Source organism: Pelecanus crispus, chromosome 7, assembly GCF_030463565.1.
Source record: "Pelecanus crispus isolate bPelCri1 chromosome 7, bPelCri1.pri, whole genome shotgun sequence".
NCBI classification, from domain to species: Eukaryota; Metazoa; Chordata; class Aves; order Pelecaniformes; family Pelecanidae; genus Pelecanus; species Pelecanus crispus.
The window spans coordinates 6,918,670-7,062,848 of record NC_134649.1 but is presented as its reverse complement, the minus strand read 5'-3'; the positions used below and the strand labels follow the sequence as shown (position 1 = coordinate 7,062,848).

Sequence of the window (144,179 nt, the reverse complement as noted above, 5' to 3'; positions counted from 1 at the left end):
AGGAATACAGCTGAAAGCAATATCTTAAGCACCCTTACATTGATCCACATTGGCCATGTTTTGATAAAGGCTGATGAGGTCATTTTTTCTTTCAGCAGTCAGATTACAGGGGGAAAAAAAATTGGGGCAAAAGAGAAAAGTTTAATTTTTTTTCTTTGCTGAGAAGAGAGCTTTTCTTTCCCTTATGAGAAAATGAGACATTCACACAAAAGATGAGTAGGATTTGATAATGCCAACTGTGGTTCTCAATTATATATTTTTCTCTTTTCTTCCCTCGGAGGAATTAATAAGGACAGATGAGAAGCTCAATGTGACCCGGCAATGTGCACTCACAGCCCAGAAAGCCAACTGTATCCTGGGCCACATCAAAAGAAGCGTGACCAGCAGGTCAAGGCAGGTGATTCTGCCCCTCTGCTCTCGTGAGACCCCACCTGGAGTACTGTATTGAGCTCTGGGGCCCTCAACAAAAGAATGACACAGACCTGTTGGAGTGAGTCTAGAGGAGGGCCATGAAGATGATCAGAGGGCTGGAGCATCTCTCCTATGAAGACAGGCTGAGAGAGTTTGGGCTGTTCAGCCTGGAGAAGAGAAGGCTGCAGTGAGATCTTATAGCAGCCTTCCAGTACCTGAAAGGGGCCTACAGGAAAGCTGGAGAGGGACTTAAGGGTATGTAGTGATAGGACAAGGGGTAATGGCTTTAAACTGAAAGAGTGTAGATTTAGATTAGATATAAGGAAGAAATTCTTTGCTATGAGGGTGGTGAGGTACTGGGACATGTTGCCCAGAGAAGCTGTAGATGCCCCATACCTTCAAGTGTTCAAGGCCAGGTTGGATGGGGCTTTGAGCAACCTGGTCTAGCGGAAGGTGTCCCTGCCCATGGCAGGGGGGTTGGAACTAGATCATCTTTAAGGTCCCTTCCGACCCAAACCGTTCTATGATAATACCATCCTTAATAAAATCTAGAAGAAAAATATTTGTGTGCATGAAGGGAAGGTGTACAGTGGCTCCTTGTGAGTATTCTTGGAAAGGTAATAAGGAATCTTGTTTAGGTAGACACACTTAAATTTCTGCTGTTGAAATGTTTTTGTTTGCTGTGGTTTTAGCTGTGCATTTGGTTTTTGATGGTGTGTTTTACTGTGGTATTTAATTAGTGTTTATCTCTAAGTCCTATACATAATGAGTTAATGTTATAATAATGAGTATCTTGGCTCTTGATGGCTTCAGAGTGCATTGGATACGTTCATAAGATATCCTCACATTGGCTCCCCTCATGTTTTACGTTGATATTTTGTTGACTTCACTAGGGTTTAGGTGATATTTCCAAAGTGCCATGTTCCCTCTCCTCTTCCCCTCAGCCTGCCAGTGATGTAAAGTTATTCCCCAGAGGATCTCCCAGTATTGTCCTCCCTTTCCTTTCTTGGTCAGCAGTAAAGTAGCAAAGAGCTTTGACATTCAGTGTGCTGTGGCCTCAGATAGCATCACACCACTGTCCTCGCAGCGGCCCTCACCAAATTTGGGCTGATTTCTCCCATCACTTTCCTTTCTTTCACATGGTGAGGATTCTCTTTGCAACTCCACTTTAGAAAGTGAGGCACACTCGCTTCTGAAAAAAAGTCAGCACACAGCATGGGATGTTTAGTTAGCTGAGAAATATCTCCAATTAGCCATCAAATGGGAGGTGTGACCATAGCACACACTTTCTTTCCTTTTTCTAGGTTTTTTTCAGACATACTAGACATATATAGCATAATAAACTGTCTACAGGAATTGTTAAAGGCTGTTTTTTTTGGAATAAGTAAAATAAGCACTACCATTTGTTAAAAATATGAAGAGTTAATATGAATACTAGTAAATAGGTGTATTGTTTCAAGTATAAGATAAAGATGGGACAAGTTCTCAATAGTTCTGGTCTTTTTGTCTATTTGCTATAAGTGAGTATTCTAGAAAAAAGCTTTTAGATTACTATGAATATATCAAAGGAAAGAGGACTGTGAATAGATCAAACAAGGGAAACACCTACAGGGCCTGAAGAGTAGTAATGAGTCACCACATTCACCTGCTTTCACAGGAACTAGAAACCAGATGTGACTTCTCACTCTGTTTATCTCTTTGCAGTGACATGTCTTCAGTGAACAAGCAAAACCAATACTGCTATAGAACAAGGGGTTTTTTTTCCAGCTCTCTCGGCAGCTCTTTAATAATCTTTTTACTCTAGTTCTATCATTCTACTATTTTCCCCAACACAGCACACAGTGAACATGTACTGGTTTCCCACCTGTTGCATATGCACTGTTGAAGGACAAATATAAGCAGTGACATGGTCCTGATGGGATAAAACACAAAGGCCATGCAGAGTCTTGGTAACTGGCATGTTCCAAGGCAGCTGCCAGCAGTTATCGCCAAAGACACCTTAATATTTACTCAGAACTTAATACAGTTACATCATGTCCAAGAAAAGAAAATTTCTCAAGCTAATCTTTTTAAGAGTCCATATTTGGGTAGTCTTGTAATAGTTAATTGATTTAACTTTGTATTGCCACTAACTCAGGGCAAGCTTTTCTCATTGCAGTGGATACTGGGTACAAGAATTTAATTTTTGTATCTCTGTCTTCCTCCTGTTGCATCCAAGGAGCACTGTTACATTTTATTTTGGCAGAGACACACACAAGCTACTTTTTTTTGCTACTCCAAAAATCAGCAGCCGCCTTTATTAGATTGCCCTTGGGCATGTTTACAGCTTTTTCTCTCTTGGCTGTAGTCTTTGACAGAACACATGCAGAACTATTTTTGATACACATTTTGTGGGATCACAGAACTAACAGAAAAGTATTTTAAAGACTATGTCATTCCTGTTCCAAACTTACCTAATTATCGGAATCTGTAACCTTTCTTGGTTTAGATGAAAGGATGACAAAAATATTGGCGGCACAAGTTTTCTTTCTTCTGTTTTCAGTTTAGGTGGTTGATCAGTTTTCTGTTCTCAGCCAGCTTCCCCTTAGATTTTTGATTGCTTGAGCTGAGTAAAACTGGCCTGGCCAGCATCTAGCAAAACTTTTGAAAGTTGTATGCGCTTTAGAAGTTGCTGCATACTTCTTGATATAATATTGACCACAGTAACCCACGTCATTGTTGAGGCTGTGCTGGAACATTAGGACCTGGCCATTCAAACATGATCTTTAAGTCAGGAGGCAAAATAAAGCTTTGCTATTTTTTTTTTTTCCCCTGACTGTAAAATTGCTCACATGTCGAAGCAATAACCTTACTGATGTGTAGCTCCTTGCTCCTGAGCTTGTTGGATCCATGTGGGACTGTGCATACATGTGAATTCCTCCTCTCCAGATTTGGTTGAAAGAATTGGACTAATGGCTTTTTATAATGTTTTCCCCATGTTTTTATTCAGCGGTTAGTGGAATGATTCTTTGCACTTTGACAAACCCTTACCACGTGTGCGTGACGAATCTGTTATGCAATGGCATAACACGATTGCATCACTAAGTTTCAGTAAATGATACGAGGCGAGTGTCACTACGTCAGCTATGCTTTTAGATAACGTGCAATTTCTGTTGATCAGAATGATAGGCATGGAATGTAAATAAATTCTATCACTTAAGCTTTTTTTTTTTCTCCCCCTCATTGCTCTGCACCTCATGTAGTGATACCACACTCACGGGAGGTTAAACACCACAGGCGGGAGCGGTGGCGTGTGACCTGTGTGAGATCTCCGCGAAGGCGTGTTGGTGGAGCGTGAGACTCGGAGAGCTCCAGAAACAAGGCTGGCGTCATTGGGGCTGCTGGGCAGCATTTGCCTTTCCACGCTGTGGCAAACTCATGAAGAAAGATGTGCGGGACCTCGTTTCAGCTGCAGACGTGTCAGGTAAGGAAGCCATCTCACCCCGTGCGGCCTCAGTTTCCTTGCCTGAAACGCACCGCTGTGATACTTGGCTTCCTTGCTAGGCACCAGGAGGTGCAGCCAAGAAAAAGCGTTAGGAGATGCCGCCAAGAAAGTGTTACGTGGCGGTGCTGCTGTCGATTTTATTTCCTTTTGCCTGTCGTCATTCACGTAGTTTCCTTTCCAGCTCCACCCTCACCCACGGCTCTCCAGGGGAGCGCTGCCAGCCCCGCTGCCCTCAGCCACCGCCTTCCCCTCTGCCCCGGGCCTTTGGGGCAAAACCTCGGAGCTTCGGACGCGGTCGGGCGATGCTGTGGGCGAAGCAGCGCGCGGGGCGGGGAAGGGCGAAGGTCTGCCAGGGGCTGCTCCGAGGGAAACGCTGCTGGGGGTGGCGGGAGGGGGTGCCCCCCGCTGGGATGCCCTGGGGAAATGATGCGGAGGGGCCGGGGCCGGGTCGCGGTGAGCGGGGGCGGGCGGGAAGCGCGCAGGGAGGCGCCGGCGGCGGCACCGCCCCGGGAGGCGCGGGCGAGGCGGAGCGGGGGGCGGCGGCGACAGCGGCGGCGGTGACAGCGGCGGCGACAGCGACAGCGACACGTGCCCGCCCCGCCACCGACCGCGCTGGCTGAGCCGGTCCGGCAGCGGGCGGAGAGCCGCGGCCGCGGGGTCTGGGCGGGCTCCGGCCGGCGGACAGGTAACCCCCGCCCGCCGGACAGGTAACCCCCGCCCGCCGGACAGGTAACCCCCGCCCGCCGTGCCCCCGGGCTCCCCTGGCCCCTCGCTGGGGATCCCCTCGCTGGGGATCCCCTGGCCCCTCGGTGGGGAGCCCCTCGCCCCTCGGTGGGGAACCCCTCGCCCCTCGCCGGGGATCCCCTCGCCCGGGATCCCCTGGCCCCTCGCTGGGGATCTCCCCCGCGCTCCGGCGGCCGCAGCTGGGCTCGCTCTTCCCTGCCACCATCTGCTCTGCGACTTGGCGCGTCCTGGCACGTTGCTTTAAATACAGAGTTAAATTCACTTTGAAAGGAAAATCTCAGCTGGTTGTAGGAGTTGGGGGTTTTATGTGGGTTTGTTTTGTTTGGTGTGGTGTTTGGGTTTTTTTTGGTTGTTTTTTTTTTTAATTCTAGAGACTTGGTGGATTTTGCCTGTTTTCTGCCAGCCAAATTGCTATCGTTGTTCTTACTTTCCCAGGTATCCAAGAGAACTAACTTTGTAGCGGAGGCTGGGGGTGACTCTGCACTTTGCTTTGCTGCGTATTGCTTTAGTGATGCTGCACGAGACACTTGGACCTTGTGTGAATTTTTTGTTTGTTTGTTTGTTTACGTGAGGAAAATTAGGCTGGAGAAATCCTCTCCTTTGCCGGCCAACTTTCACCGAACTGATTCGTTCCTATGTGTACTTGCTTACTGAAATGGAGTTGGTTAGTTATTGGCTTTGGTTAAAGAAATAAGCTACTTAATGATAAAACAATCCCTAAAATAAAAACAAACAAACAACAACGTTCACACAAGTACATCAACGTAGCAAAGTTGCTTTAAGGGTACCTTTGATGGAAATTTAAGACATAAGGTATAGTTCTTTAAAAAAATCTGTCCATGTGCTTGTAATGAAAAATAGAGTAATTTTCAGTGGTGATGTTAGCATAGCACAACTATGGCAACTGGCAAGAAGCCAGTTGGTGCCCTTAATTTTATGACAGTCAGTAGTTCAAAACACATGGGAAGCTGAATTACTATTAAGTGGCATTAAGAAAATAGAAATTCTCACCTGGATATTTTTGTATTAATTTCCATGATTAAGCTGTAGAATTTGTCATGTATTTTGCAGTGATTTTGATTCATTCTCATTCATGATACTGTTGAGTGTGTAGATTTAGCTGTCAGGATGAATGGGTGTATTTGAGTAATAAACTTATTTGTTTCATTTCTTGCTGTTGTTCATAAAGTATCTTCCCGTAAAGCAAACAGATTTTCATATGATGTGGTCTGAAGACAGATTCAGTGTAGTTTCACTTTGCAGTAGCTGTGGGAAGAACAATTTGAAGAAAACAGTGCAGAGAGGAAATTTTATTTTGTAAAAATTTCTTGGCACTTTTAATTTTTTTTTTTTTTCATAAGGATGGTAAATTTTGTGCTGTTAAGAAATGTTTAACTTTGATTATATTAAAGAAGCTATAGAATAGGTTGTAGATGTGTGTATTTAAGATGTTGATTAAGAAACAAGGGCATGAGGAGGGGCACCTCTGTCATTGACAGCTGGTGGAAGGTGAGTATCTAAACAGTGCACGGGTTCCTGTAATCATCCCCTCTTTGGGCAGTGCATAAGACTGTAACAGAGGGCTAGAAGCGTTGCTTATCATGGCATTCAAGATAATTAGTACCATAACTGGCGCAACTTCACTGCAAGTTGTTTTTTTTTTTTTCCCAGTGGCTTTTGCATTTAGTAACGTAAGCAGCTGCTTTCCGACTAACTGCACTGATGAAATTCCTCTTACTTGAACAGATAATTATTCAAAAATGTACCTGCTCAGGCAAGAAATGTTTCTGAGGGGAATAGTGGTTGTGCTTTGAATGCTGAAGTTCACTGGGATTTGGGGCTGCCTGTGATGAAGTTGGGGTCAGGCCATGTGTGTGGCCGGGGTAGGGGATAAACCTCACCCCAGAAACCTCTCAGTTCCTCCCACTGAGACTTGCAGGCAGTATTGAGTGTGTGCTTCTGCTGCTTTAGCCTACATTGTGCTGATTTCCCCATCTCGTCTCTAAAATTAATTTCTTATTGATAGCTGAAGGTTGCCATGAGGCCTCCACCGGCGGCCGTGAAATTCATGCAGAACGCGTGTAACAGCTTGCGTTGTCATTTTGTTACAAGAATCTCAGGTTTTATCTGTTTTGGTCACTCCTATACCATGAACTAATTTTTGTATTGGGCTTTGAGTTTCAATCTCCCAAGGTACAGAGACGTGGGGTCTCTCTTACCCTCTCTGTGCTGGTTGGGGTCCCTCCGCTCAGGCAGGGAGTGGGAGGGAGGGAAGCTTTACCTTAGCAGAGGAGAGCAAAGCATCCTAAATATGCTCTGCATTTCCTCTGCACCGTTTCCATCCTTGAGTGGAAAATTGCTCCTGATTTCCTCAGATTTGGAGGATTTATGTTGGCACCCTTCCCACATTACCATTTTACTTCCAGTTGTATTTATTAGATAACATACTGGCATGTAGAAGCTTGTTTATAAGCAAAAGGAACATTTTTCCTCAATCTATTCCTACCAAAATTAAGCAGTTAAATGCTCCCTGGGTCCCGGGGGGCTGTTTCTCAACACTAAATTGGTCTTTGCAGGATCATGAGGCTTTCAGAAGCACGAGCGCCTCAAACTCTGATTTCAAATTGAGTATCAGCGTAACAGCTGTACCTCAGTGCACCTCTATTTTCTAAGCTACTGATGTTATAAAATGAAATTATAGAAGCAGAGGTGATATTAATATTTAGGTAATTTGTGTGTCTCAGTAGCAAATCTTTCTTTCTGTATTTCACGTAGGGATTAACTCCCCATTGCCTTCTGTGTGAGGGTCCTAACGAAGACAGAACAATAAGAGAAACTGGGCCAAGTCTCCCATGTTTGATCAAATGATTGATCCACCTTATTATATGCTTGGTAATTTCTTGCCTGAAGAAATTGGTTTGGGTGTAACTACAGGTTTACCAGCATTGCCACGGAGCGGGGTGATCGCTGTGTGGGCAGGCAGTTTTGGTCCGAGTTAGGGATCAGTAATAAGGAAGCCTGGTTAATGGAGACTTTGTTTTTGTTAGATGTGCTCCATCTTCCCTGGATTTTGGTTATCATGTGAGTAGTAAGGCGCTATGGATGTGCAATCTGTCTGTCCTGCCCCGAGGATGCCACCTCCTAAAGCAAACTCGGCTTTTGCCACCCTCATTGCAGCATGCCTCGCTGTGCTGGGGGAAATATCTATGAGTATAACTTTATTCACACTAATTCATCATGTAGCTGCTCTGCACTCATATAAAGGAGGCTCTTCCTTCTTGATTTTAAAAAGTATTTAGGAATTACTAGTTCCCTTATTTATCAAAAAATGGTGTCCGTTAAAAAAAGCTGCACAACCAATCATAGGTGATTTTAAAACCCTTTAACCTATTCTTTCAACCTAAAAAATATTTCATTAGTTACACCTAATGATAAGACTGTGGAAAATAAGATGTTAATTAACTTTCCCTGAGAGATTCCTAGAATGGTTTTGGACTTTGATTGTTCTGCACTACATTATAAGTTCAGATGCATCAATTATCTCAGGGGAAAAAAAAAAGATTTTGTATGCATGTTTTGTGTGCCAGTTAAGATGTTTAGGTCGTATAACTTTAACCAGGCTCCTTGAATGATCTGTGCTTTTCAATTAAGAGACATCATTAGAGATGATAACGCAGAAGTGGGCAAAATCTGAGTGATATGGAGTAAATGGAGAACAATTACTCAGAATTTCACATAACTCAAGATTTTAAAGAGGTGAGAATAAATGAGCAAAATTCAGTGATTTTTTTTTTTGAGGTACTGTTCAGTAAAAGGAGATATGTTTCACACGAGCATAGTTTATCTGTGGAACTCATTACCACAGGACGTTCCTGTTGCTAAAGATATAAATGAATTTTAAAAGTTGTTAGGCAAATTAATAGAGAAGAAGTATGCAAGGACTGTTAATCACAAGGATGCAGGCACAATTTCTAGCTGAAGCAGCCCCTAAATCGCAGATTCCTGGAAACCAGGAGATTATTTTGCAGGCCGAATCACTATATAATTTCCTGACCTTATATTCTTTCCCTGAGCATCTGCTTTTGGTCAGAGTTAGAGGCAGCTTATTGGGCTAAATCGATATTTGGAGTGATGCAGTCTACTTATATGCTATATGTGATGAAAATTTGGATAGGTTTTTCTCAGATCACTACTACTTTGTCCGAGACAGTTCCAAGAAGGTGAATGTTAGATATAACTTCATTTTTCACACTTGGGGAAAAACCTGCAGTATGCTCAGTGCTGTGTTTCCTTAGGTTTTGATTAACTGGTTATTTGTAACCATCTGTTAAGAGCGCAGATTGATCTGACATTTTACAAGACTACGCTACTGCTGCAAAGCTTCATTGTTTTATCACTCATTAACTAATTGGATTATTGTTTGAAAATCTGGAGGATGTTATGATTTTAGTTTTGATTTCTATTTTCTTAAATGTATACTTTTTTTTTTTTTTAAGGAGGCGTATTTTTTTGGTTATCTTCACATAAGCAATCTGCTGACCTTTAGGCATTTTATTTTTTAACCCTTGTTTTTGATGCTTACACCGCCTCCTGTTAAACCCTGTGTCAGGGCTAATGGTGACAAATAGTGTGTGTCTGCACTTTTCCATTGACTTCAGCTGCTGCTTGTCTAAGGAAAACAGACCCTTGAGCTGGAAGTCTTCGAGGCTGCTTGTGGGATTAGAGCTGGAACATTTCCAATTTGCTCATGAAGGTGTCCAGCGTGCCCTGCCACCAGAGGGGACCCTCGCGTGGGTAGGTAGGATGCATAGTGTGACCACTGTTGGTCTTCCAGGAGAGCGTCTTGGTAACGCTTTCTGGTGGTCCCTAATTAAAACTAGTTAGCTTGATTGCTTGCTTCTGTTTTCTTGGTTAGCTTATGGTGAGAGTTGGAGCTAAATAACCCAGAGGGTGACTTTTGTGCCTGCAGCGGTGGGTGCCTGTTTCATATGTATTTACACAGATGTTCCTTCGCTAGCTTGTTTTCACTTTCCCACAAAAACAACTTGCTAAAATACAAGCAAAATAGTAACATAGGTTTTGAGATCTTTGTTTTGTTTTGTTTTTTTGGCCTTTTGGAATGAAGGGAAAAAAAAAAAAAGGGATATCTTATTCATATCCTTCCTTTCTGGGAAGTACCTGTACCCTTGAGAATTCTTCCTGTTGCCCACTCCTAAGAACTACATTTGTAGTCTGTAAAGTAAATTCTGCTTTACTGGAAACTTTAGGTTTGGGCAGACTTCATTGTTTTGGAGGTTCTTAGAATTGTATAGCTTTTCTACCTTAAGATCAGAGATAAGAGCTAATTTGGAAATAAAAGATTTCCCAACTCCATGTAACACTATAAATTAAGACGCAGAAGCAGCTCTGTTTCTTTTCAGGATTTGTGTGTGCTTTCATTCCTCTTTGGTCCTAAATACGTAAGACTTACTCTAGAAGTAAGTTTTGGCCAGGACAGGGTATATAATCTTTCTTGTTTGACAGTATCTTAATGGAGACGAATGGCCATGCTAATTTGTTTGAGCAGGTATTTGTCTCTGTTGCCATTGATGAGAAGGTAGCGATGATCTGGAGCTGTCAGCGAGGATGGGGCAGACTTTTAGCTCATATTATCATGGCTGTGAATTTTTTTTTAAAAGCCTGGCTCATTTGGGTTTAAGTGGGAAAGGATTATGGAGCTCTGTTCTTTGAAATTTTATTGGGTACAAGTTCCCCTTAAAGTAAAATCCTATTGAACCTAATGTTTTTGACAATTTCAAATAAAAATATCCAAATGAATGAAGTAGCATAACTCAGCTGCTTGATGCTGCTTTCCTGGGTTTCAAGTGGAATGGTTTTTTTGGTCTCTTCCCTCATGGGAAAAATCTGCAGAACCAAATGGCGAATCATTAATGCTCATTCAATAACAGGCTTTGTTCCCGGTTTCTTGTACTTGGAAACAATTAACTGCAGAGTTTTGTTTTGTCTTGTTTTCCTTTTTGAATGCAAACATCTAATTCCTGTTATACATTCTAGTGGATTTTGTAGAACTCCTGCTGTTTGGGTTTGCTTGTAGTTATTCTAGAATATACACTCCCTGCCCAAATTCAGATAGCGGTAATTGTCACAGCACCTTTGCGGTTAGAGTGTGGTTTTTTTTTTTTTTTTTTTTTTTAATGTATAAATGGCTGAATTTTTTTCAACTTTGTAAAACTATAATTTAGGACACCAATCTCGTTACAAGCTGGGGAAGACATTTGCATTTTGAAATACACCCTGTTTCCTCCAGTTGAGAAAGGTTTCTGGTTCCTAACATCCACCAAACAACCTTGGATGCCTCGTAGTAACATTTAGCCAAAAATTTGTCTAGCCTTTGATACTAAGCAAATGAAAGCTGAAGAAGATCAAGCATTCACCTACTTAGGTGCAGAAGTTGTTTGAACCAGAACACTTCCTAATCTGTTTAAGCTGACTGCAAGAAGTTTGTGTTTCAGGACACTTGCAAAAATCTCCTAGACACAGGTAACTGGAATGTGGATAGCTCCTAAAACCATTAAAAAACATTAGTACATCTTAAAAGGTTTTTATTGACACCTGTTGTAAAAGTTATGGTTTTGAGTTCTATGTGGCTTTAATCCAAGAATAAAACCAGGAGATTGTATAATTATGACAGTTGAATTAAAATGCCTTTTAGTTAGTATTCACCAGAACTAAACATCCGTAATTAATAAACTCTGCATTTCTTTGTTAATTATGGGCTAAGTAGTCATAATGTATGCATTTAATATTTAGTTTGTGAATATGTGAATGGGGCATGATAATGACAAGCGTAGTGGTCAGTTTGATCTGTTCTAAACTATCCTGCCTGGAGCTATGTATGCATGAAAGGGGAATTAAAACCAAAAAACCCACTGTGGTAACAGTGTACAAATGAGCAGCCAGTGTGGTTGGGCAGCATGAGCAAGGAGCTTGTAGATATGCTTAAAGGAAGGTATTTAAAGTTTAGCAAAGTTTACCCCACCCTGTCTATGGCAAATTTATCCCAGATGAATCAGGAATAAAGTGGTTTTTTAAGGACTGTGTAATGTGTCTGCAGTTTTTTCACAATAAAAGTAGTTTGATTTGGACAGATGTTAACGTCTTTGTGGGTCCGCCGCCTCGATGTAGCATGGGGCTGCCAGGAGCTCTCTGTTTGGATCTAGGATTTGTGTTCTTTAGTCTGATGCAACTGAAATGGAATAAAATCCAGTAAACACTGGCTTTAAATGGAGAATCTCTTGAATTCTGTTTAAAATACTTTTATGTTGAGGTTTGGGAGTCCCATGCGAACAGATAAGGTAATCACCCCGTTATTTGATGGTGTACAGTGGGAATGAATAATGGTTTTAAAGATGCAAGCAAGTTCTGCTGTGAATCACTGGTCCATAACACTGTTCCTCAAAGCGTGGGGTGTTTCTTTCTTCTCTCTTCTCCCAAAATGCATTTAAGGGAGGTGTGAATGAGTAATGTGTTGTGCTGAAGATGCTGAAGCGAGGCAGGCGTTGGGATCGAGGACTGCTATGTGATACCTGCCTTCCCCCTGACTTTGGCACAACGGCTCCAGCAGCTGGTTCTGTGCAATGTGATGATGGCTGTGCTGGGTGAGATCAAAGGTCCGAGTCCCCAGGACCCGATCTCTGACAGTCACCGACAGGGCATGCAGTCAGAACAGTGTAGTATCAAAGAAGCCCTTACTGGGGCCCAGAGAGGACGGAATATTTTGGAAAATTCTGGGTTAGAAACAGAAAGGACTGAAGAAAATGGTCCATGACATCGGATCAAGTGACCAGAATGCCAGTGTAACGCCAGTGAGCCTAAGTCCTCAAATACATAAAAGCTGCCTGTCACTACAGTGAGGACAAAAATGTGCAAAATGAAAGCTACAGAGCAGGTTTGTTGTATAAACCAAGGATCTTAGAAGCGCTGAAAGTGAATTTTAAATTACTTCATCAAGCACAAGTAAAACAGGCATCATCCTAACTCAGCAATGCCAGTATTTCTCTTTTGGGGAGCTTTTCAGATTAGATCTCTCCCAGGAATGTACCAGAATTAACAAAACCAGGCTTTACTATAGAGATGAGGTTCTCTGAACTTCTGCAAGTAAAATCCTGAACAGGTCACTTGAATATTCGTCCCTGCATGGGATTGTAGCAAAGTCCTATATTTTAATTTTTGACCTTTTTATTAAAACTTAAAATAGTTACTGGAATCATAGTTTGTGGTTTTCTTGATAATGATGTCAACATTTAATAGCGTTAAGACTTGGGAAGTGCCAAAGTGTAATTGCCAATGATCATGAGTTGAATTTACCAACTTTATCTGATCTTCTCAATGGGAAAATAGTGCTGTAACAGAACCCGGAGACAAGGTGAATATTTCTAGTGCTAGGAGGCTGAAAACTCAAATGGTGTACAGAAAGATAAGCCTCAAAGCTGGTTCTCTCCTGTGAGAAATGACTGGCATTTAGAGACGTGTGCTGGCATACATTTATTCTCTACAATTGGGAAAAAAAGTTTAAAGGAGTCTTCAGGTTTATGCTGCCGTTTGTGTACTGAACGTTTTGCTGTCATGACTTCAGGGGAGCAATATGACTGGTTCTAGTTGCATGCATTGGCTTCTTCATATTTAAAGTAATAAGTTATTGTCCAGGATGGAATTTATTCACCAGAAGCACAGCTATGAAAAAAGAGGATGAAGCTTCTTTAGTCCAGGAGAAAGGTATATTGATGCATTTGCTTGCTTTTCTGTGTATAACAGAACCTTGCTATTGCAAGTTTTACCCAGAAGTCAGACTTAAGGAAGAGAAGTTCCCGTGGCATTAGTGACTGTTTTGTATGTATCTCTTTTCTACATTGTTTGTTATCAGACTAGGTGTTTTGCTGCTTAACTTTATGAAGTTAGCCATAAAACTTATGGCTTATTCTTATTACCTGAATTACTGTCATCTGTAAAAGCATAGCTTATTGCTGATTGTTAAAATTTCTCCTAAAATTGCCTTTTTTCCCCCTTTCGGTAGCAAGTGTACCATACCCATATTGCAACTTAGCCGATACAAAACCGTGGCTTTCAAAGATCTTTATTTTCAGGAGTTGTTCCCTAGTAATTTTCTGGTCCTGCTTCAGTATTTTTCTGAATGTCTTGTCTTGGGATCCTTTGTAACTGAATTTTGGAGTAGCTGAGGATCCATGAAGCCCACTAAAACATTAATGTATTTTGAAAAAAATTATGTGGGGGAGCTTTCTGCTTAGGTTATGGTGCTTGTAACATGGGTATAAGTGTGCAATAGTTCTGCATACTCACAGTTGATTTCTTGGAGGTTTAAGAAATACTGTGTGTCTTCCAGCAATGCTTCCCTAGAAAAACACACCAGTGACAAGGAGGGGGTTTTTGTCTCCCCTCAAATAAACACTTGTTTACCAGTCATAGCCTGGAGGTCAGACACAGATTCATTGTGGTTATGAATAAGCACCTTTGGGGGCTGAGGATCTGATGACTGCTTTGAAAGCTAAATATTTGTTTTATTCTTCATTTAAACTCCCCTCTGCTTCTCCCAGGCTCTCCATTTCACTTGTGGTTGTGGTCTCTGCCCATCGTCAGCCTGTGTGCTGTTCACTAGGTACAAGTTAGTTGTACTGATGGTTGTGATAGTGCAGGAGATGGCACTGAAACAAACATTTGGCTGCACCAAGAGCTTCCTAAAGGCTTTATTTGTGTGTGGGTTTTCCAGTCTTCCTTTTAGCTTTCTCAGTGGCAATGCACAGCACCAGATATCTAAGTGCAGTAATTTTCTGTAAGGAGACTGGTGGTTCTTGCAGAAAATGAGGGCTATTACTGGTGCAATTCCCTCATTCAGTGATATGCTACAACATGACAACCTCTATTTTATTTAGGGGCAGTTGCCTTCAGCCTCCTGCCTTTGTGAATTAAGAGACTGTAAAAACACTGGGTCATTTTACCTACAGATGTACCCAAACCGTGTGGAGATGTTAAATGTGAAAAGACGTTTAATCACACAGGTCAATACAGATTCAAAGTAATCTCAACTCTCTTGTGTACCCAACTTTCACCATGAGCTCTGGCCCTGGCACGTGCCGCGTTGCTGTTGGGAAGAGGAACACGCTGTAGTAGGGAAGAAAAGAGGGCAAACTGTAACAGCCTTCTTAGCGCAGGCTTTTGTCCTGTTCCAGTTAGCATTAAGCCATTTCTGCTGATCAAAAGTGTTCTGTTTAGGCCACTTTGGTACATTGTCGTTAAACAAGAATCACGCAGAGCTTTTAATAGGTCTTTCCTCTATAGTCACTGAGTTTTGATAAGTAGTGTGACAGTAATAGTAGTTATTTAGGGAGCAATGCTGGCACATGCACAAGTAATTTGCATATAAACACAAACTTCTTATTTAAATATGTGACTTAAGTGCTAGTAAAAGGCATTGGCTGATTTGGCTTCCAGTGGAAATGAGTCTCCAGTTTCCTTCCTAGGTTTGTTTTCCCTGAGAGTTATGAAAAGGGATGATCTATTTCTGTGCATTTCTTGTTATAAAAATATACCTTTTGTTATGAGAGACATGAACAAGGGCTTGAAGGAGAGAGTGAGGAGGAAGGAGGCTGCAGGTCTGGATTCCCACAGGAGCTCCTCCGGACAGGCACCAGCTCCTTCAACATGTGGGTCCCTGCTTCTCTCCTGATCTTGTGTTGCTCCTCATGTGAGCTCTGATAAACCTCTCCTCCTATTTATTTTAGAGCTGTCCCTATCTCACTCTGCTTGTACCTGTATCTCTCCTTCCCCCTGCTGCTCATCATTCCCTCCTCCCCTGCTCCTGGAAGTGCCCCTTTCTAGGTACCACCTTTCCCAGGGATTATAAAACACTTATAGTCAATGGTAAAGAAATAACCCCGATTGCTGGCATGATCTCAGCACATGGCACAGTATCTTCCAAGGGCAGGATCTGGCACTCCAGGACCTCTCTTGGAGTCTGGTTTGACGTGCACATCATCCCCTGCTATGCAGGGCTGTAGGAAGCAGATCTTCATGCATAGGTGTCCCTGGAGAGGTCTGATGCTCAGCAGGTGTGATTGCACTGTAAAGATCATATTTGATTGCACCAGCTTGGTACAGTCCCATGAATTAGACTGAAAAGATTGAAGGGGCCTTCTGGCTTGCACAGGTATTACAAGCTACAATTATATATATTTACAAGCCACAGTATTTTGAAGGAAGCTGAAAGAGTGGAAGGAACTTGTGAAATATTTTTGTAAAAATACACCCAAATACTTCCTCCTTCGTTTCCCCCATACATACTCATCATTTTTCTTCTGGTTTAGAATAGAGAGAAACAAACAGAAAGCAATACTTTTATAAGCTGGAGGCAGGTGCAGGCTTTTTTTTTTTTTCCAGTAACTTTCACTATCAGATGTTATTTTAAGCTTGTAGCAGCTGGTCGTTCTGTTACTTCTCATAGTTACTGTCTGCTCATAAATGTTGAGAAAAAAGCTCTCCAGATTGTGCAAAAGAGTCTCTAAGGAGTTAGAGTATCCCTGTTCCTCTCTTGTGTCATAAGTGGAGGAAGATGTGTGCTCGTTTCATGTGTTTGTGAAAGATGGAGTTCATCCCATTTGAGCAAATTAAAAAATGAAAAATCAATGAATTAGGGATCTAAAAGCCCAAAGCCTAAATCTCTAGGGATCTGTTAAAAAAAACCCCAAAAAACCCCCAAAACCAACCAACCAAAAAAAACCCCACACACAAACCAAAAACCAAACTACCCGAAACAACAAACCCAAAACCTAAAAAATAAAAAGTCTTACTTAAGATGCCTGTATTATCTGCATATAATAAACATGCTTTTCTTAAACTTTGTATTTACCCTAGATAGTATTTGTGATCTTCTGCAAGGACTGTAGATTTCTTTCAGCTTACATTAAGAAAGCAAGGCTGGTCATCTTATTTCCATTCAAGCATTGAAGCATATAAAATTGTCTTTTATGAAGCACTTGTACGAATTTGGTTGACAGGAACAGGTCAAGTTTTTATTTTATTATTTTATATTTAAGTTTAGAATCCCACTATGCTTTGCAAATGAGTCTGTAACAAGAGAGCAATAGAAGAGCAGGATCTGTACCAACAGAATGGCATCATTTGAAGCCCTACAGGGAAGCTTAAGCTCAAACGCCATGGCAAGATTTGGAAACTGGCCAAGACATGACCCTGCTTTTGCAGCAAGTCGCCTATGCAATGAAGACGTTAGCTACACTTCAGCAGTGCGCTCCCGTTGATGCTTGTTAGTACTAAAAATAATGCTAACACTGATTTCCCCAGGGTAATTAGCCTGTGCAGAATCAGATTGAGATTAGACTTTTTCTGGTGCCTTATCAAATTTACGTTCAGGTATTTACCATATGCTGTAAGACACAGCTGCAGGGAGAAAAGGCTGTCTCAGTTTCTCAATATCGTGATGTATGTATGTATGTGTCCCTTGTTAGGTTCTGTGGTCATACCCGGAGAGGAATGGCCTCAGGCCCACCTAGGTCAGCCTTTCGTTTTGGACTTGTTTTTTCTGCAAAGGAAGCACAACGCTTAAAGGTGTTGATAATCCAAGGAACATCCTGTCCCTGGTAAGGTACTCCCTTTTCTTTTAAATGTTTTAAATATCATATATGAATGTAACTGGTGCTGGGTTTGGAGTGCTCCAGGAGAAACTGGTAACTGAACAACGGGTTACTTTATTTGGGTGATATTCTCTTATCTCTGTGGCAGTTGATGCTTATCATAAAGCTACTGCATTTCGAGATAAGGTACTGAAATAAGCCATTGCAAAGAAGGAAGTGTAGGTTTCTTTTTCTAAACTAATTCCACTCTTAATAATGATTCATATTTGACTGTGTTCTAGGCACAGTGATGAGAAAAACCTGGACTACTTAGTATGATCTGTTATAGAAATAATGACCCAGCACATACAGTTGTTGTTTAGCCAGCTGAGAGCTATTTTTCTGATATTTTCCTTTTTGTCCCAGGGAGGAGTGATTTAATTTATGGCTCTTATTTATGGCCAGAGGGTGGAATTTATAGCAAAAAGGTAAAAGGGTGTGAAAAGAGGATCCTGGTTCCTTTCCCCCCTGCTCCCTTATCTCCTTGATGTCAGCCTCATTTCTCAGTGCACTGAATTCAGAAATTATAAATCTAAAGGGATTATGCTCTTATTATAACTTTCAATAGCCAAATACTGTGCTGCATAGCAGAAGTGTAATTAGCTTTGCTTGTAACTTGTACAATATCTCACGTGTTAGGTTTTAAGCCAGTGAATCTGTGCGAGGCAGGCGGAGATTGGGGTGAATATCCTATGCCAGCACAGCCAGAATCAATAGAGGTATTACAACGAGGGAGTTTCATTAGTTCCTTCCCGTATGAACCTGAGTTAAGATGCATGCAAGTGAGGAACATCTTCCTAACAGCCTCTAATGCATGTTAGTATTTTCAGCTACGATGGGTTTAAATGTTGGCTAGCATTTAGTTGTAGCTGAAAACATACTGACTGAATCGGACATTATGAAGATGGATGGCATGCAAACTGACCCAATGGTTTCCCCTTAATTGGATAAGCAAATTGAGTACAATGATTACTAGATTTATGAAAGTTGTAATAGCGGTGGTGTTGTGCTCAGTTGCATTTTTATCTTCTTGCTTGCTGGCTTTGAGGACGCTTCTTAAAAGCATTAGCGGGGAGCGTTTCAGGGGTGCTGCAGTGCGCATTGTGCACTTCTGGGTGTGCAGGGAATGGTTACTTAGTGAGGAAAGACAATGTATTCCGTAATTTCCAATAAGTAAATCAATTCAGTTTTGTTTGCCAGTTTAGTTATATTGGGCACTTTTATAATGTTTTCAGTGTGTCTTGCAGTATTTCTCACTTGTGGCTTTTCTGGCTTCCTGACAAGACAGTAAGTGAAGTAGAATTGCAGAATGATTTCTCTAGGCTTTCAATGGCATTTGAAGTATCTCTTATAGCCACCTGTTAGAACATCTAAAAAAATCATTTAGCTCTAAATATTATAACAATTTAAGGGAGTACGTAGGGAGTGTTATAGTGAGAGAACCAAAACACATCAAAAAATAAAAAAAATCCCAAGGACCTTAATTAGAAGATACTTAAGGGAGGATAAAATGCTAGAAATATTTGTTGTATCAGTCAGACGGTGAGCTGTGACCAACTTTTCTGTCACTAATCTTTTCCTTCTTGCCCCTATTGCCCCCAAAAGAGGAGGAGACAGCAAAAGAAAAACATGTAATAAAAATGACAGGTGCAACCAAAAGTGGTCTCTCTGAGGGAAGAGATTAAACTATATGGATTCTTCTGAGCATTTGAGATTTAGCAGCGTATTAAAGAGAAGGCTGAAGAAGATAGGCTAAAAAGATTTGATTTTTTTTTTTTTTTTTTGGTTACATAAGAACAAGGAGCCATTAAATTAAAAACAACGAAGTTAAAATTGATGACAGGAAATGTTTCTCTTTGAATTATTACTGTTTGCGGATTTTTGCTACAATGTGCCATTGATGCAGGGAAAGAAGAAAGAGGCCAAGTTTAGACCAAGAATTTGGCAAAGTACGCTTTTCCTGCTTAGGGAATATTTGGCGATATGGTTGGCACTGAGCTTCTGAGGCTGTGGAAGGAAGAGGGAAAACTTCTGGCCTGTGGAGGATAAGGAGTACATGAACAACATGTTGGTACCAAGAACACACTTTTTACAAGCAAGGGAGAATTTCTCTCTCCGTAAAATTGTTTCTATTGATGTTGGAAAAGAAAAGCAGAGAAAAATTGATGTAGGAATAAAGAACAGTTGTGCATGTGAATACATGCTGGTGTGGCACGGGGTAGCCCGGGAAGCCTGGCACCCCTGGCTCCAGCACCGCGCTGGGGAGGGAGGGTTGTCCCCATCCCCGATCTTCCAGTGACCTCTCTGGGGAACAGATTTCTGGTCATGGTGGTGATGTGTTTTTTCTGCTTGAACTGGGGAAGTGAAAAAGTGGTAGTCTGCAGATGGCTGATGTCAGAGTGCATTTGCCCTTCAGACTGTATTTACCCTTTTCTCAGATTAGAACAGATTGTGTATTTATTTTTGTGTATTATAGCCAACATTTGGATTAATTTGTTTGTAAATACAATATTTATAAAACAAAAGTTATAGCTGCAGCAGGAGTGTGGGTGCAAAGGTTCAGAGGCGGAGTATGGCCAAACTCCCTGGCAATCCACGGATGGGCTTGTTTTTTCTGTGGCCTCAGTTCAGGCAACCTGGTGCTCCCTATGCAGCAAATATCACCACCGTCTTGCCCCAGCATGGGAGCTGGAGCGGGAGCTGCAAGGTGGCAGGTAGCTGGAGCCATCCATGCTGTCTTGACCAAAACCCAGAAACATTACTCCCAATTCTTTTTCTGGGTTTTTTTTTTTGTTTGTTTGTTCCGCTGTGATTCTGCCTGGCTTGAGGACTCTGCTCGTTCTGGGTTAAATGCAAATGGGTCTCAGAGATACAGTATGGTCCCTACACCATCCTTGCTGAATGGGCATTTCTGTTCAGCAACTGAAGGAATGTAACTGGAAAAAACATTCAATTGGGGGAAAGTAACTGGAAAAACCTACAGGAACAAGTCTGCTGCTAGGAAACAAAATCTCAAAGCAAACAAAATAAAAACGACAGCAGTGGGCCGTCAAAATGAGAGGGGTGGAGAATAACAGGAAGGGGATAGGAAGCAGTACGAGCCCTGGGAAGTGGATGTTGTGAGCTGGGTCCTGCCTTTATTTGCAATGTCTTTACTTCAGCAGGTTTCTATGCGTGTAGGCAAGCAAAGCAGAGCACTGGCAGTAAATGAGTTTTTTAAATGAATCCCAACAGTGGTGTTTCATAATGTTTTGTGCAAATATGTTTAGCCTAATAATTTCTGTTATTGGCACGTGATGTAGCGCTACCAAGGAGGCCTGCGGCTGCTTTGTTAAGTTTTTATTTAAAGAGGGAAGAGCTAAGTGAAAGCTGTCAGCCGATAATTAGCAAATTAAGGCACGTGAGCTTGTGTAGGGCATCAAGTGCTGCTCCAGCATGGGCGTTCCTGCCTCTCCGGTCAAATGTGTTAGGGTTGGCATTTATTTCTTTTCTCCTCCCCCTGTAAATCTGATCATCTTGCACTTCATCCTGAGTTCAGTGAGCAAAGAAAGCCCTGCCATGCTTTTGTGTACCTCAAATCTCCTCCCATGAGGTTCAGAAAATTGTTTTTGTTTCTCAGTGATGTTGTGAGGGAAAAAATAATTTCAGTTTGACCATGTGCACTTTGATACTGGGTCTGACTTCTGGAGAGAGAGGTGAAAATACTGTGTTAAGCAGATACATCTATACTAGCAGACCTTCCTATATGGGTAAAATTTGTTACTGCCTTGTGAATGCATGTAATGCCATTAAAGCTTATTATTTCTTTGTATGGAATATAATGATGCTGATATTAGTTATTTTTTATATACTAATATAAATGGGGGGATGATTGTGCTGCTTTAGTTATGTAGTAATACAGTCAAAACGTTTTTTGTAGATGCCTGAATAATCTGCAAGTATAGTGGTGTTAGTCATAAAATTATTTAAATAAGTTATTAAGTAACTGGCTATACAACCTCATTCAAATTAATGAATGTTAGAGTAGATTTCTTTGAAAGCAGACAGTGATTTCTCTATCTGGATTCATCCAACAGTTGTATTTCTATTGCCTGTTCTGGCATTTTCCCTAGTGATCAGGAAAACAGTAGGATGAGTTATTTTTGGTCAACTATGCAATTGTAATGTAAATACGCTGTGAGTTTTGGAAGCAGCAGTCGTGTAGTAGTTAATGGGCATACATTTCTAAGGACATAGGTAGATACTGTAACCTCTGTGTGCGTGTCTTTGGGACTGTAAAGGAGTAAATCTGCAGGTATCATCAACTTTTTTTCTTAATGAGTTTTGATGATGATTTAACTATCTCTGCTTCACAGAATAAGGATGGTTACTCAGCTGTTAACCACGAAAGACACCGTCTGTGAGGATCTTCCTGTGCACAGATGTGTCCATTCGACTGCTCCCTTACGATGCAGATACAGTAGGTGATTTTGTTTTGGCTCTTTCTTCTTGTCCCTTCCTACTATGTAAATGCTCAGTATGAATCAACTCAAAGGCAAGAGTCCATCAGTAGGTTTTCAAAATCTGTAAGTGATCCATCCATCCATCCATTTTTGTCCTCATTTACTCTCAGTTGCCTTCTTTATGAGGAAAATTAATTCTGCAGAGGCTACTTTCACTGGCCATGGGTTAACATAAGGGAGTGTTTTGGGGTCTCAGCTGGGATTTCTCATGTCCTATGTGTCCTCTTCAGCCTCAGCCGCTTTGTTTGTGGAGCTGTTTTTCATGTTGTGCTTGTCCACTAACATGTCGTGTCAGAATCCATGTATCCTAGGAAATAGCCAAAAAAACTCTACATAGGCTGGAAAAGCATCAGCAGAAATTACAGTGTCAGTTTTGCCAGCAATTTTTGTGTGCTAGCATTATCATGATTTAACTCCTATCAGTAAGTTTTGTACAGAAACAGTTTCAAATTGGATAAATCTCAAATTTTTGCAAATCAGGACTTGGCAGAGGAAGAAATATAACATCTCCTCTTAGCAATCGTGAAGCAGTGGGCAGACATTGCATTTAGTGTAGGATTAAATGCTTGTTCCGGCTGCTTTCCTCCTAAATAATCAAACCTACCCACCAGATTGTATTTGGAAGCACTTGCTAATGCGGCATGCTTTGTTTTAACTGTTTAGAAAAATGACTGAAAGTTTCAAGATGAGACAACATGAATCATAATCTTCAGCGGCTGTTCACTTTCGTGACTGACTTGCCTTCTTCCTACATTCCTTTTAGTCACCCTGGGAATCGCTGAAGCCGTTTCATGCAGGAGGCATTGCTGAGATTCCCCTTGCAACAATGGACTTGGATAAACCATCCATCTGGGGATCCCTGAAGCAGAAAACTAGACCGTTCCTGCAAAACCTAAGCGTGAAGAAGACAAAGAAGAGGTCTAGCAAAATGGTGGAGAGGAAGGTCCACTCCTTGGACCGACGCCTCAGCATGTCGGTGCCTGACATGCTGGAGGTGGAGACTCTTATGGAAGAAGAAACAACTTATTTGAGTACTCAGGTATTGTCGAGCTGCTCCCCCAAGAGCTTCTCCAGGTCTGTGGCGTCCCTGAAAAGCAGAAACGCTTCAGCGAGGCCGGTGGGAGAGGACTGGCTGTGGGCACCACAGCAGGCAACACGTGCAGAAGTGACAGTCACCCACCCAGACGCGCAAGTCACGGGCAGCCCCACATCCGAGGCGAAGAGGAAATCCAGCAACCACCTCTTTGAGCTGCTGCAGAGCACCCGTCTGAGCGCTGCTCTGTCAGACGAGGGGGCAGAGGTAGGTGCTTGGGCATCAGCCGGGCTCAGCGGTCACCTTGGGCTCATTGTGCTTCTCCCTAATTGTCTGGGTTATAAAGGGATGAAGGACGGGACCCTATTCAAGGAATGAATGGGGGATAAAAGTAAGCATAAACCATACATGATATATAAATTATTGGAGATTAATTCAGATACCCTTTCTGTCAGTCTGGAGGCGCAATATAACCCTGCTCCATTTTTTTGGTTTTTTTTTTTTTTATTTTGGCACAGTTATGATACATCAGATTTTTCAGAGTTGTTGGAATTGCTTGCTTAAGACAAAAGTTGTTGCAGCCCTCTGAGCTCTGGAAAGTGCTGCTGATACATTTGCCGTAGTATTCTTTTTAGTTAATATAGCTTTACCAGGATTGCAGCATAGCATAATCAATTTATCATCTGCCCACTGAAGATCCAGCTGAAGGCAAGAAGTGGAAGATGGCAGGTGAGCGAGGTGAACTCTGCCTGTGCCTGGAATTAACCAAAGCAAGCATGTGATGGAATACAGCGAACATGTAGCATTGTGCTCAGGGCTGTACTTTGGGTTTGCGTTGTGATTAATTAGAGGAGGTACAAAACCAAAACATTTCCTCTGCATTCCCTGTCTTGTCCTCCTTTTTCCCTTTCCCCTACCTTTGCGGTCAGTATTTCTGCAGCTGGACATATTGTCCCATGAACAGGATGATCCGAGTCCGATGCGCTTTAAATCTGACATGAAACAGTAATTCCTGCCTGGCCGGAGCAAAGTGGGGAATCTTGTGGAGTTACATGATGGCTTTGTAATATAGACAGGAGGTGAAGACTGTGGCTGCATGAAACATTTTAGGCAAAATTTGTTTTATTTATGTTTTGTGGAAGTGTATCTCCTCCTGTTGAGTTTTCACTGGGAAAGTTAGATTTTGAGCTTTGTTTTGAGGCCTTTTTCCCCATAACCTAGGTGTTGCAGTTGTGGTAGCTGCTTTCCTTAGTCATCCGAGATGCAAAAATGGAAAACATACGTTTTGGTGTAAGTCCTCCTTTGGGAGTGGTGATTTCACGGGTTAATTAACATTTTTTAACTGTACATTCAAAATGATGGTTAGTACTGCTATGGGGAATATGGTTCTTTCTGATATAAAACTGCTTGTTCTGCATCTCGAAGGTCTGTGTATTCTTATCAAACCAGTGTTAGCTCCTAGTCTGTTGTGATGCAGAGTATCAGACTGGTAGTTACTGACCGTCACCTCCAGTTTAAAGTTGCTAAATTGTTAACACATTGGTTTCAACTCACCGGAGTGTACCATTATTCAGAGGTCTGCATAAGAAAAATAGCTAAAATCATATATCATTTTGTTTCTGTGCTTAAACTGTACTCAAAAGTTATAGCAACTTGGTATATGGTAGACTGAACTTTACAAACGTGTCATTATTTTACGAGTTTTTCTGGGTTGTTTTAATGATAGCAGCAGTTCTTTCCTGCTGCTGTAGACCAGAAACTCTTAATCTAAAATATACTGCAGGAGCAGCAAAGTTAATCCTAAATCCTGCTTTGACTTTGGGCAAGCTAAGTGCTTTAGGAGAAGGAGGTACCTGTATAGTGATGGAACAGCTTAACTTCAAGTTTCCTCCAGATGCACAGTCTGAGTCTGGCTTATTCTCTGCAACATTTAAATCTGTCCCAAATTGTGCATTTGTATATGTGCTTGTGTGTGTAAATCATTTACTATTTACTTCTATACCAAATCATCTTGCTATGTGAACGTCCTACCTTCCTTCCTATAATCTGCCTCCAATTACAACTTTTAAATGTGTCCTTGTTTCAGCTGGGATATTTATTTTCTTCCTAGTAGCAGGCACAGTGCTGTGTTTTGGATTTAGTTTGAGAAGAACGCTGATAACACACTGATGTTTTAGTTGTTGCTAAGTACTGCTTATGCTGGTCAAGGACTTCTCAGCTTCCCATGCTCTGCCAGGTGCACAAGAAACTGGGAGGGGGCACAGCCAGGACAGCTGAACCACACTGGCCAAAGGGCTATTCCATACCATATGATGTCATGCTCAGTATAGAAACTGGGGGGGCTGGCCAGGGAGCAGTGATCGCTTGCTTGGGAACTGGCTGGGTATTGGTCAGCGGGTGGTGAGCAATTGCATTGTGCATCACTTGCTTTGTATATTATTATTATTATTATCATTATTATATTGTTATTATTATCATTACTATTTTACTTTATTTCAATTATTAAACTGTTCTTATCTCAACCCAGGAGTGTTTCTCACTCTTACTCCTCCGATTCTCTCCCCCATCCCATCAGGGTAGGGGGAGTGAGTGAGCGGCTGCATGGTGCTTAGTTGCTGGCTGGGGCTAAACCATGGCAAAATGCAGAAAGAGATTTTTTTTTTTTTTTTTTTTCCTGAAGAATAAGTACCAGAGAGTGAAGCAAACAAAAGTATAAACAGATAAGGAATATTGAACAAATTTAATTATTTTTAAATTGAATTTGGTAAAAACCTCATTATTCAGCTTTTCATGTACTTCATTGAACAGCTACAAAATTTGTACTGTGTGCCTCAGATGGGGACAGTTTATGGCAGAGGTTATTGGTGTCCTAATACTGGGTGGGGTTGCTGTGAGGAGCACAATAGCTCGCATGGTTCTTTTGTGAGCATCATTCACTGATCAGTGAGGTATATTGGAAGGCAGGCAGATCCCTGGAACAAAACAAACTAAAAAGAGTGAAAATGTAGGTTGAACTTTTTTCCCCCTTAATTGCTTGTCACATGCCACCTACTCATTTCCTGGTTATCTTTGGTCACCCAATATCATCAGATACTTTCCGAGCCTCATGCGTGAGCTCAGTGTGGGCTTGTGGTTTTTACACTCGTCTAAACTCTCAGTACAGAGCTGTCAGTGCTCGGAACGTGCCATCTTTAGTAAAGGCTCTTGCCCCAGGTACCAGATTTCCATTTGCTAAGAGATTTACTTTCTCTGTTCTCTATTGCAGCCCAGCTAGGCAAATTTGAAGGGTGAAGAAGCAATTAAATTGCATCGAACCCCTCCCTGATTGATTCAGGTTGCAAAGGGCACTGTTAATGCCGCTTTTTGCCGTTGGGTTTTGTCCGTGGTCACGCGTCGTTGCTGAAGCGCTCTAACACCACCTCTTCGTCGTCTTACTGAGCGCCTTGCAGTGAGTCACTGCCGACCCGAAGCCTCGTCCTGCTGCTGATGCACTCAGTGCCCTTGTATTTTGAATCATTCTTCTGTAGAAAACGAGAGGAGGTAGAGGTTGTTAATCTTGTCAGGAGGAACATTTGATTGATGATTGATTTTTTTTATCTATCTATATATTTTTTCATATATATACTCTTGTTTGATTTGTTTTTACACAGTTACATTTGGGCCTATGACCTGCTTGGTGGATGTGGCCACATTCGTTTATACTCAAAGTTCAGAAATGTCACTGTAGTTAGATAAAAATCAAGATTTCAGGGCCATATTTTCAGCAAGGCTTTTTGTCTATAGTCTGGTCTCCTCGCAATTAGCTACCTAGAATAATAGCAATTTACATTATATGGAGCTAAAATGAAAAAACAAACTTTTTTATTTTAAATTATAATCTTTGTGCAAAATCTGTTGATGTAATGCAAGTAAAAAAAAGCAAAATAAAGACAAAATCATAACTTTGAAGGAAATTCTTTTATTACAAATGATATCAAGCTAGCAGAGAGGGTACTTTTTTATTATTATAATTTCAACACAATTCTTTGATTCTGTGTTTATGCCATGTAAAACAAGCTGTAAAGAGAAACTTATCAGTGCCAATGATGGTGCCTGAAGGAGATTCCTGTGAAGCCAGAGACTACGAGAAATCCTAGGTTTAATGCACACAAGTGAGATTTTATGCATACTAGTCAGGAAATTCAAAGTTAGGGTTCCCTTAGCAGCTGTAACTCAGCTCTGTTCTGCAAGAAAACTCTTCTGCTGCTCTTTATGATGATAATTTTTCTCCTTTTAATGTGTTTTTGCAAGGTGGCCAAGTTATGAGTACTGTGGGAACCATAATGTTAAATTTCATCTGTCATGCAAGTGAAATTTTACTTGCAATGCTGGATTACTGTACTTCCTGATATGTAATATATGTATCTGGGGGGAGGAGGAGGAGAAGAATTTCACAAAAGCTTATTTATATTTATTTCAGCATATCAATATCTCTAATAGTTATGATCTTCAGTGCAGGAGCTGGTTCTTTTTTTTTTTATGTTTGTATAGTGCTCCACACAATGCAGCTCTCATCTGAGAGATTTGGATGTTACCACACTGCACATAATAACATTTTCACATGAGGATCGAATTCCACCTTGTGCGCATTTCTGTAGACTGAGGTTATTCTTAGCATAAATCTTTGTATTTGAATGGGCTGTGATTGCCCTGCATTAGACCAAAAGGGTTGTCCAGGCACGTAGGTCCTCTTCAGCTACAGTAATGACCATAGACTGTTCTAGCAGTCAAAATAGCATCAGAGGTGTCTTGATCGATGAACCCCTTCTGTGTGTCCAGACAGTCTAGGCGCCGGGCCGCTGTAGCTTCAAGTTTTTTGGATGAGTCAGTATTTAGGAAGAAATGTTTGACTTCCTCTCTTATGCTGGGCACTGAATAAAAATCCTTTGCATCTTCTAGTTACTGCAGAAAGTGGGGGGGAAGTACATGTCCAACATTTTTTTTTTTTTTTTTCCCTTTCCCTTTGACCATTTCTTTCTAACTTTTCCTCTGAGCATTTTTTTTTTTCCCCCAAAAAAACCAAACAAAGCAAAACTTTCCTGGACCTTGCCTTTTGGCTGATGAAGGAGAAATTGTAGTCAAGTGAGAGCAGCCAGCTCTCAAACCCCAGGATATTGCTGCTGCTGCTGCTACCACTTCTGGCATTTTTTTATTTCATCTTAGCAAGGACACTTGGAGATTCAACAAATAAAATTCTGCTCAGGAATAGTGGTCAGCATTGCAATGCTGACTGATAAGTCGCCAGATGCAATAACCTTCAGGCATCAGGAGAGTTTGTGGTAAGGACCTTCAGCACTGAAAGCACAGGTCTCTACTGGGGAGGAAAAGAATTTATTCCAATAGCTGGAAGTAGATACTTATGTTTTTTAGGTTCAACTCAAGAGACTAAGTGCAGTTACTGTAAAACAGGAAAAAGAAATGTATACCTAAATTATGGAGGGGAAGGTTCTGTAAGCAGAAGTGAAAGAATTTAACTGGTTACACCTATGTATGAGTACTTTCTTGACTGATACTAGGAGTATTTTCTTGATCCCTATATTACTGTTGCCCAATTAATTGTATCTTTTTTTTGTAGTACCCATGTGGAGAAATGGATCTAGACTCTTCCATATCGTCTCAAATTTTTGATGACCAGATGGTAAGTCTTTTCATTTTAAAGCATTTTGAAATTTATTTTAGGTTCTTTGCTTCTTACAAATTTAAAAACCCAGTAGGTGAAGAAGCCTTCTATAGATTTCTCCAGTGTGGCTTTTCTGGTTTGTTGGGGTTTTTGTTTGTTTAGTGGTGGTTTTGTGCAGGGTTTTTTGGGGGTTTTTTTGTTTGTTTTGTTTTGTTTTTTAGTAGTACAAAGCAGTTTCTAATGTTTTAAACAGACCCACATGTTCTGTTTTTTTTTTTTTAAAGTATTCTATAATTTCTATGTTGTACTAGTAACTGATGAAAGCATCAGCACAGAGACTCAATTAGCAGCCCAGGAATAAACTGGATTAAAAGACAGACAGCAAATACCTTAACATGGCTGTAGGGTTTGACAGACAACACAAACAGTTTTAGGGGAGTGAAAAAAGGCATTGGCAGTTTTGACACGTGCTCTTCACATGTAAAGTATATTTGCCTATTCCGGATGAACTTCTCTACCTTTGCCCTCTGATAACCTCTCAAGTGCTGTCCAGAGGCTGTTTTTGCTGAACGTGCCAGCTGGATGATGCTGCTGCTGAGGTGTGTAACCCTGGCAGCATCTCTGATGAACAAGAATCCTCTTGAGTTTGCTACTGCAAAGCCTTACAACTAGCATTGCCTACTGCTGTGTTTCTCTCTTTTAAAACTGTATAAAGAAATGCTGTCCTCTCAGTAGCTATGTGAAACGTGTACTTCCTCTTGAGGTCTTCAGATGACTATGAATGGACTCGATGATCCTTATGAGTCCCTTCCAACTTGAGATATTCTATGAATGCACAAGAAACAGCTAGAAAAAAAAAATGTAGTAAGCTGCTAGGATTTGGAAAACCTGTACATGCATTCATGACTGTTATTATTACCACTCATTATCAGGTATAACCCTCCTTGTGTTACCCCTTGCTTTGTTGAACGTACCTGTTGCTGATAATTAGCTATTTGCATAATGAACCAAAGCCTGGGAAAGAAATCTTTTTTTTTTTTTTTTCTTTCTGGAAAACGTTGCCCTAAGGAAAGATGAGAACTTTGTCTCTGCAAAACCAAGAGAACACCTGCTTCATTCATGGTCCGCTTCAGGAGCTGTGCAGTGGTGACTGATTTCTTTGTTCTCCTTAGGCTCTAGAGGAAGCAAATGATTGCTTGGGTGACCTGCCCAGCCCCTTTGCCTATCTGCTGACCATCCACCTGAAGGAAGGCCGGAACCTGGTTATCAGAGATCGTTGTGGTGAGCCCCACCTTTCAGCTGATTTCCTTTAAAATTCACATGGCTCTCCTTTCATGGACTTCAGTTTGGTGGCAGTTGGCTTCTTTTCTTATCTCTGATGCAACAAGTCATTGACTTGTGTCCCTTGCCCAGGTCAGAGCACTCAACGATTGGGTTTATCCACCTTAGGTACACAGAGGAGGGAGCTGCCCTCTCCTTGCTGCTCCTCCTGTCTGACTGCACAACTGCAAAGCACCTCCTTGGATGGACTTGGCATCTGTACCTATTTAGGATTTGCAGAGTGATTAATCTTGAGAAATTCTATTTAAGCTTAAAAAGAAAAATCCAAAGGATATTTTGAAATTTATTAAATGATGGAGCTGTTCTAGGAGTGCTTTTTGGGTTATCGGTGAAGATTTTATTAAAAGGGAAACCATGGGAGCAGGGCTGTAAGCCAACAGTCTCCTCTCTAATCTGGGATGCAACCTAAGGAGGACAACGTTTAAAAAAAAAAAAAAAAGATATTATCAAACAAATTAAAGAAGATTTGGGGAATTCCTGGAAAAACTGTGTGAAAGTGCCTGCTGTTAGCCTGGATCTTTTTCAAGATGTTGCAATAGGGAGTAAAAGTGCTTATAAGAAAGCAGTTGGTAGTTCTCCGCTTGGTGCGAAGGGAAGAGCTGTCCTGCCGGGGGCTCTGTGGAGGCTTGTAGGGCTCTGCAGCAGCAGCTGCTTCAGGACCTTTGATCTGAACCTGTCAGAGAGCTCTTCCATATGTCTAATCTTTCTGCATTTTAGATTTTTTCTTGGTTTCATATTTTTTTTCTGCATGTGGAAACAGTTCTAATACCTTTGCATTGCAAAATGTATGAGCAATTGCTCTCTTATGAGATGAAGCAATAGGGTTTATTCATACAGTTTTAAAGAAAATAAGCTTGCCCAGCTTGAAGGCCTGTGAATGTTTGCATCTGGAGGGACCTGTATGGATTTAGAAACCTTCTCGCATGGGGTCCTTGTTGTTGGGATTTCCCTTATTGATTATCTTGGTTAACTTTTTCCGTGCTGGGTTTTCACGTCTTCAGCGAACAGTAACACTTGGCCAAGTGTATGCTCATTTTTTCTCCCAGCTTTTGGAAGGATTGAATGAATACTTAGATTAAGATCTTTACTCTTTAAACAGAAGCGTGTATTTCCTAACAGTGTAGCAGTTCATCAGATTTCCTAGCAAGCTGCACAAGCCAGGACACATCCAGCTGCTTGTATGGAAAAGATGCTATAAATGAGCAATTCCAGTGGAGTAGTATTTCTAAAGAAGACAAAGCATAGTTTGGTCTAGGCTGTGTTTTGTTGCGTAAGAAAGCAAATGCTTGTCTTAGTGAAGCATTGGACAACACAGTGAAATAACATAAGCAAGGGGGAAAAAAGCGTTTTGGTGGGTCTCTGTTGCTTTGTGGCAAATGACCACTCATTTAGTAAACTATGTGAGATGGTGCATCATTCAATAAAATTCCTGCTTTTTTTTTTGCACAGATGCTGGGAGGCAGGAAAATAGTGACTTAATGATTATTCTTCAGTCACCATCATGTTGCAGTGGTGGGTCCTTAAAATAAAAGCAGGCTGCTGATGCCCTGATGCACATCTTTATAGGTCTCTGCTGTCGTACTGGTTACTTAGGATCTTTGCAAGACACTCAGGCCTGACCTGCAACCACTGTGCTTTTTGCAGTGTGCTTTTAAAAGTGGGAAGTTGTCAGCTTTGTTCATCTCTCCAGTGTGAGAAAACCTCAGAGAAAACTTGTGGGCCAAGAGAAAGTGACTTCTTTCTTCTCTCCCCACCATGATGCCAGATACAGCTGCTGCACTGGGGTATACCAGCCTACTTGTAATAATCTGAATATAGGAACATGTTCACAGCCGGCATATCCTGCGAGTCAGACTGCGGCTTGGGCTGAAGGCCAAGTCGTCCTCATTCACATTTTGGGAACAGCAAACCTCTAGAGCTAGCCAAGCAATGCTGCCTGACACAGCTGGGAGAGGGTTTCAGGCCCCTTTCCCCATGGTTTTCTGTGTGTAACGAGGCGCTGGAGCTCTCCGGCGGGTAATGCTGAGTTGCTGGTCCTGTGTTTTATGTGTGTGTTGGATTTTGAAGCCTCCTCTGGTCAGCCTTGGGTGAGCAACTGCAAAAATGCTTTGGTTGGATAGGAGTGGTGGCAGTGTCTCGGAGTTCATAGGTAGGAGTAGCAATGTCCTGCTTTTATTCAAATAAAATGGTCATACCCAGCGGTAACTTCTTGAAGTAACAACTTCATTGATGGGAACTAACTCCAAATACTGTGTGGAGTATGCGATACGCTGAATGATAAAACGTTCATGTGAAAACCACAGAGCCGGAATGAAGAGTGTATGCCAGCGTCTTTAGCCTAAATCAGGTTTAACGTAACTTTTGAGAATTTCCTAAATTTTAATATTCGGTTATGACGATACCAGCAGTCGCTCTAAAAAAAGTCTCAAAGCATGGAATCACAGAATGCTTTGGGTTGGAAGGGACTTTTTGGAAATCATCCAGCCCAACCCCTGCAGTGCCAGGGACAGCTTTAACCAGAGCAGGGTGCTCACAGCCCCGTCCAACCTGGCCTGGGATGTTTCCAGGGATGGGGCCTCCACCGCCGCTCTGGGCAACCTGTGCCAGTGCCTCACCACCCTCATTGTAAAACATTTCTTCCTTATATCCAGTCCAAATCTATTCTTCTTTAGTTTAAAATGAGTACTCCTTGTCCTGTCACAAAAGGCCTTGCTAAATAGATTGTCCCCATCCTTCTTTGCAGTCATCAAACCCATCAGTTCACACTTTTTTTTTGGGGGGAAGCTCTGTATCTACTCAAAGATGAAGAAAGCGGCACTTCGGTGCGGTGTCCTCCCTTCTCACGCACGCATCTCGCCCCTGAATTTTAACTCGCACGGTTGCAAACGGCTCGCGCTGAAGGGAAGCGACCCCACGCCGCGTGTGGCTGATGCCCTCTCGCGGCCGTTCCCAGCGCTGCCCGCGGCCCAGACCGCGGCCCACGGGCCCCCCGCCCCACTGCAGGCCCAGACCGGGGCCCACGGGCCCCCCGCCCCTCTGCAGGCCCAGACCCGGGCCCACGGGCCCCCCGCCCCTCTGCAGGCCCAGACCCGGGCCCACGGGCCCCCCGCCCCACTGCAGACCCAGACCGGGGCCCACGGGCCCCCCGCCCCTCTGCAGGCCCAGACCCGGGCCCACGGGCCCCCCGCCCCTCTGCAGGCCCAGACCCGGGCCCACGGGCCCCCCGCCCCACTGCAGACCCAGACCGGGGCCCACGGGCCCCCCGCCCCTCTGCAGGCCCAGACCCGGGCCCACGGGCCCCCCGCCCCACTGCAGGCCCAGACCGGGGCCCACGGGCCCCCCGCCCCTCTGCAGGCCCAGACCCGGGCCCACGGGCCCCCCGCCCCACTGCAGGCCCAGACCGGGGCCCACGGGCCCCCCGCCCCTCTGCAGGCCCAGACCGGGGCCCACGAGCCCCCCGCCCCACTGCAGACCCAGACCGGGGCCCACGGGCCCCCCGCCCCACTGCAGGCCCAGACCGGGGCCCACGGGCCCCCCGCCCCTCTGCAGGCCCAGACCGGGGCCCACGGGCCCCCCGCCCCACTGCAGGCCCAGACCGGGGCCCACGCTCCCCATCCTCCGCAGCCAGCCGAGACCCGGGCCCACGCTCCCCCCGCCCCACTGCAGGCCCAGACCGGGGCCCACGGGCCCCCCGCCCCTCTGCAGGCCCAGACCCGGGCCCACGGGCCCCCCGCCCCACTGCAGGCCCAGACCGGGGCCCACGGGCCCCCCGCCCCTCTGCAGGCCCAGACCCGGGCCCACGGGCCCCCCGCCCCACTGCAGGCCCAGACCCGGGCCCACGGGCCCCCCGCCCCTCTGCAGGCCCAGACCGGGGCCCACGGGCCCCCCGCCCCACTGCAGACCCAGACCGGGGCCCACGGGCCCCCCGCCCCTCTGCAGGCCCTGACCCGGGCCCACGGGCCCCCCGCCCCACTGCAGGCCCAGACCGGGGCCCACGGGCCCCCCGCCCCTCTGCAGGCCCAGACCGGGGCCCACGGGCCCCCCGCCCCACTGCAGGCCCAGACCGGGGCCCACGGGCCCCCCGCCCCACTGCAGGCCCAGACCGGGGCCCACGCTCCCCATCCTCCGCAGCCAGCCAAGACCCGGGCCCACGCTCCCCCCGCCCCACTGCAGGCCCAGACCCAGGCCCACGGGCCCCCCACCCCTCTGCAGGCCCAGACCCGGGCCCACGGGCCCCCTGCCCCACTGCAGGCCCAGACCCGGGCCCATGGGCCCCCTGCCCCACTGCAGGCCTAGACCCAGGCCCACGCTCCCCATCCTCCGCAGCCAGCCGAGACCCGGGCCCACGCTCCCCCTGCCCCACTGCAGGCCCAGACCCAGGCCCACGGTCCCCCAGCCCCACTGCAGGCCGAGCCCTGGGCCCATGCTCCCCCCAGCCCCGCTGCCAGCCGAGACCCAGGCCCCCGGCGCCCCAGGCCCATGCTCCCCCCGCCCCGCTGCTGGCCGAGACCCGGGCCCACGCTCCCCTGGGGCCCGCGGTCCCCCCGCTCCATGGCTGGCTTCATCTGCTGCCGTAAATGCCACGACCTGGGAGCTGGGCGAGGCTGCAGTTCGTCACATCGTGTGTTTCAGCTCTCGCAGAGATTTTTAGCGCAAGGAGCGGTGAACAAGATGTACTTAAAATGTGAGCGGGCAGGGTAAAGGCTCTTGTACTGGCGTTCAGTCTTTGTTTCTCCCTCTGTTCTGTCCCAGTGTAAGAAGTCTGTATCTGTGTGCGTATATAAATATATAAAAATAAATCTAAGGTGTGTGACAAAGGAGAAATATTTCTGCCGTTGGAAACGGCTGTTGCTGGAAACTCCTGGTTCTGCTCAGCAAATTCACAGGGCTCTCCCTGAATTTACTCATTATATGCTTAGCAGTTATTAAGTAGGAATTAATCACACTTGGCTGACTAAAGGTGAGCAGTAGTTCTGCAGATAACTGCAGGCTATAAGACCAAACTTTACTTTTTTGTGACTTTCCAGGTATTTTTCCAGACTTTTTGACTCACTATGTACTGCTCTTTCAAGGATATGTTCCCTTTGGTGTGACTGAAATTCCTCCTTCACTTTGCCAGATTTTTATTACTCTTTTTTTCCCCTCCTTCATAATACTGTCCCTGTTAACATCTGCTCTTTCCTGTTTTTCTCTTCACTTTTGCCTCTTGCATTGTTTTTTGTCTGTCTGTTGTGTCTCTCCGGTCCCTGACTTTCTGTAGGTCCTCTCCTTGTACCTGCTCTCTGCAGAGAGGGTGCAATGCATCGATCCAGGAGTCTGGCTCAGCTGCATGTGCTCCCTGTTGCTTCCTGTAAAGTGCATAAGCAATAAAATCAGAGTTGCAGTGTTTTCTTCTCCTCTCTTACCTTTTTTTTCTTTTTTTGAAGTGTAAGGGAAAGAAAAAGCCTCCATACAGCAACACCCGATACATGTACCCCAGCCAAGGAAGCAGAGTGCTGTTAGAGCAGGATCTAGGTTCTGGTGGAAAGGGCTCCGAAAAATCACTCTTTGGGTCAAAATTGCAGTGTCCCCTCTTAGGGATGCAGGATGAGAGAGGTGTAACCCGTTGGTCATCAGCTTGCTTGGAGTCTGCTTTACTTGCTTCTCACTGCTTCTTGGGATACAGTCTAACTCAGTCATACGTTAGAGATCGCCTAAGTAGGTGGTAAGGTCTGCTTGGCAAGCAGCATTCACATCACCTGCATGTGCCTAATGTCAGATGGTGCATGGGTCCCGTATTTCTAGGTTTTGTAACTGATGAACCAAACACTGAAGGTTATGCATCTTTGTGTGTATATACACAATACCAAAAGTTTGGGGTCTTGTGTACGTTTTATAGTATTACTGTTACTAGAGGACATTATGTATCTCAGTGATGGCAAGGAGTTTGTGATCTCTGTAGTTTTAATACTGTTAGTAAGAAAACAGAAAAGTGTTTCATTAATTAATTATCTGTGGAGCACTAGCAGTTCTGTGGAAAAGAGAGAGAATTACTCTGTATCTTATTTGGCTTAAAAAAAAAAGAAAAATTAAGCATTCTTAATCACCAGTGCTCTAAGTGTTGTCATTTTGTTGCACCCTTAGTGGTTTTATGGCCTCACTGAGCCTTTTTTTGTGAAGCTTGCAACTTCCAGCTCCACATGCTTTGAACTGGGAGGGGCTGGAGCCCGTTTCTACTTGCTGGTTCACTTTCACAGGGCAGGGTGATGCCTCATGTTTGTTTAAGTCAGTCTAATGAAATCTGAAATGTCCTGCTCCCTTATGGCTCTGAGATGCTCTGACTGTGCGCATTGCTGCCTGTACGAGTTCACCTTTGCACAGTGGTGATGCTGTGACACCGAGCAGCAATGTGATGCCACAGCTCTAAGGAAGTGTTACCTTCCTTAAGTTGACAAACCCAGCTCTGCTGCTGTAAGAAAAAACAGAAACTGGGTTTTGAGTGCCTGTAGGGGTGAGAAGCCCCTCCTGTTTCCAAATCCTGTACTTGCAAAGTTTGAGTATATTTTTTTTTTTCATCTGTTAAACGATGTGTTTACAAGAAATATGTTTCTCTGATGTGAAGTCAGCTGGTGAGTGGCTGTGGTTGCGTCTTCCCCCTCCGCCCCAGCTGCGTTGCTCCAGCCTGAATTTTGTGTGTGTCTCTTTTCCACATGGTCTTGTGTTTTCTAGGTTTTTACAGGATCTTTGTGCCCCATCCCTCTCTTTCTTTCAGGTTTCCCTTGTTGCTTCCTCTTGCTGCACTTTAGTTTTGCTCTCATTTCTTCCTTCTTGTGATACAGCTGAACGTGCAAAAAGAGCAGGGTGGGTCATGGGAGTACAGAAAGTGCTGTCACCTTTCCGGGTGCACCCCACCTCCCCCGTCCAGAGCACATCATCATCTGCTCTCACATCTAACACCACCCACTGCCAGAGAGTCTTGGTGGGCTCCTGGAGCTGGCAGAGAGGCCGTACTGCTCTGCTGCATGGGCAGCTCCTAACATCAGTGCGAGGTGTGCCAAAACTCAGTCTTCCAAGGGCAAAATAAAATGAAAGAGGACAGAATAGTGTGTCCTTTTAATTTTAAGCAGTAATGAGCCTACAGTAGCCCACCACTCATAGCTCTGGGCTGTCTGCTGCCCCGGTCCGTGCTGATAGCAGGGTGCTGCAGGAAGGGATGTGTTTGTGCTGTGCTGGGCGTTTGTCAGCTTAGAGCAAGTCCATTGTTTGGAAAGCAAATGCTCGGAGCAATTAGGCTGAATCACTCCCTGTAAACACACTGATTAATTTCGACTTTCTCTGTTTTCAGGGTATCTGCAATTAGATCATTAGTCCTTCAGATTTATTAATTGTTGAGATGTATTAGGCAACTTTTCACACTTCTTTCTGAAAGGCGCAATCATGGCTAATTTATAAATGCTAAGAGTTTGAATGGTGCTGGGTGCTTATTTTGATGTTTTCTGGATACCGTGTAGCTCTGTGTACAGCGGCTGTGTGCTGTGAGCGTTTGCGTGCGCCAAGTCTAGTTGCTGGAAGTGCAGCGTGTGTGGCTGAAACTTTGCCCTTATACACAGTGATCCCTGCAAGGCTCCCTCCTGGACTGGCTGTAGGAAATGAATGCACAATTAAGTTAAAACAAAAGTGATTAATCTAGTATGTATCTAGTCACCTTTGGTAATTTAATGTCAGATTAAGAAATATTGGGATGGTAGCACTGGAAGAGAATATGCAGGGCCCAGAGAATACCCTATGACTCTTCTTTTGTAGGTAATTATAATTTAGATAACAGGTTTCTTAAACTGATCCTGCTCTATCAGTTGTTGGAGTTGGCTCTCGGGGGCAGCTGCCTGCATTAACAGCTCATACTGGGTTTTTCTGGGACCCCTATTAGGAGATTTTATAAGGCCAAAGACTGAGAATACAAGAAGATGCAGCTTTTTACACCAAAGGTCCACTGTGCTGGCTAGGAATGGAAAAGTGGCTTCTGCCCTATCCTCGTTCCCTCCTGTGCATTCAGACCTGAGCCCTGACTGGGAATACGATGTTCAATTGGACTAATGGTGTTTGGTAGGGTCTTGGGTTTTGTCTTGGTTTGCTTAATTTTAGTTTGTTGTTTTTTTTTTAAACACTATGTCCGAAGGGTCTTGCATAGAACATCCAGCATCTGCTTCTTTCGTTCTATTAATGTTCAGCTCAGGCATTTTCCCCTCTTTTTTTCCCTATCAACCGTGGGTCTGTATGCATTCTTCACACTTCTCTGGTCTTGTTGGCTTATTGTTTTTTTGTTGTGGTGGGGTTTGTTTTTTTTGTTAGCTGGTTTATTTTCCTTTGGAACCTATTGGTGATGCTTGTTTCCAAACAATGTTGTACTTTCATCTGGCCATGTAAAACTAGCTGGGCACAAAACTTTCCAAAATTACCCAAATTTCCTGCCAGCAGAATACTTTTTTTCCCATTTCCCCTTTAAAACTTCATCTTAGCTATTTTGCTACAAGAATATAGTGGTTTTCCACTTAAAAAGTGTGTGTTCCATTTTAAAGTGTCTTTTACTCCTTGTTGTAAATAACTTCAGTAATTCTAGTTCTAGAAAGATTTTAAGAAATTTATTCTTTACGTGCATATAAAATAAATCATTCATTTCCTTCTTCAGATTAAAATTTAGGTTTTTAACCAAAACTTAAGATGGTCTAGGTTATATTTCACACTGTTCTTTGATTTGTCAGGATTTCAAGGCAACTTGGTGGTATTTTTTTTTATTTATGTAACAAAACTTGTTTCATATGCTACATTTCCAGTAAGTTTAGACTTATAAAATAGTGTGTGGCTTGAAATTATATCGGGCCTTCTGGTTTTGTGGGGTTTTTTTTTCCTAATTATGAAGCAAGTGTGTAGTAGTATTAACGACAGTTGATGTGATACATCTCTCGGTAGCTGCTAGAGGGCAGCAGTATCCATTTAAAAACACCATTAACAGTTTCTTGGGCTACTAAACCCTGTCTTGCTGCTGTGTCCCAGCAACTTTTGCTCACTGAAGCTTGCCTAGATTTTAACTGATGTTTAGTCTGCCTGCACTCGTTGCTTTTTAGTGTTAGTGAAAAGAAACAGAAGTAAAATATATATTATGGAAATGAATTCAAGGGAGCATCGCTATTGAGATGCATGTTCTTTCTCTAATGAGAAAACAGGTCTAGCTGATGGGGTGACTGTTTTAGAGGTCACCCTTTCTTTTTACTCTTACTGGGTTTGTTTTAGGCTGAGAAGCAGATGATCCTGTTTGTTTTATATATTTTGTCCATCTATTTTACTGTATGAGAACCTTCTTGTCATCTTGTAACATTTAAATTAACTTCAAAGCATCACACCTTGCTTTTCCCACCAGAGATGTCTTTTTCTTGGGATAAATTCTCAATTGATTTAAAGAAGAATTAGTCTCCTTGCATTACCCCATTGACACGTGGTTACAGCTGATGTGACCGAGATGAAGAGTTTCAGACCTTGCATTGCAGAAGAGCCTGGGTGCACATGGTTAAAAGTTGACTTGGTTGTCTTCACTAGGAAATAGCTGCTGAAAAGCTTTATTTTTTATTTCTTTCAATGGCCTAGCTTCTTGAGAAAATTACTGGGTTCTTCTCATGTTTAAAGGAAAAATTATAAAAAATACATCCTTTTTTAGACTGGTTCATCTCTAAAATCACTAGGCACTTTTCAAAAAACTTACGCTTTTCTGGCTAGATTGTAGATTGTCTCTAATAAATAGCTTTTAATAGATCCAGACATCTTTCCAATCTTGAATCCAGAGGGCTTCAAGCCTTGAATTCAAATGCAGTTGTTAATTTGCAATCTGTGCTGTTTGTCCTGTCCACCGGGGCTTTTCCACCTGGCTTATTTCTCATTCCCTGTCTCCTTTTTTTACCTATTTTGATCACCTGGACACAGTCGGGGGCATCTTAAAGAAGAACAGAAATGGGCACATTGTGCCAGGAAGGTATAGGAGCTTTGTTAACATCCCAGGAGCAACTTGGGGGAAGCCTTGAAAGCCCCAAAAGGGGCTGTGGTGCCATATCCACCCCCATCATTTCTCTCCTGGCCATCCAGGTCCACCCGATGAAATGCCACCGAGCCCCGGTGCACGCCAGCTCCTGCCACGGAGGTGAAAGTCCATCTGTTTGCCGGCGCTGAGGTGTCAGCCCGTCATTTGTATGATCCTGCGCCGCCGACCCCTTTCCCCTGCCTGCCTAGTTGAGATGTTACCCCTCTGACAGCCCGACAGGCGAGCGCTGCCGAAACCCGTGCCCCTCTGCAATTATTTTCCCTAACAATTAACGCCGGTACTAACTTGACACCTTTTCCTTGTTTGGCTTTTGTAAACCATCATCCCTTTTTCTATTAATTCCCGGCATTAATATTTTCTTTCGCGCAAGTGCCGCCGTTCACCCGTGAAACAGTTTGAACATTATGTAGCTGTCAAGATAGCGAGGGATTACCCAGTGTGCCTTGCCGGAGTAAGTGACACCACTGAGGCCCCGGTTTGAGATGTTTATTTTGAGAGTAAGCTGACAAGCATGAAGGCCTGATCCCAGAGTGGCAATCTTATTTAATTAAAGGCCTCTTTTTATTATAGCTTTTTTCCCCTCACTGTTTTTTATATATTTTTATATAAATATATATTTATATAAAATATATATATTCCTTTTATATACATATATAAGTTTTTATATATAAATATATATGTAAATATAAAGGAAGACATTCTTTTTTATATATGTGTATATATATGGGAATGATTGCTAAAGCCTGGCTCACATGAGCAGTGCTGGGCAGCCGTTCCCCCTCTTTTATTTTCCTTTACTGTATAACAACCTGGAAAGCTTTCAGAGCAATAATGCAATTGGGATGCTTACTTAGCTAGAGTCTTCTTGCTTCTCATCCTTGGAGAAAGGGCTTGGAGTTTTATACTTGCAGATACTGAACTTGCTGGCTGTTTGCTTTCTCTGTCTCCTCTTTCTCTCTCTATTTTCACATTTTGCCCTCGTTCATGGGTTTTCTGTGCCAAAAGCAGAGGAATTATGGCCACAGACCACCTGCCTCTTCATGCTTTCATTTCATCAGTTACTTTCCTTGTCTCAGCCAGTTGCTATTTCATGCACAGAATAGGTTGTGGACATTATTATTACTATTTTTGTTATTTTTAATAATGCAGCTTGCTCCTGCTTATCCTGTAAATAAAAGCCAGTTCTTTTTTTTTGTTGTTGTTTCTTTTTAAAGGAGCTGGAAGAAACTAACACCAGAGAGCTCAATGCTGTTATTTCTTAACTTCTGCATCCTCTGAGGGCTACAGCCCGATCGTGGGGCTACGATTCATCTGGGTGTTCCCACTCGTTGTAGAAAGCGTGCTGGCTTTAAGCTCTACATTTTATATAAAAGTATAATCACAGTTCTGAGAAGTATTCTAGGGAAAGGTCTAGTCCTAACCTACTGAAAACAATGAGAAGCTGCCCTCTGACTTCCCTGGCTTTGGATCAAGCCCTTATTATTGCCTCCTAGAGGGGAAGGAAAAGAAACTTCTTTTTAAGTTTGCAGCATTTTTCACAAAAAGGGGTTGATTTCAACAATTACTATTTAGGAAAAGGATCAGCTGCAGGTAGTATTTGAAAACCAACTGATGTTTCCCTTCTGTGAATGAAACATCCTTTACATGCGGTATTGGCCAGGTGTCTACAACTCTTCGCTTTTGAAATTAGAACAGAATAAGAACTTTCTATAATTCTTAAAAATAAGTCTGTATGTCCCAGGAGCACAGTTCTTTACAGTACTACGTAATTCCAAATAAATGCTAACACATAGCTGTTTTTTCTTGAGTCTAAGTCTGTCTTCACATAACACTGATCAGAGCTTTGCATGTTTAAATGTGTATTTTTCACAATCTCACTGTTTCACCAAACTAGTGAGAAGACTGAGTATTGGTCTTAAGCTGGGTTATCCTGAACTGCCATGCATTTGTCGGCCAGTATCTCAGCCAGACCAGGGAGGACAAGTTCAGATTATTTCTGAATGTGAAGTCTGAGGTAGGAGTTGGGTCTTTTCCTACCGGCAGCCCACACTGCAGGTTGGGGGGCAGCCAGGACCATTGCGTTAGCTGTTATTCTTCTAATGAAATTGGACTGTTAGGAGGGAAGTTTAATTCCAAATATCAGGTATAATACAGACAATATTGAATGACAGATGAAAAGCACCTGGGATCAATTAATTGTATGTGCTGTTCCACTTCAGTTTTATTCTTTCCCTTATTTGCAGCTTGTGAGATTTTTTTTGCAGTCTGTATGCATTACTAAATCAACCATCTAGTTAAATCCTTCATGTACCTTTTCACCTCTTTTGTATGGTGTCCTGCACGGTGGTTGGTGTTAGTGCAGATGCCACTGGCTTAATAACAATAATAAAAAGTTGATTCCCTCTTCTGTTTTCCTTTGACAGATGCAAGTCTTTCTATTGCTGCCGAGTGGCATGAGCCTCACGCTCTGTCCACAGACATCTGCTCCATAAAAATACAGGATGTTATTGCCATGGCAAATTGTGCCACTTGGATTAAAAAATGTGTTACCTGAATATTGTTTGTTGTCTTTACGGAGTCTATTGTCCATGTGGTTTTTATCCTGAGCTGGTGAATAATGTCTATTTTTTTCACTGAAACTTGAAATTTGGTTTTAAGTAAATTGGCAAATGACACCAGTAATGAAATCCTGATGGGTATTTTAGCTATTGTTACTGGTTTCCTTGGAGCTCCTATCCAAGTTACGATGCTTTTGAGTTTTGGTCTTTTTATATATTCGTAGTCACAGGATCACATTTTTCTCTCTTCCACTGTCTGTGGTGTTAGTTGGCCTGTAAATAGTTCTTCATCCCTGCTTCCGTTTGCTCTTTTCCCAAATTAAAATGTTAACTAAAGAATAATTAACGTTCTTTAAGGTTAACAAGCAGAGATCAGGCAAACTATGAAGAATTTTTGTTGCTTGCTTTCAAACAACTCTGGTTCTGTTCTGTAGATTTCCTATAAGAACTAGCAATTTTTATATAAGTAATGAAGTTTATGCATGTATATATAAAATAAGTCATTACCATTTATTATTGTTATTTATTGTTTTATGAAAATATAATTTAAGGCTGTGGGGCCGCATGGAGGCATGCTAATCTATTTATTATTCATTATCACAGGTACAAGTGACCCATATGTGAAGTTTAAACTGAATGGGAAAACTCTATACAAAAGTAAGGTAGTCTACAAGAACCTCAACCCAGTTTGGGATGAAACTGTTGTGCTGCCTGTACAGACCCTCGATCAAAAACTCTGGATCAAGGTAAGTTTTGGGTTTAGACTTTTGAACGATGGGTCAATATTTTTTTAAGCAATTATTTTCAATGTTAGAAATGTATTGATTTTTATTCATTGTAGCAGTGTAACATAAACCAATCCAGTTTAAGACTTTCAGCAATTTCAAATTAAAATGCACATATGTCTTTTCCAGATTTTACTTGCATGTTTTCCTTCCTGTCTGCAAAAACCCAAGTTGAAATAAAACTCCTTGACTGGATATGTTTAAAGCTATGGAACTAAATTCTGCTCGCTCTTACCGTGCTTGTGCAAACTCAGTGAAACCCATAGTGGTTTCATAAGCACGTTTTAAGAGTGTAATTTGGCTAGGTTGAGCAGAATTATTACCTGGGATGCAGCCGTGACAAGTAGTAAAGCCTTTTCTCATTATGAGTAACGTTACAGTTACCAGAATTGCAAGCTACCAGTTGTGAGCACTAATTGCTAAAACATCTGTAGCCAGAAGTACCTGATTTTTGTGCAGCGTTTCATTATGCTATCGCGCAGAGCATAAATGAACAGGCACAATCCATAGCAGCACACATGCCTCTGTTTACATAATATTAAGAAGATACTTTCAAAATGCTGTTTAAATATTTAGTTAAAAATACAAATTAAAGCAGGGAGATGGAAAATTATCCCTGAATTTTATCTAAGCTTTGATCTTTCAAATACAACATTGAACTGAAAGGGCTTAAAATATGTGTTTTTTTATCAGCTGGGATAAAGCTGGCTTATGATGTGAAAACTATATCTATTTTATTTTGCTACCAGGTGTATGATCGAGATTTAACCTCTTCAGACTTCATGGGTTCGGCATTTGTAGCGCTCGCTGAACTTGAACTCAATAGGTAATACATTTTTAATTAAAGGTTGTTAATGCAGCTTAATTGAGAAACGTAGGAAAGTAATTGAATGCTTTTGCTCTGGCTTGGAATTTGTCTGTTCATGAAAACTTATTTTGATAGAAGGGTGGGGAGCACATTTTAAAAAAAAAGAAATTGCATGAGAGTAATCCTGTACACCTATGTTTATCCGGTGTGAATGACGTGCAGGATTCAGATCCAACCTGTATGAGCCCCATTCAGCAGAAGGTGCCCTTTCCTTCTCATGTCTAGGAATAAGAATAAGAGTTTCTATATGCGGCGTTGTTTTGGGAGAGCTACACCAGAATAATTTATGGAGGTGGAAGAAGAACGAAGGGAAAAGGTTGAGACCCCTTCTTAGCCCCATGTAGCACGGGGTGCCTTTTTCTGTATGTAATTGGGCCGGGGAGCAGTTTGCCTGGCTGGCTGCAAGCTCCCCGTTTCCAGCCTGCCCCTGCAGCCATCCATCCCAGCAGCAGCTCATCTGGCCCTGATTTAGTGCGGAGGCAAGCCCTGTGCCTTTTGTCTGCTGCTGCTGCTGCTTGGTCTCAATGTGGAGCTGGAAGCCAGGAATTCAAGTTTTAGTTCTTTCTTTTATACTCCCTTGCAGTGCAACTTTTTTCTTGGAGAAAATGAGTTCTCCCTGTGCAGGTATATTAGAGGTCCCATGGCTGTTATTTCTGAATTTCTAGAAACCTTAATGAATTTATCCCTGAGACAGTGCCAGCAGGTAAATACCAGCATTCCCGTTTTCAGAGAGGGAACTGAGTCACGGAGGGAGATTAAATGCAGGCAGAGATAAGGCAGAATAAATATCTCCAGCGTTGAATTCCAGCCATTAAAGTTAGAAAATTCACTTGGATGCATTTCCCTGTCACTCTTCTTCCCTGTGAAGTGGAAGTAGTAGTAACTTAATTCGGCATGTATCTGCATATGGAGAGTTACGAGTGTTAAGCAATGCTATATAAGCACCACGCTGCGTTATTAAAGGGGGGTGTACTTTGTCAGAACTAAGGAGGTACCTCCACATTTCCTGTTTTAACATTTAAACTCAATATTAGGAATTTCAGAAGCTGAAATTTGCACAGCTCAGCGTGACCTTTAATAATGAACTCAAGTTAACTGAAGTCAATATATACATGTCTTTTTTTTTACTTGTAGAACTATTGAACAGGTTTTAAAACTGGAAGATCCCAACAGTTTAGAAGATGACATGGGAGTGATTGTATTAAACTTGAGTCTAGCAGTCAAGCAAGAAGACTTCAAGAGAAATGTAAGTGGCTTAGGAAATCAAATTTATGGCTGGAATGTGTGTGTGGGGGTAAGAGCTGGCCTAATCTGATTTACTTGGAAACGCCACCTTTATTTTCATCCTCCGAGACTCAATATTGAAATCAAGATAGATCATAACTTTAAAAAAAGCCACCTATTTAACTGGGTAAAAGTTGCTTTGACATGTGTAGCTGGGTGGTTGTGTCTCGTAGCTCTGACGCGCACCGTGGCAGTGCTCTCCGTCTATCAGGGGGGTGGTATACGTCACCGCAACCTGCACCTTGCTGATGTATGAACCATACCTGCTGTGATCGCTATTCCAGAGCATACTATTTTCTGATTTCCACCTAGAAGTTTAGCCCTTTAAAAGAAACAGTTGGTGGGTTTTTTCTTTTTTTTTTCTTTTTTTTTTTTTTTTTTTCATGACAATGAAAAAAATGTATCTGTGTGAAATCTAAAAGCAGATTTGATGTTAAGACTTAAACTACACCAATCCTGCAGAGGAGCACACTGGCTGAGAGGAAAAGATTGCATGTAAAAACCCTGGCTATATAGTCTAGTATGAAAGTTGCTGTTTACAGCACATTATTGAATTATAGGTATGGAATTCCAGTCTGAATTGGATTATTTATAGAAACGTAAATGTTTCAAGGGGTTGGAAATAAAAATAAGAAAAAGCTAATGTGGGACGTCTGCTGTTCATTACTTATTTTTCAGATAGTTGCCTTTTTGAGAATCGTAAAATCTCAATTAATATTAAGATATTCTACCTCAGTATGTGATTATTTAAAACCTTAATGACAACATTCAGAACAGTGTTGTATTTATATATCTATATTATGTGATGGCTTTGATCTGGGATGTGAATTCCCCCTCTAACTTGTACAGGAGAATGTTGTTGGCACATATGCCGCTGGATTGCAGGAAGGGGTGAAGCAAAGACATAAAGTTACTTTAGCAAGCAAGCAGTTTATCTGAAAGAACCTCAGGAATTCTTCTGGGATTTTTGGGAAGGCATGGGCTAAACTGGACCTGGCCAGTGAGACAGAAAATACATTGGTTTAAAGTAGCAGCTTTTGGTACTCTTCGGCGCTTAGTTAACATTCTGAGTGCAGATGATAGAAGAGTTGGTGCACACTGTAATTTTTTTAAAGACAATGTTTTAAGCCCTCATATTTCAAATGCAAATTGCTCAGCCATTTCCAGTGGAATCAGAATAGTGAAATGGCTCTGTCCACATTAGCACTTAGCAGCAAGATGATTTTTTTTTTTTCCTTTTTAAATTAGCTTACTGTAGAACCAGATGGCACCAAAAGTATAAGCCATGTTTCTTACTAATGGCTCTGGGTCCCTCCACTTTTTATTCTTGATTACTTTTTACTTTTTTTTATTTCCTCTTTTTTTGGTGCAATGCAGGTATTTTGAGTTTGTGATTGTTATATTCCATGAGGGAGGGGAGATAGATGAATGCAGTTGTAAATCCAGCCCCCTACTTAGTAATAAGCTTTTCTAACACATTTGACAAGCTGCTGTTTGAATTACTTTACTAAACACTTTCTCCGTTTTACTCCTTCTCTGTTTCCTCTCTCTGGGTTCTCTTTGGTACAATGGTGGGGACCCATGAATAGAGATGGTCAAGTCGGAAGAAGCGAACTTCATCCAAGGTAATCCATATTTTTTCTCTTTTTAAAAAAAAAAAAGTCCTCTCCCAAAATCTGTGCCATCCTCTGAAATAGAAAGGATAAACATGGGAAAACTCTGAAGCATACATGCAGCCTGTCTTAATGTGGTGGCTGTGATAGCATTTGCTTTTTTGCTTTTTTTTTTTTTTTTTAATGTGATGAGAAATTGCTGCTGTTTTCTTATTGTAGGTGCTATGGTAGCATCCGGTGGTAAGTGAGAGTAAGACCCCATATAGCAAAGAGCTGTAGGAGAGAAAAACTGTCTGTACTAAGAAAATAAGTGTAAATTCAAGCAAAAAAAGGAGCTGTGGAGTATTTGAGTTGTTTAAGAATACCTGAAAGGTGGCCAGTAGTTGGTACTGGAGTTGAACGCAGGTCTCCTGGATCCCAGTCTAATCGATTGCATCGCCTCTTGCCATGGGAGGAATTTTGTGAGGCAGTATTTCTTCTGGTCGCTCCTGTGGGTTCTGAAATTCCTTTTGTTCTTGGGATGGAGACCGAGCAGAGAGTTTTCATTACCAGCAATGTAGCAGGATTTCCAAGATTTGTGTGTTGCTACATAGCTACATAACTTGCTTTCCTTGGTCTTCTGTAGTATCCTTGCAGGCTTCCATTATTCTTATGTTCCTACACTGTCCCATTCTTGCATTAGATTTTAACTTTTTTGGGAAACAGACTGTGGCTTTTTATTTGTTCTGTAAAGCTTTAATTTGCTATTGAGTAAATAATAATGACATAGAAACTGCAGGCCCTAGTACCCACCTTGAGAGCTATACAATCTAACTTTCCGAAAAGCAGAATTTGGCTCTTACGCGAACACATATGCATCTTGATATTTTCCCTATATAACTATTGGTTTGTGCCTAAATAAATTGAATAATTAACCTCCTCTTGTTTTATTTGTTACAACTGCTATGTGCAGTGTAAAAGAGCCAGTCCTCTCAGGTATTGTGCCAGCAAGTATATTTTTGTCAATAGAAGAAGTGCAAAGTACAGCCCTTGGAGCTGGATGGCAGCTTGGCGAGCCCCAGTTTCAGGGATAACGCGGCCCTTCCCGCAGCACTTGGTGCGGAGAGCCGCCAGGCATCCCTGAATGCTGTATGACAGAAAGTGATGGAATAATTGAAGAGCTCAGCACTTTAGTTTTTAACTAAAGCTCTGGAAATTACTGTGCCCTCACTCAATCAGTGTAGCTTGATCCCCCTTTCTCTCACGCATGCACACACAGCTGTCTCTTGACGCTGGTTGGCTTTGGGTCCTGGAAAGGGAGCCAGGTTTTTAAACTCTGGTCCTTTTTGTCCAGAATAGCCAAACTTCTGTCTTGGTTGCTGCCACTGGATTTTTTTTTTTTTTTGTACCCTATATCTCATTGCATTTTGAATAATTTTTTTTACATACAGGACATTTTACATACATTACATTTTTGGACCTTTAGCTGTAAGCCATACTGGCAGGTCTGGCTTGTGCCTTAGCATCTTTTTAAATAAAAATAAGGGATGCTGAAGCATGGTACTGAGTTAGAAGTGAAACTATTGTTTAAAAGAAGAGGGGGGAAAAAAAAAAAGAGCTGCAACCCTGTGCTCTATTCTGTTCCAGTCACTAGAGGGTAGGAGAGCTTCAGTTCTTCCTATGGAAGACACAGTTCATGCTCCAGTGTGATCTCTAAAGAAAAGCTCTGTGACCATCCAAAGGCAGTAAAAATATTTCCCAGCATGCGCTGGAAAAATCTGACAAAGCAGTATTTCCTACTTTATTGATTCTGCTACTGCACTAAAACACTAGTACTGTACATCAATAACCATCTTTAGTTAGGAAACTCTGGTCTGTGGAAGCAGTACTAGCAGTTTGTGGCAGAACATAAAGGCTAGAAAGAAAAATTGTGTGCATGGGGAATATAGGCATCTAGGGAAGGCACAAGAGGTTATGGAAGAATAGCCAGAGAGTATGATGGGGTAGAAAACAATGTTGCTGGACGAGATAAAGATACGGGAATAAGGGGGGCAGGGGAAATGGAGAGAGCTCTGTAACTGGTACACAAACTCGTCTCTTTTGGCTGCTGAGCTGACTCTGGTTGGTTGTTGCAGGAGAAAAAGGCCATATACTTTCCATTTGAGCAGCTGAACTGAGACAGATCTAAATTTCATCTCTGTAGGTTTAGGCAAATAAAAGTTTTCTATTAGAAATGGTTTTCCTGGTTTTTTTGTGCTGAACTACAGCTGACCTGTATTGTAATATTTAGCTTTTCTTCTTCTACAAATACAGGGGAAATTACTTATTTTAAGGATGGACAAAATGAATACAACTTTCACAGCCTTTTTTAATCTGTATTGCCTATATGAAAGAAATCTGATTATACTCTAATTTGACCGTTTTATGTTATCTGAGTGCAGATTTGGCACATCAGTGTCCTAAATGAGTCTTGTCACATCAGTCACGGGATTCTTGCTGGCTTCCCAAATTCACCCCAAATGGTTAGTATGCCTGTTGATTGCGTCAATACCTGATGCAACCCCGTGTCAGTCTGGTGAAGGGGTTCACGTGGGCAGCTGTGAATACCGGGCACTCTTCATATGTGTTCCCTGAGCTCAGTTGCTTTTTGAAGAAAAAGCTACATTTCAGACAACAACAAAAACAGCAGCAGTACAGGATCTCCCATCTAGCTATGGTTGTCTCACAGTCATTACAGAGAGTATGCAGGAAGGATTTCAGCAACTGAATATTGTCTTTTAAATCATTTTGGTGTAAGAGCTGTTGAACTGGATGATTTGGCTATCTGTTGATTACACAGTATATATTTTTCACTGCTGCTAGAAGGGAATCATCACACATCTGGGCAGACTCCTGATACATGGTCAGCACATCCAGATCCCTCATTTTTCATGGGAGCTGAGAACAGCATTGTCCTCTGTGGGAGCTGTCTCCAAGAGCGCAGCTTTCTTCTTTTTCTCATGGAGGGTGGCATTGCAAAGGGAGGAGGATATTATTAGGCAGTGCATTACTATATGCACTCACATCTGTGTATTAGCAAGCTCTCCTCTCTTTTCTGTTTTTCTTTCTGCAGCTATCTGGGGCACAGAGGGAGTTGGTAGCTACCTATGCTGGAGCCCAACACACTGATGCTCAGTAGCCTTGTTTGTCCCGGGTGGCTTGAGTCTCACCCTGAGTGCCCTGTGTGCTATTTCCAGCATTTGTACAGCTGACTAACCTTTAAGTGTTGAACATCTATGAAGCAAATAAGCAGGTTTGCTTGGGGTGGATTGACCCGCAGTAGTTCAGTCCTGAAACAAAAGCAACGCAATTGCCACCTTGATCGCCTAAGCTGATTGAATAAATTGGCTGAAAGGCTGACTGGACCCAAGTGCTCCTTGGCGTCTCATCGCAGGGGAAAATCCCTCGCTCCCCTTTTTTTCTGCGTGGGCTGTTAGGTTTCATTTTTGCCTGCCTCATTGTATTTGGCTTTCTCCCGCAATACCCCGTGGGCAGCGGTGCGCTCTGAGTGTTCCGCAGAGCAGAGGGACTTGCTTGCCACAGGGTCACGCATCGTGGCGGCAATCTCGTGTCGGTTCACTTGCCTTTCTCGCTGCCCTCTCCTCTTTCCCGGGGGAGACTGCCTCTGCCAAATGGTTTCCCTGCCTAATGAGGAGAGGTCCAAAGAGTCTTCCTATTTGCGTGTTGTTGTTTTCTCAAATGGCAAATTACATGGCCCAGTTTTGACGTTGACCTCTTCACAGGGATTGCAGCAGGCTTTCTGTTGTCCTGTCTCATCCTTTTAAATGAAAGATGTGAGAGATGGATTCGCTTCACACTTGGCCACCTCGCCATGTCATTTAAATGTACAATTTTTCTGCATCTCTTTATTGCTTCAAAAACAAGTTTGAACTTGGGGCATGTATGTGTGTGTCAGGAAAAGAGACAGATTTGAAAGCAGCCCTGATGCACCAGAGGGGATTCGCTGGGTGCCTATAGAGGGAGATTATATACAAATGGTGTTAGCAGGGAGACTCAAGTTCCCAAAGGATTTTGTGAAGCTGGGTCAATGAGATGGTTCTTCCCCCTCCAAAGCTCTGGCATTCTTGCTTGTCTCCTGTATTTGCCTCTGTGAAGGCAGAATATGGCCCACCTGCTCATTCTTGTCTGGTTTTCTTCTTTAAACCAGAGCCAGAATGTAACAAAGAATTGAAAGTTGGTGTGTGAAGCTTTTATATTCATTTTGAAACCAGAAACCAGATTCTGAAAATGGTATTGTGAGCACTGATTTTTAATTTTTCTGTTCGGAGATGTGGGATGTTTTCTGGGGAGACGTTCTTTCCGAGCAGCACAGAGAAGAACCATCTTCTGTTCCTCACGTGGCAGGGTCCTGCTCTATGACCAGGCCATACTTTTGCTTCAGAAAAGATTACTCATTACTTACCTGATGTTACAGAGTCCCTAAATCTGCAGTAAAACATGGGTTCTTACACTTTAAAAACATGTAGTTTGTTTTTTTAAGTGTAAAGCTTTCTGGATATTCTTGTGCTCACTATTTTCTTTCTGTCTGGCTTGTTTGGGAGATGCTTTTTGTTCAAGTTGTTATCCATTTTACAGCAGTGAACTGCTCATAAAGATGACCTTTATGGTATCACTGGTTATTTGCACCCAGAGCCCAGCCAAAATCAGAGTTCTATCTGGAGACAACCCCTCAAATTCCGGTCTCAAGGCTATTTTGATTTCAGAAGTAATGGGGGGACAGGAAGGAATAAGCAAACTTGTCCAATGTCTTGTGCTTGGGACATGTGCCAACTTCCATCATAAAGCATATGTTTCCTAATTTCCAGCCCTATAGCCTGATCCTAGCTTCAGCCAACTTTTCTGTACTTCTGCAAGGCACCTTTACTTTGGTCTGGGACATAGCCAAAGTGTGAGCTGGCTGACTGCAGCAAGTTTGCAGGAAAATGTAGCAGGAGAGGTCTGAAGGACCTGGCATCCAGTCTAGGAGTGCAGCTGGAAAGAGCTCAGGTTCAGCAGCAGGAGGAGCTGAAGTACCCAAATGCGGAGGTGTCCGTAGTCTGGGTGGTAACAGGGGAAGGAAAGAGCTGGAAAGATAAAACCACTTTAAAATTGCCACTGATTAACCAGTTATGTCCTCCTTTTCTGGCTGGTGTAGAGAGAGGCTTTGATTTTTCTGATGTCTCATTGTGAAGGCAGGTTAGAGTAGTGTTTGAGGTGGTTTTTTTCAGTGCTTGTTTTGCCCCAAAGTAGCTTTGTTGGACTAGAGTGCCGTTCTCTGTGCTCTGCTCTGTAATAGTTTTGCCAACACAGAGGGAGGCTGTGAAGTTTAATCAATTAACTCCGTGTAAATCAGTTTGAAATGAGTAGGTGCAGAGTATCAGAGAGGAGGTAAGACTTTTAAAATAAATAATGCAATAACATTTTCTTGTCACCTGGGAGGCATTTGCCATAGTCCAGACTTCCCCAGGCAACACTAAAGTTGACTCATTGATGGTCCAGGTCCGTGGGTCTACCACACATCTGGGTTTCCCCAGACACGCTTCCTTCCAGAAACTGAGTGGAATCTGAGACACTGCCTCTTTGGCTGGGATTTCCATTGGGGTGGTCAGAAGAACAGCCTGCCAAGTACCTGGGGAGGCTGGAGAGGTGGCCGCAGAGCATGCACAGAGTGGGTCTTTGGTGCGTGTGTAGACTATACGAGGTGCAGGAGACGTGCCAGACCTGCTGAGCACACGCTGTGGGAGTGACCTGGACATGTCCAGGAAATCCAAAGCATTCCTAACATGGTGGGCTGTCTTGCAGGCAAGCAGCCATCCTGGGCTCCATGCTGCTCCTTTTGGAGAGAGGCTTGCGGTGGTGGCAGAGCTGGGTTGGGGGAGGCAGGAAGCAGACTGCAGTCACCAAGTCTGTGTCGAGGTGCTGCAGATCAGCACTATGCCCTAAACCGATTGCAAACATCTTGGCTTTTCTATCCAGTGTGATGCTCTAAAGTGATGCTAGATCTTGTCCAGAAAGTAGCCAGGTCCTGTTAGCTGGAGACCAACATAACCCCCTTTCTGAGATGAGCACAGAGCACTTTTGCAGCTGCACAGCCATCCAGAAAAGGGATGCACAAGGCCGTTTGCTGGGGGCCACCTGTTTTGGAAGGTTAGAGTTGATGCATTGCAATGTGCTCTAGTAATACCGAGCTGCAGGTGCTGATTTTTCCCAGGACTGCGTGGAATCTGGGCTGGTTTGGGTACCTCTCAACAGTCCTTTGAACTGTCAAGTCAGCGGCTAAAAGGGTGGGGTTATGTATGCTACAGAATTTGGGTAGGAAGACCCCCAATGCTGAGTGACTCCCTAAAATACTGTTCTGGTTAAAAAATGAAAAGAATCCAAAATTGATTTGAAAACTGAGTGATAACAACTGTCTTTCGTGTTCAGCCTGGAAGCTTTGAAGAGAACTGGATGCTTTGTTTTTAAAAGAAATTGTAATGCAGATAATAAACTTTGTCTGGGTATTTTTTGGTAGGTTTTTTTTTGTGTGTGTGTGTGTGAACTAGCATCAAATACCTCTTCCTCCTCTGAGGAAGGAGCGTGGGGGAGGGAAAATCCTTGGTCCTAAAGCAGCAAGTACATCACATCAAACATGACTATGTTAAATACTAAAATGTTCAAAGTACAACCGAGATAGATAAAGGCTTTGATGGGAAGTGGATATTTCCCAGGGACATTACAAGCAATAATCCAGATGTTATGGTGTAATGCAACGAGTGTCCATGGATAGATGGGGAGCTCAAGCCAAGCAGCGCCTGCTGTAGGCCTTAGCCCTCCACTCCCATGCTGTTACGCCATATGGAAGCAATCTCCAGGCCCCTTTAATAGCCAGCTTTGGATTCCATTTTCACAGGGCTCATAGAGCTAAGTGGAGCTGTTTTATGGACAAGTTAGATAGAAGCCTTTCCAAGATAAACATCCAATTCGAAATTAGGACATACCAAGCTGCAAAATTATTTTAGGGCATATTTCATGGAAGCACTGCCATTTTTCTAAGGCGATTGCCAGACTGTAGAATGGCCTTTGATCCCTCGTGGACATTACTCCCTTTTTTATAAAAAGGATTTTGAAATAGTTTAGTGTTTAGGGAGGAATATATCTGCCGGGACTTTGAAGTATGTCCATGGGAACAGTCATGCTTTAGCTTTTTGGCCTAAAAGACGAACTTTTTTTAAAAAAAAAAAAAAAAAAAAAAACAACGAAATTACATTGCAGCTGGATTTATGAATCAAAATCTCGTTTTCTTTTTAAAGGTAGGAATTTTTAATCAGTGTGCCAGGAAAGCCAAACAGGGTGTTTAAATAGAAGTTTATTAATATGCTTGTGGGATTCAAAGAGCTGGGTATTTTAACCAGTAAAAGCGAGAAAAAAAGATTGTGAGTTCACCACCCATGATTTAGGAATTTTGTTGCTGGGTAATTGATCCATAAAAAGTAATCTTCAGACATCAGGTGCTTTTGCAATCGTTTTATTTAGCAACAACATTTCTTACTTGCTTTTAAAGCTAACACGTCCTGTTTTAAAGTGACTTGTGAAATCTTCTCCTCCGTCTTGCTCCCACCTGTATATGACATGATTGAAGCTCCGAAGTGTGGCGAGTTAAAAGTTGCTTCACGAGAATAAAATATGGCAGGATTTTTACTGCGAGAAGAAAAGTATAGCCTTGAGTTTTAATGTTTCCAGCTCACTCCCCCCAAATAAAGGCCTATTTAATCATCCTCTGTCCCATAAAATATTGCCAGTTAGCAAACTGTTAGCGCAGCCGTGCTATGTAGGATGAAGCTGTGAAGGTAACAAATGTGGCTACCAGGTAACCATAACTCCAGATAAAGAGCCTGGTGGTGTCAGTGTTTTTTCAGCAGGCATCAGTATTTTTGATTCGTGAGCTCAGTTTCTGGAAGCAGGAGCTGCAAAGGCAGCAGGCGAAGAGCTAACGTGGACGACAGGCAGTTGAGTGATTGAGGAGCTGGAAGATGCGTGCTCAGCCTTTCACCTGGCCCTAGACTTTATGATTGTGGGCTGTCTCCCCAGAAAGGACAGACCCGCGTTTTATGGACGTAGCTGGAGACATTTAAGAGTTTACTTTAGTTTCTCCCCCCTCTTCCACCTCTCCTTCCTCTCACTCTCCTGTGTCTTCCCCTGAGACAAGGTAACAGATTGCTCTCAGCGCTCAAGGTCTGCTCTTGCTGAAGTTCAGCCAGGTTAGCTGAAGTTGACTACTCCGGTGGTTTAAGCTAACCCTGCTGATTTTGCTCTGATGCTGAACATTTTCCTTTCACAGGGCCAGCTGTAGTACAGTACAGGCAGAAAATCCATAACATGTTTCTGCCCTCCATTCTCTCCTTACTCTTAGGGGATTGTGATACCTCTCTCACTTCTGGTGCTTTCATATCACAGTCAGTTTGAGCATAAAAATGTGGGTTTGGGAGTATAAATGCTTCATGTCACTGACTTGCTTTTCAGTCAAGTTTCATGCGGAGCATGCGACTCTCCGACTCCTTGCGCAAGAACCAGTTGTGGAATGGGCTGGTGACCATCACACTCTTGGAGGGGAAGAACATCCCCGGAGGGGGTTTGGCAGAGATTTTTATTCTCCTCAAACTGGGAGATCAAAGATACAAGAGTAAGGCAAGTATTAAGGATTTCCTTAAGTTTGCTGAAGCCAATAGGGTATTTGGTGGGTTTTTTACCAGTGTTGCTAACTCAGATGGAACTATTCTTGAATCTCTTCTATATAAATGAGATCAAAACCAGGAGACCAGATCAGGGACATTAACACTTTACGAATATGTTTTACATGCCAATATAGAAATAGGAAGTTAGGAATATTGTGTGTATCTGTTTTTGTGCATTTAACATACTTATCATATTGATGGATGTTTGACATTAATATGAAATGAATTAAAACTACATGCATCACACATGTGTTTTATTCTCTGCCAATACAGAAGTCAGGTTTGCAATGTTAGCTATGGTGGAAAAGCAGACCTGAAATGGTTCCCAGTGCAGGGGAATTATTATTAGTTTTAAAGCACCTTTCTTGAAAAATGTTATGTATAGCAGAACCCGCCCCCCCCTCCCCAAACACACAGAATATTCCATGGTTTTGATTTGAATTTTTGTTCGTCTAGGCTGTGTTTACTTGTATCCAGTACCGTTTCATGGGAAAGAAAGAAATGGGGTTCCCAAAGATATACATTTCATCTCCAAAGTTGAATAAGTAGAGAGGCTATAATTAAAATAATACTCTGTTGAGAAAGCAAGAGCTCTGCATGTCATGAACTGGAAGTGCAGAGGGAGCAGGAGGAGGAAACAAACAAACCCCTCCTGTACAAAATGTACAGAGCAAGTTCACAGAACATAGCGTTCAGATGTAGGCGCATCTGAAACCTGCACTCTGTCCCCCACTTCGGACCTCAAACCGAGGTCATGATATAATGTTTTTATTTAGAAAAGCAGCTTTGAAAAATAACAAACGGGTTAGTTATTTTAAAATAACTATACATTATTCCTGTTAAGATTCCTTTTTATGTTTCTCTTTAATGGCCTATGTCATGAATCTGGAAGACTGCACTGTTTGCAGTTACAGAAAATTAAAAAGTTTGAAATGGGGAGCCAAGTACAACATTGTCTGCAGTGAGTTAATTGCATAGTGTGTCTGTCTGGGGCCCAGCAAAAGTTGGGGACTGCTGCCTTTACGCCCTAATAAGACTTCAAATTGACAGTACTTCACGTTCTTTCCTGGAGTTTATTCAACTTATGAAGTACAATCTCTCATGGTCTAGAAAAGTGGACAAGGTGGGAGAAATCTCAGTCATGGTCCAGCTAATCCTATCTCCTGTTCTCTCAGTGACCATGCTGATATTGCTGGTGGGCAGTGTAGTGTGATATAAATTGCAAGTGATTTAAGTCTCAATCCGGTGAATACTCAGAGCAACCTGAACACATGAACAATTCCACTGAACTCAGAGGGACAATTTACACATTTCAAATTAGCTGGATGCTAATAATTTCAAGGCTGCTCCTTCTTTGCCTACATCTTAACACAGAAGGGTAAAAAATTCTGCGTTGGGTTCCTGAATTCATTCAAGCCTATTTTCAGGTGATTGTCCTCAGAAGGTTTATTCTTGATTTCTTCCAGTGTGTGAGTGAGGTTGAATGATGACCATGGTCCACTGAAAGTGGAGCTGGTGGATCCACCTTGCATTTCAGAATTTCTCCAGCCATTCATTCACATCACACTTGCATATTTACCATTATTGGGAGAGAGGAAAGAGATTTTTTTTTTTTAAGAAAGATGCTCTGCACGATGGGCTGGGGAGCTTTGGTTGGAATGACCTTAGCACTTGATGTCCTGACATCCGGCCTTGTTCTTGTAGAAGAATTGATATGTGCTTTACTGTGGAAATAAGTACCGTTTAAGAAAAGTAAATATTATAACTGCATGTTTTCTAGACACTGTGTAAGAGTGCAAATCCTCAGTGGAGGGAACAGTTTGATTTTCACTACTTCTCTGACAGGAAGGATATGTTGGACATTGAGATCTGGAGAAAGGATAACAAAAAGCACAAGGAGCTTTTGGGAACGTAAGTTGTTGGGTGTTTTCGGGGGGGGGGGGGGGTAAGTACAAAAGATAACATGATTTTTATTATTATTTTTGAAATTGATCAATTTATTTTCATTACCAGCATCATACTGTATGTTTCTCTCCTTATACTAGTCATGTCCAGATGCCTCTGTAAGGGTATGTTTATTAAAACCTATTACTGGGTAACTGATTAACCATGACCTGAATGTGGAGACACCCAAGCTGACTCCACACAAACTGACTGTAAAATCCAAAATACTGTAGGAGCTCAGTGGCAGCCATTTCTGGGAGAGCTGGTGGCAGCAAGAAGGCAGTATTTGTCTGTATGTGCATGGGGATATTGCTCCACATCCCTTGTGCCCTGCAGGGCTGATTTGCTGCTTCAGGCTGGTGGCAACTCAGGGATCTTTGTGCTCCTTTTAAGAGTGGCACTGGTGTCCCTTTTCACTGTTTGCACCTTGGTGGTGTGTTCTTGTAGCCTTGTTTACATAGGGGTCCTATTACCTGCGTTTGCTTTAAATGGGTAAGCTCTTCTCCACTGCCACAAAGGGCTGTTCTCTGTGGGTTTGGTGCCCCATCCTATGGCACAAGTTCATGTTGTTTGAAGCATAATTTGCAGGTGCAGCCTCACAGGTGATTTACCTATCTCCGGATTTTGTCCCACTGCATTATTCCATTATAGCTCCAAATTCTCAAGTAATGATCTTTTGCCATGTTAGCAGATGAGGCTTTTTGTGGGTTAGTAGTTGAACCTTTTAATTTCTTAACGGGGATAGAATACAGGTCCTGCTCTTGCCTCTCCACTCTAACTCCTTATTCTGTACAGTATTAGTACACTCTTTGTTTCCTAGTAGTAACCATATCTTTCCTCCTGTTGCCTCCTCCCTTCTTTTGGCCTGCAGTGTTGTCCTCTAGACCCCTCCCCAAAGTGCATCTGCACAGCTGGCTACATGCAGCAGCCCTAAGAACCACTTAATTTACCAGAGCCCCTCTGGTCTGTCCATGCTTATCTGCTTGCAGGATCAGTGCTACAACCTCTGAATTCTTAGGGGCAGGGATCTGTCTGCAGTTGTTTGCCGTTCTCACCTGGCAAGCGTTGCACAACTTGCTGACTAAGTAACAGTAACTCATAAGAACATTCTCTTACTTTAAGCATTCAAATAGTTTGAAACTGTTCACTGAAAAGAACAATGCCCTTTGGCTCTACAAATGTTTGTGGTTTTGCAGAGCAGGAAATGCTTTCTGGCTGAATGCTATGGCTCATCACATGGTGAAGCGGCTGAAGATGAATCTGTTCCTTCCATTCTCACAGTTACTTTTATTACTTCTGATATTCTGTTTAGAGTTAGGAAATGTAGCAGTGTTTGCAGCCTGCCTCTGTTCAGTCTCCCTGATGCTGGAGCAATTCTTCCTTAGGTTTTTCCCTCCGCTTTCTTTTTTTTCTTCTACTGGTTTCTGGCAGGTGGTGTTGAGTGTGGAAAAAATTATCAGCAAAATGCTTATTCTATTATTAAAGATTTCAGCACTGGGAAAGCCCGCATGTGTTAGATTTACCTTCAAATTATTTTTGCTGTCTATGTGGAGAGAAAATATTACTGTTGTTGCCTTAAGCACAGCAAATTCTCTGTAGTATCAAAACAGGAAAAAATTATACTAGATTTTAAAGAGTGATTGCAAGAATAGGTAAACGCCAAATGAATAATAACAACCCTTGTTTGTACAGTGTAGAAAGTTTTGACACTCAATAATATTTTATGAAGGGTTCAAGTGCAGTCTAATCTGGAAAAGGATTCTCTAGACAAAACAGCATTATGAGGTGCCATGTTTATTGTCTCCATGACTTCCAAGTTGAGTTTTGAGATTTCTGGATTTCACAACATCATTGTAAGGAAGATTCTTTAGTAAAATGTTTGTCGGTTATATTCAGTCACTACATACAGCAGTACAATCCAACTGCTCTCAAATAACTTGCATGGTTTTAAGGAAAAGGCAAAATTTGCTGGATCTTAATTAATAATTCTGTGGTCAATTTGTGGATAGAGTTAGAATTCATTATGCTCCCTCAGGGCCATGTAGGTTAAACTGCGTTGGTTAGACCCTTAAAAAAAAAAAAATATTTTTTAATATTTAAATGAAGTTGAGGAGATGCACAAGGTGGAGTCATGTCTGATAATCCAGACTGCTGAACTTTTGTGGAATAAAGACTTCTGTTAATTCCTTTAGACCCAGGAGTTCATGTAGGATGGATGCCTTAAGCCCCTGGAACATGGCTCTTCTCCCAGGCATAATTTGGTTTCAAGGTAAAATATTGTTCTTGAAATATGACCTGAAGCATCTGTGGAGACTATGGAACATGTAGAATAAGAAAGAAATGTGTTGGACCTCCAGTACTAAACACTAACACCTGGGGCCTTTGTCTGCTTCTGAATTAGTGAAGAAACATTCAGTGTGATTTCACGTCACCCTTCTTCTATCACAAAATGAACCCTCACCGTCAGTGCACATCGCAAGCTAAATTATTACATTCAGCCTACCTGCATTCTCCTCAGATTTTCAGCTGTATCCAGTTTCTCTTCCTCGCTTAAAATACTGCAGCATATGGTGGTTCAGCTGCCAGGGTCCAGCACTGAGGGGTGGCTGTGTTTTGGTGCTGGATGAAATAATCCCTCTATTTAGTCTGCACAGAACTGTTAGTAACATTTATTGAGTGCTTTTTGCGTCCTTTGGGATAAGAGGCATGCTATAAACAGGAGATGATGTTAATGTATATTAATAAACAAAGGTGTTAACGTGTGCAGAATTTGTCCAGGCAGAGTTAAATTGTTTATGTCAAGCTGTTAGAGAGTCTTTCTGCATTAAGGGGTATGTTTTGAAAAAGAGATGCTGCAAAATGTTGGGCTTTTTTTTTTTTCTTCACATATTTACCTGAAGAAAGAGGTTTTACAAAAGCTGCTAAACTTAAGACCATGAGCTATGAGACTGGATTGCATCCAATATCTTTATGATTAATGCCTCCAGGAAACAGTGTCTTTACAACAAGAAACAATCCTTATTTTAAAGGCCGTGCTGTTGGGATGGAGCAGTAACACCTACTATGGCTGCATCCAAACCTTTCATTTAAATTTCATCAAGCTATAGGAAGAATCAGACAACCAAAACTTATCTGTAGAGTAAGTCAGAATAAAACCTTATTAATTGTCTCCCTGACAGCCGTGGCATTTGAGATTCCTTTCCAAATAATAATCACAGATGCATCTTACTGTATACCATGATAATGACCGTCCTCTTGGTGAAGGGCTTTCAAGAATTCTGCAGGGGAAAAAATGGCAATGTTTTGTGCAGATTTTTTCATATGTATTTACCTATATTTAAGGATACTTACTCATCATAATTTGATGAACTGTGGATTGAGTAAAAATTGAGAAAAAAAACCAAACAAAACAATTCCATAATTACTGGTAAGAGGCTAAGCCCAGCACTTTTTAGTGAAATTTTAACATTTGATTCTCTGACAAAGTTAAATAAATAGTTTAACCCCAAATTTACTGTGTAGTGTTCTCAAGTAATATTTCTCTGCAAAATGAATAAAAAATGGGGAAAAAAAAAGTTTGGCAGCTAAAGATGAGGGCTGTAAGTCAAAAGAACAGTCTTAAATGAAAAACTAAAGCTGTGGTGTAATCCTCTACGGGACTAGAGGTCAATATAGAGGTGTAGACCTAACTATTGATCAGGAGGAGGAAGGAAAGCATTTAATTAATTGTGGTTAAAAAAAAAAAAAAGTGATACACTTGCGTGCACAATGCACTCTTAACTTACAGAACTGTATCCCCTATAGGTCATGGATATAGCCATGTGTGGAAAGATTATACCTGAATTTAATACATAACGCAGCAAAAGGTGACAACAAGCAGAGCTATCCTATTCTGAGATAGGATTACTATGTTGAGAATTTAACTCAGGAGATCATTTGCATCACCTGAAATACAAATAATCTGAGAGTTTTGCCTTTTGCATTCAGATCAGGCAACTTTTGAGCAAACAGTGGATTGCCTCCATTAGTTTTACACTGTGCCCATCGCCGTAGTCTCTTACCACTTTCCTGTGAAATAATTATCTGTAATAAGGTCTTGCAGATAGAAAGCTGAGAAAGAAGGAAAGGCAAGCGTTTCTGTTTCAGGAGGATGAGGGAAGTAGTTTAGAAATCATTAGACTCGTTTTAATAGCGTAGAAGTGTTTGTGTGGAAACTGCTGAATTTATATAGTAAATTGAATGTCTAATTGTTTTACCAAGCTGCATTCTTTGCAGTCTGATCAATTATGTTGTATAACCTAAATGAAACAGATTGTCTTTTTTTTCTTAAGCCTTTTGCCGTTTGCAAGTGTAAATGTGGATTTTCTTTTCAGTTCCTCAAAAGAAAATAGAGGCATACCATCACCTTGAGTGAACACAGATGTTTTAAGGAAGTTAGTTTGCACGGAAATCAGACATGATTTGAGGAAGAAATGCTTATACTCCACCTCCTGCTGTTTTCCCCTCCACATGTGCATCCCTCCTACCCCCACACCCTTATACTGGATCTTTTCTTTGACCTTTGGCTAATCAAATTCTTTTAATAAGAGAAACAATTCCAATTTGCCAAAACAAGCTAAAATTATATTTAACTTTGCCTTTGAGATATGAGAGATTTCTGAGGTCATCTATTGGTCAGAGATGCACCATTGTCTCAATGAGTTGTCTCTTACATTGTGGAAAGTTCTTAACATAAAAAAGCAAATGCATCTTTTCCCAGTTGTGGACTGTGTTGGAGTGGGTGGTGTATGAAGTGCTGATGTGGGAGATGTGGCCTGTATTGCCAGCTGGCCAGCTGGATGACCCTGAGTTTTCCCCTCTCCTTGCTTCAGTTTCTTCATCTGTAAAAACAACAACAACAACAACAAAAAACCCCGAGAAAATGATACATTCCCCCTTTTGCACTGATACCTAAAGTATAAGTAAAACTGGTGCAGTCTGAGAAGCAACTGTGTTAATGCAGCCAAGGTGATGTTGACCTCCAGTGTGGAAGTGATAAGGTCTTTTTCTCAAATGCTTGCCTTTTTTGTGGTTGTTTTGTTTTCCTTTCTGCTGTATCTTCTCTTGTCATATCTTTCTGAAGAGTCTGGGCATAGCAATGAACTTTAAATGCAACCTCTCACACTTGGAAATTGTGTTGAGAAGCAGCCTACGTGCCAAACGGCATTGGTACTCTTCCTGGTTTATTTTCTTTCTCTTTCAAAGCACTTGAAAGCAGTTAATAAGAGTAAACTTGCAACCTGTTGTATGTTCAGTGCGGTGAATAACGAAGAGCACACTTAAGGCCAAGTCATCCCCATTGATTCCGGTCAGAAGAAGCTTACACAAAGAGCTGTGTTTTAATAGTCGGAGCTACTGGATGACTTGCAAACTCATCAGAGCAATGACTTTTACTTCATAACATAGTTTGTTGGGTTTTCAGGCTGAAATGTTTTGGGATTTTTTTTTTTTTCACCCCCCTTAGCATTTGCAGAAAATAGGCTGTTAAGAAGCGGAAAGCATGCAATTTATAGCAGATGGGTATAAACCGCTCCAGCTCTACTACTGGAATGGGATCAATCAGGAACACTACATGCACCATTTACCCAGAAGAAACCCACCTGGGGGAACCCTGTGGAATTTTAGCCTATTAAGACAACACCTTAACAAGTTTAGTTTAAATAAAAACTTGTCGGCAGGCATTAAGCGGAGCGAAAGCTCTCGCTTTCCATCATCCGCTCACCGTCCCTTTGAGAAATGTGACTCCCCTTGCACTGTGGCAACAAAGCTTCTCCTTCCTCAGGTTTTTTTTTTTCCTTTTTCATCTGTAACTTTTGTTCAGCCAGTTCTTAAAAGCCAAACTCCACGGAGGTTCAAAAAAGTTCCACTCCATTTGCTGGACTTCTAAATAGAAGGCATTTAGCTGAGCCAAGTGATTAGGCTTTCTGTTGCATTTAACCGCTCCCTTCACGTATAACTGGCTGTCTAGTGATCTCTCTCTGCTTTACCCCATACTCATCTTTTATTATTGTCTCTTTATGAATGTTTCTCTTTTTTCTCCTTATTTTTAGTTTTTGGGGAAGTATCAGGTTAATGATACATATTATGTGCAGGGGTTGGGGGGGGGACTTTTAAGACAGTCCTTCCCTTTGGGAAATATAACAGTACGCTGAAAATGTAGCTCTAGTAAGGCTTGTAAAAGAGATTGGGGCATACAGTATAATGTAGCATAAAATGGAGTATGTGACTTTAAAGAAACTAATCTATTTTAGGCTAATGTTTTAAATTTTGCATTTGCCCCTTTTCTTTTCCCCCAGGTGAAATAAAATTGTGTTTCAAATCCATCACAAAGCACTAGGGGATTTTAGAGGGGAAGTGAGGCAGGCCAGAGTTAAGTTTTCCTACTGTACTTGCAGCCCAAACCTTTTACCTCTGCTTACCAGTAGGTGAACCAGAAAGCAAAACTGACAGTAAGTGCATAGAAACCGGCTAATTGGTTTCCCGTGTTTAGTTTTGAGATGCTTCTTTTGCATTCTTTCCATCCTGAACAAGCAATAAGTTTTGGTGCCTGCTTGCTACTGAAATCAATATAAATGTTGCTTTATTTCCCCCCCCAGCTCCTTTTTCTCATTAACCCTTGGCAATGTCGTTCTAGGTGCCAAGTTGACATTGCTGCCCTGCCAACGAAACAGACCAATTGCTTAGAGCTGCCTCTGGAAAAACATCCGGGGTCCCTGCTAATGTTGATTGCTGTTGCCCCGTGTACCGGAGTGTCTATCTCTGATCTGTGTGTCTGCCCTTTGGGAGACCCCAGTGAAAGGCAACAGATTTCACAGCGCTATGTGAGTTTGCATTTTTTTTTTCTCTTCTAGTTATGAAAGTAGTCAAAATTGCAGGAAAAAAAAATATTGTCCAGTCATAATAACATGTCTCCTACCAGAGAAAACTATTACACAGAATAGTTATTATGTTTAGAATGACAAGGAGATTGGCAGGGCAGATAGACCCAAGCAATTTGGCTGCTTGTATTTGTTGAGTTTTAAACTAATACTTTTCTTTGCAAACTTGAATTGTATTAAGAGATTATCATGGGGAATGAGACACACTGAATACCACGGAGAGACCATAGTATACGTAGTTTTCTTTCCTCCTTTGGGGAGTATATGTTCTGGACTTTCAACTGTTGGAAGATAAAGACGTATGATGGCTTCCACACCTCAATCCTCAAAAGCTGGTCAAGGAGGAGTAAATGTGTATCTCTCTAAAATGTGGTGCAAGACAGACACGAGGAATTTGAGCAAGTCAAAGTTACTTTTGAGGACAGGTTCCTCACTCCTGATTGAGTGTGCTGCCTTCCTGACCTATGCTGCTTCTCCAGGTCTACCTATGTCCCATTTTCTGTTTCAATTGGCAAATGATACCTGCATCAACACGCAGGGCTTATTTCAGTCTCCACCATAAAATTAACGTGTAACTTAGTGTAAATGGACAATTTCCTTAGGAGTGGGTAGCGTGTGAAGTTGTGAACCTCAGGGTCACGATGCAGTGAGACTGGGACAGTGGAGATGTATTTATGGGTATATCAGCTACTGAACTGAAACACCGCAGAAATGTAGCAATGGATATAAAAATGTAAGTCATTTAGTAGTTAAATATTTTCTGTTTCGTACTGCATTACAAACAAAATATATCTTTATGCTTTCCTCCTTGCAGTGTATCAAGAATTCCTTTCGAGACATAAAGGACATTGGCTTCTTACAAGTCAAAGTTTTAAAGGCGGTGGACCTGTTGGCAGCAGATTTTGCAGGTATTTATTTTCTATTTTCCAGCATATGATGCTATAATGTATTGTGAGTGCTACTTAGACTTTGTGCAGTACTGCCAGTTGATCAAGGAAAAGTAAATCTCATCATTTCTCCAGTGGTGAAACTTGCCTCAGTGAACTGAGATACCAACTGGGTTTGACTCCCAAAAGTATGTGGGAAGGTCCCATAAATGAAGATCTGATTTGCCCTTTAGATCTGAGCAGCGTGACCAATAACTTAGCACTTAGCATGGTGTGCTGTTGCATTTTCCAGCAAGAATATGTAAAATAAGAGTTGATATAAAGTGCTGGTGCCTGCAAAGCAGCCTCTCCATCTTTTATCAGGTGTGGGCTTGGGTGGTGCCGCAGGCTGTCACCCAAAAAAGAACGCTTGCCAGTGATGGGGAAATGAGTGTGATGGTTTCTCTTACAGCTCGTTTGAGGCTTTGATTTGGAATGATCTTTTTGGCACTCTTACTCCAAGAAAAGGATGGATTTTCTACTGAGCTGTGCCTCAGATTTTGCTTGGTCATGACAGCAATGGGCGCTAACACCTTTTAAAAATACAACTTTATATTGTTTCTCCAGGGAAGGTCTACGGAATTGATACTTCTCTGTAGTGACTGCCTGGATATTATTATTTTTATTATCATCTTCTCCAGAATTCTGGAGGCCTTTTAATTCTCCTCTGTATCTTGCAGCAGCTCATAATTCACAGACACAGCATTGTGTGTTGTATAATTGCTGACATAGTCATTTCTTTAAGATAACTTGTTGATAAACGCAGGAAAGATACTAAGGAGAAAAAAACCTTGCCCCATTCTCTGGTATTCGTGCAGACATTGTAACATATGAAAACGTTGCTCCTAAAATAAGGACCAAAGGAGAAAGCCCAAATTAATCAAGATATTATTTCAGTTTCAATTCACTGCTTAACCCTACAGTGGGAAAAAAAGGTTGCTGCAGGCAGCAGTACTTAAAAACCTGAAGAACTTAATTTGAAAACAAAAAACCTGCCAATAACAAAAGGTAGCTTGTACAGAAATGCATTTCTAAATTGACATAATGTATGCATCTATATGGAATTAGTAGTGTAACTGCACTTTACTAACAAATTTAATAAGAAGTGTACCACAGCAAAGCAGAACCTTTGGCAAACAGAAAGGCTAGGGCTATCTAGAAATACGTGAGGTTTCAGTATAGACAGTGTCCAGGGAAAGAGCTGAGCCTGGAAGGTTATTTACCCTTTGGAAAACTTCACTGATGCTAATGCAGTTGCATCAGTGATGGATTTGGCTCCCTTTCCCTCAATACTTAAACAGGAGCATGTAGGTGGATAATGAACATTGGAAGAGACACGCAGGTTCTTGATTCTGCAATTCAAAGACTTTTCATACAGAGTATGTGACACACATTCCTTGTGCATAGCACAGAATGAAATTCTGCTTAAGTAAAAGGTTACTCAGTCTGTCATTATATTCAAAATAACCCAGGCTTTGAGCCTGATTCATGAAGCAAATGACAAATTGTTTTTCAATGGCAGTGCTGAAAATATCCTAGTATTATGCTGTAATAGACCCACCAAATTGCAAAAGGATGCAGCCATTTTAGGTAAAAATAGCATAATTTCTGATCGTGAAATGAGAGACATAAAGATTAATTATCTGTTCTGAGCCATTCATAAATGATTAGTGCAGCAATTATGGGCTTCCATAATAGAGCCCTCCTAGAGCAGTGCCATATTTCCTGCATTGCCAGGGAGACTGCTGAGATTTATTGTTATTGATAAAAGTAAATTCAAAGTCCAGCTAAAAATCTGATAAAGGGATAATTGCAGAGACACTAAGAGGTACAAAGATTTCCAAGGGTTAATAGAGGAGCAGTACGAGCAGGTATCGTTCCCTCCCTGTCCTGTCCCATAGCAGTCACGAGTCTTGGGTGGGTGAACTTCTGCAGACGAGTTGTCTGATGACAAGTGCAATGCCACCTCATACCTTATTCGCATAGTAAAGCTTGGATTTTGGTGCAATTGAGATTTCTGTTGTCAGTTGATTATATGTTGGCATTATAGATTTTAATTTCAAGTTTTTAGTCTTCTATAATAAGAAAACAACATAGTATCTGCTTTGGTTTTGAACAGTGTTTTGAAAAATCCATATTTTACAATTTGACGTAAATTTTAGGCTAGTTTCCACACAGATATATCAAATATGTGGAAGCTCTTCAGCCACAGCTAGCCCAGTTTGAGCCTTCCATACTTTTATATTCCTAGATAATCGTTTTGTTGACGTGAAAATGACTTTTTCTGCTTTGTTGGATGTTTTCTGTGTACGCATGAGAGTTCTTCTCAAACACCGCATTTGCTCACTGACCAAAAAATAGCATTCAGAATACCAAATTATACAGTGGGATTGTTTTTGGCATATACCAGTTTGCATTCCAAGCAGTTTCTCTGAAAGGCTACATGCATTTTCCACACTTGTCAGGGAATGGGCACATAAGCTGAAAAAGAGAAGACAAATAGATTCCAGTAATACACATGGTCTTTAAACTTTACCAATATTGACTAGTTAATACCCATTGTTTACATACTGAAAAGATTTCTGTTTAGTTTATAAACTTCTCAGAGTAAGAACATTAAGAGCTCTGCATTAATAATACCAAAAATAAGGATTAAGAAAAAGACAGCTTTTGCTTAAATATCTTTTTTTGTCCACTATCTAAATCCCTGCATTGCTGACATATTTCGTTGCCTACATAAAAGTTAGGCTGGAGTGTCTGTGGCTGAGTTATACACGAACACTGAAGATGAGATTAATTCAGATATTGAGCCAGACATGCTGATAAAGGGTACTCTGTTCACGATGGAAACTGCTGAGCTGCAATAAGCTATGAAAGCTACAAATTCATGTAATGTGAGTTATCAAAAAAAAAACCCAAAACATTAGCAAACATGTCTTTGCCATAATAGCTTCCACTTTGACATCCTTCTTTTGAGAGGAGTTTGGGAATTTTTTTGTTTTGGGGGTTTGTTTGCTTTAAGTACGATACCTGGTTCACATGTGGATTCTCCAGTTGATGTTGGGTTTTGTTTAAACTGCGGTGCTGTATAGGGTCTTCATAGCTTCAAGGACTTGCTCACGTGGAACTGATTGAAGAAATGCTACTGATACAAACACAGTGCTGTGCTTCTCTTCTTGGGGTGCAGGTACTGTAATCAACTGAAGAAGACCACAAACTCTAAACAGAGGATAAAATAGCAAGCTGTAACTGCAGCACTAGCACTTACCTGGGTCAGAATGATGGTACTGCTTTCATAATGTTGTCTGAATAATTGTCAATATGAGCAGATTTTGCGTGCTATAAAGACTTAGAGATGATTCACTATTAAGTCTCAGATTTCAGGTATTAGAGTGAAGCCACCTGAATGAGTTGTAAGGTAAGTGTTAGAGTTTCTAGAACTGAGGATGCATCAGAGATATTGTTTATTTAACAACAGAATGAGGCAATTTGCAGTTGTCTTAATGATCTTATTTTTATTTGGCCAGTCATTTCCTCAGCCCTACTGCAAAGAAAGACTGTGCATGGTAAATACAATAACTAACTAGTCCACCTCATATTTTTTTCTTTTTTTTCCCCCCATCTGATCTTTCCCTAGGTAAAAGTGATCCTTTCTGCGTATTAGAGCTGGGAAACGACAGTCTTCAAACGCACACTGTTTACAAGAACCTCAATCCAGAGTGGAACAAAGTTTTCACATTGTAAGTGGATTGCTTTTGAAAAAATGCTGTAACACCAAACAGTTAGCAGCTTAACTATAAAAGCTATCGACTTGGGGAAAATACAAATGTCAAGTTTAACATATGTCATTTTGTCATAGCCAGAGAGGATGTTGGAGAAATAGCAAATATAACTCAATTAAAGCCTCTTGCCTTTTACTAGTTCTTGCATGGAGTTTATTAATAGAAGTCATTAAAAGAAAAATTACTGTGATATTTATAGGAAGAATCATGACTAGACATAATGGAGTCATAGCTGGATCCAAGAGATAATATAACAGAAAGTAGAGACCAGATATTCACGCCTACATTTTCCATAATTTAAAATAAAGTATGTTTCATTGAACCATGGTAGAATCCTTGTTTAATTTGTAAGTAAGCAGAAAATTAGAGCTCATGTTGTTCCTAGTATATCTTCTGAATTTAAACTAGTCAAACATAGCTCACCCCAAATTAGAAGCTTCAATTTTTATGGAAATCAAAGTATTCCTTTTTTTTGTGACTTTATTAATAACAAAAGTGATAATTTAGGTATTGCTTTTAGGCAGCACAATCTTTAATCTTGCTTTATGCTGACAAAGTTTTTTGTGAATAACTGAGTGAGATAAATGTCTCCAAGACTGTAGCAGTCTGTGGCAAGGAAGGCAACTGCAAGGGCTGGCAATGGAGCATTTATGACATTTGTACCCGTCCACTGGCAGAACGGTTTGAGAATGATGGACTTCTTGCAAAAGCAACATTCATAAATACTGGGCTGGATGCAAACACAATAAAAACTATCTGATGTCTTTGATAGAAGTACCTTGCCGGATTTCTGTGTAATTCATGGCTGCAGCTGAATGCATGTCTCTTGGAGTCCTTTCTCTTACTTTGTCTGTTCTCAAGAAACTTCCATTCATCACTGTTTATTCTGAGATTGTGCCAGCAGATGAGTCTTGTCAGATGTTCAGCCAACAAAATAGATCTAATAAGAATCCAAAATTATTTCATTTAGAAAGAAAGTTTGTGTCTATACTTCCTGTGGGTCTCAGAAATATCAGCTGTGGACTATCTCTAACTTTCTTATTGCTGTTGCATGGCTAGTCCAAGCATGAAATCTGCAGAACCAGTCAGGCTCTCACATCTCTCCTTAGATTTTTGGCCATTTTTAAAAATTTCAATTAAGCTCCTTAAAAGCTATTGATGATTTAGATTTATTTTAGAGCAGAGTGGATTGTTTTGAGTGCATGAATCCATTTCAGCTGGAGCATTCAATACCACCAGAGAGTCCTTCCCATCATATTCAGATTTTCTGCAACACACTTATCTGGTGTGTCACTGTGGGGTTTTAATATTTTATATCACTGGTAGCTATATCTTATGGAAAATTATAATGGTTTGGAGAGGAACATAGAAGTATGGTTGCCAAGGTGGCAGGTTTCAATGTATTTTAAAGCCACAATGTCTTGAAAACAGTGCATTTCATGGTTGTTTGGCTGCCACTAGGTCACATCACAGAACGTGCTACGGCTGCTAGCTGGAGAGGCAACCAGGTGGCTTTTAGGTTCACACTCTGCTCCATGAGGAGCAACTCCACTGTGTTGCAGGCAGAGGTTCTGGGAGCAGGACTGCTCTGAAACAACCTCCTTTGGGGCAAAACAGCTGCACTCAGTTAAATAACAAATACACACTGTACCATGTACATCTTTCTTTAACTCCAGCACATGGAAAAAGGAAAAGAGGAGACAATTAATGCAACTCCTAAGTCGTCTCCAGTTACCCATGCTTTTGCAGGCACACAGACATAACTGTTCTCAAATGAGACCCTGATTTATTAATGATCTGATAAATATTCAAGACTGAGTGCCAGCTGCCACATCAGTAGAACATTTGCATGGAATGGAACAAAAATATTGTACATTTGGCCTTTAATTAGGGTTGTTCTTTTTTTTTTTTTTAAGTAATTGGCTTGTTAGTACCTTAAAAGGGAGCTAATTGTTCAATAATTGTCCAAGTCAAATGAAGTTACATAAGTTTTGTTTCCTGGATTATTTCTTTAGTGTCCTGAAGCCTGGTTTTGAATTCAGCCCTTGACCTCTCCCAGTCATCAGCTTTCTGTGTTGGAGAGCCGAGTTCTACACTGTTAGCATCAACATTGATACACAAAAAATGTCACCGTCTGGTAGTTACTTTCTTCACCTAGTTATGGGACTGAAACATGAGGGGAAAGCTTGGGGAATACCCATCATTTGATTCATTTTTGGGGGGAATTTAATTAAATGCTAGTTTTATACTCCAAGGTAATGCAAACTTAATTAGTAAAACAGTATTCTCAGATCTTTGTGGAGGAGTCTGTGTGCATGTGTATTGAATATTATTTTTTTATGTGTCTGCACTTTTCGTTGCAGCCCTATTAAAGACATTCATGATGTTCTGGAAGTGACAGTGTTTGATGAAGATGGAGATAAACCCCCTGATTTTCTTGGAAAAGTTGCCATCCCTTTGCTGTCCGTAAGTTAAATTTGCCACGTATATCATTCAAACATTGATGGTTTTGCTGGGAACGAGTTGCATTTCTTTTCCCCATAGCACAAAGCAACACAGATTTAGAGATAAACAGGTTTTGTGATCTATATATGCCTTAGTTGGCAGTGTTTATAGTTCTCCTTAGTGTAACGAGCATTGCCAACCCATTTTAGTACAAATTTGGTTGATTGGAAAGAAAATTGCAGAAGTGTCTGTACTTCATCAGGACTATACGCCATGTAGGTCTGAAAACATAATTGAGTTGTTCTGTATGTTTCCACATCATCTTCTGAAGGTAACATTTTAAGCATGTCTTTGTTCTGTCTTCTTTTTACTCCAAGAAAGTAATTGCACATCACAGTAGGATTGACTAGAGATAGCTGTTGTTATTGGCACAGCTGAATAAAATTACCTAAAAGGGGTGTTTTCTACTCCATAATGCTTTTAAAGACTGGTGGCTTTTGTTCTGTAAACAAATATGTGAAGAGTGAGCGTGACCATGGGAGTATAAAATCAAAACTGGAAACAAAGTGAGCTCAGGGGAAAGTGGTTGCTCTGGAGATTAAGGAGAGTTGAAGCTTTTTCAGAAATGGCCAAAAAAGGCCAAGCTAAAGAGAAGGGAACATAAAGGGGTCATTAAAAGACATTAATAGAGAAATGAGGGAAAAGCAGCTTTGTGTTTGGTAAGACTGATTTAATTTTGGAACAACGGTGGTGGTAACGGAGCCAGTAAACCAGATGAAGAGGATGTAAACAGCTCCATGTGTATATGCAGTATCACAGAAGATTCTGGTAACATTTGCAGTAACTTTGCAGAAGAGCTTTCTAGGCTGTGGCTTTTATTAAATCAATTAGTAGATGAGGCTTGAAACATTATGGGACTCTTGTACTCATATCAGTCAAGTCGTGTAAACACTTTTGACTGTAAGCATGGGTCTTTCCTTGAGTCTTGAGGCACTGATGTTTTGCAGTAGGTTCCCTATGCAGAGGAGAGGGTGTGACAGGTATTTGTGCAGTGAGTAGCGCATTGAGCCCTGTACAAACATTCATGCTTGCAATATATAACATGATTCAAGGGATACATGAAGTAGTGAGATGCTTTTGGTAATGCACAGTGTGATGCTGTGGGTAATAGCACTCTCGAATAGGCAGACGGTGGATCTGATTGAAATTATAGAGGACAAAATTGCAGTATTGTTTTGAAACATCTCTGTGAAAGCATATTCACCTCTGCAGAAAGGCTGGCACACATCTCATGGTTAAGGCAAGAGTTTGTCTTTGAGTTTTAGAGGTGGGCTGCTGCAGAAAAGGCAGTAATCCAGCAACAGGTTAGTGGGGCTCTGTCCTAGCAGAGCCTGGAGAAATGAGAGGTTTCTAGAGGGGAAAGCAAAGGTCCCATCTGATCAAAACAGGCCGTTATACGCCCCACAGAGTCAACATAGATTAGGTAAGGGACCAATCAAGATCAGAGAGGGCAGCTGCAAATATTTGATGTTTCCAAATAAATAACGAACTGCCCAGAAAACTCTTGAACTGGCTTTGAGGGTATGATCCCAACCTAAGGAATGCTTTATAGCGGTAAAGAAATAGGCTAGTGTGCTCCAGTTTTGTTATTATTTTGTCTAAATAATATATTAGAAGAATATATTTCTTGAGTATGCGAATTAAAAGCAACATGGTTTCTGAATCTCTTCACAAAAGTGTGTTTGTTTTCATCCACCGTGTGCTCTTTCCAAGTTATTCTGGAGTCCAGAACAGGAACCCCTGCAATTTGGGGATAAGAAGAGCCTAAGCTATAGAAGCTGAGCAGTAAATACTGAGCTCTTGGTGCCCCACACACTGCCATGTGCTTTGCAATCCTCTTCCCTCTATGGTTCGGACTGCAAGTTCTTTTTGAGGTTGGGGATATTTTAGATTCTTTGTATATTTTAGTGGCTTGAGTTGTCAATATCTCCAGTTTTAGAACACTATTAGAGTCAGTTGGGCACGGAGGATGATTTGATGTTTACAGGGAGGAAAAAACCTCTTAACATCTTTTATTCCATTTTTGATCACTTCGTTAATTTTTCCCCAAGTCCTCGTATCTCTGATGTTACTGGAAGAGAGTGGCTGGAGCAGCTGCTCTCCTGCAGATCCAGTGCTTGCCAAATGGTCTGCATGATCGGCAGCAGGCTGTGTGGGCTCACAGTGAGAAGATGTTAGATTTGGATTTTCTGTTGATTTTATAGGCATTTGTCAAGTATCCCTTAGGAAGCATGTAACAAGGCAGAGGAGGGGAGTGCATGTGTGTGGTAATGTCCAAACTATTCAGCGTAGGTTTTTTGTCCAAGGTTTGAGGAAAAAAAAATAAAATAAAAATTGTTTATGCTTTTCCTTGCCAACTGATCGTCTTCCTTCCTGTCCAAACTTCTCTGCCTCCTATTTCAGTCAAATCTAGTGTAAATATATTCATCTCTGCTTCTGATTAAAAAACATTTTGCACCTATTAGTCTGCTCAGAGAACTGCAATTTTCTAAGCTCTTTTTCTTGAAATGGGAATTTTGATGTACGTTGTCATTTTGACTAAAAATTTGAATGTGTCCTTTGAACCATTTAGATAAATATGCTGAAAGAGAACAACAGTTAAAGACTCAAGGAAGCCTAGCAAATCATATAGGTTTAATTTCTCTAGGTAATCAGGCCTAATATTTGCTTTGCATTAAATTCCCTTTCAAAAATAGAAGTGGATTTGCCAGTTTTTTTCTTGTTAAAAATGCACAAGTTTGACTTGTGAGCTGTCAGCACATGAAGTAAGTTTACTTCAGGAATTGTTCATGGTTGACTAGGTTCTTTTCTTAATGAAAAATTGCTTTGAATAAAGTATATGTTGGAGGGATATGAAATGTTTAATTAATTTGACAATGAATTTTGGTTTAAATGTGTTCAGGAGTCTTACACTGGCGTTTTGCAAACATGCGTACACCTTCATCATCACATCAACACACGAATAACCTTACTGCACAAAAATTCAGAGATAGTGAAATTACTTATGCTTTCCATTATCCTTGACTGTGAGCTAGGCTTATTGCAGGCACCAAATAAGAAACATAAAAAATTGGGCAGCATGAGAGGAGTTTTAAAGTGTCAGATGATGAATAAAGCTGAAAACTTCATGTTCTTTTGATAGGCATGATGAAGCAATATTGGATGAATACACAATTTGCTTTGTTTCTCACACAGCTCTATTAATAATGCACCGTAGAGACATTGATTTTGATAGCATTACACTGAGTTTGGAATTTTCGCTATTTGTAGGTAGATGGGGGACAGAGGGAGAGAAGTGGTTATTTGCTTGCATTTTATCTTTAGCTTTTCCATGTTAATCAACCTATAGTATTTTTTTCCTCCTGCCCTTCTTTACATCAAACTACTGTCCTCCTCTAAAACACGTATAGGAGACCTCATCTCAAATACAGCTCTGGTCAGCCACATTCACAGAAGCAGAATTTAAACTGGAAAAGACACAGATTAGTGCTACCAAGATATTCAGCAAAATGGATTCCTCTCTTGCCAGAGGTGACCTGTAGAGTCTGGCTTGCCTAACCTTTGGGCTGAGAGGGAGATTTCATTCCCCAGGCTCTGAGAAAGCAAGAGAAGACCATTTACACCACTGAACAGAGCAGGCTTTTGTGCTAGAAACTGAAGATGATCCTGGGGAATGGAGAAGTAGGGCAAAAACTTCATTGCTTCAAGAAAGGAGTTTGATAGGTTTAGAAGTTTTGTAGGTTTTGGGGGACTTGAACTAATTATCAAAGAAGTCCTTTCCATCTCTGTGTTCCTTTGTGCCCTAGATCTTAGTAAAAGCAACCGTGTTTCTCTTTGTGAGGGTCTGTCTTTTTTGTTTTGCTTCAAGAGACTCCTATCTCCTGGAAGGCTGCAAGTTATTAGAGGCATGGGAGCATATAGTGTGCTTCAATGAATTTGAAAGCAGAGTATATCAAATATCCTCGTGCAGAAAGACCTTTGAGTGAAGAGTTGTATCGCAGAATGGAATGTTTTTTATCTGTTGAATTATCAGCTCAGAGTAGTCTTCAGCTGCACCCTTTTTTCAGCAAACAGGAAGAGGTCTGTGAAATGTTTTCAAGTGCCAAGCAAGGTCGGTAGCCAACGATACAGTGAAAACAAGTAGTATGACTTTCGCAAGCTTAATTATCTAAAACATGGCCTGGATTCAGAGAGCAGACACCTGACGATTGCAATTACTTAGCACTTGACCATAAATGCACAGCCTTTTTCAGGAGAAAGCTTTAGAGTTTGAGAAAAGTGAAAATGCTGCATTTATTTGATAGAGGCAGCTGTGAAGTGGGTAGTCTATTCTGACTTCTATCCCTATCATGAACCAGAAGTTTTGGAATGGGGAAAACAACCCACATCTCTTCCAGAAAAAATGATGCCTTGTTTCTGAAATGAAATTCTCCCCCAACCATGCACTACTCACTGAAATGGTATCAACAGGAATGTTTTTCTTGAGTACCACCTAGGATCCTTGTGCTCCCAGGGTTTTCAGCTCCTTCTCAGACTGCCTGGAAGCCCTCGTGTGGCTGCCTGCTTTCTTTCAGACCATCAGCTCCATATCTATTTGGTCTTTGGATATCAATCCTCTGCCAAGAACCCAAATTTCCATTCTCTTTTTGATCCCACAGAAGGTTGTTAAAAGTGAAATATTTGGGGCAAAGAGTTTTGGGATGAATGAATAGGCATTTCGTACAGAATCGAATCAAGGTATACTGCAAGACTGGGGAGAAACAAAAAACTCTTTATTCCTGTCCAGGTGGATCAAATATGTGGCTTGCTTTTATCTTTTCCTGGGGAAATATGTCCTTTGATAAGGGTAGGTGTGTGTCTATTACAAGACAGCTTTATGTTATTCAGGGCAAATGGTATGACATTGTGCATCAGCAATGAGCTCAAGCAGGAATATCAGAGGTCCCAAATGCTTTAGATGAATTACCCTTGGAGAGTAGCCATTACCCTTTCCACACGTCACGGGTGTTGATGTACAGAGGTTTAACCCAGCGTTCTTCTGTCAGGTCATCAATATATGACATTGAATCTGCATCAAAGCTGGATACAGAGTAAAGTTTTCTTAAAATCAATGTAAAAAAAAAAGCCACTAAACCATATTTCTTTGAGACAAGAGCAATGAAAAACCACCCTTTGCTGCATAAGGGTCCTGTCTTCTCCGTGTTTTGTGTCATATCAATCTCGGCTTTCGCTATTTCATTAAAATTCCCAAGCGGTCAGAAGGTTGTTGCTTAATAGATTTAGCATTGGCTGGCTACATCAATACTGTGTTTAGTCACATTTGTTTTACTGGGGACATCAGTGGGAAGAGTTTAGAAAATATATTCATTCATCTGAAAAGAACCTGGTGCACTTTAGGCCTTGACTGTACGGTGGTCTCACGTACCTGAATGTTTCCTTCAGCTAAAGCGCTGCCAGAAGTTGCCTCTGTAGGTCAAAATACTTAATGCACAAAGAATTTTAGCTTTTCTTCCAACTGATAATTTCCTGTGCATGGTGCTGTATGGAGAAGGGACTGTGACATAGAATATATGAATTGTTCTGTGAAAATATCGATACTGGTATTTTCTCTTTCTGTGTTGATTTAGAACAGGGAAATGCCCCAAATATCAGCAATTCCCATGGGATGAAAATCCTGACACTTTTTCAGAGGTTTTCTGACGGTGACCTTGCAAAATGAAGCATGTTGGTGGGGTAGGCACTACTGTCCTCATGTTAATCATCTGGTTATGGGCCATCTTGGTTGGTGATTGAGCTCCAGTATGTCGTATGCTATTAAGAAACTTTCAGAGAATGCAGGCATTATTATTCAGTGAGGATATAAAAGATCATCAGTAAAGGAAGAATATTGATTATGTCTCTTTAAGGACCTCGCCTGCAGATATTTTCACATTTCTTTTGAATAATCCTTTCCTTCCCTTTTCCCATAAGTAGATGTAAACATTCATAGGAAAGAGAACCTATTTTAGAGACAGCTATCAGGAATATTCATTGAGTGAAATCCATGTGAGATCAGGTACATAGCAGAAGGTGTTTGGGTGATAGAAGAAATCTGATCTTTCTGACATTTAGGTTCATCCTAGGACCCCAGCCCTGGCTGGTCACCTTTCCCACAGCTGGAGAAAGCATTTAAGCAGTCTTTGCGAACAGCAGAGACTAGAGAAAACTACCCAGAGAGGAGAAAAAAATAGATCCAAAATGAAATTAATATGACTGGCTGTCTCTCGAGGTTGAGGGAGACGTTGAACAGAATCTGAACTCTGGCCCAAGAACAGCATGCAATGAAAATGTAGAGTATTAAAAGCTATTTTGGATGTTTTCTTCTGGGCACAGTTGAGACATGTCACCGATCTAATCTCCATGCAGTCATGGGTGTTAGAATTACCCTACACCTTTTGCTGAACCGCGCTGGCTTAGCACATTGCCAAAACTGCAAGAGATATTTTTCTTTGACTTTTTTTGCAGGTTTTTTTTTTTTTTATCCAAATGAAAATGCAGTGGAGAAATGCCATTTTGTAGCCAGTTGTTCTTCTCTCTTGTGCTTTTTTTTCCTCTGAAGAAGGTCAAAAGCTAGGACATCTGTATGAATGTTTAGTCTTAGGCTGAGCTATAATTGCACATCTTTTACCAGACAAGTCAAACACTTAAAATTAAAGATGCCAAATGAAGCTGACTGTAAAACAGTATTTGCACTGCATTACTTTGTGCCCTGTTCAATTTTAAAATAGCAGCAACAACAATAATGACACCATTTAAAAAAGTTTCCCAAGCAACAAACAATCCCTATTTCCAAAGACAGAGGTGGAAGTTTTTTGTTGCTGATTTAAACCTTACTGTACAAACACACCTGCAGACACACCCAAAATGTTTGATTCAGCTCCAGCTCTTAAAATGAAGAGTCTTTTCCCCAAAGACAGAAGCATTTTTTGAGTGCAGAATACTGTGATATCGGACTCAGACCTTCTCAGTAGTGACAGCATTTCTTTTCCTTTTTCTATCAATTTAGCAGCATGTGACATTTTTTTCCTTGTTGGTTATGCTCTTGAAAGATGTAAGAAAGAAGTACATCCCAAGGAATGTGAGATGCAACTTCCCACTAGTTGTTGCTCCTAGGGTAATAGGAAGAAATGTTAGGAGAAATATGTGTAACTGAAATACAAGGAAATTCAGCCCCGAAATTAATAACTATGGAGAACCCAGAATTATGATATTGTGATATGTATTGGACACCTGCATCTCTGCAGACACACTGGGAACAACATACCTTCTGTCCTTTTGCAGGAGAGTCCATGAACCAAAGCTCGGTCTAAATGTGCTGCCGGTGGCATCCCCTTGGACCAAAGGGATAACAACTGCCAACCAAGTCTGCCTGGCCCTGTAGCTCTACCATCAGTAAATCCATTTTTCACTTAGTTTGGGAAATTGAACAAAATCCTTAATTTCCAAATAAATTTTGTTTTGTTTTTATCCAGTAGCAAAATTATTTTTTGCCCTTAATTGAGGGCAGGAAATACAAACTGTTGAAATAGCAGAATACTTTATGATGGGCCAACAATACTGTATGTGGCAGTTGGCCTGAGGACCTTCTGATGCCAGTTCATTTGGCCCTAGAAGAGGGGCTAGCCGCTTCAGCAGCTCTTCTGTTTTGGGGCTGCAGATTACCTGAGCCTGCTGGTCTGCAAAAGGTTTTTGCCTGCCCCTCTCTTGGGAGCTGCAGTGTCCTTTGCTGCCAACTTCAACCCTACATGAACTCTCTTGCAGTGAAAGCAGAGGTGCTTTGTGATCAGTTTGGTGCAGTGCCTATTACTGTTATTATTTATTTTTATTAAATAAATTCCACATATGTCTGCATAACTCGGCATTCTGTTAAGCAAAGTTTTGGATGAGAACATAATAAAAGCTGGAGTTCCTAGCTGGACACTCAGAGGGTGCAAAGTTGGTCTTTATGAGTCCTCTTCCCTTTCAACCGTTAGCCAGAGAACCCATCTACCCTTTGACGAGCTATTTGGTACAGAATAGGAAAGGATAGAGCAACATTGGGAAGGGAAGTGACCTGTCTCTTGTCTTGTGAAATCACTTGGTTCCCATTATGCTTCCCCCACACCTTACTCATTTCTACCGTAGTTTATATGAGCGCCTCTTCTAAATGCCAAAGCAGCAATAGCCGTTTTAAATATGGTTGCAATTTCATGCCCCCAAATTTCATCCGTTATCTTTAATCTTTGATCATTGCAGTCCCTGAATGTAGCTTTTTGGTAAGCTGCAGGTTTTTATGTTACTGCTGTTTAGAATTAACTGGTCTGCTTCCTAAAAAGCCAAATGTTTAATCAATACATATCCTACTGTGTATAATAAATACATTTCTGCCATCACTTTTTGAAGAGAGCATGCTTTTGATTTGAGCCAAATAGTTTACAAAATGGTGAGGGAGGTTTTTTTTGTTGGTTATTTTTTTTTTAATAGACGTTTAATGTGATAGGGCCAACCGGCGGTCTACAGCATAGAAACGGTATTGAAATTCAGAGGTGGGGTGGGGGGAGAAGTCTTTTACACGAATTAGTTAATTTTGAACATTTGTTACATTAGTATTCGCTCCACTTAAGCTGATTAATTTCTTTGGATTGCGTTTGTTTCCTGGGTAATAATTTGACAGCCTTGCAATAAACTAAGCGTTAAGAAGTGGGTTCGTGTACTGGAGTATGCAATAGGTAGGTAAGTTGTTGTTTGTGGCTCTTTTCCTGAACTTTGGAAGAAAAATCCCATTTTAAACCTGTAATAACGGAGGCTGATTACTTCCCATCAACTCACTGGCTTCCAGGGCAGAATTTTCAGACTGGTTATTGCGTGCGCTGCTCTACTATAAAGTACAAGGTCTGTAAATTAAAGTTGGACCATAAGAGATTTAATCTGCAATTTTATAGGTCTCTAATCCAACGGTCATTTTGTATTTCAGGCTCCAAGTATATTATCAGGGTTTGGGGAGGGGTTTTTTTTTGTGCTTGCGATTTATTTATCTATTTGTTTGTAGTGTCTTTAAATTATATTGTGAATTACAGCTGAGAAAATATTGATGCTTTTTCTCCCCCCCAAACTATAGATTAAAAACGGTAAACAAAGTTGTTACACGCTGAAGAATAAAGACTTGGAACGTGCTTCAAAAGGAGTAATTTACTTGGAGCTGGATGTCCTATTTAATCCTGTAAGTTGAAATATTTTCTCTTTGCTTATCTCTGGAGTAAGAAATGTGTGAATCTGCAAGGACGAGGGTGAGGGATGATGCTTTAAAAACTAGGAGCCAAACAGAAAAAGTCCCAACCTGATTGCATCTGGTGGTGGAGGGGTGTTTTGCACCTTTGGTGAAGAAGTATTGGGACATCAGAGCTCTGTGGTGGCCCCTCCAGGTGGATGCAGGGGCATTTTTGGACTGACAGTGACCACAGCTGCCTTAGGAAGGAGCTGCCGATTACTGTATACCACGGCTTCATTTGCAACAGGCAAAAAAGGGCTTAATATTTAGATTGTTATACATTACTTTTAACACCTCCTTCCTCCGCAAAAAGCTGACCCATGATGTTCTCTTCCCAGGGTGTTGACAGGAAAATTAATGGGGCATGGACCTGGCACACTTAGTTTTTAGGTGGGTGAGTCAGTCCCAATTGTTTATGCCCTACAGCCTTTCACTGAGTTAAATCCTATTTATTAAGGCCTTCGTGGGCTGTGCTGCAGCTCTGCTCTTGCTGAAGTGAGTCCAGCCTTGCCCAACTTAACTCATCCACATTTTTCCTAGCAGCTCCTCGTAAGTCGCATAGAGGCGGAAAACAGGGAGAGAGGCTGAGAAGAGTGAAAGATCCTGAAATTCCTAATCAACACTGGTGATACAAAGCTGAAATAGTGCATTTAAAAATACATGACATCTTTTTCTATTTTTTTTTTTTTTTAAAGGTAAAAGCAAGTATTAGAACATTCAAGCCCCGAGAAAAGCGCTTCACTGAGGAGAACCGCAAATTTTCTAAAAAGGTGAAGCTAGTCTCTGGGCTAAGTTCTTGCATTTGTTTTGGAAAGATTTGAGTTGCTGTAGCACAGTTGTGAGCATAAAACCTACTTATGCATAAAATACCAAACACATGTAAATTCTGTGTATTTCTGTATATATCAAAAGGTTTGTTTGTGTTAACATGAAATTGCTTTCTGATCTAGTTTGCATCAGTAGTTCTGCTTTGTGCTTTAGAGTGCAGAAGATGATAGCTGTGGATGTTGCACAGTTCGCAGCACCTAAAGCTCAATGAGAGCCTTATTCCCTTCTTTGGGAAGGAAGAAACCAGGTCTAAATTAGTTATATAAAAAGTCCATAGGATTCTAGAACAATGGCTGTTATTGTTTTCTTAAATAAAGGTGCACTATGACAAGGGTAAAATTCCCTATTTATTTCTATGGACTAATCCAAAACATGTAGAGAAGAGATTCCGTGTTTTGATTACATTCTCTCTGGCCCTTTTCCTGAGACATTGCTATATTTTGAGAATTGAAGAGGAACGAAGGTAGTTTTGTGTTACTGTTATATTTAGTTTTGGCATCAAGATGTGCTTTAGACGTGCTGCTTTTTTTTTTTTTTTCTTTTCTTCTTTTTTTCTAAGGGATGAGGAAAATCTGGAAGGTTTGGGTGTAATCAGAAGGCAGACAGGAGCTGGACTGTGTCTCTGAAATAGAGGCTTTATTTGTAATGTGTGCCCAGACATGCATTTGTAGCTTAAATTATCCCTGTTTCTGAAGCAATAGTAGGATATTAGAGTGTTTGATTAAACTCCTCTTCTCCTCCCCTCCTCCCACTCAATATTTATCAGATCTTATCAAGAAATGTTGATCGCGTGAAAAAAATCACCATGGCAATATGGAATACAATACAATTCCTTCGGAGCTGCTTTCTCTGGGAGTCCACGGTAAAGAGCGTGATAGCATTTGCGGTAAGTGGATTTCTTCTTTTATTGCATGAGGCTAAGTGACATAAGATCTCGAGTGTTACCATTTGTTCCTCTCCACTGGCGTAAAGCCCTTTATCGTTTGCTGTTATTGGTATTTTGTAGCTACATGACCGCAGGACTGTGGGTTTCAAGGCAGCTTGGGCCACGTTGGGCCTGATGGGCATGGAAATTAGACCTTCAGGAATAGCCTTTCTTTGCTCGGTGCAGAGGTGTTCACCAACCTGCACCGAGCACTGAGGATGCCCATGTCCATGGTGGGTGATGCCACCCTGTAAATGCTGTGACCATGTGATGACTCTGGATTTTTAAATTTTTTTTTTAAAAGATGGCAACTGGGTGGTAGGAAGGGAGGGAGGTGGTGGCCAAGAGGGTGATGCAGGGAGGTGCCTTTGATTTGGGTGATTCAATGAGCTGATGGGTCTTGTCCCTTCCATCTTCTATTGCAATGAGGCGCACTTTGCTGCAGGTTATCAATGCCTGCTATGCCCGTGTCCCTACGGCACGTAAGCAGCTCTGCTGACATCGCCTGTTGCAAATCTATTCTCTTGAGGGTAATAATACGTTGCTTTTAAAAAAAAAAAGAAACACCACCAAAAACAAAGGAAAAGGTTGGTCAGGGAGTTCTGCTGTGCTCTGCGAACAAAAAGCCAAGTTCTCCACCTGCATGTCCCACTTTTCAGCTCTCTCCTTTTTCCTCTTGGTAGTAAACACCCCATTTGCAGTTTTCTCATAATCCATTCAAGCGCAAAAAGGTTTTGCCTGCTTTTTATTCTGCGGTGTGACATTTTCTTCATGCTTGAAATGTCTGGCATGCCATTAAAGGTTGCAAAATCGTTTTGTGGTGGTCCAGCATGCAGAAAGAAAGTTTTTGAGTTGAGTGTTTATTAAGCAAAATAACAGCCACATCTCCAAGATTTCTCCTCCTTTTACTGTCTGTGAATTATAAGTCTCTCAAAGGTTCTTTTGAGGAAAACACTTCACAGTGTATTTGCTATAGATGAGTAAAGTGGACCATCCCTGATTGAAAGAAGCTCAGAGCAAAGACAGGGGAGCTGTCTTTCACCCTGCAGGTTAGAGGGATGACTGGCACATAAGAGTGTGTAGGATGAGAGGGCTTTTTCTGTGTTTTTTTTTCTTCCTGTTGCTTGAAGCTTATTTAGATCATATCTAAAGTTAATGGTTCAAGAGCTGGTGGAGAGCAGAGCAGCCGGTACCTTGCTGAAGAAGGTATGGCTGTGCAAAGGAGCTCTACAGTTGTGCACAAGGGAATTAAAGGGTCCATGCATGCTGGCGCTGGAAAGGGAGGGACATATGTAAAATCCCAGTGCCAGTGTCCTACCATCACTCTACAGCAAGAATCTAAGCACATATTTAAGGGATTTCCTCTTAAGAGATCTTGCACCAAAATACTTACGAAGTTACAGCTGTGAGATTTAGTTTTCTAGACTTAAGAAAAGTTTGGAAGTGGCAGAAAGGCAGAAAAATAAGAAGGCGGGAAAGTGGGTCTACGGAAAAAGGAATTGATTCCTAGTGAAAAGGAGGTTGAGCAGGTTACAACTTACAGACTATTAACATCTTTACTGGATACCATAATACTCCTGGTTTCCTGAAAGAAAGTGGGTAGTGGGAAAGGAATAAAAATACATGACTCTAAGAATAATTGCTGCAGGTTTCCTCTACAAACCAAAATTTAAGTCTATCTGATTTTTTCCACATGGAAATAATTCAACTCTGGCACTTAAAAATGAAGTGCTAATTACGTGTGTATCTCTCACTATTTCCAGCGTGTGCGTTCATAGTATTGAAAATACATACACAGCGTGATACGTGTAGCATCCCTCCCTGCCCCAATCTGTATGGAAAATCCACTTTTAACAGGTTAAATAAAAGGTGTACCAAATATTGCGTTTTTAAAATCATCATTCCTCAGTAAGCAACATCTAGACACCTTCAGTACCTGGCTTTGTATCAATTTAGCCTGTACTAAATTTGTCCTTATTGACGACCCGCTTGTGGCTGACCCTGAACACCAGAGGCGAGGAAGATGCACAAAGCTTCTCACCCATTTCTCAGCTGGGTTCATGAAACCATGGCTGGTAGCTTAAGTGCCAGCCAGGCCCACAAACTGTAAAATGCCCTGTTTTTTTCTTACAGATGTTGTCCCTTGGGCCACTGGCCGTAACTGTTGTGACCATATTCTACATATTCCACATGTCTTCACTGTTATAATCCCAGAGATGAGGTGGTCTTTAGGACACATCTCCCCTGTTGTATTGCTGTTGGTTTCCCTCTGCAGGTAGCCCATGCCCCTTCCTCTAAGGGGGAATAAAGGGAGGGACAAGGAGGAAGACGAGTAAACAGTATAATCATGTGAACCTTCTTTTCTTAAGCAATCGGGCAAAAATCACTGCCAGACAGAAGAAAATATTTGTGAGATCATCAGAGCATGGCAATAGGCGAGGACCTATCTTACACCTTCCTGTTTAAAGTCTTCATTACAGTGCACCTCCCTCCCCATTCACACTGACAGCTCCTGTGTGTGACAAGGACATTAGCTGCTACTTCTGGGTGCACAAGAGAAAAAGAGGGACAGATAAAGAGGGAGGAAACAGAGGACAGCACAGGCAGGACACAAGTAAATAAGAAAAATGCTGTCACCATGTTTTCTCATTGATAAGATACATCATCCCAAGCTAAATTTCTTTATTAGTTTGTAATGGTGAAAGGAGAAAATCCAAGAACATGTGAGTAGATTAATTTTTCTGTGCTGTAAAAATGAAATAATATTTTTTCAGCAGCATTCTGCAATTTTATTCTGATGACTTTTAACCTGACTTAATTGCATAGGCAGAGAGGACACTGATCAGAATTTTTTCAAGTTTAGAGGCTTTGGAAAGAGGGTTGAAAGGAAGGTGAGGTGAAAAGCAAAATTTCACTTTTGGTGATATTTGCCCTGCGCACCAAGGGTTTGGTGCAAATTGCCTTACACAAATTCTAGAAAAAACATCCTGGGTTGGAGGACAGTCACACGTGGGTTTTCTGCATTCTTTATAGTGTACATTTCTTCATTGGTCTGGTGTGAAAAATGGGGACACATGTTCGTGCCTGCCTGGGAATATCAGGAATATTCCCACAGGTGGAAAATGTTGGCTGTAGAGTTAATAGTGTTCATATACCAGGAGAGATCTTAAAAGACTTTGTCCATGTGTTCTCCTCCATCAATTCACGATTTGGGGGGATTTGCAGATTTTTAAGATCAAAAAGCTCTTCAGGATTTCCAGTCTGTTTATTTAATTTTGATATAGTTATCTCTATTCAACCCAATATGTTGCATTTTGACTGAAACGTGACTCTCAAAAAGGTCTTTATTTTAAAGATACCCAGAAACGTAGTCTAGTACATGCCTCTGTGGTTCTGCTCGTGTGCCTGACACTCTCCATATCCTACCCTGGACAATTTGCTCCTGGTTTCCAGGGTGAATGTCATGTTTTTAGCCTGGTTCCCATCCCTCCTTTCCCTTGTCACACCTTTCTCCATTGAGACATTGCCTCCATACTGTGTTACTGGTGTTCAAACAGCTGGACCTGGGTGGTGAAATGTGCCTATAGGAATGTCTGCTCACAAGTCATGTTGTATACCTGCATGATTATAAACTGTTTGTTTTTCCCACTTGTGCATATGAAAACTTGTGTTCTTACCTCTGTGATGCACTTTTAAACTGAATTTCTGACCAGGAATTCCTTCCACGTGCAAATGCTCCCTGCCTGCTCTGCTCCCCCTTCTTCCCTGGTCATGGAAGTTAAGTCCATAATAACTGAATCATTCTTACTGTACAGTATGTATTTTAAAAATATTTTAAAAGTTAATTTTAGTTACAGAATGATTTTCATGAGGAATTATGCATCATTGCACACTGTGCTTGTGATTTTATACATCATAATTACACCTTCTATTGACAGTTTTCTCTGCATTAATGGTAATTATGTCATTTAATGAAATTACAGTAATTGCATTAAAAACCCCCTATAATCTGGTGCAAATTAAAAGGATATATTGACTGGAATTTTTACTATCTTTTTTTTTTTTTTAAAGTTTGCATGATAGTTGCAAGAGACATTGACAGGATCAGGCAAATGATGGGAAACCAGCCACCGTAGCACCTCTGGTGTGACTGGCAGTGCTCGCTGCTGATTTGCTTCAGGGTCCCTGCACACTCACCCATGCCAACATACTTCATTTTTACTGGCAGCATGTCCCACTATATCAGGTTTAGGCTTCTTGCTAATCAAGGCTGCTGCCAGGATGGGTACAGGTGGGAGCTATTTTTCAGGCTCAGCCCTAGCTGGCAGCCTGGGTCAGCCAGACAAGGAATGCAGCATGCACAGGCAGTATTTATTTATTTTGCAGTGACATTGCAGTGTGTCTGATAATTATTTTATGATGGGTTAGTACCAGGAGGAAAGGAAGGAATCTGTGGTGATGCAACGTAATGTGTTGGAAATGTGGAGTTTCTTGTCAAACTGACTGCAGTTATTTAATGGTGGGCAGCTGGGAAAATGACAGATGTGGGATCATTTTGGAGCAGTTTGGGCTTCCCAAAAAGCCAGCTGATGCAAGAGTAGGGAAGCCCTGGGACTTCTGGATGCCCAGCAGAGCTGGTGGGGGTTGTGGATGCAGCAGGAAACCCAAACTTAAGCTTTTGAGCTCCTTGCTGCAGAGGTGAGATTTTGGCACCCTTCTCCATTGAGATCGCCAAAGCTTTTTAAATCCAGAGAGAGCTGGAGGATGTCCTGGTTTTTGGTGCTGTCCTCTTGGGCTGTGGGAACTGGAAGCCTGAGGAGTCACAGGGCAAGCTGGGTGAGGATGCACGTATGTGCATTACTGTGCCACTTTGCTTCAGTCCTAATCTGGGATAGCAGCAGAGAGATAGGTTCGACTCTGCAGCTCATGAACTTCTGGGCATCTCTGCCGAGTGTGCCATTTAACACGTTGCCACTTAGGCTTGTGATATGGAAGCTGGATCTCAGCCCAGTTAAGCTCATGTCATAGAGGAGACACCATTTTATTAGACGAACAACTTTTAATCCCTGTGGAGCTGCGTTATATTTATACTGATGACCTACAAGCAAAAAGCCATTATCTTGTTGACAGTGTCCTCTAAAATTGCTAATTGCATATCAGTAAGAGGGAAATATTCTTTTCCCTCAGGAAAGATGTTTGTTAACTCAAAATCTAAGCCTTCTAGAGTTTACTTGGGGTAAATCTTTCACTCTGCATGTGGACAAGTGTCTTCTGCCTGTTATGGTTAGACTTTCCCAAGCAAAACACAAAATGTTCCAGTCCTGTTTGTTCTAAGCATAATTCAACCCTGGACGTGACAACAATATACGGGTAAAACATCCAATTTAACTCATGCGTTGTTTTGCACCACAGTGATTTTTTTTTTTTTTTTCCCCCTTGATGGGAGGGGAGTTATAGATCAATAAAGGGAAATTCTTGGGACAAAAGTTCAACAGGGAATATGAGGAATCTGTGGAGAAGGGAGACCAGTAACAGCTATGAAATTGAAACAACTTAAGACAGACACAGAGTCACCAAGTATCTAATGGACCTCTGGCCAACCAAGCAGAGGATAGAGGATAATTATCACTGAGACTTTGCTCGTGATTTACCAGTAGATGGTAATAATTTGCTTTTCTATAGAGTGGGGAAGGAAGATGTGCTCTCACATGAGCTTCCCTAAAATCTTTCTTCTTCTCCCCATGAATTGTCTGCTCATTTTGAACAAGCAGTTCCCTGATACAAAGCATAAACCACCCCGCCATGACTACATGTGTAACTGATGAGAAGGGTACGGTCTTTTTTCTCTCTTTTTTTTTTTCATCCTCATAGCTGAAGATGAAATATAAATCATTGTTCCCAAACTATTCGGGAACAGCATTAAAGTAATGGCAGATTAAAATGTCTCCACATTAAAAAGCTAAATAAAATGAATAGATGTAATCCTAAAGAGAGAAGAATGAGTATTCTTCAAACACTGAATAGGGAACTTGGAAAAAGAAAAAGCTTTAAAAAAAGAAAAAAAGTATTAATGCAAAAGAGATGGTCTTTACTTCTGCTTTACTGTAGAGCTTTTGCTAAGGGCTTTTCTCAGCCCATTCGCAGCTTGTGTTTTGCTACAGTTTTAAAGAAGCAGTCGGCAAAGGGACGAATGCAGTTCCTATTTAAATAGAGGAGCTGTAAAATAACACTCTGGTACAAAAATTTGTTTGTATTTAAGGCTAGAGCTAGTGCTGGAGGAGCAGTGAAAGGCAGGGTTTCAGGAATTTGACCTAGTAAGTAATTCTTCAGAGCCCCTAATATTTCCTCCCTTCTTTCCCTCTGTAAATCCCTGGCAAAGGCACATCTTTAAAACTATTGTCTTGAACTCCAGTGAAAAGGCTGGATCAGAGGTATGTTTTTATTTCGAGCTATTATACCCCAGTAAAAGCATTTTCTTAATGACGAAGGAAACGTTTACATCCTGCTTCCTCCACGCTGCTCATGGCAGTGCCTGTGAAAATTCACCATTTGTGCATGCAAAGCCGTTAGGAGCACGTTACCTGACACATGCAAGTAACTGCTGAGATGAGAAACAGGCTTCTCTAGACAATTAAAGGAGATGGTTTTACCCTTCTCCCAGCAATTTTTACATTTCCAATATGATTCTTCTGTGGTTGAGGGGAATACGATTTAAGTTTGAGATCCCAGGCTTTGCTTTGCTGCAGCAGTTAAAATTCCTGGAATAGCAACAGTGATATTGATGATGCTGAGAGACACACAGCAAAGTAAACACATGTTATTTCCAGCTCTTTCAAAAATGCAAGAACAAAAAAGGACAAAGTTAATAGGGAAATAACCACTTAGAAGCTTAACAACATGATAAACAAGATTTAAGAAGCAAAGTTTGAAGCTTTGGAGTCGGGGTGAGAGCGAGCTGAGGGGAGACCAGTACAAATATCCTTTTTAACTTTAAAAAGGATAGATGGTCTTATGCTTCTAGCTCAGGGGTTTTGGGGGTTTGCTTTTTACCAGTGAAATGTTCCAAAATGAAAATAAAAACAAAACCGTATTTTGTATCCGAGGAGTAATATTAATTTCCCATGGGCCTGCTTAACAAGGCACCCTATATAAGGAGTCACTTGCTTTAGGGGTTGGAGAGCTTCATCTTAATTTGTCTATGCTGTGCTAATATTTTTGGGCAATGGTAGTGCTTTCTGTGTCGTGTACTCAAAACTTGCATGTGTCTCATAGGAATGATTCCCTTGCATGTGGTAATGAGAGACCCAAATCCCTGCATCTCACTCTTTAATTGCATTACGTTGTTTTTACTTGATGATAAAGCCTTTTAATACCTTGGTTATGTGTGTTAAACTTTATAGTCAAAGTATTCAGGTAAAAGTCCAGATCTGCTGGAGGATAAGCCTCTGTACAGCTGGTCAGCAGGAATGTGTATGCAACAGTGAGTAAATAATTAAAGTAACGAGAAAGAAATTCAGCTTTGTTATAGTATATAGATGTATCCCTAGAACGTGCCTGTCTTAAGATAAATGTATCTATCTAGCTATCTGTCTGTCTCCAGAACTGGATTGGAAATTTGTAATTTTCATCTGTTTGGCTATCTGATTACAGCCCACAAAGCCAAGCCTGAACGTGCAAACATTTTATCTAATTTAAAAAAAAAAAAAAAAAAAAAAAAGCCTAATGAAAAAGGGCTCTTTATAGCTAAAACCTGAACTAAATGCATCTGCAAACAGTTCTGACTGGCTTTCTGCTCGAGTTGTGACCTGTTGGAGAACTCTGCTCGGCGCTTGCATTTCCAGCTAATTTGATATTGCCTTTTTTTTTGTGGTTGAAGCTTTGTCATTTGTTTTGAAGCTGTCATTTTTATTAGTCTCCCTGGCTGATCTTTTTGGGCTCTCGTCAGGTGGTGTATGTTCTCCATTGTCTGCCTGGTCTTGGCAAGCTGTAGGTCCTTTTATTGCCATATGACGTGGGCGTGCTTGCAGCAGTAGCCTGTAATTATACCCACCACAGGTGACAGTTACAAGAGAGCTTTGGTAATAATTTTAGCTGCCTGATCTGATGTTTATGAAGAGTGAACCCTCTTTGTGGTCTGGCTGGAGTTTGCTATATTGTTTTGTACTTTAGCTGTTTGATTTATGAAGCCCATTTTTTTTTTTTCCTAATATAATGTCTTGTGGCTTTTGAAGTTCCGAAGTTTTGTAAGAGATTATTGTTGATCTTATGCCATTTTGAACATTTTCTATATATTTTTTCATATCTTGTATTTATTTTACTTTGTCCAGCAGGGTAAAATTGTACTCCTGCCTGTTGCTGGTTTTATTTGTATATTTAACATTGCTGAACTGCTGTTTCTAACCACACATTGGCCGATACTCTGTGTTCTCCTAGCTGTGAGACTAATCACAGATTAGCATTTGACTATGTTTTTTTTGCCTTTGACTATTATTTAACTGTTTTATTTAAAAAAAAAGATATTCAATATCTATAAAGGCAGCACTGGTTCCTTTACTCTCGATGGAATTGCAAAACTTGCATATGCCAAAGGTGAATTTAGCTCATGATTCTTACGTGTTACCTTACAAATCTACATCCTGACGTTAGGAATTTTCTACAAAAAATGTGGGAAAGACTGAAGTGCACACTGCCTGAAAGCTGGCTTTTCTCTTGTGGTGTATTTCTTTTTGCAGTTTTAGATTCTTTAGAGGAACTTCAGATTAAATGTCTTGAGCATCTTCTGAATTTGTGAGAAAGCAGTAATTTGTAATTCTTATCAATTAACTGGTAGGTTGAAAAACAAGAGCAATTTATTTGTAACCATTTGCTAGCTTATCTGGTCCTAACGAGATGATAGTCCATATCAGGATCCAGTCACTTTTATTTTCCTAATTTGCCTGTTGCCTTTCCTGAAATTTCACTGTATTCATAGATTAGAAATTACATAAACAAAGATGAAATTAGTATTCTAAGTTTAATGAAGCTGCATCTGTGTGAGAATCATTAAACAGGAGCATGAGAGAGAAGCTACTTACCCACCACTATTGGAAATACCAGAATTTGAGAAGCTTATATGTAAAATTCCGAAAGTCTGGCATGGATTTGCACTATGCAAGCTGTATGGAAAAAGGTATACAGCTCAGCCCAAATTAAAAAAAAAAAAAAAAAAGGTAGGAAGCCCATGGTATCTATTAGGAAAAAGGTATGTATTAGGAAGTGAAATTGTCATTAAAAGTAAAAATTCCTTTACTTTCTTAGTATGTGCTTTTTTCCCCCAGAACCCCAGGTGTATTGATTTTCTTTCAGTCAGGATCTGCTTGGTTTTGTCTCATTATTCACATTACTTTGACCTGGCACCTCTTAGAAAGTACTTTAAAGCACTTAGTTTTACAGAAAGATTGTAGATGTTGACTATTATCTCCCTTGTCATTGGTGGAGCAACCCTATCAGTATTTTGTGGTTTTTTCTTCTTCTTTTTTTTTTTATTTTTTAAAAGACAAATCCTTTATTTTTAACACAGATGTAAGCTTAGAACACTGCATTTCCTTGAAACATATAGGCAGTTTTGATTCTTCTAAAATGAGGGAATAAGTAAAGACATGTCTGTAGGTGGTTTAAATCACTGTAACTCCATTAACTTCAGCAAACCTACGTTATTTAACATCAGTTCAAAATCTCCATCCTCATTTTGGGGCAAATCCTGTGTGACAAGGAGTAGCAGGTTTTCTGAAGAGGAGGAAAATCCTGTAGGTGGCGATGGACCCCCATGAATGAGCCAGCTCTGGCACGCAGGCTTTTGTCAGATTTTTCTGGCAGGTTTTCTTTTTTCTTGCTTGAACTATTTTATTTTTAATTTAATTCACTGGTTCTCTCAGCGCTAATCTAACACTAGTTGCAGAAATCTTGACAACTGGAAGAAATTTCCTATTTGAAGGTAATGCAACATTTTGGTTTTATGATGGAGACAGATGCACCTTGAGGGGTTTCTCTTAAAGCATTCTACTTCTTGTGGGTCTATTTTTGTTTTTTTCTTTTTTTTTAAATAAGGAGTTAGATACTTTACGAGATCTGAAATAAAAGGGGATTAGTATAGAAGCTACAGAGCAAATATATTTTTTTTAAAAAAGCCTATTCTTTTTTAGTTTTATTTCACTAACTAAGATGTGCTTTGACTTAGAGGTTAGTCTGAAGCAACCAGGAAGTTCTCAGGTTGTTTAAGGATAGCAATAAAAATACCCTATATCAGAATATGTCCCTTCCATTTTTTTTCAGCATTCATTGGAAAATGAAGCTGGAGCAATGGGATAACTACAAAATCCCAGAAATCTGATTTAAAAAAACAGCCCTGCACTATTAATTATTAATAAATTTGACTACTGCCGCAATAAAGGATTACATTGGTACCAATAACATCAATAGAGTTTTGATCACTTCCCCCACCACTTCATGAAAATTAAATCTGTTAATCTTAATTGTGACATCTACACTGCAGTCAAGCTTAGCTTGGTTTCAGGTGTTTTTTTGTTGTTGTTGTTTTAAAGGCAGTGCTGTGATTTTGAGAAGTGTTAATAAATATGTAAAACATGTAGTGTTTTGTCCTAGCCTAATATGCTGATTTGTTTCAGCCTTAACATTGCTCATGTAAAGTCAGCATGTTTACTGAAAGGTGAGTGTCATATGTGAGCAAAAAGTCTCCACTAAAACAGCCTTTATTTACTCTGCTAGCTCAGGTTCAGAACTTTCTACTTGCTTTTTGGGAGAAGTCGCTGTCTTCTGTACCTTCCTTCAGCTTTCATCTTTCATTGGAACAGAGGAGCTGCACAGCTCTGTATCAAAGCCAATTGTCAACTTTCATTAGATGTATTCTATTGTTTGTTCAGATTAGAAATAACTGCATTACACTTTGACTTTGAAGGCTTGTTTGTTTTTAAATATACTAGCTATATGTGACCTTTTTGTCATTTGTGATGCACTTGGCCTGACAAATTTGAGATACCCATTTAAACAGCAGCAAAAACTATTTGTAGTGCAGGTACTTCACAAAAGGCACTTTTTGCAGCTCTAGAAAAGTAAAACAAAATCCTGCAGCTAATACAAAGTATTAATAGATTCATATAAAGTATTGTTAGCTAGCAGTGTACCTCAAATACATTGCATGAGGGGGAAAAAAACCCACTGCTTAGTGAGACTGCAGCACCCGTTATTTAGCGGCGGGTGGGAATCCAGTTAGCTGGTCTTAAAACCCCGTTATGCATGGTCCATATGAGAACTGTTCGGATGTGGCCTCTGTCAAAACATGATGGCAAGGAAGTCTAATTCCATTAAAAAAATGCACTAAGCAAATTTTAATAAAATGTTTAGAATATTAAATGGGAAATGCATAATTGATACAGTGATATTGGCTTTTTCTTTTTTTTTTTTTTTTTTTTTTTTTTAACTGGACATGCCCATCAGGAATTAGATGATGACTTGTTCTAGCAGTTAAGAAAACTTCCCCAGATACATCCATGTACACATTTGGGAAAATTATTTGCAATAATATATTTCAATTTCCTTAATAAACTAGACCTGTCTTCCTAATTCCCTTCCCCTCAAGTCCCTCCACGGGGGCTAAGAAATGAACTATTTTGAAATTAACTGTTTCTATGAATAAAACCCTAATCTGTGCTTTTTAAAAAATAGATTTATATTCCAAAACTGGGAAATAAACAGTGGCGGTAGAAAGGAAATATGAGATTAATAAAAATGAAGACGTTTTGCAGAGCTACTCTGGATTGTTTTACTCTTTTTTTTTTTCTTCTTCTTCTTTTCCTTTTTTTTCTTTGTTTTCTTTTTTCTGAGAAGTAGTACTTCTGTAACAGCATGCCTTGCAATGGCTTTCCTGCTTTCTATTTTAAAAGTTGTATGAATACTAGCAGAGACAGTGGTCCTTTAGTGCCCAGTGAATACTGTCTTACACAGTGATACCTATAGTAGCACATACAGAGTGACTGAGATCAAATGTTCTGGTTAAAAAGCCTTAGGGAAGCATTATGTGTCTGAGGTCTGATCTATTGTCTGGGAGGTCGGAGAGTGTTAATGCACTCTGCAAAGATTAGACTCCCTCTCTAATTGCTCCAACAGTTCCTTAAAGGATTTAAACAGTCAGGAAAGGTGATGCTCCTTGTCAATTTTTGTCTTCTGACAGCCGTTGAAGTTTATCTGTCTTTCCGTGGAGACCACTAGATCACATAAACCAGGCAATGTCAAAAGCATGAACCCTGAATTAGGACTGAGAGCAACAAATACCATTATTTACAACTTCGTTATTTCAGCTTTTAAATACTTTAGGGCTTGGGGACTGGATCACTCTTACATGCCATTCCATTTACATTTGGTGATGAGAGCTCCCAAAGCCCCAGGAAAAGTTTAACTCACTGAGTTTGATGCAAAGTCACTCTTTCGGTCCTGAAGTGGATCAGATTATTGTCTGCATCCCTTTGGGCATGGCTGGTGCTTCCCCACTGCACCTCTGTGGGACCGAGTCAGCGCGTGGAACAGCCACAGCTCCTGTATCGTAGTACTGCTTATTTAACTAACTGCAGTGCTAAATCGGAGTTACTGTGAGGAACTCTTTGCTATTTACCCCAAAATTTTCCTTTCCTTCACTAAGCCTGATAAGTACTCAATTTCCTTTGGTTCATAGAGCCTAAATCATGTATAAAAAAACCATTCAAAAATCTGGTAAAGCTCATGCAGGGAAGTTTTTCTGCTGCTTAACCAGCATGTCCACACTGACAAATACCTGACCCCCATCACTGGTTTTTGCAAAGCAAAATAAAAATTTGTCCAATGGATCAGGACCACTTAAAGGAACCAGTTTATTATTTTGCAGTCTAGCTATTTGAAAAGCAGCACCAAATAGTTTTGCTGCTGGTTTAGAGGACTAACCTGTTAAAATGGTTTATGTTTGCAAAGGATGCTTCTTTTCTTGGAAAAGAACTTTAAGAGCAAGGGATGAAAAAAGGTGAATGTTACAGGGAAAGGAGCAGCACAGCTCAACCATGGGAGAATTTGGAAGATTTAATATTTCTGCAACAAGGCCATGGTATCCTAATGTTGACAGTAGGGTAATGCTATTGTAATGAGAGTAGAATTTGACCTATCTTTTTAATAATGTCCGTTCCTGTTTCACAGATGTGAGTGTGTCCTAATTCACTGCAGCTCACACAACACAACAGGTCCTGCCGAACAGAGAGTCATCCTGTAGCTATTTTTTCTGGTGGATCAGAAGCTTTTTAAATTGAGATAGTGTCTGTCTTTTTGCTAGTCTTGCAGCATCTAAATGTGTTGGTGTATATAATCCATTTCACACATATAAATGTATAAATATGACCTATATAAATATACATATATTTAATGTCTCTTTTCTAGACTCTGAGCAGATGACTAATACAGCTGTTCAAAGGAGAAAAGGATTTTTTCAAAAAAAAAAAAACCAAACCCTCTTGGCTCTGAATCGGAAATTGAGGAGCAGAATTCATCAAGTGTATTCTGATCGTTCTCACATGGGTAGTTCCTCCTTCCCTTTCTGCATAGCATGTTCCTTTGCACTGTTGCTGTATTACATGAAATGTTTCATCTGTATATAAAAATTAAAAATTCAAACAAAAATCTGGCCCACATGAAGAACAGGCCCTTTGGGCATATGGTTCATTATGCATATTCGTTTAATTACTAAAACACTTGGGATGTCTCTACTGCCCTTGCTTTCAACTTGTAAAGTTGGATCTGTTCTGCAGCACAGAATATGTTGAACAGGCATGTGTCATAAAGGACTTCAGTTTTCTCCTACTTAAAACTCTATATAATGTTCTTGGCTGGATTGTTAGAATTTACTGAATATTAGTTCAATCCACTGCATCAAAACAGCAGTTCGGGATCTCTTTTCCCTTAACACCTTCTCTAACCCCAAAAAGGCAAATTTTACAGTGGTTAGTTCAGAGTTTTGTTTAGTATCAAAGTAATGTGAGACTGAGGATTTAGATTTCAGGCACATTCCCACAAAGCACCTAAAGTCACACGTTGAAGCTGTATAACTTTTATTAGCTAAGAAGGGATTGCTGTGATAGTGTGACTTTAATTGATTTTCAGGGCAAACAGGTGGTGATGGTTTAGGCATCCCCTAGCCTCCTGCCATTCCTAATTTGGAGCTGCACATATAATAGCTTTATTAAAATAAACAATCTTCTGGCTTTAGTTTTACCTGAACAGCTGCCTGAAATTGCAAGAGTCTTGCAAATTTTTTTTTTTTTTTTTTTGGATTGTTCTGTATTTTGGAAAGCAAGATGCTATAGGTCTGCTGGTGGAAAACCTCTATTACATAGTCATGCTGTCAAGACTGAGGATTTTTTTGTGTCGCTGTTGTTGCTAACTTACAATAGTCACATATTTAGAGTATAATTACAGTAAGTCTCCCAGTCATCTTCATGCATTTGTTCTGTAATGCAGCAATTTTGTCACACTGCAGATTATGAACCTGCTGAAATTATTTAAGTGTGTTGTAATCACTCTCACTGTTCTTGGTGTCCGGTGTGTGTGTCAGGGGTGGGGAGGGCTGGGGTTCAATTACGATTTTTGCTCTCCTCTTGACTACGGGAAATGGGTCTCTGGTAGATTAAGAGACCTTCTGAGCTCTGGCACGGGGCTGTGGTGGGGAATCCTATGTACATATAAGGAAAGAGAATAATCTGAAATTCTTTGCCTGAAAAGATGTCATCTCTACTGCTTTATATGTGCTTTATAGGTGTTTTTAGATTTCTGGTTTTGTGATCTGGGTTTACTGGGATTCTTTTTATTTTTAATCTTTTTAATTTAATTTTTTTGCTCCTTCTGCTCTGTTTCAGTCTGGAAACATTTCTTTAGGACTAGAGATTTTGGAAAAGAGGGTACCAGACAGTTTTGCAGCATTCATGTCTACAAGCATCCATTTTTAATTTACGTGTGTTTACTGAAATCTGGGTGGGTTTTTTTTTTTCCATGCCATAGTCGGAGACTGCCAGGGAAGTAACCTTATGTGCGATCCTCCTGCCACTGAACACTGAATTCAGTCTAATTAAACATACTCGCTTTATTAGAGCCCTTTTTCCTTTACTCATTCAGCTCTAATATACACTATGAACATGAAGGAGGAAGTCATTAAAGTAGTTTAAATGTATCATTTAAGCCTTCCATTTGCCACCAATTGTAACCCAGTGTTGAGAACCCAAAGTTAAAGAACGCTTCCACCAAATACTCCTTCCACTCGCTGTACAATTATGTCACCATCTGACCCTCACTGCTAATGTTTCTCACAATGTTAACAAATATGTCTCCAAAGTAAGTGGACATTTATCAGCTCAGCTAATGATAAATTTTTTCATGACCCTTTTAAGGTGTTCACCTTATCCAGAATAAATAAAATTAACCTACATTTTTGCCTCCTTTTAAATAGCACAGATATTTTTTTCTGACACTTTTTAGAAGAATTATTTACTGTAAGATCAGGCTTTTAACTTACATAACGCCTGTCTTCCCTGCAAATAGATCATAACTTTCTGTATGAGAATAATCCTAAAACTATGACCCTGCTGATAAACAAACCAAAAATATTAGAGATAAAAATGACCACTTAATTTAGCTACGATATAAAACAACAGATTTTTTTTTTTGGCATGCCACCCCTGCTTTGTTTTAGGATCTTCCCACATTGCCTTTGTCTGTGATAGTTACCCCTTTAGAAATAACATGCAGATTTATTCCCCTGACCCACTCCCAGTAGATTACCTCAAAAGATAGAAAACTGTTGTAATATTTTTTCCCTGTTTTTTTCAATTTTAAGCTTTATTGCTTGAAGGTCTTAACTGTATTTTACTTGGCACAGGAAATGTAAAATAAGTTAGATAAAAGCATCAGGGAAAAATTAGACCAGTCAGCATGCTAGCAAACAGGTATTTCTTCAGTGTCTGCAGCCTAAAAGGATTTGAAGTCTTTTATTCTAAAACTGTTGTACATGCATAAATACAGAACCCGAAACTTGTGGTGTTGTAGTTGGTTTTGTTTTGATTAACCTCTTTTGGGGTTAGGGATAAAGAGAAAGTAGCAGCTACAAGAAAACTGTATAAAGGCACCCCATTAGACTTGTGGCGGGCTGTTAGGCTTTGGGGTTTAAAGGTGTGTGTTTTAAAGGACAAAGGCATCACCCCCAGACACGCACCTTTTTATGTTGGAAAATTGTCATCCGCACCAATTTGACAGGTAATCTTCAAATATCTGGAATACAATATATAAATCTTAACTTAGAAACTTAACAAGTGATAAGTTCAGTGGAATAAACTTGAACCAAGTGGCTCTTCCCTGACCCTTCATTAAAGAAGGATCTTTAAGGATCTTGTTTTTAATTTCCTAGGCTGGCTAATCTCATTAATGTGACCAAAATAATGGAAAACCCTCACTTTTTAGTCAGTTTGAATTTATTTTCTTATTGTTTCTCTCTTTCTGATTCCAGCCATTGTTATGAATAAAGAATAAATCCATTGAACATGTTAATGACAAAAGTTAATTCAGGATCAGAGTGCGGACATTTTGTAAGTGTTTGCAGTCTTAAGCGTAGCATCCCAACCTTCCGTGATGAAGTTACCAACAGCAGTGTCCCAAGAGGATGGTGGAGAACAGATTGTAATATTGTCAACTCCTGATTTTGCTGTGACTTTTGCAGAATAACATGCTTTTTCTTAAAGCGCCATTTCTTAGAGTCCTGTGATTGCACATGAATCACAGCTTTCATTTAAAACACAAATGAGTTTCTACTTCCTAGCAGCAGCAAAGAAAATGAGATCCCCCTGAAGAGTCTAAACCATACAGTGATAAAAAAGGCCCTAACACATATTGGCTTAAACAGAATGAGATTTTTCAGATGTTCTTCAACGCTTTTTTTGTTGGTTGTTTTATGTCTTATTTTGTTGGGAGTGGGGGAGTTGGGGTTTTTTCTTTTCTTTTTGAGTGTTCAAACTGGTGTTAAAATTGTGACCCTGATGAGTACAGTTCCTATCCTCCTGCCTCCTTCCTTTGAAGGCTTTATTTATCACTCCTGTTCCTTGTCGCATCCTCACACTATAAATTGCCAAGCACAAGTTGGGCCTCTCGGGTTTGCCCCTTCTTAACCTCATCCTGGGCCGCTTTCTCAGCAAGCTGCAGCTGGGACAAGCAGGGATGGGACACATGGGTATGGCAGCAGGACAAGGCTTTGAAGCTGTGCCATTTAGCCTACATGGACAACTGAGGTGGGCAAACGTAGCCACATTGGTTTTCTTACCCAAAGCATCTTCTGAAAAAAAAAAATCAGGTAGATCTACATGATAGCAAATTGTACAAACATATCCTTTAGTCCTACTTCTCAATTCTGTGCCGTCATGCATGTAATACAGACTGAGATATTTTGGGGCAAAAACCAATGGGTTTTTTTGGCTTTGAGGTGTTTAGGTGGATTTTTTTTTGTGTGTCTGTGGTTTTAGATTCTAATTGTGTTTGTGCTTGCAACAGAGAGCTTGTGTAGAAGACCTAAGCTTTTTGCCTGTGATACACACTTAAAAAATTAGTAACTTGTATGCTGATGTGGGGAGCAATGCAGAGATAATTTGTAATGTAGCATAAATATTTAAAGACCTCTATTCCTTCAGGTCATTTTTGATTTTGGCCATTGCCATTCAATACAGTGCACGTCTCATATTGCTGTTGAGACGCTCTGTGTTCTTTTGCCAGGGACACAAAAAGAAAATTGAATCTAAAGTAAATAGGTGTCTTCTGACAGTGCCGGTTTATTTAAGTATAATTTGTCTTCCTGCCATGTTCTTTGTTATTTCATTGCAATGGGGGAGTGACTGTGCTCATAACTGACCCCTCCTTGAGCTCCAGCTTGGTGGCTGTGAAGTGGCATAGGAGCGCTCTCAGCTGAGCATGGCATGGTGAGAGGCCATCATATGGATGAGGGGAGGAGAGTATTAGTAAGAGTGATTCTGGAATGCATCTTTGAAAGAGGATCTGGTCTTAAAAAAGAAATCTTTGGGAGAGGGACTTTAGTGGGAAATACATGTTCAGTGACTGCCTCAACCTTTATTTGCCATGGCCTGAGGTGGGGCTGTATTAGACTAATTTCCATAATTGTTATAGGCTTCTTTTAATATTCTCACTAGTCCGATGCACAAGCCAGCCCAAGAGCGCAAGCCTAGTTACTGCACTTGCATCAGGCTGAGCCCACACCGTGTACCCTGATTTCTGCTAGCGTGGGCTCAACACTGCTATGTTCATGCATCCATATTGCCCGTATCTGGAAGAGATACCTCTGTATATGCAGATATATATACCCATATGCACAAATGTCCTGCCCTATGTGAGTGTGTTCATTCTCTCCCCTACTCTTTTACTCTCTCTTTCTAAGGGCAGGAATATGTATCTGTCAGAAATAATTTGTTGTCGACAGACTTATTGCCTTCAAGGGATTTGAATGCCCTTTTGGGGAGCCAGTGTCTTATGTTATTGGCTAATCCTGTATTTTGTTTGGGGCAGAGGAACTGAAAGCTTAAAAAAAATGCGAGAGAGTCTGTCCCTGAATATTCAGCTGCAGAAATTTCTTCTCTTTTATGGAGTCCGTTTGTGCGTACATGGCAACTTAAGGCTACGTAACCCAGAGATAGGCTAAAAATATGTAATTCTTCTCCCCTGTAAATAAAGAGGAGCATGTCTTTGTGTCTCAAGTCAAAATCAGTGTTTGGTTTAGTTCAAAACATAACTTGGACATTCACATCCATATGAGCTCCAGTTTTTCTCCTGAGTTCATGAATTGCCTAGACTGTATTTATAAATTGCAAGGAAACTTGACAAAGCTGTTAGTAGTTTAGAGTTCAGTTAAATTGTGTGTGGTTTTGAAACTTGGGAGTTTCAAATAATATTTTTCACAGCTCCACTGATGAGGCATTTCATTAGCATTGGAGCCTACACTGGCTGAGAAAATAACCTTTTACTACAGGTTCTTTGCGTGCATTTAATCTCCTTTCACTTTTATTTTTTCCGTCTGATGGAATGTATCCCTGTCTTTCTCCCATCACTGTTGTTTTCCAAGAATTATTCTGTCACATGACACAGCATCTTTTACTTCTCCACAAAGACCTACCAGCTCAAAAAGAACCTGTATTTTAGAGTTTAAAAAATTATAATTACTGTGTAGAAAAATTACACAGAAAATCCTATCTAATGCTAGATTTCTAAACCTCTTAAAACTGTTCTATCCCATGACTGTGGGTTTGCTGGTGACAAATGTTTTATGGGCATACTTTAGTAGACACCCGTCTAAAATCTGTTCTTAATAGTCAGATCTTAAATTGGAACCAGAGGGGCAGAAAAACCAGATTTGAAACGTGTTTCTAAGGGTTTGTTTTTACTTTCAGTTGAGACTGCCTTCTCTCATCTTTTGTACTGCTGTCAAAAGGGCCACTCTCATGGTTGTTCAAACTCCATGCTTCTTGACAGGAACAGTTGGACCCCTCTTCAATGATTTTCAGATGAAACGGCTTCCAAACCTCCAGAGCTTTAACTTGTAGTTATTAGGCCCTTTGAAATAGCAACACATTAATCAGCTGAAATCAAGTGGTCCTTTCTCCAAGGCTGTGATAATGCTGTTCTCTTCTAGGTAGAACTCTAGTCTAAATATTAGTTTCAAGAGCTCTTTTTTCTTTTTTTTTTTTCCTCTAGATATGTCTATGCCATTTCTGTTTCTAGCTTGATCATTGTTTTATAATGCTGTGAATTGAATTGCTCATTTCTATAATAGGCTTTTATACTCTCAAATTGCATCAAAAGAAGTAATGCAGAAAGCTAGCTTCCACTTGTTTGGCGCTTATTTTAGGAATTGGCTACTGTCCTTTTACTTCTCTCATGCACAGTATGAAGCCCTGCAGAAAAGGTATCAATGATGTAATGGATTACATCTGGCAGAACTTGGTCTAACAATGATGTGAAAGGTTGAAAAAAGTATGGTTTGTTAAAACTGGATCATTTGAAACAGGGGCTTGGTTTCTGTCCCTGCCTTCTGTGATATTGAGCAAGTGATCTGAACGTGTTAATGACTTCCCTTACCAGTCTATGTATGAGGCAAAAGACAGACTAGGGATTACAAGAAATCAAAAAGATATCGTTCTGTGCAATAGTCATTATATACAGCAGCAGCTGAACCATTCTCGAGTTTTGGCAAAAGGCATTGCTAAGAAAATAATTTAGGGAGGATAATGCAGCAGCTTCTCCCAGGCATCAGGTGGGGAGAAAATAAAAACATGCATGATGGAGAACCTTGTAATTTGAGGAGCGGGTGTCTATATCACAGGGCTGCTGATGCTGTAGTCAGTGTCAGGGAGCTGCATGAGAGTTGATAAAATAGGACATGGGCCTGTTTGGGAACTGCTTTGAAAACTGATGCTGCAGAACTACTCAAAAGGCTGTTAGAATGCAGACGTATTTCTATTTGCTTTATAAACACCCTCTGAACTTTTATTATGTACTGTATGTTCACAGCAATCATTTCCCATACCTCCAAGGCTAAATAATTTCTGAATAGCTAAATCAATTTGTCTTGTGTCTGTGTTGTGTCACAGTAATGAAAGTTCCCTCTACTGCAGCGGTAGCAGTAAAACTACTCTTAAGGAGATGTGGGAGCTCTATCAAAGCATCGCTGTCTGAGTTATAACTCAGCAAATGATTAACCAGTCAGCATTAGAAAGGAAGCGACAGTATGCCTCAGCTATCAATTGAGACTACAGTGAGATTTTTGTAATTAAGTTTTATTTAAGGTCTGAAACTTAATAATACACAAAATGTACTGTTGGATCTAAAATCACCAAGGTCTTGATTTTGTATCTTGCCTAAATGACCTGTGATTGCAAGGTTGTATTATACTTGCAACTGAGCAGAATGATGTTCATACAGGATGGTGACAGATGCACTAAAATTGGTTCAAGTCCTGCAATTGAATGAATGAAGAGAGGTTCTTCAAGAGCTTCATTGACTCCTGTAGGACTTTGCCTAGCTGACTGCTGGTGGAGTCTTTTTGCTGTAAGAGAAGACTGAGTTTGCTAATACCCCAGGGAGGTGATGTAAATGCAACCTCCTCCAACTGGCTGAGGCAAATGTTTTGAATTAATACCTGGCAATATGAATTTGCATGGAGTTTACATAAGGATCAGATGTATATTTATATGTGTGTGTCTATTTTTATCTGTCTATATATATACCTGAGATAGATATCTGTATAGATATATACAATAACAGGTCCTTGTTCTTTAGAGTGACATTTGAGGTAGGACAGGAGCTGGTATCACCTTCAGTTTGTCTTACAAAGCAAGTAGAGGTTCATCCAAGGGAGTTGGAATAGCTTCAGAGGAACTTGTTTGGGTTAGAACTTTTCATTTATGGAAGACACTTTAGCTTGGAGTATCACAGGTTTTGAAGTTTTTATTAACTAAAGCCATGCAAGATTCCTGTAAGACAGATCAAGTACTGTGCCTTCTTGGCCAGGATTCTTGTGTTTCTCTTGCCTTGCTTACATATGAAATGTGGCTGTTGGAATAATTATTACTTCTAATTTTTTAGTATGTTGAAATGCAGGATCAAAAAGAAAAAAAAAATCAAAACAGATTCCATTTCTATGGTCCTATGCTGCAAATCAATAGTATGGGAATATATTGTTTGGATGTCAGCCCATTTTATAAATGAATATATCTCAAAGATTGTTTTACTGGCCTACAAATGCCAAGAACAGGATGGCAGTCTAATTCCTTGCATAGCAACAGCTAACATAAAATCAGGTTCACTCTAGAAAATGCAACTGCTGTTTGGGCAGGGTTATGGACACAGTCGTTGTTTCTTGGTTTACGTTTGGCCCCTGGTAGATATTAACTGGCCATTTGTCTGACGTTAGACAAGTCTTTTTGTTTAAAAGTTACAACAGCTGCTGTTTTGTAGGGGTATAAATTCTCATCCCGCTGAATGCAGTGGGAAGTGCTTCTTTGGTACAGTATGGTTAGACTTTCAGGTCCATAACATAAAATACATTGCCATAAATATCCCATTCTGCAAATGGCAGTGTTGCCTTTATATGTCCTGTCTGACGGGCCAAGGATGAAGGGAGGTAGAGATTTAGCTTTCTGATCACCCATAGACTTTTTCCTTCGTTGTAGTTTGAGATACATTAACTGGATCAGACTCTTTTTCGCCTGACTGTATTATTCTAAAAATGTGATTTTTGTTTCCGATCGTTCCAGGTTCCTTTGGGGGAAGAAAAATCAGATAAATGTGTTTGTGCCTTGTCTTTAAAGGAAATTGTTTAAAATAGCTTCAAGTTACTACCAGCATTAGGCAATTCTTCTGGAAACACTATGTATGAGTAGAAAAGGAAATGGGATCACAACATGCATTTTATGGCAGTTCTGGATTCAGTTTATTAACTTTGCATTGCCAACCACTCCAAGTTTGGAGTCCATTCAGGTATTGTTGGTACTTGTAAGATAGGATTGCAGTTTGGCTGGGTATCATTTTTTTTTTAAAGATCCTAAGTTCTTTTTAAATCCCCATCACGTTAGCTACATGTTTTGCTGATCCAATTTGCAGAACAGAACTTCAAAATTTGGCTTCTGGTTTTGCTATTAGTGGATTTTGTCAGATAGGACTCAAAGAGCACACACAAACTCATACTGTTTCTGGGCAGAGAGACTCCAAGCAACCAGTGAAATCAGAATATGCTGTGCTGAAAAATGGCTGTGCTGAAAAATGGCAAGGGTATGGGAATGGAGAGTATGCTTACTGGATCCCTTTCCAAAATAGTGCATGGCATGCAACCTAGAGCCTTGCTTTCTGGAATGTGATGGTCCTTTCTCTGTGCTGCTATGCCAAGAACATAGGTGGATTAATGGTGAAGATGCATTTGCTGATCATCCCCTGTGAAGTGATGAGGGAGCTGGATGGCTCCTATTGTGCAAGAGGAAAAAAACCTCTCCTCTAGCCTGTGAAAGACCCCCTGGCAATTAGGATTTGATGAAGTGGAGCAGGTTTACCTCTATAAGTGGGTCTGTTATGCACTAGCACTAAGGACAAAAGCTTTTCAGGCTTGAGGGGGTCCCAGGAAGGAGTGAATAAAGCCTTCAGACTAACCTTATGTTCATGGCCTTGTACTTCACCAGATACAGGGGAGGAGAAACTAACAAATGGCAGCCTAATGGATTCAAACAGAATAGAAAGAGCACATTTTGCGAGTGGATTTTCTTTGCCAAAATAAGAATATGAATGAGGTTAACAGAGATTCAAGGATGACTGTACATAGGGATAATGACTGAATGGCTTTTTTATATGCCTTTCTCTTTAAACACTTGTATGTATTCCCTTCTGCTGCTTTATTTCTTCCAGATATTTGTGGTCACCGTATGGAGCGTGGAACTGTACATGGTGCCCCTGGCTCTGCTGGTGCTCTTTGCATACAACTTCTCCCTCATCAGAACAGGGAAGGTCAACAACACCCAAGATGCCCAGGCAAGTAAAGAGGCAGTAACATTCCTGACAGCCCCCAGCTTGAATTTGCCCTTGAGCAAAATGTCATGCATTTAAGCTAGTTGTGTAGCTAAACAGCATTTTTATTTCGAAGTTACTGAAAAGAAACCTCAACCCTCTCAATTTTCATGAGTCAATTCAGGCAATAAACCATTAAGAGTAGTAGGAGAAAATTACAAGAGTGGGTAGGAGGGGTATTTCGCTTACTAAATAACTACAAACGTTTTTAACTAAGTTGAATTAAGAAAGACCTACAAAGCAACAAGTTCCTAAAACCCGTGCCCCTACTGCTCTTACACTTTGCATCACACTGATGATTCATGATTCACAGAGGAGGAAAATCAGTAGAAGCCGAAAGAGAAGTTAGTTGGTTTTAAACCTTGTCCTGTGATCTGAGACTTTAAGAAGCCCTTATTCCTCCTCCCCACCCCCCACTTTTAAATGACAAATGCTTTTTTTTTTTCCCCTAGATATTTTCCCTTCAGTTTTTTAACTTGATCTGGGAGAAAAAAAGATTTAAATACAAAAATAATTACAATATGTGTGGCAAAGGTCTACTGTTGGGGTATGAAATGCTGTTTGATGTTGACCACTGTTTTTACTTACATAACAATGGTAATTACAGTTACAAATGAGAGTAAATTCATGGATGTCCATAATATTCTGTTTTTAAATTTGTGATAAGTACAGTAATGAAATACAGGCTGAATTATAGCTTCATTCTAACTTTTGATAAAAAGATGATTGATGTTTGTACCCATGAAGAATACCTTTACCCAAATGAATCAAGTAGATTTTATACAAAGGAATAATATCCTAGAATTAAAAAGGTCAATAGCTGGTTTATTAGTTTTAGTGAGAAAAGTTGCTCCTAGTTCAGTTTTCATCCATTCCTAAGTGGAAAGATCGTTAGAAAATAGGGAAAATTGCATTATCCAGACCAGGACATAGACTTGATTTGAAAACAAATGGCAAAAGAAATGCTTTTCTCCAATTTCAGCCAAGTCCAGAATAACATAGAAAGATGTTGTGTGTCTTCAGTGACAACTTTATGTCATCAGGAAAATGAGAACTTCCCATGTGGGAGAATCACAGGCAAATGGGTGTTTTTGGTTTTAATACAAAAGACAATATAAAATAATAACAACTTACCCAGGAGAAAATACACAGAGAATACCTTCCAGCACCCATCACTCAGCCTGTGGTGAGTTTGTTCCATGTTCAAGTGAGGAGAGTCTCACATAAGTCAGCAGAATTGAGCAGTACGTCATTTAGGTGGATACTACAAAAAGGCTATATCTGAAAATACAGGTTAATTGTAGTAATACTGAAGAAAGGTCCATCAGAAAGTTAGCCCTTTTCCTGTTACACATCCTGTGAGCAATGCGATGCCGTGAAATTCAGGGGTGCATTTTGCTTAAGCAAAGTTACACATCTATCCAAGTGCTTTGCAGGATTGGGATCATATGGAACAAGTAGTCAAAGTGCCTTTAATATTACCTGATTACTTTTTTATGTGTGTCTATGATTCTAACCATCTGTAGGTCAAAAATAGACAATCAGGTGCTACCCCTAGTCACATCTGTCCTGCAGATGAGAAAAGGTTTTCTTCAAAATACCGATGCTTTTTACAGTCATTTATTTTTCGCTTCTTCAGACCTTGGCTGCATGTGCATTACCTTTGGGTTTTGTGTGCCAGCATGCACATTTCACGTATATAGAGGAACGAGAGCAACAGTCTTTGCAAAAGTGGACCTCAAATTCTCTATGATTTCTGTGCTATAAAATGGGAATAACAGTATTAACATTGTATGCATGATCCAGTTGTCAGGAGGCTAAATTTGTGAATATTGGTAAAATGGTTTACGATTTAAAGATGGGGAGCTTCTATAGAAATGTAAACTATTATCAGTGTTAATTCAGCTTCTCAGGGTATTCCAGAGTGCCAAAGAGTAAATCTGGGTATCTGAGCTCTCAGTATCTTCTGCATACTAGGTGCAACTGCTTTTCGGGGCGGGGGAACCAAACCAAAAAAACCAAACTCCCTAAAACTTCCAAATCCAAAACATCTTTTATTGTGATTCTTCACACTCTTTGTGTGTTTGCTGTATTTAAACTTGTAGTACACAGATTCAAATGTACCTATCAAATAAGCAAGAAAAACTCCGAGGACCCTGGTAAAGGCTTAGCTTATTAAATACCTGAATTGAAAGCCAAGTGCTCCTAATTTCAAGGCTTAGCCAGGTCTTTTGTTTTCTCCCCTACCTGTCAGCATAGAAGTTAAACAGAAGAAATAATGCTGCATAGAAATCTGACTGTGATTCGTGAGATTTGATTATGTTCATACTAATGTATTTTCTAAAGTCTAATGTTTCAGTAATGGCCCTAAAGGGAAGGAGCAGTCATTGTAGCAGTGAGGATGGAACAAGTTGAGTATAGAGTCCACAGCCTTGACATAGCGGCTGGTTCATTTGTCAAACTAAGAACAAAGCTGTTTACAGACAATCAAAGTTGGCAATGAATTTGAAAGCCTGTTGCCTTCAAACTACTGGACAGAGCCACTAATGCTTTATTTAGACTTAAAATTTGTATAGGGTATTGCATGCTTTGTTTAGGATATCACAAAAAAAAAAAAAAAAAAAAGTCGTCCTTGAATACAAAATGTTATTTCTGAAAGGTGAAAGTGGTGGGTTTTTTTGATGAGTTGCAATAGAAGTGGGAGAAAACTGTGTAATGAAATGTTGTGGGAGTATCATAAGCTTTTTGAACATTGCCTGTCACTGAAAAATAAGTGTAATGTTTTGTAATATGGACATCTGCTTTTTCAGGAGCTTATGGGCTTGGATGAAGATGAGGATGAAGATGATAAGGTAAGCATACCTCACGATTGTATCAGCCAGAATCAGAAAGAACATGGGAAAGCACAAACCCACCATCCTATCTCCATGAGATCTTTTTTTATTATCTGTATTAACTGGGAAAACAATTGTTACCAGTTTGCTGTTTGGCAAATTTGAAAGTATGAAAAGATTGGTTTGTATAACATCCAACAGTGGTGTTACCTATGCGGGACCTCTGAACATTAATGGAATCTGAGCAGTCCCCAGTTTGTACTTGAAATCATAACAGGCACATGTTCATGTATGTACACTTATAGGTATGTGTATGGGTGGACCAGGTGCAAAGAAATGCACGAGTATGTAAAATCCATAAAAATCACTTCCATTTTGAGTGGAATTTTGTACTAATGGCTTTCCCCAAATGATCTGGCATTTCCATTTCTGTAGGCCAGAATTGGTGTGATTTGTGGGGAACTGGTTAGAATTTTCTCAACATTTCTTTCAGAGCCTGGGAAAAAATGGTTTTAGTTCATCAGCTGAAATGTAGAAAGAATTGGAATTGTCAAGGCCTGTTTCTTATTTTATTGGAGCGTACTTACTCATTCTTCTCACTATGAAAAATTCATTGGATTTTTTTTCAAGTTTATCAAACCACAGTGACAAAGGATAAAAGGATTAGAGGGCATGACATATGAAGAAAGATTAAGAGAACTTAATGTATACAGCTAGAAAAAACATAAGTAAGTGAAGGAGGATCTGATAATCTATAAATACTTTAAAGCTAAAAGGTGAAAAATTATTTAACGAGCAACAGCATGCAAAGGAACATTAGCTGTTAGGAAGAAAATGTTCACAAGATGACATGAAAATGTCAAATTGCATACTAAGTTAATAAGACTCTTATTGAATATTCTATGTTTTAAGAATGTTACAATGAAATTGTTGATCATTGAGAAGTAAATCAATACCACAGTTAGAAAGTGCACCTTAACTCTTCTCAGTCACAGACACTAGAATTGAAGCTCAGCAGACTAACTGATGGGAATAGTTAAATTTAAATTTAACCTGCTCTTCTGTGGTGGTTATATTTTATTGAGCAACTAGAAATCTGTCAAAGTTATAAAGTGAACTTTAGACAATCTAGTTGAATTACAGGTTTCTTGCAAAGCACAATAAATGTTTAAATGTTCTCATTTATAATTCACTCCTTACGTCGTAAAGTTGGTCAACTAAATGGACCAATATCTGGAATTCATCAGAAGTCGCTAAATGAAAGTTGCGTCTTTTTCAAAGGAATACTGTGTATCTCTAAAAGTCAATAATTTCTATTTTGTGGGTACCCAAAACTAGACAACTCTAAATGTTGGCCCTGCCAAGTTCACAGGTTCAATCCCTGCTTACTGCGGGGGGGTTGGGCTCGATAATCTCTCAAGGTCCCTTCCAACCCAAAAGCATTCTATGATTCTATGATTCTACATCTTATTTGTGGGATGCCTAAAGGTGTAAATTATTTGCTGGAGCCAATCCCATTTACTTTTTTCTTTTTAAATATTCTTCTTTTTTAATATTCCTTTTTTTCGTTTGTAAGTGCTGAGATGGAAAAAAAAAAAGTAAAAATGTATTCAATGGGTATTTAATCCTCTGTTTCCTGTGCTGTTCAACAGTTTCATTGCTGCAAAGCCAAAATTTACCAGGTTACATTTACCCTAGATTTAACTCCAGTGACTTTGGTTCTCTCTATAAATACAACTGGGCCACTTAAATATGGATCTAATCACTTTGCATTTTTGCTTCCCCCCGCTAAACAACTTCACTGTAATTCTCTTTCTTGGTTTCTTTTAACTTAAGTATGCAGGTTTGGGAAAACTACTGGGAGTCAGTGTTGAGCTGCTGGTGATTTGGCCTTACCATTCTGTAATCAGCATTGCCTCTGTCTCCATTTCATGCATGCAAACAGTGACTCTTTGAAATGGAGAACTTGTAGCACTGGCTAAAGCTGCTCACGGTAGACACCTCCAGCAGGCTTTCTCATCAAGACAACGCTTCATATCCCAATATTACAGCAATAATCATTCATAACTTGTATTAATTGATATACTAGCGTTATGGGTCTATGGAATTCTGACACAGAATTACCAGGAGAGAGAATCACCAGTCACTACATGTGTCCCATGTCAAGTGCTATGCAGCATTGCCTTAATGTCTTCATTCCGTCCTGGGTATATCCCCTTTGCATCAGTGATGGACCATGCTTGCATGCCGATGACACACATCTTTAAGTACATTAGGTTATTCTAAGTGACTTTTCCAAGTCTGAGGGTGGCCAATGCTCCCTTGGGAGTGTAAGAAAAATGTAATTTTATGACATTATCTTGTGGCAATGTCAACATTTAAACAGACAACTATACTTTAAAAAGAAGTCTGTGTATTTTTTTTTCCTCCGTAGTACAAGAGCTCCTAAAGTTGAAATCTGCTAGTTGGGTTGTGGTATACAAGGTCACTGTTTCTGTTTCCTATCATCGTGCTGTATGAAAACACTGGCACACATAGCCTTCCTGGGTTCTGCTGCATGTTAGACATAACAGACCATGCTTCTGGGAATTGTAACACACCCTCTAAGAGATGAACTGTTTACAAATTATAAATACACAGACACTTAGTTCAAAAACGCAAGAGCAGATTAACTCCCTCCACCTAAACTATTTGTCTTAAATGACAGGGCTTAATTACCAGCTCGCCCTTTCTTTCCCCTTCTCCCCTCCCCAAATACCAGCATGGAGGACTGTAAAAGATAAGAGTGCTCTGTCCCTTTGGCACAAGCTGTTCGGTGGATGAATGCCTTCTCGGATTCGTGCCATCTTGGACACAGAGTTCAGGCTGCGTCCTGTCAGCTCTGGGGTCTGTCAGGCTGTCTGAATAAGGATTGTTTTAAAATTACATCACTGAGACATCCTTCTCCCACCAGTAGAAAGGTATAAACAAGTTGCATGCAGCTCAGAATGTAAGTTGTCTGATCGTTGACCATTTATATTTATTTTATCTTTTTTTTTTTTTTTCTTTTTTGACAATGACTGTAGAGCTTCACAAGCAGACAGTTGCCTTGTTGAACGAGTGTATCATAGCACCCGACTGGAAAGAGTTTTGAAGTCTTCCCATAATCCTAAGTTGTCTGGATAAAAGTTTGCATCTCCTCCAAAACAGACAAAACTTAAATTACTACAATTTCTAGGTCTAGTCATTGATTCAAAAGAAAATCAGAGACAAAACTAAATCAACAACAATTCCTGGTTTTGGTGTTGGTTTTGGTTTTGGGGTTTTTTTTGTTGTTTTTTTTTTTTTTTTTCTTGGAGGCTTTCTATCCAGTGGTGAGCCAATGTAGTCGTGCTTGGCTAGTGGGATATAACAGGGAAGGACCAGATGACACTGTGGCTTCAAGCCAAGTTATTTGGCAACTTCCAAGAAATGTTTAGTATCTTGTGTATTGGAGAAAGAGAACTGGGAAAAAGTCCCCAAAGAAGAAAAATCCAGTGTTTCTAATGTAGGAAATTTTCTGTCAAAAATAGGTACCAAAAATATACAAAGTTTTATAAGCACAGTTCAAAAAGACTCCAGCCGAACAAATTAAAGTCAAATTCATCCAGTAGCAAACAGCTGACATTTTCCATTTGAGTTAGATTCAGCATGTGGAAACCTTCCGTATGGATCTTATTTGTACGGGTGGATTACGATGAAAATTGCATTAATTTTCTCCACAGTAAAGGTCAGTAATTGAAACATGAACCAAGAGTCTATTGTGTAAGACTCTATATCCCCATACTTAGGAAAGGTCATTCAAGACAATATCATCTCATTGTTTTCTTCCCTGAAAGTATAAATAATTTCATTAGTTTTCCTCTTTTCTCTTCAATACAACAATTGCAATATAATATTTCAACATCTCCCATTCAGATTGCTGAGGAGAAATGATGGTAAATACTTGAAAACGCCCCATGATACACAGGGTATGTTCAGACTAACAAGGAGAACCCACCTCCACAAAATTATGGGCAAGATCATGTCCTAAAAAAAACCCACAAGGTGTGTGTTTGTGTAGGTGTGGACTCCCTTAAATTGCTGCTCTTTCTTCAGTTGGCTCGTCTCTCACTGCTTCCTAATGAGTCTATGCACAGACCATGAATACGTTAGTGCTGGAGAAGCCTAAGGGACAGATTCTGCTACTTGCCTGAGCTATGCTCAGTGCAAAGCTGGAGGATGGGACACTTCTAAGCACACATAATGATCTGGTCTTGCAACCATCTTGACTAAAGTGTAATACAAGTTTCCAGGTATCACTTAAGATACAATTATAGCTTCTGTAAGTTTTCTCCAAGCTTCTTATTAACCCAGTCACCTTCTGGTTAAGATAGAGTGCAGGGGTTGCTCTGGTTGCGCTTTGCTCTTTGCTTGGGAGCCTCCTGTGTATGAGAAACTGGAAGATAAATGCTCTGTTGTTATTTCTTATTTACACTGCAGCATTGTTTAGGACTGCTCTTACCTGTAGGCATTCCATAAATTGGCACAATCCTTCTCCCAGCATCATGACCCAGCTATTGATAGGAGTGATGGGAGAGAGGAGTTGAAAAGAGGGACTTGCAGAGGACTTTTAGGTATCCTGGGCACAGTGTTATGGCTCTCCTCATGTATAAACCTTAGCAGCCCTATGGCAGTCTAAAATTCTCCCCCTTACTCTGGAGGTAGGTAAGCTAACACCGTAACTTCTCTAAACCTCTGGAAGAATATTAAGTAGCACTAGGCAGGCCACTGGACCAAGCACATAAACCTCAGGGAGTTCTTGTCCCTTAAAAATTCCAACTATTTAAAATGTTGTTAAAATTTCTTTTGAATTGGGCGGATGTATGAATAGGTCTATCTTTCTCCTGTACCCCAAATTGCTAAAGATCATTACCTAGATTATAGATGATGATGCAGTAGTTTAAGTCTAATCACCATGTGATTGTTCTTAGGTCTTGTGTATTTCCAGGAGAAAGCACTTATTTTGGCCAAAGTTGTTTTCTTTCCCTTTTTTTAAATCAAAGATGACTGATGACTTTTTATCTCCATTCAGGCTTCTTTCCTGTTGCTTCTTATGCACATGTTCCTCACCTGAATGGTGTTTTATTCTGTTGTGACTACTGGTATTGCTTTAAGGCTTGTAGCAATACCACCAGACTTTGGGTTACTTTAGATCCCTATGAAAACGTGAACAAGTACAGCAAATGCCTCTTAAACCCCCTGCATTTCGCGCCTGTGCAGAGGGAAAGCAACAGAGTTATGACCTAAACCTCTCCACATAAGGTTTTTCTTGGGGTGGGCTTAGGAGGCTTTTGCTGGTCCTCTGTGTGTAGATGAAATTCGCCTAATGTAAGCAGAAGAAAGTGTAAGCATTGTTTAACAAGGCGTGAGGTGGTCATCTTCTGACTTTTAGCCAGTGGTCTCCCAGCCTTAGCTGTAGAATGATGTACCCTGCTGTTAAAATGTGTCCTTTTAAGGATGATGGTGCTCTCTTTCATATCAGTCTGAAGTAATTCTATTGGCTCTGGTGGAATTATTCCAGATTTCACACCTTTTTAACTGAGAGCATAAATTGACCTGTATGTGTTGCATTTCCTCTATTTGGTAATTATTTCAAGTACACTCAGATTCGCTAAATTTCCACAGTCAGGCAGGCACATTTGCAGCATGGTGTTAATAAACAAAAAGATCCTGTGATGCACAGTTTTGGGACTGCACGAGGCAATCGCTCAGAGTTTGGCAGCCATCCTCTCCGGGTACTCGTCCTCCTGGAAGTGCTGAGAAGCCCTCCTCGACACGCAGCAGACATTGCAGCACAGGGCAAGACAGTGACTCAGCAAGGCAGATTGCTGTGTTCGTTTCAGCCGCCTTTGGCTCCCACCGAAGGCAGGATCCAGTTCAAGGTTGCTGTGGTGACTATTTTCAAAGCTCTGCCTGGAATTCATTTTAGCTACCAAGAGACTGTCTGTCACTCCATGGCTACCACCTCCCACAGGAGCTTCATTCTGCTGCTAGACTGAAGCTGTAAGTGAAGTGTTCCCTGCAGACAATAGAGGCCGGTGGTCTGCTGTTTATACCCAATAAAATCATTTGGTTTCAGAAGTTCTTCATCTATGAGTATTTTGGCCTTAAGATGTTGTTTGGCACAGGTTTTGCTGCACACCGCTAAGGTTGGTGTTTTGTAGTCTAGCACAGAGCAAGTTGCAAGTGAAATCCAACTTTGGCTAAGTCTGCTTTTCTCTAAATAACTAATAACTAAAAACCAGCATGTTTTTTTTAAAAAAAAAAACAGAATAATAGTGGAGCAAAAAGGCATGCATGCCTGAACTTTTTTGCTGTCTTTCCCCTTTCCATCAATCTTGTTTGTTGCTAATACACTGGGGAATTCATATCTGGTACATGGAATAAATCCTGGTAAAACATTGTCCTAATGTGCTTGTAGCAGCAGTGGCATAATGAGATAGCTTCTGTAAAAAAGCTAAACCTGAAGGTTAGACCAGCCCAGGGCTAGGCAGACTAACTCTTCAAATTCCTGAAGATATTCAAGGTTTTCATTCCTGACTTAGTTGCCTGTATCCTGTTTTCTTCCTCCTTTTGCATTAATCCCTATTTATTTTTAGTCCTCCCCTTTTCCTCATCCTTGCCCCCAAATGTTCCTCAGCTTTATATATTGAGTTTCCCTTGGCATGCCAAAAATCTGCTGATGACTACCACTTGTTTGAAAGTCGCATGCAAGATTTCTTTTTGTATGAGTGTTTTATATGAAACCCAAGCAAATATTTAGAACTTGCTTATGACTTCAAGCCTAAGTTTTTAGTTGTGTGCATATGGTATTTGCAGTATACATCAGAAATACGCTTAGAGGACAATATTAAAAATTATCTGTGCATTTGGAGTGTTGCTTACTGGTTTGCACGTACCCAGAGGAAAAATATCTGAAGGACAGAGTTAAAAAATAGGGAACAGCTTTCTGTAAAGATGAAAGCTATTAATCACTGAAACAAATGATCACAAGAAGTAGATGATCTCTACCATCCAAGTTTTCAATTCAGTAACGGGTGTTTTGCTAGAGCAGAAGCAGTAACAAGCATTGTTTGGTCTTTGTTGCAGGGCAGACCAGATGATTGATAATTTTGCCTTCAGTCTCTTGCTCCGTAGGTCTTATGACTTCCCCTCGCAAGCCCAGCTCTGACCACTGTAGCTTGCCTGTCATGAATTGCCGTGTTCATGCTGGAGATGTCCTCTCCTGGCCTGCCCTGTATTTCACACACTTTCAAAGTCTTCATTGTTGGAAGTACCTCAATTTTGCCATCCTGTGACAGTTTCTTTTGCAACTGTCCCTGATGTTGGGGAGCAGCATGACATCATGGGGAAGGGAAGGACGATCACAGAGCTGTAGTAACCCTTTGAGTGCATTTACATGTCCTGTTTATTAACTGTTACATATTTTGGAAATAGAAAAATCTATAAACACCTTTCGGTACGGCAGAGATTTGGGGTCTTCATTTACAAGTTTAAGTTGATCTACATTAGCTGGACACAAAAGACTTAATTTCTGAATTTGCTGGGTGTTGGGCTTTTTTTTTTTTTCTTCCCCCGACATGCTTAATCTTTTGTAAGACCCCTTTTGTGTTTTTGTTCAGGCAATTAATGTAGAAATGAAGGTTTCTTAAATCAGGATATGCAAGGAAGATTTGAAGTAACACACTGATTATATAATTAATTCTCAGTTGTAAATTCATTTTGATGGAGTTAATTCTTTCCCAGAGGCTGAAGACTAGGTTTGGTCCACCCACAGTGCTGTAATCAGCTAAGAAATAAAGAAGAAAAAGGCCTTGAAGGAATGGAAGCTTCACGACCGGTTTTAGGGAAAAAATGCCGAAAACAGGCAGGATATTTTATTTTTAATTCAAACAAAAGCTTCTGAGCTGTGGTTTAGAACCATGGGTATCCAAATCCTGTTTTCAAGCAGCCTGATATGTTGAAATCCAAAAGAAATCAGAAAGGAATGACACCTGAGGAGGATGGAGAAAAATTATCTGGGTGGTGGGACCTTGCACAGATGGGAAAGTGTGTTTAGTGGAAGATTTATTTGGGATCACTTTTTACATCTTCCACAAATATGGTAACATTCAAATATAGCTTTCTGTTTGACAGTTGGCATTTACTAATAAATATGGACAAGTGACTGTTGTCTTGATGGACTATGAACTCTCTTACTGCTTCCGACAGTGTTTTGTGAGGTGCTGACTTCAGAAAGCATAAACAGCACTCCAAAACCTAAATAATTTGGAAAATCCTGTTTGTCGTACTTCATTTGTCTGCTTCTCTCTTGCTTAACTAGTGACCTAATCATCCCGTAGACGTGTTTAGACTGCAGGTTTCCAGAACAAAACAATAATAACAAAGAAAAGACGTTGACAAATTTCCAGGATTTTCAAATGATTCTGCACACATATTGCAGTGCATACTGCAAGGGCAGTTGCTAGCCTATTTTACTCCCTAATAACTGATTTCATTTACAAGGCTTTCTAGTCCCAGTCTGTCTCTGCCTTTTCCTTGGTTGGGCATATTTTGTATTGTAAATTGAAAATGCCATTGTCTAGGGGTGATTTTAGCGTGCATGCTAGGTAAGAATATGCATGCAATTGTCATTATATCCTAGGAACTGCTAGTTTCTGTTTTGTTTTTTTAGTCTGCTTGGTGGCTGCAGCAGAAGTTATGTTGTATTGGTTAAGCTGCATTATCACCACATTTCTAAGCTCAATCGAAGATGTGTAAATGAAGTCAGCATGATGCAGATAGAGCTGGCAGATGATCTTCCTTGCAGCTCTGGGTAGCAAGAGTAGGCTTGCCCTGGAATATCACTTTATACAAAGTGGTTTCTTTACCCCTCTGTCTGAATTTGGACAGAATAAAATTCCCACTGGCTGGTTCTTCATGAACTGCTCCCCAACTTCTACTTGCAAGTTTGGTGCAAAAAAGCCAACTATGGCTAAGGGACCATTGTACCATTCTAGTGAGTGAATAGTTAAATATAATCTTAATGTGTCATTTACATTTGAGCCTAACAAGGTTATAACTGCAGTTGTGTGAAAATGACTTTTTGGTGCTATTTTCACATAAACTGACTATTTATTTATTTATTTTGTTCTGGGGTTATTTCACACCCCAAGGGTTTCATTTTTGTTGGTTGTTTTATTAATGTAAAAATACTCATTTTCACACCCAAATGTGTGATTATTTAAAATACTGCTTCTATTCATTGTGCAATCGCTTGCAACCTAAAGGCAAATATTCAAATGTCTGGAGCTTGATAACTCCGTGGTGGTTTTGGCTGGCTTTTTAAACTCAAAAATTACGGTGAAGAGAAAGGGGAAGTAAGTAATTCAAAGGGTTAGAAGGGCTGTACTGTCATGTCTGCCTCTCAGCATCCAAGGATGGTTCATATGTTATTCCAGCACACAAGATGTAGTGTGGTGCCCCCTCTGATGCACACAAACCCTCTCACAGCACAGTAGTGCCAAAAGGCTGTAGCAATGAGTCCTCACCTCTACGGCCCAGTGTTTCTTTATGTAGCCTCTGATGCTCTCTCCTGCATGGAGAAATAATGTGGGTTCACAACACAGAAGCAGAATTGCAGCATTTGTTGATCCGAGTGTCTCTGGCCCTTGCTTACTCCCAACCCAACCTTTCCTGTGCCCTGGATGCTAGGGACCACAGAGAACATGGATGCAACTTGTGTTTTACCAGCATCTCCCCTCTCTGGGCACAGACTGGTTAAAACACAACTTAAAACGTCTTTCTTCTAAATTGGGCTGATTTTGGAGAGTCTAAATGTGATGTAAAATCAGTGTCCAGGGCTCTGCATTTTGTAATAAGTGAATGTTTTGCTGATTTCTTGCTAGAATATCTGCAACCACACCAATTTGCATGCCTGTATGTGTGTTAGATTGCTGGCAAAGAAATGCTGAATGCTGATAATTGTATACTGATTTCCAAGGCTGATTTAAGTCATTTTGATTTTTAATTCATTCTGTGCTTCCTTTTTATTTCTGCACATGTGTAGTAATGTCCTGTAATGTTGTTGCCTAAAATAAGCAGTAAGAAATGAAGTTGTGAGATGGCTGCTGTAAAAGGAAAATGACATTTTTTAACTTTGATTCTTTTTTTTTTTCCCCAGTAAAAGAATAAGTCTCTGTATACAGAATGTTCAAAAAAATGTTGTATTCACTATCTTGCTGCTAATTTATATAAAGAAAACAGCATTGCTGTTGCGAGTCTACAAAGCTCAGAAAAGTGATACTGAGAAGTTCTGCACAAGAATTTTCTTGTTCTTGAGAAGCACTGAGAACCCAGCACTCCCCTACAGGTCAACTGGACTCAGGGGTGCTCAGCATCTCTTCTGGTTTGGATTGCAGCTGGGTTCTTCAGTGAAAGCCTGGTTTGAGATCCTGCAGTCAATTTGCGTTAGAAGATGTAGAAACCTCTGTCCATGTGCTGAGGAAGAGGAAGAAAATATAGGGAACTATATGTCTTCATGTTGATTGCATGTGATAATCCTAAAGTGTGTGTTCTCCTTCCTTCATTGATATGCTTGAGTTCATGGATGCATCAGCAGTACTGGAGATCTTACTTTCTTCACATGAACATATTAATAAATACTGAATATATAAAAGTTTTAGTTTTCCTTTTTTTTTTTTTGTTAGGAATCTGAGAAAAAGGGGTTAATTGACCGCATCCACATGGTCCAAGAGATCATCATAGCTGTTCAAAGCATCCTAGACGAAATAGCATCATTTGGAGAGAGGATTAAAAAGTAAGTGATAATTTTTTCTTGCTTAGCTGTGATTTACAATGAAGCAGGGCCAGGAGGATTAAGGCAGAGTGAATGCCTTGCTCCAGAAATGACTGCAAGGTGCAGCAGGAGAACATGGCCAGTCCCACTGCTTCTCCTTCTCTTGGAGTCTTTTACTCCAAAAACCTTCCCAAAGCACAGAGAAGAGAAGCCATGTGCTCTACTGATGTACCTCTCGTATTTGCCCAGCTTTCTGGTCTTGTCTGTTTGTGATGGGGTAAGGAGTCATGATGTGACACAAGGGAAAATATTGCTTGAAGATGTGGGCACAGAAGTATCAGTCATTTCTTTTCATTTCCTTCATGGAAAGTAGGTAGGAATTGATGGTTAATGTTGCGTTTCCCACGCCCTCCCTGCCCTGGTCTGGTTACAGGGGTTACCAATCACTTATTTCCCTGCCCAACACATTGATGTTCTCTCTTTACCATTTTGAGCTGTCTGCTTCCTGCTGGTGCCATGAGGAAGCCCGAAGGGGGCTTTCTGGGTCTTGTTGCAAGGAGAGGCACATAGGGTATTCCTGACCTTACAAAGGAGGGAGGTGAAAAGCCTAAGAAAAAAAAAAAAAATCCCACACACAAACACACACAAACTTTTATAACCCAATCTTTATTGGAGCTTAATTGACCTACATTGTTTTCTGTTTTGAACACAGTGATGGTTTGTGATTGAGCCACACTTTAATGAGAAGCTGGGTTCGAGCTAAAAATACAGCAAACGCATGTGCTGTGGTTCTATGCCGGACACCCCAGCTGGGGTGGAAGTGGCCCAAAGATGTATTCCAGTCTATGAACAGGGCACTGTTCTGCCCAGCTGCATGGCAGGAAGACTCAGAGTGCTTAAGCACTATTAATTCTTGTATTCATTTTGGTAACAATGGTCTTAAAGAAGACATTGGGTATTAATGTGGATGCCCGATGTAATTTCAGAAGAATTCCATTGTAACTCAACAGTAATGTACCATTAAAAAATTGCCACCAAAGTTTTTCTGTAAGTGACAGACTGAATTGTGCTACAGTTTCCGTCTGTCACTCTAGTTATACAATCATAGGGAGTTTTAATAGTTTAACTGAATTGAGCTGTTTTGCTATTTTTTTTTACTTTAACTTAAGCTACATTGATTGATAATGATGGGTCCTCTCCCACCTATCTTTACTTAATATTTAATACATCTATTGAAGCTTAAAAAGTAATTCTTTTAGCCTCCTATTAATTTTATCTGTCAAGGGAAGTTCGTCTTATTTTATAGCCTGTTAAGTGGTCCACGTTCATTCTCTCTTCTTCCTACTCCCCGTCATCATGATGTGATGAAGTTAGCAGGCAGATTGTATGAAACAGAGATGCCCGGATCTGTAAATCTGCCTGTGGAGTAACTGGCATTCAGGTAGTCCAGATATCTCAATGCTTGGTGCATGCTGTAGAGATGTATCTTATAAGGGCACAGGGGGACAAAACTTCAAAGATGTGTTAGCAATAGCTGCTCACCTTAAGTCCATTGCGGGCTTACAGGTGAATGGTCTGAGTGAAAGGAAGTCCTATTTTGTGCTACAATGCTGCAAAACTCTGAATGACTGCAGTAACTGAGCCTCTTGAGAATGTTCCCCTTGGGAAAAAATCTGATGCAGGTTGGTAGGGTGCAGAAGCTTGGACTGCTGCTAGCATACTGTAGCTTACCCAAGACAGCATCCTATATACAGTGTAATAAGGAATTGTTGAAAACGTAAGGAAATAGAAGCAAATATATAAATATTGAGAGATTTATATAGGATATTATTTCCTAATAGTATACAGAGATGACTTTAACTGCTCTTTTAAAGTTTAGCATCAGTCATAATTAATCCATTCCAAGTTATTGGCAGGGTTGAGTCTGGCTACCTGCCACATTTGAGTCACGCACTGACACACATCACATGTCATCTCCACTGTGGCCCAGTGGAGCCAGCTCAGATGGCTCACACCTGTGGCACAGCCTTGTTTCCAGGTCCGATAATCCACCCATGAATAATAGAGAGCTGACCAGTGAGCAGAGATGTGTAACAAGTGCAACACATGTAAGAAGAAACAAAAACAACTCGCTACATGCCTAACAACTTTACTGAGCTCCCCATCTTCTCTCTCCTTATCATGATATCTGCTTCTCAGATATCTCCCTTGATCTGTTATAGCATCCAGATGCAGGAATCTGCCTATCCACCTTCCAAAGGATCTGCAATTTACAGTGCATTTGAAAGCACCAAGCGCTGCAAAGAGGTCATTAAATTATTATTGGGTAGCAGAGTACAAGCAGTGTCCAAGAGCAGAAATGTTGAGAAGGAGTATTGTTTTTCTTTACAGCACATTCAACTGGACGGTGCCTTTCCTCTCTGTCCTGGCCTGCTTGGTCCTGGCAGCAGCAACAGTCATTTTGTATTTTATACCACTGAGGTACATTGTTTTAATCTGGGGTAAGTACTCCACTGTGTCTCATCTTCATGCAATAAATACAATATATATCTAAAGAATGAAATCAAACAAGATTTAAATGACCTGTTACACAGTCAGCCAAGTGCTGTTGCTTAGAGGTGAATAAGTATGCTATGAATGTCTTAAAATTACCATTTTTTTCCCTCCTGGGTGATCCGATGATCTGCTTTTCTTAGTGTTCTTTATAAGTTTCCAACAGCACCACAAGAAGAACATTAGTCTGCATAAGCTACTTTCAACATTATTATTATTCTGTGGGAGAGTAATGAGCTTCCTGGTTCTGGAGCCCCCTGATTGGGATATGGTAGGGAGTGGACAAGATGTGTTTGAAGAGCTGGACCATGGAGGCCTGGACCTCGGGAGCTTTTTGGGTCTTAACTCTGCTGCAATCAGGAGGAGCAGTGTGCCCAGTACCCCATGGTCCAATGGAGGAACTGAGCATCACTTTGTGTCACGGGTCAGAAAGTATTTGTGTGAAGGTGCATCATGAAGTAAAAGAGGAGCTTTTAAAAATGAAAACTTGCTTGGTGGTGTTATGAAGAAGAGTAAGACAGTCTTTCACAAAAGGAGATGGTATGCCAGCTGCTGAAGATTTTCTTCATCTCAAAATGACCTTCTGTCTTCTTTAGAGTGATAGCTTTTATCTCAGCCTTGAGGTACAATTGCTGAGAACATAATGCAGGTAATCCTCACTGAACCACTGAAGCTTAGCCCCAGTGTGGCTCTGGGCTGCAGGGACACCCTATCACCCTTCCAGGGTTGAGCAATCTGCTGCTGTCTTGGCTCTCCTGGATGCAGAAAAGGGAGGGAATAAGAAGGTGGCAGTACAGAAAGCCACTCTTGGGCAAAAAAATAAATGAAATAAAGGATTAAATCAAACAAAAGAAAGGGCAAAAGGGAAGGAGAGAAATTGCTAGGAGTAAAAAGTTCAGTAACAAAATATTGCTGTTCTTGTATGGAAGACATGGTGAGTACATGAAAACTATACTTCCGTTCAACATCATCTAGACTGACAGGGCCTTCAAATATGATACATGTTAAACAACTACCCTGTGGCAAGGCCTCAAAAGACCTTACGGTATTTTCTGGTTTTTAAAAATCAGGTACACAGAAAATTGTGTTGGCATTTTGCTACAAGTATATGGCTTAAAAGCTGAATCTCAGATGTGAAGCAGGTACATTTCAGAGAGAGGAGAAGGCTGGAGCAGCCATCACATTTGAAATCACTTGCAGGAAAACTACTATGAGATTTTGGACAGGGTCATGATGGAAATTGAATGCTGCATTTTGATCCTTAGAGGCAACCAATATTTGAAATTTTTTGCTATTCTTTAAAATGGGTTAGCTGATTTTCTTCACCTAATGATCCTTTGCTCTTCTACCACACCTATACAAAGCCACACTACTTCCCCACTATTTCTCAGTGGGGAAGTGGTGGCAGTAGGTGTTAAGTGGCTGCATTGGCACAAGGGGATTGCTGGGAAGGGTGCACAGGCCTCTTACTTTTTCATCCCGGTCCATGCAATAGGGATGGTGCTGGCTGAGGGCTGCTCATCGCTCACTTTCCTCAAAAGCAGTAGAAGAGAAGACCTCATGATATCCACAATAACATGAACAATACACTCCTATGGATCTTCTCCTACCGCAGACCACCTCTGATATCTGAAGCATAAGTCCATGGAGAACACTGGTAGCACTGCTGCTGCAGTTAATAAGCTGAATTATTCACCCTAAGATCAAAATAAAGTAAACCTTGTGATAAGTTTTTACAGTTTCCCGCAGCATTGTAATATGGCCAACTTGTCAAATCTGGTTCTGCAAAGAGAGGACAAGCTACAAAACATGATGGGGAAGGGAAGCTTTCATTTTCAGAAGAAATGGAAGGAAAAAAACCCCTTTATCCTGCCCAATTCTTTTCAGAGCCCTGTAGTTCCCTGGGCATGAGGAGAGGGAATGTCTTTGGTCACAGAGAGTAGCAGATTTAACAGTAGTCTCAACTGCAAATTTGTATATTCTCCTCACAATATCGCCCAGATTGAATGCATGCTGCAACCTTTTTTTACCACGTTGTTGACAACAGATGATCCCCAAAGTAGAGAAATACCTTTATAAATAATGCCTTCTACTTCCTCCAGGAGGCACTTGTGAATGATTCCCCATGACAGGAAATATATGTGTGGCTTTAAGTCCAAGGCACTGTTTTCACACCAATTTTTACTTGTGAATTCCTTTTTCCTTTTTCACCTTGCCTGAACAATTTAGGAGAGAAGGAGTAGAAAGGGTTTGTATTATTTTGTTTGCTTTTTTTTATTTTCCTAGGCATAAATAAATTTACTAAGAAGCTTAGAAATCCCTATGCCATCGACAATAATGAGCTACTAGATTTCCTCTCCAGGGTACCATCTGATGTTCAAAAGGTAGGTAATGAATGGCCACAGCCAACAGAGGCAACAAGCGTCACTGAGAGCGGCTGGGTGCTCTGCTTGGGGAATACGATGCCAGTGCACTTTTGAATAACGGAGATAAGGAATTGGGGAAAATCCACAAAGGTGGGGGGCAGGGAGGAGGGTGTTAGAAGAGAGGGGAGCCAAAATCCTTTGTCAGAAGGATAAAATGATTGCAGAAAAATTATCCTGAAAAGACCTACTTAATAATGATCTGGAAAATCACCCAGCGTGGTTACTGAACTATGGTTTCCGTCACCTTTCTGCTCTGGTATTTGTACGGAGGGAAGAGAAAAATAGTCTTTTTGATAGAGATAACCATCCAAAAGGAATTGCTGAATTCTCCCTTTTCTCAAGATTGGGGGGGGGGGGGGGGGGGGGGGGTGGGGTGGGCATTGTTTCCCTGACTTTGTGCTTGCTGTGGGGTTTTTTTCACATCAGCTGTCCCTCAAAATTCTTCCTCCCCACCCACCTTGAACTCCAGGCCTCCCTTGGACAATGCTCTGCTCGTCTTTTTCGTTAGAGAAAGCGTTGAGATGTGTGTAAAATACTCTGTGGCTGATCAGATCAATCTTCTACCATTATGGAATTATAACTTTTAATCTAACCAGAATCTATCCTCCCTCAAGTTCAGCAAGTCTTGCTTCTTTTCATATTTCTTTTAAACAACAACACTGTCTTCAGGAATCTTGCCTATCTTCCTGGAAATTATTTGAACAATAAGTCCTTTAGAATGTCAAGATCTGTTTATTTCTCTTGGAGGAAGGAAAATAGTCTTGCTGGGTAATGAAGCCACATGATATAAAGGATTCTTTCTTTTGTTTTAATCAACTGGAATCTGTGTCCTCAGGCCCTGATCCTGATGCCCTGGATCCCACTGACCTTGTACCTTCCTCTGTGAAAAACTGTACTTTCACAGTGAGGTGCTGCTCACTGAATAAGGGGATCACAATCTCACATATAGTGATTTTCCTCTGTTGGAGACAGAAAAATAACTGCCCACATGCAGTGTCGAGGCATCTGGTAGAAACAAGGTTGGAAAAGGCTTCTGGTGACATTTATTTCAAGAGGCCACCAGATTGCTTGGTGGCAGCACTAATAACTTGAGAGAAATCTTGTCATAGACTGGTGGGAGGAAAAATGCTAAACAGAAATGATCATAGAGACATTAAGCTTCAGAGTATTTTTATTTTTTGTCATTGCTCTTGTAGAGCACGCTGGATTTGCAGTGATGGTTTGCATATGCCCTTTTAGTGTTTATGTTTAAAGATAAGCTGCTTTTCTATTTATGCTTGATTTAACATTTACTTTTATAAAATATCCTTGAGTGGTTTCTATCATTTGGGGATTCTTTGAGCTCTCCAAGGAAACCGATAACCATTTTCTATGGGAGGAATGATAACAGTTCCTAGGATGGGACAAACCTTCTCAGAGTTTTCCACCAGTGCTAAAAATAGTGAGTCTGTGTGACAGCCACACGCTCTCGTGAAAAGTCATTCATGGCAGCTCCAAAGCCCCTCTGTCTGCTTCGTTTTACATGCTATCAATGCATCATCATTTCACTGTGGTACTGCAATGAGTTAGAAATTACCTCTCTCTATACGTTAGCCATTTGCAACCCACACATGTTGGACAAAAGACAGAGGAGGAGTGAAAAGGACTGCACATTCAGCAAAAGTTTCCCCATGATTTCAGTGGGAATACTTTTCTGTAGCACAACAGACAATTTGGAGATTACACCATCCTTGTCAGTTTATCACACATGTTTTAACCATTATATTGTATATGAAATTGTTTTGAAAGGTGGAGGCAGCTTTGCCCAGGTTCTATTTGGGAAAATATTTTCCTTTTTTGAAACAATTAAATATGTCAGCATCCCAAGGTCTGTGTACAATTTTGACAACTGTCATCTTACTGCATATTGGGATCCACTTGAATTGAAACTCCTGAGAGAAGTTTATTAAAGTTATAGGTTAATGCCAGAAAGATAAGAAAAACAACCCCCAAACCAAAACAAACCCAAAAGAACTAGCCTACATTGCTGAAATCAGGTAGAACCCCATGTATCTCATTAGAAAAATCTGCTTTTAATATTTTCGTTTCAAGAAATGATGCATGACTTCTCAAATCCTTCCTGCAATTAATCCCCCATGTTCCTGTGTTTAGAAAATGATTCATTACTTTTGAACCTTCCTTAGTTTCCCTTGGTTTGTCCTTGGGGAGCCATTAACACACACTGTAGTGAGCTAGAGTTACCTAACTGCAAACGTCATGTGTATTTGTTTTTACAGGTGCAGCATGCTGAATTGAAACCATACAGCAGCTCCACTCCCATTAGGAAGAAGCGGAGTGCGCTATAGGATGCAGTGCAATTTCGGAATGCAGCATCTCCCTCCGTACCCCCGACGCGTGCACACATGCTTCCCCCATCCCCTTCTTCTTGCTTCAGAACAACACTATTATCACTGCCACAGACCTTTTTTTGGGGGGGGAGGGGGGGAAGGTGTGTGTTTTGATAAACACCTATGTTGGGTTGTCTTTTTTGGGTTGTCTTTTCAGCATGGAGTCGTAGCCCAAAAAAGAGCAAGGTGGAGTGTATGACCTAGTTTGTGGGGTGGGGAGGAGAATGAGAGAGGATGGTTCAACAGCACCTTTTTTTTTTCTTTCTTTCTTTTTTCCCCTTCGATTGCAGAGGCAAGGCTGGATGTGGCAGCACTCCCTGTTTTATGTAGGAAGAGATAATTCTGCTTAGTGTAGCAGATCAGCTGAGCTGATGTGAGGAGATGCTCTGAAGCAGTTTTTAAAACATCCAACAGATTTACATTAAGATATGAAAACTATTCTTTTCTGAGTTAAATCACTGTGCCTAGAAAGGTTTAAGCTCTGAATTAACGAGTCTTTGATACCCATCTTCTGTTCAAGCAGGGTACATTTTAAAAAGTTTTTTATCATAATTAGCAGAAAGAGCTAGGAGCTCCAACAGTATCTCAATATTTCATCCAGCACTTGTGGGTTTTTCTTTTTCCTTTTTTTTTTTTCTTCCCCCCTTCTGTTTTTAAAGCCCACCCTGTGGTTAACTCTTTGGATACTGGAATCATCGGAGATCCATTGCTGGCAATGGATGCATGAGAACCTTCTGCCATGAAAGGATTAAGAGACTGTAGAAAAGCCTAATTCACTGACCTGAAAAGACTCTGTTGACTTGCCTTTTATAATTCCATCTCATCAGATATTTTCAGCATAGCTGTCGTTTTCCTGTCTAAATCCAGAGGGGTCAACACTACAGATCCAAGAGAAAAAACACTTTATAGCCTTAAAGAAACAAGTGCTTGTGCAGAAAGAGAGCACAGTGCCCAGAGACATGGTTGTGCAATAGTGTGCAGGCTTTGGTCCACCACTGATGTCTCATTGGAGTCTTCCAAGGTTCACAAGGAAAAGATCAGAAAGTGAAGTCATATGGAAACTGAGCAATGAAGAGACCCCGTTTTCTATTCTGAGAATGTGATTTCTTGCTTGCTTACAAATCTTTTAGCTATTGTGCTTTTGCTTTATAAAATTTAGATAACCAGCATTATCCATGTTGTTTGACTGGGGAAACTGAAACACAGAATCATATGTAAACCTGCTTAATTATGGTGAGAGTGTAGCCCTCCATCCTTAGGTGCTGTAGGAAGCTGTGGGAGCGACTTGCCACCACAACTTGTCATTGGTAGCACGAGAGCTGGAATTGCTTCTTGTGATTCCCAGGCAGCAGTTCCCACCAGCATCCCCTGGGGTGGTTCACAGTACAAAGAAATAGAGAAACCAGAGAGACAGGCTTCTTTTTAACAAAAGAAGACTTTGGAAGTAATCTAATTAAAGGTAGAACAGGTAAAACCTTTCTTATAGATCGGTGATCCAAATGGAGTCACACTGTGTGGTTCAGTAATGCGATCTTGTGGGCCTGTTGCATGAATTTGAAGAAGAAAAACTAACACCAGAGTATCTTCTGCTGGATTATTATCCAGATTCAGTGATTTTTCAAGAAGTTTATTTTTCAGAGTTACAAGCCCCACTGTGCCTTTGAATAAGGAGAGGCACATTTTCATAGACTTGATTGGATAAAGAATGTATTTTGCTCATGCAGAGCTGTGTGTAGCTGCAAATGGAAAGACAGAAAAAAGATTGTCCTGGTTTAAAAAGCCACAAAAATGCCTCTTTGTGTGCACGTGTGCTTGTGTATCTATGCATATACAGAGTTGTGTATAAAGAAGAGTACATGTCTAATGTATTTATAGGCAAGTGTGTGTGGGAAAATGGGTGAATATACAGATTTAAAAACCTTGAAAATGTTTATGAAAAATGCCAAAGATTCTAAAGCTTATCATCTTGTGTCTGTTCTTCTTCATTTTATATCTTTCCCGGCATGTCTCTCTGGCTGAGCCAGATCTCTGCATGATTTGATTTACTTCAAGTTAATGAAGCTGGTTGGAAAGAGCCTTGTAGAAATTATAAAATCTCCAGTAAATCTCCTTCTTGTACATACAATAGATGTCCATGGACCCCTTTTGTTAAACCAGTTTCTCAATCTTCTGTGTAAACAATGCCTCATTGTCTTGCTTTAAACTATCATCTGGTTTATCATACTGTAGTCTTGTCATTTTGCAAGGACCAAAGTCAAACATATTTAAGCAGGCATTTAAGATCTGATCATTGATTTGAGTGAAAACATTCAACTGCAGGAAAAATGGTTTATTTATTCAGAAGTTGGGACTGATATTTTAATAGATTTTTTTTTTTTTTCCTATAGATTTTTTCCCATGGAACTGATTTCTGTTCAGGAGACAGGGTGATGAGGGGTTTTTGTTGTTGTTGTTTTTAAATGTAGATATGTTGTGTTTCAGAATAATTTTATTAGATTCTTATGCTGGAGACATACCAAATGAAGGGGTTTGGATGGTCCAGTACCTATATATGTTGTAATAAGCTCTTTGTTTTCATAAATGCTGTTTGAAATGCAATAAACATTTGAGGTTAAGCTGATGCTTTTAATTTATCTGGATTAGAAGATACATTTCCCATTCTTTGCAAAATGCTTATTGTGCTGTAATATTTAGTATCTGACTAGGTAAGCAAGTACATTGCTTGACAGTGCAGTGTAACAGCTAATGCTGGAGGTTACTTGTAAAGGAGGCTGTGGCAGGAGAGGAGGTAAAGCCTTACCTCACCTGCTTACAACCCTTTAGCAGGATTCCTAGCCCCTACCTGAAGGAAAGGAGGGCTATGCGCATTTACTGCACGCTCCAGTAATCAAACTCTTTATTCAGACTTTTCATTTCATTATTAAAGCAAGAATATTAATTGATACCTATCTCTGTATGTCCATTTGCCCATGCGAATTATTGTTTTTTACATTGTTAAACTATTCAGCGTATAACATGGAAATTATAAACTTATATTTTTAATTTAAGGTAGTCATTTCAGTGCAACAGGATGTGCATTTGCAGTCTAAAGTCTCTAAGACCAGAAAGTATTCAGAAATTTAACCCTAACTATGGGTCTTTTAGAAGACTGTGGATTACAGAATCATGGAAATATTATATGACTAAAAATGTCCACTACTTGTACATTGTGTAAATAGCTGGATTTGACATATATGTGCAAATGAAATATGTACGCATGGTTCCCCAAACATAAGCTGCTGCTGCAGGTTGGTTTCTTGAATAATCATGAATAGGTCTGAGGACTCGGCTCTCGTATGGGTCAGTGTCAGGAAAACTCAGTCACTGAAACGCACCTTGTGGAAAACGAGCAAACAACTGAATAAAGCAAAGTCGATGGAAATGTCACGCACCTTTTCTTTTTTTCTGCTAGCAGAGCTCCAATTTTAACCTTCAGCTGTAGCCGTTCCTCCCTCTGCTTCCCCCTGAGTCCTCTCCCGAGCCACCCACAAAGTGGTGGAGAGCTCAGGCTCTGCCCTGCTGACCCAGGTGTCCCGGTGGAGAGCGCTGCCCAGCAGACCCGCCAACCCGCACCCGTCCGCATGGGGAAGGGAAAGTGCTTGTCCCCTAGAAATTAGACTGGCTGCTCCTAATTCACTGCCTGGGGTAAGAATACTAACAACTCCCTGAATTGGGCTGTCCCACTAGAAAACAGACACTTGCCATTTAATTTCCTGCACTCTACATGGGGCTACGTTTTATTTTATTTTTTTAATTTGGAGGGCCTGATTCTGCAGGCATTGCCACAAGTGGAACTGGAGTTATTTTCTGATCAGACCAGTAGGTTCACACCAGGAATGAATTTGGTGGCTCTGATGTGTTAAGAAAAAATTGACAAAATACATTCTAATCAAGCCTTAACCTTTAGATTCGCCATCCTTTAAACTGAGCTGATAGACTGTTTGGGAAATGTTAGCTTTGACTTTAGAGACTATGGCATGTCTTAGAAGTGAGTCTTCTTCTGACTTAATATTGTACGTGTATTTTATCTTTAAAGCTACATGTGCATCTACCCCTTCAAATCACACAGGGACATGATAAGAATATCTGCTCTTTAGCATCCTTAAAGTTAACAACTCAGAAGGAAGCTGAGATATTACAAATGATTGTTAATCTGCTGTATTGCAGATGGAATGTTCTAATTGTTCTCAAATTGGGGTAAATTTAGCCAGGTGAAATTCCATCATTCTGGGACAAAGCCTGACAGTTTATTAGTGGGGAAGACCCCCAGCAACAACAGTAATTATATAGTTCAAGGAACATATGAGCAAAAGATATGTTTATGATTAATGTAAATATTCGCAACAATTTAGAAAAAATATTGGAGTGAAAAACCAGCCTCTTGAGATGATAGCGTTTTTAATCTACTTTTCTCTGTGATGCTTTGACTTAAAACAGTGCTGCATTTCAACAGAATTTAGAAGGTCATTTTGTTTTGAATAAAAGACATGCTCTTCTGACATGAATCATGAAACTGAGCATGGGGAAGCAGGAGGCGGCATTCAGGTCTTGATGTTTTCAACAGCAGCAGCACCTGGGCGGGCATGAGTTCAAGTTCTCAGCGTGGCTTTAACCTGAGGGCTGGTGATTCTTGTTAAATTTTACGTGAAGGAACATTGCCAGTCGCTTCCTGCGTGTTGGATTGAACACCTGCAATTTCCCTCTTGGCTGAACAAGATGATATGCCTCTTACAAGGGGAGAAAGTAAGAGCTGGAAGACATGCTGATGTAAACTTCATTTGCGCTGATGTCCTAGTGCAACCAGCCTTCTAACCTCTTGAGGACTTCCTTGCAGAAGGAAGGTAGGACAGGCTCATAGACTGTGCACAAACATCTGGTTCTGGGTCTTCCAGGGCCAACCATGGTCAGATTTAGATGGTCAACAGATTGTGCCTCGCACTAGTGCTCACTGGCTGCTAGAATGGCTCCATGAAGCTATGTGCTCATAGCTAGTGCAGTTAGAGTGGCCTTCAGCCCATGAAGGATGGATAAGGCACTGGTCTTCAATGATTTGAGGGGTAGATGGATGGGTATGAGTAGGGAAGCTGTGCTAGGGGCTGCTTCCCTAGGGAATCTGGGACTGCTTAGCTAGGGATTTGTCCTCTACACCTAATTTGTTGTGATCACATTTCTAGCAGATGAATGAAGAATTTTTCTGCTCTTGATATCTGCATTTTTGGTAAGTTGCTTTTATAACTGGGAAGAATATTAAATATTTAGCTGTCATCTACCAACCCGAGATGATAAAACCTGAAGACTTGGGACTCACACTTCCAAATGCATGGTCAGTCTAGATTCTCCTTCAGTCCCAAAGGCATGTGGGGATAAAATGGTGCTGGATACAAACTCCTTCAGAGAAGTGCAAAGTCTCCTCACTAGTATTGTTACAGGGATTTCAAAGATGCTGGCAAATACTTCAGTTACATCCTCAATAGGGGTAAATGAATAAAAGGGGGTTTTCTTAGTGACACTACCCTTTATTCATACTGTGGGTATTTTTTTTAAGGAGATCACCTGAAAAGAAGCAAAACAAAAAGCATTATTTTTATTTCTTGAGCATATACTTGCTGCTACTTTTATTCTAGCTGCTATAGGTGGAAGATGGGATTTGACTACTTCTAAGATCCTGAGCCTGTGCATAGCAAAACCATATATTATTCACTTGCTCAGTACCGCCACCTCCCAAAGTAAATATCTTGTCTTCAATGTCAAGTGGAGATGCACAGTGGAGAGAGCATATGTTCCCATGGACAAAAAGAGACAATTAGTTTCATTGACTAGTGTGCTAAATTTTGCTTTGATCATGGCTGTCCGATTTCTCCCTCCACCTTCTGTCTGCCTGTGGTTGGCTCACTCCCCAGAGTCAGTATCTGGAGCAGCACAGCAGCTACAACCTTAGAAGAAGGGGCAGGGAGGTGGGGAAGTCTCCCTCCGTCTCTGGCAATAGACGACTTTACTGAAAGTCAATGCCATTCCCTTGCATTTATCACTGCCACTCTTGCTCTGCATATTTTTGGTATTCGCCATGCATTGTTAGCAGTGATTGTCATGTAATTAAATCACTGCTCATCACAAGAGCCTATTTTTATGCTGAGATAAGCATCAGAAGTCTGCTGCAGCGTCGCCCAGATCAATAAAGATGTTCCCTGTAGGATTACAAATAGTCTGGGGTTGTACAGGGCACTAGAATTAATTAGGAATGATTTCTCTTTTTCTTTCTTCTTTCAATACATTTTTAATTGTTTATCCATTTTCGATGGGCTTGTTTTTAACTCTGCCATGATGGTCTAGATGTGTCTGTTCAGACCTTTTAAGTATGATATGATATCAGTTTGGGCAATACCATTTGCTGTAAGCAGTCACTATTATCATCATCTTTCCATAGTCATGTGCGACTGTTGCTTCAAAATATGTTTCTGAACGAGATATTTGCATCTCAGGGTTTGCACTTGAGATTATGGTTAAATGGGTTTATTAAGTGGTTGAACTTGGAGGTTCAAATACAGTGCACAGCCTTCAGCTGCTATCCTGAAGATTTTGGCACTTTGATCAGAAGACCAGAGGGCAAGTGGAGAAACTTGAGCTGAGGAAGCATTTGCCCAAGGTCGCAGAGCAAGTCTGTGGCAAAAAAAAGGACTAACGCCCTGGATTATTGTGGTTTATGCTTTTCTACCCTCAGCTGTCCACTTCCCTTTGCCTTGTCTTTAAGTTTTCTCCTACTAATGTGCCAAACTGGTTTTATCATCCTCATGGGGCATTGATCCAACATCAGGATCTGCTGCTCCTACCTGCCTGCTGGCCTGTCCTACCCACAGGGGAGTCCAGGATTAGTACCAGCCCCATGCTGGAGTCCTGCTGAGAGAAGCGCGTGCAGACCCCAGGAAAGCCCCTCGAGTCCCACGGTCCGCCGTAGAGGTAAGAGCAGGTAAAAATTGCAGTGGATTGTGAAGGATAGGATTATTCAAAAGAGTATTTTAAAAAGACGCTAACCAGAACAAAGTCAATGAAGGTGTCTCTTTGGGAGCAAGGTAAACTAGAAACACAGTGTTGAAATTATATAGTATTGACCGGGTGTGTGAATAGAGGCTGTGAACCATCTGTGTAGGACACTACGCTGAGACAGAAGTTTCTGGAGAGTTTATAAAAACAGAGTGGTGTTGTCCACAAATGGATGAGGCATAGGGAAGGTGAAGGTCTTAACTTCCACTGCCCTTCAGTCAAACAACTGACTGCCATATCCTTCTCATCCAGCATCATCAGAAATGGAAATGGCTTCTTCAGCTGTGCTGGGGAGGAGTATTTGCTCTCTCAAAGTCTCAGGGAAAAGATAAACTCCTTTTAGGGAGTAAACAGTGTCAGGATTCCTGTAGGGAAATATAGCCACTTCTCTACATGAAAAAGAAATTAACAGTTGAGTGTTTTGCACTTGTATTGCTGTACCAAAGTGTTGCTTTTCATGAGCTGCACCTGAAGTCAAATGCCTGTTGAGCTCAAAGGCTTTGGATCAGTCTAGCTACCTCTATGAAAGCGATAAATAGTGGCTAAATTTACTGCTGATAAACTAGGTGCACCTAATGTAGAGAGGATGGTGATGCCCTGGAAGAGCTTTCCTAAATGCAACATGACGCTCCTTGGAAATGATTCTTCTAATTGAGTTATGCCCACTGCCAAATGAGGGAGGAGCCGCAAGCGTTGTTGCTGTAAGCAGCTCTCACCTGATTGTGCATGCTGTGTTCGTGTCAGCTTGGAGGAGAGGGCTGGAGCTTGTGCTCTGGTCTCAGTCCTTCTATCCACCTTATTGCTTCACAGAGGTGAAGATTAATTGGCCCTCAGTGGCCAGCCCTGCTGACATTATGCCAGGGTATTCCCATTTTCTGAAGAGCAGAAAAACTTTGCCTTGATTCAGTAGCAAAGAATTGGGTTGCAGCTATGCTTCAAGAAGCACATTGGTCCTCAAGAGCTCTAAGCTGGTTCAAAGATGCTAATTTGGGTGTAGCTTCACCCAAAGGCAGTGGTAGGACCTCCTACAGCCAAGATATTAAATACTTTAATTTGGACCCATTGGGATCCAAGGCCACATGAACCTATTGCCCGACTTCTGCTTGCATGGCAAACCAGCAGAACATAACGTCTCTGTAGGTGGTGGGGTTTTGGGGAACACAAAACTCAGCAAATCCCCCTGCCACTTTGGGTAGCCTGGAGCTATGAAAGCAAGCTTTGCATGATGTGTGCATGCGACCATACCCACGCAGAGGCAGTAGCTGTTCAGCTCCTGCCAAAAGGTGGCCATGCCCAGAGCGTGATACAATACAGACTCCTGTCAGCCAGCCAAAATCAATCTGCCCAGGATTTGCATGTGGCTGCCCAGGAGAAGAGCTGGCAGCCCCTGAACACCTCTGGGTTAAAAGCTTGCTGTGAACCCTCTGAATGAGCCTCTTCTCATATGATCAGCTAGGAGGGAGCTGCTGCATAGCTCAAATTCTACAAATGTGGCATGTTTTCTCCCCCAGTGCAGCATTGTGCACTATTAGGAGAAAGGACTGCATCTTTCTTGCTTGTGCCAGCAGAGCCCTGGTGATTTCAGCACTTGGTCCTGCCCTACCTCTGTAAGACAGAAAATTCAAGCTCGCTGCTTTTCCAGCTGTGACCTCCCTCCTTCCTGGGAAGGGGGTCTGAGGGGTTCCGTTTGTTCCCTGAAGCTCTGTAGAACTGCTGCTCACCAGAGTCAGTGTCCAGGGGTGCAGTCTACAAACATGCTCAGAAAGTGAGGAGTCTGGGGATGCGAGTGGGGTTTCCGCAACTTTTCCATTGCATGTGCATAGCGTTAGTCTTTTTTACAAAGGATTTCTTTCCAAATAGTTATTTTCCATTTTCTCATGTGTTCAGCCTTGTCCATCATCACAGTGAGACTTGGATTAAGGTAATTCAGAACAGGACAATCCTTCTATAAAATATATGCTTGCCCCAGAAATTTTTGCCAGAAATAATTCTTCCCATTGCCAGTTCTTAAGGTCAGTTTGCTTGCCATCAGCCTTCACATTTTTTTTTTAATGATGTTATCATTATTATTACCATTATAGTTCAAGTGTGTATGAGATAAATATAACCTTGTTATACATTTTGGTTAACTGCAGATTTAGGGGAATGGTTAGCATTCATGCTACATCAAAATGTGCAATGTTATGGAAAACTGCAGTACTTAACCAAAGGGGTAATATGCTGAGATTTTCAGCGGGCGGTTGTCTTAAATTCAGCAGGCGCCATCCCAGTCCTGCTGAAGTCAACGCAACTCTCCCGTTGCTCTGAAATTAGCCCTGGATAGCATTGCTGGGTAGTTGTCTCCATGGTCTATACCATTTGCAGTTGCATGGTTGCCTCATAGATAATTTGCAAATTGTCCATGAACCATGTGTACAATCGTGTCTGGATGGTGCTAATTTACTGGCAAGGTCTGGGTACACAGATCCAACACACTGAGCAGGGGGAGCTTCAGCCATGCCCGGCAGCCGGTTTAGAGGTTTGATTTCTATGCAGTATGTCAAGGATAGCTGATGGATGGGCTCAGCTTCCCCTTCACACGTGTTTAGAGACCTCCAGCCAGGCCAGGATTTGCCAGGTGACCATGGTGGGGAAGGCATCAGAAATATTTCCATAAAAATAACCCTTCCACACCCCCAAAAATTTATCTAGTTTGTGCATGGGTGTTACAAAACCCTTGTTCAGGGCTACAGGACATGGCTGGATATTATCTGTCCTGTGTTCCGGCAGAGTTTATTTTGGGGTGGTCAGAAAGGAAATCCCAGTGTAGAGGCGGGTGGAATATTTTTGTTGAACTGATGTGAAAAAGAAAAATACCTGGCCATTTGGAAGGGTTTGAACTCTTAGCATAAGGCTCTGGGAGATGGATGAATGGTCAGAGAGGAGGTGACGGGGCGGGGGGTCAGAGGTCCTATGGCATAACTCATCGCTGCGAGAAGTCCCTATCTCACAGTGAAAGTATAAGAACAGGCTGGCAGCAGCGTGACCCGTAGCAGTCAATTCATCAGAAGGATTTCCTGTCTGAATATGCAGATGTGTGCACAATTATTTTACCTATCTTCACAAACACAGTCTGCATCCCTGCACACTTAAATAAATCTTGGCGCTGTCCCTTTCAGAAGGCATTTCAGGTTCAGCCTGGTTGCCTGCATCCTGCATAGTTTCGTTCAGCAGAGTCCTTGCAAACAGCCCGTCTCCTCTTCCCTTTCCGCTTCCCCTTCCTCCTCCTCCCATCCCACCGCAATCACTGCTGCCCAGACCCATCCTTCACTCGCACAAAACTGATTTCTGTTTATGGAGCAGCTGGCAGCAGCAATGCTCGAGCACTGAGCGATGACTAAGAAACAAGCCCACTTTTCCCTTAGCTGTCAGGAGCTTTTAGAAATAACACCCTCCTCTGAGGAAGTCAGAATAGCAACAGGAAAATAAGTAAAACCTATTATAAAACAGTTGTCCAAGAACTTAGGCACGGCGCGGGGTAGAGATCAATATGCTGTGAAGGTTAAATCTATTTTCACACTGTGTTCTATTTCACAGTTTAATGGTGTTTTAATGTGTCTGTCACTGAGCCCCCTTCATGTTATGCAGGTAGAGCCTTTACAAAGGAGAAATAACGTTGGCTTTACAAGCTTCACAGTAACATCTTATTTACCAGCTGAGATCTGACGCTTTCCTCTCTGGAGATACGCCAGGGTTTGACTATGTTATTTTATTTTATTTTTTAGAAGACATAATGTGGTGTTGCATTTACAATAATTTTTAGATGGCTTTTGGGGAATGCCTGTAGGGATGGGAGCAGCAGGAGCTTGTATGTGCCTGTGTAGAAGGGACAGAAATATCTACTGCTGTTTGTACAAGCCGAATACATGGAGGTTACGTAGAATTCCCAAGCTTGAGTTCGCATCCAATCCAAAATGGTGTATTTGAATGCTTTAGTTTGAACTCAGCTGACACTGAGATGTTGCATCAGGCTTGGGGAGAGCATGGAGGACAAAGCCAGTGGACAAAGAGGAGTGACCACAGCCCAAAGAAAAGATGCTGAGAGAGGGTGGGGTAAAAGAAAAGCTGATTTCAGCCTGTGCCGGTGGAAAGGATGAAAGGGGAGGGAGGGAGGGAGAAAGGGAGAGGGAGCAAAAGCAAAGAAAGAGGTGTGGTATAAGATCCAGGGTATGTGCAGTGCTAAAGCACACGTATAGGCCTGTCCTCAGTGTTTGGGGTGAAGCAGTTTATACCTCCACAGCTCAGCTCACACCCTTTGCCTAGAAGTCACAGAAGGAAGAAGCCCTGCTCTGCTTTCATTATCTCTCTTGAGCTTCAGGTAGGGAAGGGAGAGGCTAGGACATCCTTGTCAAAGCATGCTGCTGGTTCAGGGCGTCATATGTTTATGTGAGTGTGCAAATGCCACGTGTTGGTGTGCTGACCTGCTTGGTGAGGATGCTTTGACAAACCCCCCACTGCCTTCGGCTGAGCCGGCACCTGGATGCAGCCTCCAGCCATTTACACCTCCCTGCAATGAGCCGGGGCTACACACAGCTATGTTTTCTCACACTGACAAGGCTGGGTAAGCCGCAATCGAGTAGCTCCTCTGGTTTTGCCACGAGTGAGTCTGAGTGTCTGTGTTATCCAGAGGGACTCGCTCCAGACATCCTCGCATTGTAATTGATGTGCAGAGTCAGCGGAGTCAGGGGAGGACAAGCTGCTTATGCCAGTGGCTTCTCTTGCGTGATCTCTGTCCCTCCCGTCTTTGCCCTCAGCAGCTCCCTCACATAGCTGGGAGAGCACTCTCCTTTGCAGCTGCGTTGCCTTCCCACCTCTCCCATCTTTTGCTCCCTCAGTTGCTCTTTACCCTCTTCTTCCTTTGTCTCACAGCCAAATGACTTAACTCTGTGCAGCCTCCTGGGAGGGCTAGGCTGTAGGAAAAGAATGCATCAGAGAAGGAGATATAATATTAAGTCTTCTTAGGAGCAACTTGTTAAAACCCTCAAGCTTCCTCTCTACTGGTTGCTTTGCCAGAGTAATATTCCTTTGCTCTGTCAGGGTCCACTGAGGGCTGGTGCTTGCAGGAGTGTGAGTTTTTAGACTTGCAGAGCGTTGACTTGGCTTAACCTGCATATCCCACTGTAGCAGAAATGTCTGCAATGTGTGTTTTGGCTTTGGTGCAGTGTGTGCTCTGAGTTCATCTCTTCCCCCCTTCCGCTTTCCATTGTTGGAACAACAATCTTCTGCTGGATGCAGAGCGCAACTGGCCCTGTATTGTGGGGCCAAAACAAACTCTCTGCTAGCGTGTTTTCCATCCTCCACAAGGTAAAATACCAGCGCTGAGAGCAGCTGACCCCCTAGTGGGAGTCTGTTGTCTGGAAATCCAATGACTGACTTCATGGGGCAAAACTTTGTCTCAAGCAATACTGCTGAGAAATGAATTTGCATCCTTTGGAGCTAGAGGATCAAAGGGTTTGGACCCATGAGTGGGGGTGACTTACTTTTGGAGGGCTGCAATGGTTCCCTCCCCGACCACCACTGCCACCAACGTGCAGCCTGTTGCATTAAAACATCACTAGCATTCTGGACTGCAAACCACAGCATTGCAGCACTTGCTCTAATCGTCCTTTCCAAATGGATGGAAACCTCTGAGAAGGTCACAGCTGGGGTCGGAAAACATTAGGGAGCCAGAGTCCCAAGTAGCTGCTGAAATTGATCCAGCCCTTTTTTTTACCCCAATTTTGCAAGTCCAAGATATTCAAAGAAGCTGGTCACCCAATACCCCTTACGCAAAGTCCGTAACGCATTCACATCTGGCCTTGTGTGAAATGGCAAGAAAAATATTTTCTGCTCCTTAACAGAACCTGGAGTTTGAAACTTGTGTCTTTGGTTTTTGGTTTTTGTTTTGTTGGGGGGATTCACTTGCCTTTAATTTCTCCTACTTCAACCACTAGAGCAAGTCCATGAATATCTGAATTACAGGCTTGGATGTACACCTTGACAAACACTCGCCCAAGTGAGGCCACCTTTCTGAAAACAGAACAGGATACTTGTTGTGGTCCTAACATTTAGGGACCAAATTTATGAAAGTTTGCCTCCTGAATTGTAGAGTTATAGATTAAAGTGAAAATTTGAGAAAGCTGCCCAATCAAACAGCTTTAAAGTTTAATGCCAGCTTTTAGAAGTGAAACTTTAATGCTTTTGGCAATCCATGACCATGAGCTTTATATTAGGCATTGGAGTTTTGGAAAAGTGACAAAAGCACCACTAAATTAGAAATGTTTCATTATTATAAATTCACTTTCCTGCTTTACAGAGGAGACCTGGGGAAAAATGTTTGGTTTTTGTCTTGTTAAAAAAAAACATTTACCTCATATTTACTGTGAGTTTCCTCCTGAAATATTAAAACACTGAAATCACAGAATAGAAGAACAAGAAAGGTTAGAGGCAGGAAGATGTCCAAAATAATGTGACTTTTAAAGAACCAGTTAATACATAGGGATTTGATTGTTTGGTGTTGGACGATTCTTATTTATAGAAGCTCATGGGTAATTTTCTAGTGCAAGAGAATGAACGTTTGTGGTAGCTGAGAGATGGAAGAGTTTTGCATCTCTTGCTGCAAGAAATCTAGCAGTCCCTTGGGATTAGAGAGTTTTTCCATGGCTGGGTGTTGTCTGCCTGCCTTAGCTGTATACAGGAGTATTTGCTGGGGCTCATCTGTGAGGTCGCATTGGGAGCAGAGGATGGTGGCGGGGATAGGCTTCACAGACCTGGACAGCTCCTTGAAAGGAAATGGGTCTGGATGCTCACAGGTAGAAGACCAAGAGAATTACTGAGAATCCGCCAGGGCAGAGGTTGTGTTACTGTCTAGAGAGAGAGAATGATGAAGTTTTGTTGGCATGGCCCATAGAAATGAATAGTTTTTAGAACAGTATTTAGATTTTTTCTTCTACATTTTCTGTTCATAAAGCTTGGAAAATATAGTTCAGAACTTTTTCAAATGAACATTTGAAATTGCTGAGTGATGCCACACAGAGATCTTGTCCTGGTGGATTGTCTCTAGCAGCCTGAGATGAGGGTGGCGGTCCTGGACTCTGAAGTAAAGAAGTTCTTCAGAAATTCATAGCCAGTTCCACTTGCATGTCACATAATTTCCAGTGAACTCTTACCTGTGGCACCTTTCAGCTTCTTGACTGGGTAAGCATATTTTTCAAGTCATGTTTCTGATATTGATATTCATTTGTGAATGTTCATATTTTCCAAGTATCTATTTGTTTCTTTTTTATCTATTTATAAAATTCTTTCCCTGTAACATTAACTCTATAAAACACCTAAGAAGCACCAACACCACTGAAGAAATTCAAGTGAATTCAAATAGTTGCAAAACATTGTTTAAAACACTTACCTAGATCTAAAACTTTGTGAAATTTAATGGAGAACAAACATTATCATGAAATCTCATATCTCGCTACTCAATAAGTAGTCTCTTTTAAAGGAGCTCCTAGTAATGCAGCAGCGAGATACAGGTACATGCTGCTAGAATTTATCTCTGTGTCTTTATAGTTACAGGACTCGACTTTATATCACATAGTTTAGTCTGTAATGCTTCAAGTTTTTTTTCTCTTTTAGTCCTAAATTTGCAGGTGTCCAGTCAGTTATGTATGAGGAGCAAATCAGTTCATAACTAATAGTAAGTACTGTGATACAGATACAAATTTATACATTGTTCTGAAATGCCAAGACGTTTTTGCCTTTTCCAAAATGGGAAGTGGCAAACTGTCAGCTAAAGCTTCTAATCACATTTTGTATGTTTTATTTAAATCTCCAGCTATGTTTCATTATAAGACTTTGGAAAAAGTTTGGTAACAGTGCATTAGTTCTGATAATAAGTCAGCCTAAGATATTATAGAAAAAAAAATTCTCAACCATTATCCTTCCTGCCCAAACCTTTTCTTAGAAGCAGTATTAGAATTTTTTAATGGCATTTTACTTCCACTATTGCCAAAGAGAGTTTTATCATTTACTTGAAAGGAAGCAATGTTTAACCCCTTAATTTTTGCATTAGCAGAGAGGAGTAGTTCAGTCATTAGTGGATCTTGGACTGAAATGTAGTTGTTTATATAAATAAGCCCAGTTCCATTCAACCCGAATTGAGCAGCTCCCAGTTCACCTTAGTTGAAGTTCTTATCCTCTGCTTGCGCCACCCTCCAAAAAAATCTCTGCTCAGGTGCCATCATGATGCAATGAAAAAAAAGTAATCTACTGATTATAAAGAAATTGCTGCACTCTGCTGCAGGCAATGCACAGGCTGAAACGCCATAGTTATGGCCCTGACACAATGCCGACGGGAAGCCAGGAGCTGTCAGAAAGGTCAGAATTTCAATAACGTGTCTGTGCATTTCCAGTGCTCATTGCATTCCCTTCTCCTGGTCTGTTCTTTCTTTTCCATACCCCTCTGGAGCAAACATATCCTCTCAGCAGGCCTTCCTGGACAAAAAAGTGTAATAAGTAAATAAATGAGGAAAGTTTCAAAGTCAGAACTCTCCTTCAAAACCTTATGGAAGGAGATATATTTTGGAGCATGAATACCGCTCTGGACCATTGAGCTCTCTCGAGCAGCTCTCCTTTCTACTCTGAAAGGTTTGTACCTTTCCTTTTACTGAAATGATTTGCTACTGCCCTTCTTGTCCTCTGTGTACCTGACAGATCTTCTCACAGAAGTTGCTTAAAATGAAGCATTTACAAGGTGTGATTGACCAGGTTTAGGTCTGAATTTTAGTCCACTGCATTCAAAAAATCGAAGAGTTGTGCTCTGATTTGTGCCTGCAAAATTATGTTGACTCAAGTGCAAATTAGATAAACTCAGGACACCAGTTCTCATCTGAATTTCAGCCTTACCTGAAAGTATCAAATTGTTATCTACACTGCTGCTGTCAGAGCTCAGTGTAGGCTGCAATATCTGTCTGAAGAGCTGGATATGTAGCAGGGTTAGCTCCTCCTGAAGCGGGTCTGATCAACTTGCCTGTGGTTGCACGAGAGGGCTGTAACTTGTCTAGGGATCAAGCTGTGGTCTCCTGACAGTTGGTCCAGTGCTGTACCAATGATACGATCCTTTTGAGCAGATTGCTGATCTTTTTTCCCCTTACAGACCCATAACACATTACGAATGGAGATGAGGATTCCTGTATAAATGTAAGCCTGTGAGAATGGGTTTGATCTTCACAACAACCTTTGCAGACTTTTTGGATGTGCACCCATAGCTTCCTTCAGCTTGAAATGTTCAATGGTTTATTTGAAACCAGTTGCATATTTTTTATTTTTGTTGTTAAGGAAATGTTTACCCTTCTTCAGTGAATGCAACAAAGTCACAACCATTAATAAACAAAAAAAGCAAAAATATTCTCAAAATCCACATCCATAGCCAGTCATTACAAACAACCTTTTCTTTTAGTCATACCATTTCTACAGCCTCTTTGTTAGGGCTTTTTTTCC

At 40.9% G+C, this 144,179-nt stretch overlaps 1 protein-coding gene across 4 annotated transcripts; it reads left to right on the top strand.

The window, feature by feature from the left end:
* The first annotated feature begins 22,647 nt into the window (after positions 1–22,647).
* Positions 22,648–127,550, top strand: MCTP2 (multiple C2 and transmembrane domain containing 2). Of its 4 annotated transcripts, XM_075713584.1 has the most exons (22): positions 22,648–23,142; positions 28,490–28,552; positions 29,707–29,815; positions 43,103–43,245; positions 44,034–44,110; positions 45,287–45,398; positions 47,026–47,061; positions 55,570–55,734; positions 57,562–57,692; positions 64,399–64,585; positions 65,457–65,550; positions 69,206–69,308; positions 71,714–71,816; positions 80,992–81,093; positions 81,837–81,911; positions 82,736–82,855; positions 106,397–106,519; positions 109,366–109,407; positions 120,138–120,247; positions 122,618–122,727; positions 125,066–125,163; positions 127,482–127,550. In XM_075713584.1, exons 1-22 carry the CDS (start codon positions 22,669–22,671, stop codon positions 127,548–127,550), a joined length of 2,646 nt encoding a protein of 881 aa, XP_075569699.1. In that variant the 5' UTR covers positions 22,648–22,668. The 4 variants fall into 4 exon arrangements, with proteins under 4 accessions (XP_075569699.1, XP_075569697.1, XP_075569696.1 ...); XM_075713582.1 differs by lacking the exon at positions 106,397–106,519 and having other exon boundaries at positions 22,669–23,142; XM_075713581.1 differs by lacking the exon at positions 109,366–109,407 and having other exon boundaries at positions 22,669–23,142.
* Positions 127,551–144,179: the final 16,629 nt, after the last annotated feature.

What these genes read in the sequence shown, in the direction of transcription:
- MCTP2 (XM_075713584.1), top strand. Translation starts at nt 22,669, where the DNA reads ATGGACTTGGATAAACCATCCATCTGGGGATCCCTGAAGCAGAAAACT. An exon ending in AAGAAGACTTCAAGAGAAAT is followed by an intron (nt 45,399 to 47,025) that starts GTAAGTGGCTTA and finishes ACCCATGAATAG; the next exon opens with AGATGGTCAAGTCGGAAGAA. An exon ending in AGAAGCGAACTTCATCCAAG is followed by an intron (nt 47,062 to 55,569) that starts GTAATCCATATT and finishes CTTGCTTTTCAG; the next exon opens with TCAAGTTTCATGCGGAGCAT.